This window comes from Micromys minutus, assembly GCF_963924665.1.
Source record: "Micromys minutus genome assembly, chromosome: 4".
NCBI lineage: Eukaryota > Metazoa > Chordata > Mammalia > Rodentia > Muridae > Micromys > Micromys minutus.
This window is the reverse complement of record NC_137973.1, coordinates 63,850,960-63,995,138: the sequence shown is the minus strand read 5'-3', so window position 1 is coordinate 63,995,138 and position 144,179 is coordinate 63,850,960. Positions and strand designations below refer to the sequence as shown.

The 144,179-nt window shown below is 42.5% G+C and overlaps 1 protein-coding gene across 1 annotated transcript; it reads right to left on the bottom strand.

The window, feature by feature from the left end:
• Positions 1–53,590: 53,590 nt before the first annotated feature.
• PAPSS1 (3'-phosphoadenosine 5'-phosphosulfate synthase 1) lies at positions 53,591–126,478 on the bottom strand. The gene is made up of 12 exons (XM_080916435.1): positions 126,394–126,478; positions 113,472–113,586; positions 110,677–110,912; positions 110,089–110,227; positions 108,010–108,128; positions 93,527–93,640; positions 91,453–91,564; positions 89,111–89,316; positions 87,668–87,803; positions 76,974–77,242; positions 67,777–68,006; positions 53,591–54,286 (listed from the first exon to the last, which is right to left on the bottom strand). Exons 1-12 carry the CDS (start codon positions 126,451–126,453, stop codon positions 54,148–54,150), a joined length of 1,875 nt encoding a protein of 624 aa, XP_080772561.1. The 5' UTR covers positions 126,454–126,478; the 3' UTR covers positions 53,591–54,147.
• Positions 126,479–144,179: the final 17,701 nt, after the last annotated feature.

The window sequence follows — 144,179 nt, the reverse complement described above, 5'->3', positions numbered from 1 at the left end:
TTTTGAACATTTAGTGTTTTGACTATTATGTGTTGGGAGGTGTATTTTTCTGGTCCAATCTATTTGGAGTTCTGTAGGCTTCTTGTATGTTCATGATCATCTCATTATAAGAATAGGGAAGTTTTCTTCTATGATTTTGTTGAGGATATGTACTGTGTCCTTTAGTTGGGAATCTTTGCCTTCGTCTACACTTATTATTCTTAAGTTTGGTCTTCCCATTGTGTCCTGAATCTCCTGGACATTTTGGGTTAGGAGATTTTTGGTTTTTGTATTTTCTCTGACTGCTGTGTTAATGTTTTCTGTTATCTTCTGCCCCTGAGATTCTCTCTTCCATCTTTTGTAGTCTGTTAGTGATGCTTGCATCTATGACTCCTGATTCATTTCTTAGGTTTTTATCTCCAGGGTTATGTTTTTTGTGATTTCTTCATTGTTACTATTTTGTTTTCAATTCCTTCACCTGTTTGGTTGTGCTTTCCTGTAGTTCTTTGGGTGGTTTTTGTGTTTCCTTTTTAAGGGATTCTGTTTGTTTACATGTATTCTACTGATTCTCCTGTAATTGTTTAAAGGAGTTTTTCATGCACTTCTTGAAGATCTTCATCATCATTATAAAGTATAATTTTAAGTCTAAATCTTGTTTTTCTAGTGTGTTTGGAAATCCATACTTGCTGTGGTGGGAGATTTAGGTTCTGCTGTTGCCAGATTGTTTCCATTGCTTAGGTTCTTGCACTTTCCTCTTGCCATTGTGTTATCTATGATTATAAGTGACTGTCTCTGACTGGACCTTGTCTCTCCTGTGATTCTGAGGGTCCATGGGCTCAGGGAGGTGATTGCTCCTGGGTTTTTGGCTCTTTGCGGGCAGGTAGTGAATTCTGATGGCAGTGACTTGGTTCTGTCTCTGTGGGCTCAGGTGGTAGAGCACTTGTGAGGCTGTTCTGGGAGCTCAGCTGTTTGTAGGCAGGTCCTGAGTCCTGATGACAGTCACCCGGCCCTCTCTCTGAGCCGGAAAAGTGTTTATTTTTCCATGGAGGTGAAAATTAATACAACCACTGTAGATTTACAAATTTCAACATCACTCTTAATAATATTTATTATGGCTTAAGGATTGGTTTTCCCCAAAGGGGCTAAGTAGGAGGCCTGGCCCCATGTGATAGTATTGATAACTAGAAACTTTTTTCTTAAAGGGGTCTTAAAGTCTTAGCTCAATAAAAAGGATGCCCTCAAAATTAAAGAAAAGGAGGTCATGAATCTCAGAAAGATCAAAGAAGATACATGAGACTGACTGGAAGAAGGAGAAGGGAATGAAATAGGGAAATTATATTTTAATTTTAGAAAATAAGGACTGAAGAGTGATCCAGCCATTTAAGAGCACCGGCTGCTTTCCCAGAGGGATCCAGTTCAATTCCCAGCATCCACATGCCACTCACACATTCCCATCTCAGGGAATCTGAAACTCACTTCTGGCCTCCCTGAACTGCATGTACATGGTGCACACAGTTATACATATAGGAAAAATACTCAAAGACTTAAAATCAATTTAAAAATAAACAAACTTTCAAAAATATATTGAAAAGGAGAGGACATAAAAGTAAATTTTGGCCAGTCAAAACCATCCCCTTGAAGGAACAGGGAGTAGCAACCAGAAAGTCCCAGATACCAGGAAAGCAAGAGTCTCCTAGGACCCCACAGGAAGGACATTAGCTGAAATGCCCCACAAAGGGAAGGAAGAACCTGTCAAGACCATATCCAGGGGTTATTAGGTATGACACCCTAGCTGGGGAATGGAGCCACCCACACATCTTCTAATTTTAACCCAGAATTGCTCCTGTAGATTGTCCTGAAGCTGTTTGTATTTTAATGTTAATTCCACTTCCCCAAGAAGGGATGCCTAGTCACCTACTCAAGAGATGACTTCATCTGGACCTTCCCATATTAATTAGTAAAATAAAGGAAAGCCAGTGGCTGGGAGGGGTAAGGGAGAGAGGAGAGGTCTGAGGAGGTCAAAGGGTGGTGGAGGTCGTGGCAAGATGAAGGTTCCCAAGGACCAGCTAGACCCAGGTGATTGCCATTACATAGCTATGAACATTAAAGATTTTATAGGTCTAGTATCTCATATAGAAGGGCAGTTTGTATCTTTGTCTACTTGATGCAATCTTGTTGTGTAGAGGGTTTGTGTATTGAGAGTTGAATGTATAAACCTGTATGAAAAGCTATTGGGCTGTAGAGTTGTGTTTGTGGGATTTTGGGGTGCAAAAACACCCAGGACAGAGGCAGAGAACAGGCAATAGAAAACTGCCAGGAAGGGAGTTGTGCAGACAAGCTGGGCCGTGGTGGCGGGTCAGACCGGGCACCAGAGGTGCTCATAAATCTGTATCAGGGTCGGGCCTGAGGAGTGAGACCCCAGGGCCGATAGATAAACCATTTTTAATTTTTTAATATTTACTGCAACAGCTCTTGCCTAAAGGAAATGTAAGGACAAAGAATGGAACAGAGACTGAAGAAAAGGCCTTCTGGAGACTGCCCCACCTGGGGATCCATCCCATATGCAGCCACCAAACTCAGGCACTATTGCTGATGCTAAGAAGTACATGCTGACAGGAACCTGATACAGCTGACTCCTGAGAGGCTCTGCCAGATCCTGACAAATACAGATGGGAATAAACCAAAGCCAATTATCAATTGATCACGGGGACCCCAACAGAAAAGTTAGGGGAAGGACTGAAGCTGCTGAAAGGGCCCTAATCTGGCATCATTGAGAAAGGAGAGACCCTTGGTCCGGTGAAGGCTTAATGCTCCAGTGTAGAGGAATGCTAGGTTGGGGAGTTTGGAGTGGGTAGGTGGATGGGGAAGCAGCCTCATAGAATCAGAGTAAGGGGAAATAGGATATGGGGTTTGCAGAGGAGAAACCGAGAAAGGGGATAACATTTGAAATGTTAATAAATAAAATATCCAATTAAAAAAGTTCCCTTGAGCCTCCGAAACTTTGAACTAATAAAGCACTTTTATTCATAAGTATCTTTCTTGCTTTGGTTTTCATTATAGTGATGAAAAGATGATTTAAATATTATAAAGCAATATGAATATTGTATGATATAGAATTATAATTTTCAGATAAAAACATTTGTCTGAATAGAAAGAATGGAGCTGTTCTAATGTGCACTCATTAGAAAGTATGTTAAGCACGTAAGTAATTATAAGTGACTTCATCAGAAGTCCTCAGTGTAGATCACAACTAGACATGACATCAACATTGTCAACAGGGAATCAGAGGCTTCCCATGGATCCAGGCAGGTGAGAATTGTTTCAGTAGAGTGAGGGTATAGCCAAGTCTAATGGGAGAGAATAAAGAACAGGAGGAATAGACCATGAACAGTATCAAAGGGGTTGAGTGCTCCAGGTATGTATTAGATAGCAAAAGGAAAAATCCTCACTAGATGTTGCAGTGCGAGTTTGTAATCTCAACACCTTCAAGGCTGCAGGCAGGGGATGGAGGACTGAAGTCCACTCTGGGTTTATAGTGAGGCCCTGTCTCAATAAATGTAAAGTAAAACAAACAAACAAAAAAACCTCAGGAAGTTCCTGTTCCAAACATCTGTCTGCTCCTGGCTTCCTTCTGTGGCTATCATTGCTTATGTGCTTCTTTAAAACATTTCCTGTGCAAGTACTTCCCAAGCCTGACCAAGCCAGGCACAGAGGACAGATGCCATGTAACTTCATTCATGTCTGGAATCTGGAAGTATTGACCTCAAGGAGGAAGTAGAACAGTGCACACATCCTAAATAGCAATTAAGATAAATAAATGGTGTCATGCCATACAGATACATCAGAGGGGCTAGAGATTTGAATGCATGACATAGCTCCAAAAGCTAGAAGAAAGGATTTTAAATGTTTGTGACACAAATATATACTGGAAATGATGGATATTTTAATTATTCCTATTTGACCATTACATAGATATGCATGTGTAAAGCAGCATATCCTATAAATATGTAAAATCACATGCCAACAAGAAAATAAAATATGAGGATTTATTTTAAATTATAGACAACATTTGCTTTGCTTTAGATACCCAAATTGTTCCCTCAGATCTAATTCATTTTTCTACAGGCTTGGTGCCCAGGTTCTTATGCTAAACCAGTCAAAGCATCCTGTTGCCATGAAAGTAGTATTGTAGGTAAGTGTTTTGGAAGTGGATGTAGGTCCTATGTTGGGTCAGACATGGAAAGAATCCAGATAACCTTTTCTAGGAATACTAGGATACAGACAGCAGTGTTTGTCCCTCCTTTAAGAGCCCTAATTCCTGTCACATCCCATGTCAATTGTGTTGGTGCTGTAACTCACAGTGGCCAGTGTTCTCCACTAGTGTGGAAAGCCAAACCAAAGGAGATGAACATCTGGAAACTGAGGCTGTGATACAATTACAAAGACCGGGGTGCAAGAGCAAAGCAATGGTAATGCTTTTTGCAATGAGTAAACCATAGCATGGGGGATGAACTAGTCCCAGCAAAACCCAAACCAGACATCAGCCCATTCCACCCCTGTGTCTTGTTTTTCAGTAACACAAACCCATCAAGGCATTTTGTTTACTAACCCTGTCAAAGTTGAGTTTTCTGTGTACGGCATCCTGCTGTAGACATTCTGTACAAAGGCTTGGGCTCCTTCAGTCTTCTTTTCTTTCTTTTTTTTTTCCAGACAAGCCATGAAAGCTGCTGACATTTTCCAGAAGATGAAAGATGAGACTTAATAGGACAGTTCAGGAATGTGCTGTAGCCTGGGCCAAGGACAACGTCGACAGCAATGAGGCAAAGTGTTGAGGTCCTGCTGCTGTGACATTGGGTGGGAGCTAACAGGTGCTGTCATTTTCTTTCCCCTTCATGCACAGAGGGCCCTGAGATATTTTCAGATGTGAAGCCACTGCAAGCCCTTCATTCCACACTTCAACCAGAGCAGGCACGTGTTCACATGTCATTCTGGGTATTCCTTAGCTGACTCGTAAACAGACTTCCCTTTTTTACTGTGGACATGCCCTGTTTCTGAGCAGTAACTTTACTCGTTCGAAATAATGGGAAATCTTGTAGGTTAATCTGAAAACAAGCTTCAAGCCCCGGCTTCTTTCCATTACAGAACCACCCACACATGAATCTCTTTTCCACTGAACAGAATTTACAGGGGGATGTTTCAGTTTGCAGAACTCAAAAAGAAAGGAAAATGCATGTTAAACCAAAAAGAATTTAACCGAAAAGGCAAGTCTCAAACAACAAATAAGACTCCCCCCATGCCACATTCTGGAGGGCATTAGCTTAAATCCCTCTGCTCAGCTCATGCCTTTAATCATACTTAGTCTAATGGGAGGCTCTCTCCTCATGTGAAAGTTGTTAAGTACATACAAGGTAAAACCAGCCCATAGGGTTTTTTTCTTGCTTTTTTTGGTTTTGATCCTAATACCTCCCAAGAGACCAATTTGCAGAGACACAAGACCATATCCAACATGAACTATAGTGATTTCTTCCCTCAAGAAAAAAAATATATATATATTTCAAAGAAAGCGTTCTCAGAGAAAAGAGAAAACATTAATTTTATTCCCAGTTTGTACATCTACATAATATCATATTACCCTCCTACCCCAGACACGTATGCACAAATACACATCCATACATACCCAACTGCAAACCAAATACACAGGAAATCTTTTCTAGACCCAAGAAAATAGTAATTAAATACACAAAGGATAAGTGAAGTAGGGAACATAATGTGCCAGACATGTGTTAAGTCAACTGGAAGTTCCACCTACTCAATCTGTTCTGTCATTGTGAGCTGGACAGGTAATTTTCTACCCGGAATAATTTCTTATTGTTGGAAAATGTAGAAATGACTAACTTGTATATTATCCTTCTATGGTGGAAAAAAAAATGGCCCCTATAGACTCATAGATCTGAATGCTTGGTTGACAAGAAGTGGTACAATTGGGAGGTGTGGCCTTGTTGGAGTAGGTGTAGCCTTTTTGGTGGAGATGTGTCACTGGGGGTTGGATTTGAGGTTTCAGGTGCTCGAGCCAAGCCTAATGTTTCTCCTCTCTTCCTGCTGCCTGCAGACCCAGATGTAGAACTATCAGCTCCTTTTCCAACACCATGTCTGCCTTCAAGCCACCAAACTTCCTGCCATAATGATAATGAGCTAAACCTCTGAACTATAAACCTACGCTAGTTAAATGCTTTCCTTTGTATGAATTGACATGGTGACTCATCATTAAAAAGAAATCTTGTGTAAGACACCTTCCTTTACTGTCACTTTCTAGCTTATAAATAACCTTTAGAGGGTTAGAATGCCTGCTTAGTGCTATATACACTATTTAGGTGCTTACTGGTATTCAGTTTTTGCAAAGGATGCTCTTCTATAGAACCTTGGACATTATAGGAAGAAGGTCTACATTTTGGTCTATGCACAATTTCAAATTTATGACTAGATTACTCTAAATTCTATAAAACAAATTTATTAATTGTTCACAATATTATGTAATAAACTGTACTTGCATATATCTAATTTCCAAATGTCTGGGTCAAGACCAACTACTTAAGAGATTGTTTAAAAATGTTATCAATTTCATATCTGTAACAATCCAGGCACTCGTTATTATATAAAACATTAATATGTCTTAAAGTCAAGAAGAATCACGAATCACTTTTACTCTGGAAAAATAAACCAGTGAATTTTTACCAAGACATCCAAAGAAATTGATCATTATCCACTACAAAATTTAACATTATCCATAACAGGACTGGGAGATGCTTCAATGTGGGGAGGAGACCTTGAGTCGGCAACCCCAAACCCACACAAAGCTGGGAATTATAGCATTCACCTATAATATATGTGTTTCTACAGCGAGATGAGAGATGGAAAACAGGAGCAAAGCCAGAGGCTCGTGCACCAGCTAACCTGGAAAAACATGGACCATACCAAAGAGACCTTGACCATGTAAGGTGGAAAGTAGAGGCAGATACCCCAAGCTGTCCTCTGAACTCCACAACCCTCCCATGGTATGCACATGCACGATCACACATGCACACAGGGTGATTTTAAAGACTGAACATTCAATGCTTAGAATGATTCCTATCAACTTTTAAGAACTTCATCGGAACATGATGAAGTTCAACACTCAAACATGAAGTCATGCTGGCTTGTACGAAAGATGCTTTTTAGCATGGGACTCCCAGGAAAACACATTTGAAAGTCTCTTTTAATAGATAGTGGTCTCCAAACTATGAAACTACTTGTATACAGGAAGAAACCAAGTTCCTTGCATCTGTATGATGTCAGGATGCTGCATATGTAATGCACAGACAATTTAGTCACCTCGAATTAACCTTGATACACCATCAGAGAACATTTATCTGGTCCCATTGCCATCTTAGGAAGATGGGCTTTTCCATATTATCCTTTTTATGTTCTTATTAATGAATGGTTCTAAAAAATCACAACTTTAAAAAAACTATTTAAACTAGAAGCGACAGGTCTGTGCTTTGCAGCATAATTCCTGGATGCCACATTTTCTGGAAGGGAGGACACTGTCTTCACGTGGTAGTAGATAGATGAGAGAAGGTAGCCAAATGTTGTAAGAAGTCTGTTTTCCTCACTAGTGAGAAGTCATCATGGCCTACTCTCCTCTAAAGGCCCTCTTGATGCTGCTGGATTGGCAACAGCTGAATTTTGTAAGGACCACAAGAAATCCAAAGTAGACTCTTTAAAAGGTCAAGTGGCTCACCCAAGGTCACTAATTTTGTACCTGTTTCAATCATTTTGTATACTTTCTAAATATTTAAATGGCTTTGAATATAAACAACTTAAATGAATTTTAAAAACCCATGATAAATATGCAAGTCATAACCAAAGCCTAACTTGAAACCTGTTACCCAGCAGCTCAGGTCCACAGGACTCCCCTCATTCATTTTCCCTTGGCATTAATTAACCCCCAAAGGAAGATCTGAGATACAGTACACTCATTTCCAACTTATGATGTAAAACATGGAAGGAACTGAAGATTCTCAGTGTTGCAGATGGCGAGATGAGGGTGACCAATGACTACTGAACTGTAGCCAAGTAAAGCCTGTTCTTTTTTGTTCTGTTGCACACAGTTGCTTCTGATCTTTGAACTTTGTTGATGGAGTTAAAGGTAAAGCAAATGTATATTATGTTTTAAATCTTAAAGCATATAAAGTCAAGAAACAGGCTATGACCTCAGGTATTCTAGATGGATAGCGTCTCCCAACATAAAAATATGATTTAATTTAAACAGCAGCATGTCAAGTGGGCATCACACTTTTTAACCCCTCCGTTTTAAATGTGTTTGCCAGGCATATGATATAAACATGCATAGCTATGTGCCTATAGAGGCAAGAAATAGTGTGCATCGCACAAGATAGTTTAGGAAAAATATGTGCATCCATGACAGTTTTGACAAAGCAGTTTTGGCACAGCTGTGCAAGGAAAGCAGCTGTGTCATACACAAGGCTTCAAGCAGAGTCCCCAAAACAAACCTTCAGAGTTTCAGCTGTTTCTGTTAACAAGTAATGTGTGAAACAGACATCATTTTCCTCTTCTCCAGCCTCCACACAGCCTTGAACCTCACCATGTGTAGCTCCCCACCTCCTGGTATAGCAAAGCTTGGACTAAGTGGAGATCCTAAATTAGGCTGTCAGAGATGAGCTGAGGACAAGGGATGGAGTTAGGGGGAGGGGCACCATCTTGCAGGCAAACCATACATGACTAGAAGTTATATGTTTACCACACTTACTCATCATCCTTCACAAATTGCCTGCTCATCCTCGGGAAACTCGCTCACACCCTAAGCAGTGTGTGCAGTGGGTGGTGGGCACACTCGTTTGCACTCATGAGTAAGCAGGAGTGAGTAGGGACAGCAGCTCATCTGTTTTACATTTGAACCTCTAGAGAGCTAGCCAGTGACGCTCTGAGCTCGGAGGTTTACCTAACGATGAAAACTTGATCTAGTTGGATGTCTGTGTCCTACCAAAATGGAGGAGGGCAATTGAATGGTATGACTTGCACATGGAAATGTTAGTTCTATTTTCTAACAGTTTTCTCAAATCTCGGCATTTTTTTTTCCTTCATTTACAAGAGTAATGCATGCTTAGAGAATTTCCAGGACTTGGTCAAATAAAACATGAAGAAGCAGCATCTGGGGACATCTGTGGTGGCCACTATTTTGCTACAAGGGATGCAATGATTACAAGGGACCATTACAGCATCCTGCTTTAGAAAAGCTACAGGGGAACATCATTAGGGGGGTGCCTGCAGCTCATTCCTCAGTGTCTCTTTATCAAAGAGAAGACATGGCTTTCTCTCTTACAATCCAGTCCCTTTTCCATGTTGTTCATGCTTTCTTGATATCTTTCAAGAAGGGAACCAATGAACTATGGCCTTCTACAGAACATTCTAGTGAATGATATTAGTACTAATTTAAATGTATATTTCTGATTTAGTTAATTACCTAGTAAAAACACTGGTGTGAGTTAGGGATGCCTAGCTCTCATAACAACAAAATGTATCTTTGAGCTCCTGTGGAAGTCAACATATGTGGTTGTTCTAAATAACATGCCATTTACTCTTAAGGGGCTCTGGTAAGCTGTGTGCAGTCAATCTTTTCAGGAGCTATGGACCCTAGCGAATATATCCAACTGTGCATGTGTTTTCATAAAATGCATTGCTACCCCCAAACACAGCATTATAGATTCATGTATGAGTGTGCACGCTTGCACATATAAATTATGTATGTGTGTACCCGTTATTTTAAAAGTAAACTTTTACATTAAGGGGCATGCATAGGATGAAATTGAAACATGAAGGGAAAATGTACAGTGTACCTTGGTGTGACTCTAACTAAGCAAGTGAAGGACCTGTATGACAAGAACTTCAAACCTCTAAAGAAGAAAATCGAGGAAGATCTCAGAAAATGGAAAGATCTCCCATGCTCATGGATTGGAAGGATCAACATTTTAAAAATGGCCATCCTACCAAAAGAAATCTACAGAGTCAATGCAATCCCCCATCAAAATTCCAACCCAGTTCTTCATTGAGTTGGAAAGAGCAATGCGCAATTTCATCTGGAATAACAAAAGACCTAGAATAGTGAAATCCATCCTCAACAACAAGAAAACATCTTCGGGAATCACTATCCCTGAACTCAAGCTATATTACAAGGCAATTGTGCTGAAAACTGCATGATACTGGTACAGAAATAGGCATGTGGATCAATGGAATAGAATAGAAGATCCAGTAATGAGCCCTCATATATGGTCACCTGATTTTTGACAAAGGAGCTGTAAACATTCAATGGAAAAAGGACAGCCTATTCAACAAATGCTGCTGGTCCAACTGGCACTCAACATGCAAAAGAATGAAAATAGACCCTTTCTTATCTCCTTGTACAAAGCCCAAGTGTAAGTGGATCAAAGATCTCCACATTAAGCCAGATACACTGAAACTATTAGATGAGAAAGTAAGGAAAACCTTAGAACACATAGGCACAGGAGAAATTTTTCTGAATAAAACACCAATGGTTCAAGCTCTAAGGTCAAAGATTAACAAATGGGACTTAATGAGACTGCAAAGTTTCTGTAAGGCTAAAAACATTGTCAAGAAAACAAAATGGCAGCCAACAGAATGGGAAAAGATCTTCACCAATTCTACATCAGAAAGACACCTAATATGCAAGGTATACAAAGAACTCAAAAAGCTAGACACCAGAGAATCAAACAACCCTATTAAAAATGGGGTACAGAGCTAAACAAAACGTTCTCAATTGAGGAATATCGAATGGCTGAGAAGCACCTAAGGAAGTGCTCGACATCCTTAGCCATCAGGGAAATGCAAATCAAAACAACCCTGAGATTCTACCTCACACCAGTCAGATTGGCCAAGATCCAAAACTCAGATGACTGCAGATGCTGGAGAGGTTGTGGAGAACGAGGAACACTTCTCCACTGTTGGTGGGGTTGTAAACTGATACAACCACTCTGGAAATCAGTCTGGCGATTCCTCAGAAAATTGGACATAGTATTACTTGAAGATCCAGCTATTCCACTTCTGGGCATATACCCCAGATACACTCCAATATACAACAAAGATACATGCACCACAATGTTCATAGCAGCTCTATTTATAATAGCCAGAAGCTGGAAAGAACCCAGATGTCCTTCAGTAGATGAATGGATACAAAAATTGTGGTACATTTACACAATGGAGTACTACTCAGCTATCAGAAACAATGATTTAACCAAATTCTTAAGAAAATGGTTGCATCTAGAGAATATCATCCTGAGTGAGATAACCCAGTCACAAAAGAACATAATATGCAGTCACTGATAGTGGGATGCTAACCCCAGAGGCTTGAACTGCCCCAGAAACAACTCACAGACTGTGTGAAGTTCAAGAAAAAAAGAAAAGAAAAGAAAACAAAACAAAACAAAAAAACCATTATGCTCAATCCTTACACACCAAGAAAATGTTGACTAATTTCGGGTTACATCCTGTTTTACATGTACTTTTTGCTCATTGTAATTAGTAAGACCTTAATGCAGAGTATCAAACCTTAAAAAAAAAGAAAAAAAGAATCCAAGCACTGACAAAAATGTAATTGTATACATTTATGCAAAAAAATTTAAAATTTTTTTCTTTTATCTTTGTTTTTTAAAATAAAGTTTAAAAAAAAGAAAATGTACAGTGTTAGAAAATTAGAGTTTTGCTTACAAATTCTGACTATTGAGCTATTGAGTAGTATGGTAGCTCTGTGTTAAAGTAAAGCAAAGCATTGTCGTAGTATATGAATCTGTTCAGATCATAATTATTTACCACTTAAGGAAATATCCTTGATCCCCAGATACTCTTCCAATAACTGTGCACAAGACAGCCTAGTCCACAGCCTTGAGAAGCTTATGGTTTGGCAAGTGTAGACAAAGCAGGTAAACAGACAATTACATTACTTTAGATCATTATCCTTTTTGAAGAAAATATAAGAGTAAGAAAGTTCAGGACGTCACTGGGTAGGAATAGAGCGACAGTTCTCAACCTTCCTAATGTTGTGACCCTTTAATACAGTTCCTCGTATAATGGCAATCCCTCCAACCATAAAATTATTTCACTACTACTTCGTAACTATAAATTTGCAACTGTTATGAATCTTAATGTAAATGTCTGATATGCAGGATATCTGAAATGCAACCCCAGCACAGGTAGTGACCCATGGGTTGAGAACCACTGGAATAGAGTAAAGCTATTTAAACAGACTGAAACCTGAAATGTAGCAAAGACCTGCAAATGTGTGGGAAAGGTGCCAGGTGAGAGGGTCTGCCCCTGAATTTAGTTAGTGGGACAGAATCCTTCCCAAGAGTCTTTTTTTAGGTACTCTGTATTTACATTTGAGATGTTACTCCTTTCCCCTCCCCCCACCCCACCAGCTTCCATCCCCTCCCCCTGTCTCCCTCCCTTCATTTGCCTTCACAAAGGTGCACTCCCTCCTGATCCCCTTCTCCACCCCATTGCCTTGGCATTCCCCTACATTGGGAAAACATGCCCTCCGAGGACCAAAAGCCTCTTCTCACATTCATGCCAAACACTGCTGTCTTCAGTTACATATGTAACTGGATCAATAGGTCTCCCAATGTGTGCACAAAGGTTGGTGCTTTCGTCTGTGGAAGTTTTGGAGGGTCTGGTTGGTTGATAATGTTGTTCTTCCCATGAGGTTGCAGCCCCTTTCAGCTCCTTAGGTTCTTTCTTTAGCACCCTCCAAGATTCTTTACTTTGGGTTTCGTCGCTATAGTGTTCCACCCCTCCCTCAATATTCTTTCTTTGCATAGACAGGGATGATAGGTGCCAAAAGACCCAGTCCCTGGAAACAGATTTCCTCCCATTCACTGGAACTAATAACTGTTGAGAAAAACTGTTTTCTCTCAGAAGATGGCAAATCATCCCTTCAAAAAGGAGATAGAACTGGGCAAGGAGCTCAACTGATACAGTGTTGGGCCCAGCATTCAGGAAGCCCTTGGCTCAATTCCCCAGCACCACATAAACCAGGTATGCCTGTAATCCCAGCACTTGGCATGTGGAGGCAGCATTGTGAGAAGTTCAAGGGCATCCTCAGCTACATGAAGATCAAGTCCAGCCTGTAATATGTGAAGCATCGCTTCCAAAACCAACCAATGGACAGATGGACAGAAAGGAGGGAGAAAAGGAAGTACATAATAAATTTACTGTCAAATTTCTGGGGAGTGGTTGAAATTCATCTTTTTTTCAAAGACCTAAATGGCTCTGAAGTAAATAGATAAACATAAATAAATAATTTTTTAAAGTAAGTAAACTCAAATGTCCCAGCATTATTAAAAGGCTATGCTGTAGTCAAGACTGGAGAGATGGACAGGGATTCACTTATTCCCTCAAGGCTGCTGTCTTTATAATGGAAGGTACATGAAATGGTACTTAAAGACAGGGCTCCTAAGCTAAATGTATACAGAGAATCATTACACTAGATAAGAGCTAGAAACCCTGAGAGTTTGCCACCATTTGAGTCCTTCTCATTATAACTCTACAAGTCCACAAGCTTGATTCAAATAATCATCAAAATCAGATTAAAAATTAAATTGCAAGCACAATACAAAGGCCAGGTTGGGAGTGCTGTTCAAATTTGGTGGCATGAAAGAGAGCTGTTAGTTACTTCGCATTCTTTACCCATAGAACACGGGGACACCACGGAAGCCCGCCTGGCTCCCAGTATTACATATGGTCCTATACGCTAACGGGTTTCTCCCCTGTTTAGATGTGCCCAGTGCAGGAGTGAGCTGGGAGACTAACTCTAAATTTCCTCTTTCCAAACATTCATCACTCATTTGACCCTAAGGGAAAATTCTCACACACTCTGTCAGGGTGAGGGCCACGGGATTGGCATCATCTTTAATAGAAATCACACTTCTGAACCCCTGAATAAAGCTTCCGCAGTTTAGTAGTCATGCTTCCATAGCGAAGTCTATTGCTTTCAATTTCCTTCAGGGGTTTTCATCCACCATTAGAATCTTGCAGTGTAGCCGTGGTGTGTGTCAATGCAGACGATTCTTGCTCCTTTAGAGTGTGCACAGAGCACGTACTTTAAGCATTCTGATATCACACGTTTGGCCAACAAAGTGTATACCATGCTGCAGTCAGTTTATTCGGACTAACACGGTTCTGCTGACTGTGGAGGATTGTGAAGCCATAGGACCCGCTTATGCCTAAATCTTCTCACATTGTGTCAAAATTTATCGTGCATTCTTTGTAGTGATGGTGCCCTGGAGTCTGAGCACTGAGAAACGCGCATAACTATTCTATTAACAAACTTACAGGTTCTGAGCTACAAGAAGAGCTTTCTCTATGTTAATCCTAAAACATGTGAAAATGTCACATATTTTGTGGGAAACATACCAAGGCAAAGGCTTAGTACACCCTGAACTCGTAGAATCTGTACTACGTTCTCTCCAGGAAAGCCTAGAGGTGGCAAACCATAATAGAACACAAACAACAGCAACAAAATACGATCTTCAGAATGCTGAAAATAAGTTAAGCTGCAAGTCAGGGACCTGGAGAGACAGCTCAGTGACTAAGAGTGGACTGAGTTCAGTTCCCAGCAGCCATTCCGAGGCTCCAAATCACACATAACTCCAGCGCCACATGTCTTGATACCCTCTTCTGGATCCCACGTCTACACTCACACGTGAGCTTAGCTGCACACAGACACATTCATATACGCATTAATAAAACTAAAATAAATCTTTAAACCACAGTTGGCCTCTTAGTACCTATGTGAACTTGGCTGACTTAAGTGATTAGTATCCAGCTAATCATTCTAATTTTAGGATAAATATCTTTTTATCATAATGTTTGATATGCAATGTAATGACGATAGATGTTTGCTGTGTTACACACTGGGCTAAATGCCACAGACTCTTCCTACATATCTGTACTTACAGGATAAACTTATTGTAGAGGATTTTTAACCCAGTGGTATGGCAGTTCTGGCTTGGAATCACATCCAAAGACCTTCTAGGTGTGTGTCATCAGGCTAGAATGGCACACTTTTAATCCCTCTGACTAGAATACAGACACACTGTTAGTGCACACCTTTAATCCCAAATGATGAAAATAAAGTTAGTCCGTAAAAGGAAGCAGCTATGTCTGAAAGTGACATCTAATTAAGAGTTGCCGGACTGAGTCTGAGGTAGGATAAGAACAGACAGAAAGGAGAGACTAAAGAAAGCCAGAAAGGATGTAAGAGTCCGAGGTGATGGATGATTACGAGAAGCATCATCTTCCAGACACAAAGCTGGTGCACATATAAACTCACAGAGACTATGAAAACATGGGGGAGGATCTGCATTAAGTCCAAATCAGACAAAAAACTCCAGTATAAAGAACAGGAAGTGGACACCAAGCCCCACCCCTACCCAAGAAGTTATTTGTAATTGACTCCTTGTGGGAAAGGGAAATCATTTTTCTGCAATGGAGTGCCACACTCCAGAGACGGCCCCATGCCCAGGAGAGTTGGTTAACACCAGGTGAACTCCATATTGTGCTTTGTTTTGTGGGATATTGTTTCATTTTGCCTAGTTTTGCTGTCTTTTGTCTTATTGGGGTTTTTTGTTTATTTTCATTTTTAAATGTTTTTTGTTTGTTTGTTGTTTGTTTGATGAGAAAGGATGTGAAGTTGGGTGGTGATAGGATCTGGGATAAATTAGGGGAGAGAAGAAACATGACAAAAATATATGTGTATAAAAAAATTAAAGAAATTTGAAACAGGAGTAAGAGTAATAATACATGACAAATTCTCAACACAGTACTTGGCACACAGTGAGAGTTTAAATATTATCCAGAGTTATTTTACAGCCAAGGTAACTAAATTTAATAAATTAGCTTCTTTGGGGTTGTATAGTTGCTAAAATCTGAACTATAGTCATAATTCATACTTCCCACTCAAACACACATTTCATGGGTGTTGGATTCTGTCCTCCTCCATTTCCCTTTATCCCCATCTAGTTGGATTCCTGGGTGATGGAAGGGACAAGCAGCTTCTCAGCAGGGGCCCTATCGTGGTCCATCATAAGTCAGTTTGTGGGTGTCCACCATCATCTCTAAACACCCCATCTCAAGCACACACTAACCTGAATTCCCTGGGACCATTCTAGGGACCAATGCAGAGACCTAAAACAAGTGAGGTAACTTCTTGCCAGCCCTGGATTTCTTGTATTGATTGCAACCCAGCAGTTAGTGGAAAGAAGTGGCCAGTGCAGTGCTCAGCAACACTTAAGCACACACTCAACAGAGGCCATGATACCCAGTGACAATCATAATTCCCCATCACTCCAAGCCCAAGCCATCCAATGCCCTTTTCTGCCCTCTGTGGGCAAGCCACACACATGGCATACATACATGGATACAGGCAAAACACTAATACACATAAAAAAGTAATAACAATTTTTAAATCATTGCAAAAAGACTAAAAGAGAGAATTTTTTAATGTCCCTGCCACAAAACCATGGTAAGTATTTGAATAAATATGTATGCTGACTCTAACCTGAATAGTATATTATATGAACACATGTCAAAAACATCACAGAAATATGAATAAAACAGCTTCATCACAATTTCTTTTGAAGTTTTATTTAAGGTATAGCTAATCTGTCAGCTTTAAATTTTTTTCCCCACCTCTTGTATTCTCTTGACTCACACAAGGATTGTCTCCGACACACTGTGGTAAAATGAAGAAAATGCTCTCAGTAGGTCAGCTCAAGGCTCAGCTTGGTTGAGGGCCCCACACCTTTCTTAGAATGCTGCAGCGATCGCCTATCTCGCCGGCAAGGAAGACGCGCCACAACAGGATCCTTCTACAGGCATTTATTGCGGGCTTGATTGCAGTAGCGAAAGACCCAGAGCCCAGAAACCAGCCCTCCTTATATATGCTTAGGAGGACTGTGCCGCCACCTGATTGGTGCATTCTGTGCGCCCTAATTAGCATACTCAGAGTCACCATGATTCAGCAAAAACAGGCAGGTGTGCATGCGCACTTAGGTTGTTTATCTCAAAACTGGCCACCCTCCCTTCGGGCTGGGCGCCATCTTGTAATGGCGAATACAGTGGCTTCCCACAAAATGCAAGTAGAAACAGGACACTAATTTGGGCAGACTAATTTGAATCTTAATGCTTCATCCAGTGAAAATCTTCAGCTCAGTATTTTTTATTGCTAACTCAACATGAAATTAAGTCTGACAGAGAAGTTCTCAGATTCTTTTTAGGGCCTTCTACCACATCCATTATTAATAGCTATTACTAGTTTTAACTATTACTTGTCTTAGCTACTAGTAGTAGCCACTAAATCCTGATACTATAGTTTAGTATGGTATCAAATCTGTACTATAGTATAGTATAGTATAGTATAGTATAGTATAGTATAGATTTATAGTATAAAATCTGTCTGTCTATCTGTCTATCTATCTATGAAGAGAGTACATGCATGGATGGGACCTACCTGACATGTCTGGAAGTCAGAGGACAGCTTGCTAGAATCGCTCTTCTTCTACCGTGAGGGCCAAAGAGCACTAACTCAGGTCAACAAGGTTTGTAGCAAGCAGTTATCCCTGCTGCTCCAGCTCATCAATCTTTATGCTATTATGTTAACACATTCCAGTAATGCTAACTAGTCTTGGGACATATCTCTCCTCCCATGGCATTAACTTGCACTGACACCATATAGGACTTTCTATTTAAACTTGAGCTCAGAAATACTTGAAAGAAAAATGCCAAGTGCAAACTATACATTGTTCAGCAGACTGGGGCTAAAGGAATCTTAGGAGCAGTAAATGTTTATAAATCTCTGAAATAAAAAAGCTAACTTGTACCAGATGACTCCCCCCTACACAAAAGGCCTTCCCAATCTACCACCTTTATACATCAAAGATAACTACATTTTTTTCTGAGAAATTTCTTCTCAAAATTAAAATTCAATAAATATAAAAATCCTCAGCAACCTTCGTTTTCTGAGCAAGACCTCCCTTTGCATTTAAAAGCCATGTTTTCTGATCAATAGTTATTCAGAGTCTCAACTAAGTGCAGGCAAAGTGGGCAGGCAGGTCCTCAGCAAATAGTAGATGAAGCCCAAGTGAAGCCAGGGCTTTGCTCTCATCAAGATTGGCACCACGACCTCTTAAATGGAAAGTTCCATTGGAAACTCAACATGGCCTTCACCAAATTGAAAGGGACAAAACAAGTTCAAAGAGAATTTCCAACTTCTGAAAAGGTTACTGTGAACAATGGGAGTTTTTCAAATTATTTTTAAAATATTGTTGGCACTGCCCCCTTGAAACAAGTTCAAAAGCAAAATAAGCCGACATGTGACCCCAGTGAGCAGGATGCTCAGGCAGAGATGGTGGCAGATACCGTCTTAAGCTGTAATTCTGTTGCCTTCCTCAAGCCTTTCAAGTCTGATGAATTTTCCTTTAACTCCCATTCAGTGTGGGGCTCCTCGGAGTGCTTAGAAATTAAGACAAGCAGGGTAGGCAGTTTCCTAGGGATCTTCAAGAAGAAACTGACAAATTAACCCAATTTCTGGCCGCTTTTCTTCTTCCGGAGCACACTCAAAGAAAAAGCATAATTTTCAAAAGATTTCAACTCTGGGCTTCTCTGTTCATGTATGCCATGACTGAATCCAACTCCTGACTCAAAACATGGTGGATAATTAAGCCAATCACTACAATCATTGGTAACATACTATTACTATTTGAACTGGTTGTACATTTATTTAATAAGCCAAAGGGACAGACAAGATAAAGTGACTTGATTCTCCCCGCCCCCTTTTAATTAAAAAGATATAAGTACTTCAGATCTGAGTACTGTATCTACATTGTTCCCACTAGGAATGATACCACATGGACTCAGTAGGTTGTATGGGCATGGGGCCAGTGATTACTAAAGGCATTTGCAAGGAAGTTCAGGGAAGACATTGTCCTTCTTGTGAAGGTTCCCAGGTGACACACCTTATAAACCAAGAGTAAAGCTATTCATACAGTGTGATAGCCTCATTGATATGAAGGTATATGGTGTGTGTGTGTGTGTGTGTGTGAGAGAGAGAGAGAGAGAGAGAGAGAGAGAGAGAGAGAGAGAGAGAGAGAGAGAGAGAGGTTTCTATGAGAAATCTTTTGCTCAATTCTCAGCATCCTGTAGATTAGGGTTCTTGTTTCTATTTTCCTTAGCAAAAAAGTATGATAGCCTCATACTTTCTTTCTTTTTTTTCCCTTTTATTTTAAAGATTTATTTATTTATTTTATTATGTGAGTACACTGTCACTGTCTTCAGACACACCAGAGGAGAGCATTGGATCCCATTACAGATGGTTGTGAGCCACCATGTAGTTTCTGGGAATTGAGCTCAGGACCTGTGGAAGAGCAGTCAGTGCTTTTAACCACTGAGCCATTTCTCCAGCCCTCCCTGACACTTTCTTAAAGGTCAGGGAAACACAGTAACAATTTAGGTCGAGAGCTACAGTAGGTATTGCCCTGCTAAGGAAAATAGAAACAAGAACCCTAATCTACAGGATGCTGAGAATTGAGCAAAAGATTTCTCATAGAAACCTCTCTCTCTCTCTCTCTCTCTCACACACACACACACACACACACACACACACACACACACACCATTCACCCCAATCCCACTCATTTCTGTCTTCGTATCTACCTCTGCCCTTGCAACCTTACCCCCCCAAAAAATAAATAAATAAAATTCTCATCTTGGAAGATGTGGTATGTCACATGATGTCACACAGTATACCCATTTGTCCACACATCCTTACTGGCAAGTGTTAGTTGCAATAAGTCATCTGGTTTGAGGCCTCTGGCTTCTGCTACTCTATCAATATTGGATTCTCACCAGGACTCCTCTTGGATATCCTGTTGTTGCCTGTGTCATAGAGGTCCTACTGCTTTAGATCCCTTCATGAGCTCCAGCAGTCCATAGGTAGGGGTAGATGATGTGGTGGGCCAATGCTGGATCTGGGCCTGGATAGTGCAAAGTCAATGAGCACGCCAGCTCTCCCACGTCCGGGCAAGCTCTCCATCAGTGCCCAGGCTAGCTCACCCAGTGCTGAATCTGGCTTACCCAGGCTCATGGCTTACCCTCTCATGGTTTACCCAGGCTCACACCCGGAAGAGAGTGAGGAGGAGAACTCTCGAACTCTCATGACCCAGAGGCCGGCTCACTGCCTGCCCCATAGAGAGGCCTTTTCTAAGCTTCTTTATTTGTAATGCATTGTTCAGCTCTATCCTCAATGCCTGCCCCTTCTCTCTCATACACATGAGTTTCTTTAAATTACCAGCTACCTTATTCCACCAAATAGCAAATAATTACCATTTACTGGGCACGAGACCAAAATGTTTCTGATATTTTATTTTTAATTCCTGTTATAGAAGAGTATTCTAGTGTTGTTCTGATGCTGTGTCAAAACATACTCATTCAAAGCAACTTAGTTAGGGAGTAAAGAGTATTATTTGGCTTAACACTTCCCAAGTTGCAAATCCATCCTTGAGGGATGTCAGAACAGGAATCATGGAGGAACACTGCTTGCTGACTTACTCACAGGCTCATGATTAGCTACCTTTCTTATACAGCTCAATATACCTGCCTAGGGATGTTGCCACCCACAGTGGGCTAGACCCTCCTGTGACAACTGAAAAATAAAATAAAATGAATGCCTCACACATGTTCACAAACAAAACCGATCAAAACAACTACTCAATAAAGACCCTTTTCCAGGTGATTCCAAGTTTCACCAAGTTGATAGTTCAAACTAAGCTGATGAGCAACACAGTAAACAACCTGCAGAGAAGTTAGCAGCTTGCCAATTTTACCTGGTTGGTAGGTTGCAAGCTGAAGCTTGGACCTGGGTTATTCTGATTCCAAAGCCTCCTCTAATTACAGTTAAGGTTAATGTGTGAAGGGATAAAATTCTAATATAACCTTAAAACACTGAACTTCACTTTAGTATGTACTTACAAAACCTTAGTAGTCTGTCATGAAAAAAATGTGTTAATCAGAAAATACATTTTAAAGTGTGTGTGTGTGTGTGTGTGTGTTCTAGTGTTCTAAACCTTCAGAGCAAAACAGATTAGCGTTAACAAGGCAGGAGTTATGAGTTCTAGTTTGACTGACAGATGCTCACAAATCCTGAGCTAGCTATCAAATGATCTCTAGGGATGTTTCTAATTATTAAGGAAAGAGGTTCTAGTCCGGTGGCAGTTTCAGAGCAGTGGGCAAACTATTTCATTTAAGGGAGAAAAGAAACTTCTCTGTGTATGGAGTGCAATGCAGTTATAAAAAATAATAGATATTTAGTGCATACTTGTTGGTATAAGTAAGTTTCTGTGTTGAACAAAACTTTGCTTAAAAAAATAAGGTTGGAAGAATGAAATGGAGCTATAGGGCAGAAGTTCATAAACTTTTCATCTGATAGATGACTGGGAAAGAGTGTGCCTCACTTTACCATGTTGTGGACTACTTCGGCAAGTGATGGAGAACTAGAACTTATGAACAGTTTCTAGATGCCTCTACTGTTACTAAGCCCAGTTCCAAACTTTTTTTTAAATGAGAAAAATAGAAGGGAAAGGGGATGCTTGATTTTTCTTGCCCATGGACATAGACTGAGCAGCAGTTTATCCACATTGTAGTCTTTCTTTGCTCCTGCTGAAATTGTACCATCAGCTCACTCAGGTCTCCAAATTGCTGATATTCCATAATAGACTTGCTAAGGATTGTCAGCCTTCATGATCATATGAGCCTATTGGTTCTGTTTCTCTCAGGTGTTCCACAGTGTAAGTCAACATGAAAAGATATTACAGAGCCATATGTAGAATGGAGACTTGAGGTTGAATTAATATGAGGAAGAGGCAAAGTTTACTCTCAAGTCTTGCCTTCTTGCATAACTCAGTAATCTTTATTTCACCCTTACTGCTTTTAAGGAGAATTTTTAAATCTCTTTGAAGTCCTAGCAGCCAGGTCCTATCTCCACTACCCAAACCATCCATTCTTTATCCCCAGCTCAGCCATCTCTTTATGAGTTGCGGAGTGGGGCACACACATTATCTGTGCTTTAGTTAACCAATCTCTATGAAAGCCATTGATAGTCTTTCACTGACTTCACAATGATTTCTCCAGAAGAGTTCTGACATGATATTACATCTCCAAGCAAAGCTTTTAATAGCTCCTTTTGCCCCGTGGTAATTTAGAAATGTGCCACACCTACAGGACACGGTGCAATATGTTCATTGTGAGTGACAGCTTCATAGTAAGCAAAACACATCAGAGCCTCTGTAAGCCAAGAACCACATCTTCATCTGAACAACTGTAAGAGGTCTCAGACACACAAGCATCTTCAAGCCATCGGGTACTTCTGGTACCTGTCTTCCAACATCTTCAAGATTAGTGGAATCTAAACTCAGGAAACTAGGGCTTTTCCTGAACTCCCTCAGTCTCTGGGACTTCGAGTCTCAACAGGAGCTGCTCAATAGTAGCTGAGTCAAATTTTAAATAATTCAAAAAGTACTAGATCCTCGTCTCAAAACACTTCACGCTTCGCTGGGAGTTAAAAGGAGATAGAAGATGGCTCGTTTAGCCAAGAATGGGAAAAAATGAGAACTCTAAAGCTTGGATTTCTCTGCCTTGAGTGTGGTTTGGGTTGTGCTGTGTTTACGCTTAGAAAGATGTGGCATCCCGTTTTTATTTCTCAAAGGGCTTTAAATGCTTATTAAAAAATGTTCTTTGAAATCAAATAGCTCTTTAAGGCTGTGTTTTGATGATTTGATTGTAAATGAATGAAAAGCATATGGATTAAGTCACACATGGTTTTAAAGAATTACAGGCAAAAAGTGTCTAACAAGACACATTGAGAGTTTACCAAATTCAACTGTTTGAAAGAAAAGTCATGGGCTACAGAAAAACAAACTGGATGTTTAATTGAAAAAACGTAAAGGCCAGTATGTGAAGAGTTTGGCCAACTACTCAAGCATCTCCAGTTACCATCTGGTCTAATATTTCCACCATACACGATTCTACATTAAGCTAACTCCCCAAATGTTTACTACAATTGCTCTTCTGAAATAGAGAGTTTCAAGTAAGAAAAGTAACAAGTTGCCTTCTAACCGGGACTGAGATACAAACCCTAAAATGGCTATTGTTTTGTCCTTAATTAAATTGTCTGTGTGTGGAAATATCTGTTTCAGAATAGGCTCAAATCACTAGTTTTGTTTCATTGATATTTACCTTCCTGGCCACACTGTAAAACAACACTTTTCTCTGTGGGGAGAAGGGATAGGGCACAGCTGTAGAACTTTGAAAGAAGGATCTACTCATGTTTGTGTTTAGAAGAACCAAGGAAACAGAAAAAAAATTGAAGCTGGGGGTTGAGAAGGAAGGCCACTTGATGAGAGAAGGAAGTCATGTGAGTAATGAGGGGGTATGACCAGTCTCAGACTGGGACCTAAAAGTTCACAGTAGCACTCAAGGGACTCCACTGAGAGCATGCTGAACACCACCTTCTGAAACAACTCCCAGCCCCTTCCCTTCGGCATGGGGGGATGATACTCTTTAGATTCCTGTATTAGCTTTTCCCTTATATTTCACAAGTTATTTTTTCCACATCTTGTGTGTGTTGCTATCTTTTCTTTCAAAAATGCAGCTCTTAGGCATGGTCCTAACTATTGGATTTGGGTATGTCCTTGCTTACCTTCCTTGCTCTTACGGAGATTAATATTAGCCATCAACTTGATGAGATCCTGAATCAATCACCCATAAAAACAAGTATTGCGCAGACCTATGAAGAATTATCTAGAGTAGATTAGGCTCTGAGTATGCCTGAGAATTTTATGAATTAGGTTAATTGAAATGGGAATACCCATCCTCGATGTGGGCAACACACACACACACACACACACACACACACACACACACACACACACTTCATATTTGTATTTATTTTTATTTCTGATCACCTCCAAGTTTATTCTTGTATGTGGTTTTATGAATAGTTACAACATTTTTTCTCAAAAAAAAAAAATTTACCCAGTTGTCCTAGTATCATTTCCTTCTATCTTTGCCCAGAAATTTCAGACGCAAGCTTTATTCAGTGGTAAACCTCTATATATTCTTGAGTCTCATTTGAGCATTTCATTCTATCCCATTGGCCTGGGTATTCATAAGTCATTATCACATAATTTTAATTAATAAAAACCTTAATAACCAAAACTCCTTTTCAGAGGAGGGAGAAAAGCCTGTGGTAAAGATGTAATGTTAATTAATTAATAAGAACCTCTTCAGTGCTCTCCGATCCACTATCTGTCATTATAGTCTACTTCAGTGTTTTCTTGGCTCTTCTTGTGTCTTATTCTGTACGAACCTCAGAGTCAACTTGACCTGCACATGAAAGCGTGTTGGTTTGCTGCGTTCACTGGTATCTACACTGTATTGATGTGTAGACAGTGATACACAGAAGCCTGGCTAGAAAGGTTTGCCATTGTGTTATTTAGGAGTACATACAATTCTTGTTGGTTTTGTATATATCCTACTTTACCTTGAGAGTATTATCAGTACTGTCTGCCATCACAAATCACTTTTCTCTTCCATTTAGCTCCTAAGTGAAAAAGCTTATTTAAAAGTCTCCATAGTGGCCGTTTGGTTTGTGAAATCGTAAGGTGTGTGAGTTAGTTTTACCGCTGACTCTGGAGACTCTAACTACCGTCTACTATTAGCTGGGTTTTTTTTTTTTTTTTTTTTTCCTTTCTGATTCTGTTATTTCTGTTTCTTTTCCCTAATCACATTACACTTTAATGCCAAATAATATAGAAGATGGTAGACTGACTCAGGTTTTAAGGCCCCATGAAAATTTTATTTAGGCATTTTAATAAAGATTTATTATGTAAACCTTTTATTCCTATTTTTCCACAATGTCTTTTTTAGAATCAAAATCTGTCAAAAGCTATTTTTCAAAATCAACCTTTTTGTATACTAAGATTAATTAACTTTCTAATATGAAGAATCTTGAATTTTGATATAAGTTGCACTTGAGCTAGTTTATTGGGTTTTGATGTGAGAAATTCTACTTATTAATATTTTATGATAATTTCATGTCACTATTTCTAAGTGTATGTACTCCCATTATTTGTCAACCTAGCAAAACTTGACTCGCTTCCTTAAAGAATTTGGACAATTTGGGCAATTAGACTCATTCTCCTGATTTTCTGTATTCTAATTTTAAGATGGTGTTACATGTTTCCTGGGAATGATTTTTAGGCCTTTTTTCTTTCTGTTGCATGCTCCTTCTATGGTGACTCTTTTTCCCCTGCAAGTATTGGGCTATTGAAATATCCAGATATTTTACTGGGACCAATTTTAGTAAATCTGTTTTCAAGGTTATTTTCAGAAATATGCAAATTTGTCTTTTATGATGTGAGTTTCACTGTAATCAATTATTTCTCCATATAATTTCTCATTTTGTGATCAATACATTTCTTTACTAACTTAGCCATTGGTTTCTGCATCTTAATGAATTTTCCAGGGAAATGCAATTACTATTTATTGATTTTGTACACAGTTCCTTTGTTCTTTACTCATGAAATTCTGCTTGGAATTTACCCTTTCCCTTACACTTTTTGTCTGGTTTGTTATCTGTTTCTAAATATTTTTATTTAGGGCTTACTTTGTTTTTATCTTTTATTTGCACTGTTCCTTCCTCCCTCTGGACTCTCAGATGTGGTAATGAAGGATTCATTATTATTTTCCAAATATTCTATAACTTCGGTCTGTATTTCCCTTCACTCAAGATTTAACCTCATAAAATATTTTTCACTCTCAGCATGTGAGTTTTTTGAGATTTAAATCATTTTAAGATTATAGTTGAAATACATTATGATCTGGGAATATTATTTATAACACTGTTATAAATATATGAAATGAATGAATATTTTCTTTATGGTCTACAATATAATTTATTTATGAATGTACCATGAAAGTGTGGAAAATAAATTCTCTATTGCTGGTGTGTAATATTCTATATTATTCTCTCTTGGTGACAGCCTTACCTTTTTCTTTCATTGCTGTATGTTCCAGAATATTCTTCATTTTGTGCCTCATAGTTTCTTGTTTATAGCACTGACAGTTGTTCTGTTTGACATGAAGATGCTCAGAACTACTATGTATTGGTTATAACCCGTAGCTCAGCTTTTCTTTTGCCTTGATTAATCCTTTTCCCCCTACTTTCTTTCTTTTATTTTTTTTTTCTTTTTCTTTTTGGTACAAAATCTGCTTAGTCTGACAGATTAGATTAGTCTTAGTCTACCAGGTCAGCCTGGCACAAATTAGAGCATCAGTTTTCAGTGTTTTCACTCCTATTGTCTCAGATGCACTTCTCACAGTCAGCAGAAAATTAAGGCTGCTCTATGACCCCCCTCTTGTTTTTCAAAGGGAAGATAAGCTTATACCCATTTATGGGCAATGTTGACCTATTCTGACTCTTTATTTATGCATTAATATCTCTCTCTCTCTCTCTCTCTCTCTCTCTCTCTCTCTCTCTCTCTCTCTCTCTCTCTCTCCCATTCTTTCCACTTAAATTTTATTCTTATACTATATGTGTGTGTGTGTGTGTGTGTGTGTGTGTGTGTGTGTGTGTGTATCCCCAGACTTGTTTGGTCTTGGACCTATAATCACATTTTTTTTCAGATGTTCTAAGTCAGTCCTCTTGCCAACAAGTCTGTTTTCATTTCTCAGTTAAGAGAGCCCCGTCTGGATAATGCTGCATTTCCTTTTTGGAAGACCTACTGATGTTTATGTGTATGTGTGTGTGCATATGTATGTGTATGTGCAAATGTATTTGTGAGTATATATGTGTGCTGGTATCTGCCAGGTGCAAAGGGTGTCAAATCTCTAGAAGAGAAGTGGCAGGCAGCTTCGAGCCACCTGACATGGGTGATGGAACCTCATCCGAGTTCCCATCAAGGTACAAGCTCTTGTAACTATTGAGTCATCTCCCCAGCCTGAAGCTGTATTCATAAATCCCATGCTTGCCTGGTGAAACTGAATTCAGCATGACATATCATTCTGCTGTCTGGACAGTTACTTGGAGGAAATGTTTACCAGTTAAATCTTTCTGTTTTATTCTCATAGAGCCTTCCTCAGGAAGGTCATCTGATATTCCTATTAGACTTTAGGATTTCCAGTTTAACATCAGCCTGTTCTGTCAAAAAAGTAATGTCTAGTTTCTTGAATGAATAACTTCTTTGATCGTGGGTTTTCTTTTTATTCCCGAATGATTACTAATTCAATATTTTACTGCCTCATTTTCTATCTCTGCTACAAAGGAACATCTTTTAGTTTGTATTGAAAATATTTATTTAATTATTTATTTTATGTATATGAATGATCTATCTTCATGTATACCTGCATGTATCAGAACTTCTTATAGATGGTCGTGAGCCACCATATGGTTGCTGAGAATTGAACTCAAGACCTCTGAAAGAGCAGTCGATGCTCTTAACCGCTGAGCCATCCATCTCTCCAGCCCTCTTTTTTGTTTTCTAGTTGTCTTCCTTCTTTCGGGAGTACTGTTCTCCAAGGCTATCATCCCCAGTTCTACTCACATTTGAGGCTTCCCAGACTTCAGGTCAATATTTAGCCCTCTGTATAAGGCTTCGGTTTTGCCTTGCTTTTTGCTTGTTTGTTTTGGTTGGTTGTTGGTCAGTTGGTGATATCTTTAATCCAATCTGCAACCACAGGCTAGCAGACAGTAATAAATTTACTGCTGATAGAGTACCAAAGCAGTATCAGATGGTGTGTGTCTGTGTCTGTCTCCTTTTTCTTATATGAGATTTAGAATTCAACCTCCGGAATTCTCCCTTTCTGATCTTATGAGATACTAAGCGGCTCCTCAAAGCTCCACTTCCATATTCCCTAGTCACATCACTTCCTCTCCTACACTTCACTGTAATGACCCAGCACTCAAGATAATGATTAAACAAAATACATTCAAATTAAACCGCTACTGTTGACTTTTATTTATCCTACAAACTCTTTCAGAACAGTATATACATTCTAGCATCCTTGGTATTGGATTGTTTTGTGGGGTTTTTTGTTTTGCTTTGTTTAATTTTTTAAATGAGAAACCATCATGAAGGCCCTCCCTTTTTGTCTTTTTGGTCTCGGTGGTAGAGGTAAGATGGCGGCAGGATTGTCAGCCTCTGGGAAGTATTGATATGACACCTGCTGTGCTGCAGCTTGAAGGCCGACCATCTTTAGTCATCAATTGTGGCAAATGTGCTCACCCAGTCAAGCACCAGAGAAAGTAAGACTGGAGTGTGAACAGTAAGCCTAAACACTAGGAGAATTCAGCAAAGGAGATGCAAATAAAAGTGTCTGTTGCAGACTGAGACTTGAATTCCATCGAGGAGCAACGTCTAATCCCAGGAGGTCGGCTGTTGCACACTTGAAGATCTCAACAATCAGTCATAAAACAAATGTCTGGTTTAAAAATGAAGACCAGAAAGAATTTTAAGAGACTGCTAAGCTGAAAAACATTTACAGTGCATAGTAAGAAAATATCTTATATATAGTATTGGGTCAGCTGAAACAAATGCTATAAACTAAGTGTATGCAACTATGGTGGGAACTGAATTTCCTTCAGTTCTGTAGGTGGTAAAATTGAGTTCAGGGCATTAGCAGTGTCTTATTGGGGGGGCGGGGAATGTTGTTTCTTGGTCCACACCGATGGTCTCTCACTGTATCCCTCCATGATGGATATACCAGTAAGACAGCTTCTTTTATAAAAATGAGCACTAATTCCACTTCTGAGATTATTCCTCCAGAACCAAAAGACCTACAATGTCCCACCTCCTAGCACCATTAGTGATGATCTTATAAAATAGACTGGGGAATACATAAACACTGAAACTATACAAGTACTTATCAAATGCTGGCTAGCATTATTATATATTCTGGAACACACAGCTGCAGCTTTCATCCCCATACCTACACCATTGCCTACACCATTTTCCTCGATAGATGTCACATTGCTGACTCTAGCCATTAAGACCTATCCCTATGTGCAACCCTGATATGAGGGTCCCGGCCCAGTCTTACTGTACTGTGTTAGGTCATGATCAGTATTTATCCCTGGGAGGTCTGCTCTTTTTGTGGGGAGAAGAGAACGGAGGAAGAGTTGATCTGGCGAGAAGAGGAGGTAGAGAAGAGGACTTGGAGGAGTGGAGGGAAAGGAGACTGTAATCAAGATGTCATGTATGAGAGAATAAATGTTTGTTTTGTTTTCTAAATATCAATCTCTACATAACACCATCATTTTAGAACCCACACAATCCTCAAAGTGTTTCTTTGCATGTGGGCATGACTTTATGTTCAAACATCCCTTGACAGCTTATGATAGTATCAATAAATCCTAAAGTATTTAAACCGCTCTTCCCAACCTCTCTTCAAAGCCATGACAGCTGTCCATTACTCCCACCTCTGAAAAGACATTTCCTGAAGAAGCACTCAGGGCTAAGCTTGAAAGCTATGGTGGAGTTTATACATGGCTGGTCCTGGGTGGCGTTCAGCCTCGTGTTTCCTGTTTTTCTGAATGGTCCCTATTCTAAGTAGTATAACCTGTAAAGAAGACAAAAATCTCAATAGCTGGCTACATGGGAAGAAGAGACAAACTATCCTATATCCTGTTTGCAGAAACATTTGATGTATTTGGATATTATTACATTATCCTATATTTCCCAAACTATAGAAAAAAACACCATGTTAGAGACTTCATGCTTTCACCAGGGTGAGGCAAGAAACTTCAAGTTGAGATCAGCCTGGGCTACAGAGTAAGTTCGAGTCAAGCCTATGATGGTTAGCAAACAAAATTCTGTCTCAGAAACAAACAAACAATGGGCTCACTCTGCAAATTCCTACTAAAGAATTTATTTTATTTTCTTAAAACATGGAAAAAAGTCATCAGCCTCAAAAAGAAAAGAAATAAAGATACAATACATACAAACATGCAAGAAAATACAAACTAGGGAGAGGAATGAAAGAGACAGAATAGGAAACTGAAAATAACACATCACCTCTAACATATTACAGTACAAGGGCAGAGAAACTGTTATCTACCGCCCATCAAAAGACTTGCTGCAAAATCTCTTTTATAAGCCTTATTGATCCAAGTCAGTCACGCTTCAGATGACAAGAGAAGCGTAAAGCTTTGCATGGAACTAGTGTCCATGTGTCCGGGCTTTGATGTCAGCACTACAAGGTCAGATAAAAGGTCAACAATAGAGAAGATTAAAAATAAAGGGCAAGTAGGTGTAGCCCTGGCAGAGCGTTCCCAATATGAAGCAGAAGTCAAGACTCTAAAGCAGATGTGAGTTATGGCCAGGTGCCTCAGTGTGGATGCAGAATAATGTGAAAAGTACCCAAAATGCTTGTACTTCACCTTATTTCTACTTGATTCTATACTGAATGAGCTAGTCAAAGTGCCGAGTCCTGCACAGATGCTCACAGAAAGCTAAAAAGACCCCATGCACCTGGAAACATCCTCTGCTTGGATCATGGGTTTGGTTTGGTTTTTAATGCGTCTCTATAAAGGCTATCGCAGAAACTGAGCCTCAACATTATCAAGATTTTAATGTATGTAGTGGTGGGAAGTATCCCTATTATACAAGGGAAGATGGAGAATGTAAAGAGACAACAGCATTACAGAGCACAGCACTATTGTGTTTTAAGTCTGTGATTGTAGGTCCTTCCAGTGGCTTCAGTGAGGAACACTGTCTGAAGCACTTCCAATAGTTGTAGAAGGTGGTGGTCCCATCTCATCTCTCACAAGCTCCATCCATAGGAATAGAAGTAATCCTTGCCAATCATCCCAGCATTGAATTGCCCTCAGCAGTGCAGGTGGTCAAACCTGTGTAAAATATGGACTCACACACCCCTGATGTCTCCATGTATTCTTGCCTACTGCTCTATCGTTCTCTTGACTATAAAGCGCTCTCTAGCAACTGCATACCAGGATTTCACTGGCTATTCTTGTTCATAAGTAGCAGCTGTGTAGTAGTGCCTGGAGGTATCAGAAGAAATATGTGTGGATGCTTTTACCATGTGGCTTATTAAAGCCAATTGAGCCTTTCATGTAAGCCAGGCTGGGCTAGGCATGAACTTACACAAAGCAATGCCCAGTTGTATGAAATAAGGAACAAGGCTACCTACAGAATGAAAACTCTGTCCTCTGTGCTGTCTTCAATACACAACTGCTTTTGTACATGAGTACTACCTAAAAATACCTTTGGGCACTGTCACAACTATGGACTACAAACTGCTCCAAAGATACATTTTATAGTTATTATGAAAAGTAAAGTCAAGGTGTGAATGAACATTTTTTTATAAAATCGAAATGTTAACAGATATTGATTGCATAATTTGAGATTCACATTAATGTCCAACAATTGGGGGGTGACACATTAAAAATACATATCTCTACGGTGTACAGGCCATGGTTAGGTCTGCCCAGGAGGCTGCCAAGGACCATGTCTAGGTCCATGATCCTACTGTAGCTGGGGTCTGTGCTGATGTCTATAGCATGAGTTATCACCAAAGACAACATGTATATCCATGGTCTGGACTGCCACCTAAGACCATGTGGATGTCTGACAGACATGCTGGCACTGGGGGACATGCTGATCTGAGTGTCTATGTGGTCACCTGAGACCATAATGACACCTGGGCCCAGGCTGCCAGGTCCTATCACACCAGGGTTCTGTGTGATGCTGAGGCCTGTGCTACCACCAAAGGCCAGGGAGACGTCCCTGTTCTGGGCTGCCATTTGAGGCCATGTTGATGCCTAAGCACTGTGCTTAGCTGGCTCCGCCCATCCCCTGAGCATCATGGGAGACTGACTCCATGTCAACAGTGCAGGAGAGCTATCTTGAAGGTCACGAGAGTGGGAGAGCTGGCCCTGCCCCTCACTGGCTGTAGCACTCAGAAGAGCATCCCTGTACCTGACCTGAGCAGCAGCACAGTAGAGCTGGCCCTGGGGGCAGGAGCAAAGGTGAGCTGGCCCTAAGGGCATAAAAGCAGGAGAGCTGGCCCCATCCCTTGGCTGGTATGAAACTTGCATGAGTTAGCCTGGGCAGTCTTGGAGAGCTGGCCTTAGTGGTGTGCTTGTGGGAGAGCTGGCAGACTGACCAACTCAACGACCACTCAGGCTCAGATCCAACATCTACCCCATCTATGAATTGCTGGAGCATAGGAGGGGGGTAAATTTGTGATACTCAGGATATCCAAGGAAGCAGTGATATTCAACTGAAACCTTAACAGGGACACATGTGTTAGCATTTGCTTTGAAGGGTTGAGAGGAAGAAAGGGGTAGATGTGCAGAAGCACCCTGAGGAGAGACGATGTCACTTGCCTGTGGATATTTAAGAGATGAATGAGTACATGTGGGTTAACAAGAGATACCTCTGAGGAACAAAGTTTCGATTTTCAATCACAGCAAGGACTTCCACTTCTGCGAATGGAAGTGAGAAGCAATGGGGAAGCGGAGCAGAACTTAACCAGGCATGGGGTCTCTGGTAGTAGATAAAAACTGTCTTGAAGGAGAGAAAGAGTTGTTGGTGAACTGATGCAGCTGGGAACAGGGAAATGTGGTGTGAGCTCCTGAGTGTGGGCTGTAAGGATCACATTTTAACTTCCAGAGAATGCTACCTCTACCCTGGAAACATCCTCAGTTCCAAAACATCTGTTATCCACTCACTCCTCTCTGTAGTTTCTTTTTTTAAGTTCTACCTGGTGCTAGAAGCACAGCTACTAGTCATTAAAGAGAGGGCTATAGCCTCAGCCACAGCCTCCAACACAAAACAGACCCAGGCAAAACCTATGGGGACATGCTATGTGGCTCCCTGTATGATCATAATGGAGGTGACAGCGGAGCAAAAGGAATCATCAGGATTCCAGTCACCCTCTAATTGGGGCCCCAAACCATAATAGGAGTATTCCTTTGATCAGTGAGCATCCATAAGCCATACAAAGTCAGACTTCCTTCTGCAAGGAAGGTCGGAAAGCCTTGTTGTATTACATTACCTAAGGAACACTCTCTACCACAAAGATCTAAGAAACAAAGAGCAGAAATACAAATCAAAGCGTCCCTAAACATCTTCTGGGAGGCCTCTGACAGAGCAGCTGGGATGGGGGTAGTTCCAGGAAGGAGCCAAAGTCCTTCCACCTGAGGCAAGTGCAAACCCACCCCATGATGAGGACACCTAGACTTGAGCCTTTCATAGTGTCCCATGAACAGCACTGATTAACACCAAATGGTAAAACAAAATTATTCCCAGCAGTCCTGGAAATGCAAGCTGCATTCAGGGACAGAAACCATGTTACCTGAACATGATTCTCCTGGAAGACAGGTGGACACTTACCGAGAGCAGGATACCATGCAGATGTTTCAAAGTTAGAGACAGCTGCTGCTAAACCAAAATGTCCTGAATATTAAATGAAACATATCAAACAGGCAAACTTCTCTGTTGAGCCATGTGAAAAATCCAGAGCTCTATCAGGCTTATGCAGTGCCCACAGAAACTGGGTTACTAATCATTGTTTTAAGAAAAAGCATGACACCAAAAAGCCTGACACTAAACACAGCAGGACCAAAAAGTCTCATTAAACTAATAGCCTTAAGAATGGCAGGTGAGATGGACCAGTGGCTGAGGGTGAGTTACCCCCAAGCCTGATGGGATCTGAGGGTGATTTCTGGAGCTCACACACCAAAGGAGAGAACTGAATCCTGCAAGTTATCCTCTGACCTCCACACAGATGCCAGTATGCACGCACACCAATAAATTAATAAGTATAATAAAATGCTTGCAAATAAGATGGAAAGAATCAGAGAGAGATATTTGACGGCTTTCATGACCTCTACATACATCATACATCATACACACACATGTGCAAAATACACACACGTGCACACACACACGCACACACATGTACTATACCAATACTCAGTACACGTATATGCACATGGGGAGAAAGAACAGAGCACTGATGCTATATTAGCTAAATAAATAATGATAAATATATGTTGTTATATTTGTAAATATGCACATACATTGGTATACACACACTATGGGAAGATGTTGTATTCAGAATTTCATTTCCCAATAATTTGAAAATGACTCTCATCTAATGTCATTTGCTTCTCTCATAGTGACCAGTGGTACTTTAAGGGGAAGAAAATCCATTTGCACTCACTGGAGCATCTCTGATTCCATTTATATACAACTGAAATCCCCATCAGCACCACCAAAGTCTTAGATCTTTCCACTTCTTAGCTACCTGATATACAAGTGAAATCACTCCACTGGTCACACAGAGAAGTCAACTGCTTTGTCCCTTAGATCTTCTTCTGGTTGGACTTAGGGGAACATACCACTAAAAAGAAACTGTGGAAACTATCCATAGACATGATTCTTTTGCCCCTTTTCTATACACAGATGAGGTTCAGGACATTTCTTCTTAATCCCAGGCGTTGCTCTGAACAAGCATTACAGACATGATACTAGGCCTGAGAAACAAGACATCATTAGCTTCCCAACTCTTCAAAACATAAACAACTGGGAAGCTAAACATTTTGGAAGACTCTTAACTTTCTGAGTTCGCCATGCTATGAGCAAAACAATAGTGGTCATGCAGAAGCTCCCTGGGAACAAGATGCCAGGGTAGCCCCAACATGGTCCAGACAAAGCAATCCAGGGACCTGACATAACCGAAAGTCATTATTGCCACATATCCAAGGAATACAGCAGATGGAGCCAACCCACCTGACATTTTATTGTTACACAGCAGGGGCCTAAGAAGAAACCTGAGCACAGCCAATCTACAAAATTCTAAGAAAAAGCAACAAAACACCATTTATAACCAATAGCTTTGGAGCTGTTTGACAGTAGTAGTAGACACTAAAAGTCATTGTGCCAAAAATCCCGGAACCATTTTTAAGATTTAAATTCTCTACTCTTGAGATGTAAAATAGAATGGTCCTTGGCCATGCACCTATTTAAATCAGAATTAGTTGCATTTAAATTATATTTAAAAGTCAGTTTCTCGGTCACACAAAACACATTTCCTCAACTAAGCCACAAAATGCAAGGGAGCAGGTTGCCAAATGTTCCCAATTATCCAAGAAAGTTCTACCAGAGTTCAGTTACAAACAACCCGGAGCTCTGTCCACATTCTAAAGATGAAAGGAAACATAGACAATGTATTCTACCTTCTCAAGCTTAAAGCTGATCAAATCATGCCCAACAGCCTGGGTCTAACTGAACCGAGGAAGGAAATGGTAAGCTAGGTTCCAACTAGAAAGAAAGCTGGCAAATTTCCCCAGGAATATTGTGAGTTAAATTCTTGTGAAGAAAAACTCTTAATATTGTTGTTGTTGTTAATTATGAACCCACCACCACCAAACAGATTCCAGTTTGTCACTGAATATGAGAGAGAGGGTCTAAGAGACAAAGTTACCCAGAACTGAGCCCCACAAAGCAGAGGTTGATATGGTACTTGGAAGAGACATCATGCTGAATTCACAGAGATTTATGCTTGACACAGACTTGTTAGGATACATCAACTGGAAAAAACAGGAATCCAGTACCTTGGCATAAAGCCACAGAAAATGGTGATTTTCATTATAAAATTCTCTTTCTTGAGGGAAATTGTGAACCTACATGGATATATATGTATATATGTCTACATGGGGGACCTACAGGAAGAGAATAAACAGACACAAACTCAGATATACACATGGCTATGCCTTCAGGAAGACAGAAGTAATAAGTCATCTTTTTAAAAGTCCCGGGGCAATTTGATAGTTGTCTTTTTTTTAAGTAAATATTAAGCTGCATAATTTCAAAAGTGATGAGTTTTTAATGGCACATGGTAAAAATAAAGTTTAAACCAAGCGTGAGGTAAAGATTCATGACACAAGAAAATGTTGGATGAAGCGATGTCATTTTTCTTATGAGGGTCCTGAAGGAGATGAATCTGTGGCTTCCTTCCTCTGGCTCTTTCTGTCCTCAATAACTTTCTCTCCTCACACAGCAACAAGCTTCAGCAAGCAAAGCCCTTCCTGTGGGATGCACACATAGCTACGCACGTAGATAGCTATCTAAGGCCGAAAACTAGAGCCTGCAGACCAGCTTGGGGACCTCCGTGTCCATATTGCTCTACAACTAACACCAGAGGTGTCTTTGTCAATAAAAAGTACCAAAAAGATTTATAATTGTTCACATCATATGGAAGTAAAATACTTCCTTTGTTTTTTTAAATGATTTTATTTGCTCCATAGAGTAAAGGAGAGAAGAGAAGGAGGCCTGGGCAAGGTGATTCATCATAATTACCAGCTGACTAGATGCAGAAGACTAGTTATGCAAGAACCAAGACTCCTCAGATCTCACATGGCCCTACTCCGGCTACTTTAGGAAATGAGTTCCATGCAGTGGCCATAGGTGTGGTCTCCGTAGGTGCTGTGATTGAAGGTACAGGCTGCAAGGATGCAGTGGTCACAGTAAGTAAGGACTATGTGTCACATCATCATCCACAAAGACTTCTCTCTGTTTCTTCTCTTGCCTTTACTGGAATTAGGAGAGGTTTCTGCAATAGGCCCAATAACTGCCCTGAGACTTTCAAAATGAATTTTTAAATAGCTTTGAGCTTAAATGAGGCATGGAAAATTTCAACCTAAAAAATTAAATTAAATTTGGAGAAAGTTCCTAGCAGATGAGGAATATATTGATAATAGAAACCATATTGCAGGCACCATTATATATGAGTCATTACTAAACACGCAGCTTTATGTACATATATATATATGGGGAACTTTATAGACTCTTCCACAAATGTATTGCAATGCAATATAAGTGCTATCTTGGAAGTGTCTATTCATGTTTTCAAAGCATTTTAATCTTCATAAGTAAAAGATTCTAACCTTCCTCATCAAAGACATTCAGTACAAATTTGTCCTATTAAATTGAGTTTAGATTTTATTACTTTAGATTTGGGCATAAGTCTTGCCAGTACTCTGATTAGGGTTATCTGTCCCAACCACAAGAAAATCCCTGACTTCCTTGAATAGCACCAGCAAGATGTTCAATGTGAAAGTCAGCACACTTACGTTGAGACAAATTCTTTTAATTTTATGTCCTCCTGACGTGTATAATGCATGCTTCGGATAACAAATAGCCATGCTGTCAAAGCAGAGTATTCACCTACATTCAGAAAACTGGGCCCTGTGATTTGTACATTTTTGAAGTTTAAACATCCCTCCCTCTTCCAAGAAAGACACCAAGAAGAATCGTGAAGAAGTGGTAAGGACGGGTTATCCTTTGCTTCTCACTTGGCCTGACATCACCCATGCCCAACAATGAGAACTGTTTGCACCTAATATGGAGTCCCTGTTAACCTTAGTCAGAAGCAGCAAGAACCCATAAAGCTTCACAGCGTGAGGACAGAGAGAGTGTCGGGAGCCTATTTCTTTATTTGCCATGATCCCAGCCTAACAGTGGGATTTTTAGGGTATTGATCGAACAACACCAACATTGTCATACTGTAAGGGTGGGGCTAATGAGAGATTTTACAATAGTACTGTGTTCACAGATGTGCTGTCTAGGCTAAGTGAATGATGGTGACCTTAAGGTCTATGAGATTTGTCTTCATCCTTAAGTAAAGAGTGGGAGAGCTTAACTAGTCAGAATCTTTACCCAGGAAATATCCAGTCATGGATACTAACTATTCATTCAAAGATTCCAGAACCACACATTATTGTGGTCATCATGAAGACTCTGGTCTTCCTCATCAAGGGGAAGTGGAAGGGTTGAGCTTGTGCCTCAGTGACAGAGTGCCTCTTGGGTTCAGCATAGGGTGGAGGATCAAGAAAGCCTAGGGGAAGGAGGGGGAGGAAGCAGAGGATCAAACACTGGGAGGGACCTTCTGGATTTAATCTTTATGTTAAATGGGTTAAATGGTGTATTGTTTTTAATACCAAACAAGAAACTCTCAATCCTTCATTTTACAAAGACTCGAGCCAGATGCTGGAGTGAGAGCCTGCTAGCTCAGAGAGGCAGAGAAAGCACCCAGCTGACCTTCCTCCTCAGGTGACATCCTAAAAGGAAGTTTTCCTTCTCCACACCATCTTAAAAACCCTTCAAACTCAATGTTTGGGTAGGCAATGGGTTGGGACTTCCTCCATCAATAATTAATTAAGAAAATATGTTGTGGTTATTACTATCCTGGGGTCTGCTATATCCCCTTGTCTTTATCTATTAGGGTCCACTTAGACCACACAGGTTCCAAATAAAAGACACAAACTCCTTTAGATTTATAATAAGCTTTAAAGTACAAGAGATGGGCATATACCAGTCCTCTGTACTATTTTGTCTGCTTCCCTGTGGTGAATTCTGAGATAGTTCTTGCTGTGAGAGGCCATTCCTACTCCATCAGGTCATGAACTCAGATCCTTATTACTCCATGGCAAAGGTAGCTCCTGCCAGAGAACCCAAGCCTGGGAACCTTCGTTCTCACCTCCCCTCTTCTGCCAAGCCACAGAAGTAGACACGTTTATTAATCAATCAGGTGGGGGAAAACAAATCAGGGATAACTTTTGGGGCAAGGTTGACATAGCATCATCTGGTGTACATGAGGATCTCATTAGGGGCAGATTGTGGGGCCAGTATTGAGCATTTAAATACATAGCAGACTAGACCAACCCCTTACATTTACCTTTGTGGAATGGGCAGAGCCAGAAGTTCCAACCTAGCCAAGCATGGAAAGACACATGGGCTTGAGTTGTCAGCATACAGGAGCCCCTCCCCCACCCCCAGACAGGAGTCTCAGACTGTTGGGAGCTGGGATAGCAGAAGGGCCTAGAGGCTTCCAGGAAACAAAGAAATCAGGTGAGACCCCTGCTGATAGATACAGCCCTTTACAAAGAACAATCTAAAATACTAATAAGTAGGAATGTCCTTACTAATTTAAATATATAAATATATCAATCTTAAATTTATATAAAGAGAAAGGAGAATGTAAGTATATTTATCCACATAAGGTATACTTATAATTTTAATTTGAAAGATAATGCTTTTTCCTGTTGCCAAAAGCAATTTACCCTAGGTAAGATATATCCAGCTTGAGCATGGGCAATCAGCCATGTGGCAGAATGAAGAATAGAATAAGTGGGTTAAGTTATGAGCTAGTCAGAGAAAAGGCTAGCTATATGGCCAAAGAAGTATTTATAAATAATACTTTGAGTCTTATTTCTGGGAGGATGAACCAGACTAACTTCTACAAAAATGTCTTACAGGCTGGCCCACAGCCTGATCTTAGGGAGGCATTTTCTTAATTGAGGTTCCTTCCTCTCAGATGTCTCTATCTTGTGTCACGTTGGCATAAAAATTATCCAGCACAAAGAAGATAAGGTTCATATGCTCAGACCATGACTCCAGAAAGTCTCTGTCTTGCTGCTCACAGCCACACAGAATTACCCTACAGGGTTGCTCTGTGGTCCCTGGATACCTCTAAGTCAGCTGCTGTGTACTTGAAGGCCAAGTTGAGACTCAGTCAGCTCCCATTAGATGACAAACACTTTGGTAGCAATGACACTGAAAAGACTGAAGAAAGCTATGATTTTTATCACACCCAAAAGCTGGTGAGATACTTTAAAGGCCTGGACCAAATTATCATTCCTCATGGCTGAATAGTCTATTCATGGATCGGTGAAATTTGTAGAGTAAAGGTCTTTTGTGAAAGTTGAGACCGACTGACAGTCATGATCTGATAACTAAAAATTTAAATGTAGCCTAGTGGTAGTAGGAGAGGCAGAATCTCAGTGAGCTTGAAGCCAGCCTGGTCTACAGAGTACAGAGGTCAAGACAGCCACAGCTATACACAAAATCCCTGCCTTCAAAAGCCAAATAAATAAATAAATAGAATGTAATTATTTTCTTGGGATATAAAGTTGAATATATATACTAAAAGCTATTGGTTTTTCTAATGCCAAAATTTTATGGAAATCAAAGGATGAAATTAAAAAACATTATTTAATATCAGAATAATAAATTAAAAATTGTCAAGCAAAAATTACCTAAGTTAAAAAAATATATCTAATTGAATATCTTTTTAAACTATGGCTTGTGTTTGAATCTTATTTCTGGGAGCACAGGGCTCCCATTGTGTGGGTGCAGTGAATGGCATGCACCAACGGTCCAAAGCTACTGAGGAGTCTGAGGTAGGAAAACCAACCCTCTGGAGCTCACAAGCCCGAGACCAGCTTAGACAAGATAAGGCGTCATCTAAAAATAAATGAATAAAGATTAAGTAAGTACAAGTATGTCATATACAATATATCCAACTATTTATAACTAACGTACAAGGCCCGTCTAGTTGCCATTATCAGAGGATTACTGTCTCCCTTCAGCCACGCTACTAGCCCTATGTGCACAAAGTGTGATAGGAACCATACTTGAAGTGCTGAGAACAGAAAGTCGCCCTCGGCAGCCACACACAGATTGTTGGAGGTGAGCTGCCATGTTCACAAGTAGCTCATGAGAAAATGGGCTCTCGGAACTAACAGAAAAGGATTCCTGACACAGGAGACTATTTCATTTTTACATCCCATGAAAGAAGGGGTTTGATGAGTTGATTAATTCGTTTGCTTTTACCTAAGTTCTCTGACCATTGGAATTCTTCTGGCATACTGACCTAGTTTTCACCTCTGCTGTTGGCAGCAGGACAGCCACATGGGCTACAGACAGAAGTGTTTTTGTTAGAGGACAGAGGAGAAGCCATGTGGGAAGCATTTCACTGAGACATGAACTGTGCTAGTCATGAAATCAGATATCTGCAGCCAGAATCCCACTGTAACCTCCAGAACAGGAGTGGAGGTAAGGGGGACACAAAGGTGCTTGTGTGCCCTTTAAGATGTTGACTTTGTATAAACTGGGTCTCCACAACACGGGTCTTCATGCAGCGTTCCCTGTTGTGCAGCTCTCGGGGACAGATCTTCCTCTTCTCTTTCAAAGTCACCGGGTTTAAATGGTGATACCCATGGATACCCAGCCAACAAAGCTTTGCAAAACACAGTATGAATAAGAGAAGTTTCCTCGATGAAAGGAAATGAAAAGATTTAGAAACCAGAAATGGAAGGCCATGGGGGGGGTGGGCATAGTTAGACCAAGATAGACCAAGTGTCACTAATCGTGTGTGGCTGTGTGGCACTAGGCACTTGCTAAGTGGCAGACACAATAGCATCTTCACTGATTTGCTGCTTTTGAGGGACAGCTGACCCTCGGGTAAAGTGACCTCACAGACTATCTTGAGTGTTTGGTATGGAGAATTCACAGGATATTCAGAAAAAGGAAAATATCCAAAGCATTTAGTATCAAAAGCAAGTATTAGCCCATCCTAGACTTGATGACCAGACAGGAATGCCACTTTTAGCCAACCAGTAATTAAGTAATTCGACAAACCAAACCCAGCTCGTGCCTTATCCTAACCTCCGGAGCTAAATGTACATGAGACAGAAGCAAAGCACAGTACAGTTCAGGACTCAGAATACTCGTGGGGGAAAAATTGTAATTCTACAATATCAATCAACTTCTACAACTCCACCTACCCATCCATTCTTCCCCAGTACACACCATTTACATTCTTACATGGGCTCATGTGTAGAAGTAACCCAGCCTGTGGTAAATAAAATGGATGAAGGGTTCCCCACCCCCCAGTACCATGTTCTGATAACTCCCTCTCCCTCCAGAGGTCTACAATCTCCTTTAATTAAATTTCAAAATATGTAGGACATAGGGCCAGATGCTGAAGTTGCAAAGGTGATTTATCCATCTCCCCTCAGAGATCACCAGAAGATACCTTGAAGTGCCTTTCTCTAAATATCAAAATTTTCCTTTCTTAAATGCCAGTGGCTAGGACAGATACAGTTAGATTACCCAGTAACACCATAACCATCTTAGTTTCTGTGATTTCGCTCTGTGGTGTTTACATCCGGTTAAAATTGCCTAACTCAGTGGTCTGTAGAAAGTGTCTCCATCGTGAAACGATACATCCCTTGCTTTCTGATGTAGGATGTGGGGAATAAACCCCCAGCTGCACTCATTGCACAGAGTCATAAATTTCAGAAATGAATGATGGATGTTGAGGTTCTGTGAATTTTAAGATGTCAAGGATCTGGGAACTGCCTAGTCTAAGGTGGGGAAAAAAGTTTCTAGAAATCAGCATGTTTTAATGTTTTATTTTTAAATCCTGGTACTTCATTTCATGAGAATCACAATAGTCAAGAAGCAAAAGCTCCAGCTTCTGATTTTCCTTCTGAGCCAGCTGACACCGTGTTGGTTCAATGGACAAGAAAGTGTTTGTCACATTACCCATAATCCCAAGGGTGCCAGCGGTTGCTATGACAAGGGCTGGCACAGCTGCAGGCTGGCAGGAATTGGGAATCCGGTCATGATTCTGGTCTTGTCCTGTTTGCCTTGTGCTGGCACTGCGGTCCTTGTTTAAATACTGTGATGAGCAGAGAGTCACACGTCCCCATCCTTTGCTGTCCAAAGTGGACAGACATTAACATATGCTAAGGTAGCACTAGAATAGAATAAAATATTCAAGAGAAAGGCCTATTTGCCAGGTCACCATAGAAGTGGCCAAAAACGTCACTGCCCTTGTTTGACAGAACTTCTAATTTAGACTTTGATATTGCTAAAGAAACAGCAAGAATAACCCTTCAGAGTCAAAGGACAACGAAAGAAAAGGTCCTGGGATGGGAAGAAAGGTGAGTCTATTTCTAAATAAAACAATTCATAAAGGTAGATCTATCTAAGCCGCTAGAAAAATAAAAAATGTGTTTGCTTCACATTCACAGTTAATGAAAGCTTTTTAATTATGTATATTCTAATGAACTGAGCAAGAATCTTACCTTTCATGGCAGCAGAAAAGTAGAGTGACTACATAGACCTTAAAAACAGCCGTCAGGATCCTCACCCGGGTACGTGTACCAGCCTGAGTCACACTAGAGTGAGTCAGAGGCAATCTACTCTAAGAAATGTGTCTTCGTTTTTCTCATAAGGAATGTTTTCATAGATATGTAAGCAAATAGACAAACGTGCACGCGTGCGCGCGCGTGCACACACACACACACACACACACACACACACACACACACACACACACAAACACGCACGCACGCACACACGAGCTTTGGTCTTCAAATAAAGAACATGCAAACCAGGTGTGGTAACACTTCCCCAGCACTTGGAAGGCAGAGGCAGCAGATCTCTGTAAATTTGAGGCCAGACTGGTCCATAGAGTAAATCCTAGGTCCGCCAGAGCTCCAAAGTGATACCCCGTTTCAAACAATAAAATAAAATAACAACAGTACCCACAGCACATATGCTTCCATGTGCTGTGCCTTAGTTACTTTCCCTATCACATACTCCACACATAAAAGCTGAGGCCTACATACAAAACATACTGGGCTTTTCCCTTACACATTCAGATTAATGGTGTCCGAATGAAAGCTGTGCTTTTTTTTTTATGAACTCCTAAATATAACAACCCCTTTAGGCATAACAGTGAGACGAGGGTGGACCCAGGGTGTAATGTCCCCCACATTTGGAGTCACCAAAACCTTGCCAGCTACATCAAACATCAATGAATCTCACAGACATAAAACTAAACATTAAAAGTCAGACCAAAGTACACATGCCACGCAACTGCACTTATATAAAATTTTACAAGCAGGGGAAACTGTGCTAGTATTTGGGGGTGTATACTTCAATGATAAAACTATAAATAAAAGCAATATTGTGGTTTCCTCAGCCAGGAAGGGGGTGGGCGACAGGGGACAACTGACCAGCGGGGGTATGAGGGCACAGATTCAGCAATGGCGATGTAAGTAATCTGGACTTTACTTTCTTATTAAAAAAAAAAATAAATGAAAAAAGAAACAAGCTATGCTTGTGGCTATGTGTAATTTTCTGCCTGTATTAAATCTGATCGCATGATGTGAAAGCTAGAAAAATAATTTACAAAATGTGTTTTTTTTTTTTAAGATGGACGAATGCTCTCTGTTAAACTAATTCTACTTTTAGGAATCTACCTCACAGGCATTTTATACTCTTTAAAAAGATTTATTCCCAGCTACCCATCATAGCTTCTGCTTGTAACTCTGATGCATGGAATGCTGAAGCCAGAGCATTGTCACAAGTTCAATGACAGGCAGGCTACATCGAAAGATGCCCTCTCAGAAACAAAAGACTTATCTCTACTGATCAGTGACAAGTGGCTGGTATTTTATATATTAATGCGTGTAACCTAAAACCAAACAATAAGGAAATAGCTAAAGTAAATATTCACACACTGTCGAAACTGAAGACACATAGAATATAATCCTGACTCTATTTTAAAAACCTGTCCATGAAGACAAGACTTGGACGCATGCATCAGATATGAAAAGAGCATTTGTTGTGAGATTGTAACTGATTTCTCCTTGCCTTAAATGACTTTCTACTTTTCCAAACTTCACAGTTTCTAACTGAAAATTTACAGTGCACAGCTGTGTGGTTTTAGTAGAATATGTACATAAAACTGTGACTTAACCAAAGTCTACTTATAGTCCAGCATAGAGTTTGTTACCCTGTGTGCTAATCAAAAAATTGAGATATTGAAAGATTCATTAAGATAGAAAATAAAGGCTGGTGGGTACTTCTTTCAAGCTTCCTGTGAACTACAGAAGGAAGTTCCTAAAGAAACTGAAGAAATGAAGATGCAGTACTTAGGTAATTTGTCCCAAGTCACATGATCACAAAGATGTCATCTTAACAATTCTGGATTCCAAAACTCATTTGAATTCTACCATTCACCTGTGAGGAGTTTTGCAAACAAGATCAGTTACAAAATAATAGAAATAATTACCCTCCTCTAGAAAATACAGTATGGACACCCATACTGTTTGAGATCCAATATAACCAGGCTAAGCCATGCAACCTAGTGATTTCCAATATGTTGAGAAATTAGGGTGGGGGCAATACAGACACATGTGAGAATCTATTAAAATCCATAGGAAAATGCCCACCCAAATATGAATACAAATATATGGATGGGTTGGGTTTTTATTTTTCAATAATTTGAGGGGGGTTTAAAATGTATACAGGTTTGGCATTCTGGTCTGCAGAAAACTAGTGTTTTCTAGAAAACTAGAGTTGAGTGTGAGAAGCTAGAAACCCACTGTTTAGGAATCCAGGGAGTAGCAAAAGCAAACACTTCCTCTCCTTACACTTCCCTATACCCCCTACAATGAAAAGAGTAGAAAAGGCCACGTTGGCTGACCTCCATGAACTTGACCAAGATGGCAGACCTTATTCTTTCCTTCTACATTCTACAAGAGTAGATGTCTTACCAAGAGCTCCTCGACATCACTGGGTAAATAGATGCTGATGGCCTTCCACACTGGCTACAGAGGAGGCTGACGATTCTCTTTGATACTACTTCTTCCTCATGTATAGTCTGGACCCAGATGGATAAAATCAGAAATAGAGGATAAAAAGCCAATGGGACAGCTCCAGGCTCAAGACCAACCTTTCTTTCTCAGATCTTCCTTGGCTAGTAGATTTGAGAGAACAAAGAAGAGCCCAAAGCCCTGATGTGCTCTTTGCAAAGGAGCTTCTAGTACCACCCTGGACCAGATCATCTGTCATGCTTTAGATTTACCTTTTCCTTCCAACCCCTTATCCCACAATAGACTCCACGGATTATGACAATAAGCTTCCCACCCACAGTCTTCATCTCTGTAAGACTCAAAGGCTGGCTTAAAGTTGGTGTTATTTATTGTTATAAATATACCTAGAACCCCTCATGCTCAGAATGAGCCAACTACTCCACGTCATAGCACAGAGATGAGAGACAAGGCTCCTGTCCTTCAACTGATGTTCCTTATGTAGTCATAGCCCAGCTCACCTTTTCCCACCACTGAGAAGGAGCCAGAGGCTCTGACTGGGAGACATGGGACAGCTACCAGGGAACTTGGTGAATATTTATGAATCCCGTCTGATGTGCCAAAAGCTATGAGTAAACTGCTTCCAGATCTCTTAACCTCACCAAACCCCAAATCCCTCATTAAATCAGCAGGACAATCAATTCTTTAGAAGACATTCAGCATTGCCTCTTCTCGAGGAGCTATGACATCTAATCCAGGGTCTTACAGATGTAAACTTGCTGCTCTGACCCACTCCATCTTAGTAGTCAAGAGCACTGTCGATGTATGAGCTAAAAAGCAAAGTCCCTTGGCTACACTTTGGTGGACGATCCCTGTCAGATCGCTCTCTGTGTGTCTTGAGGACCCAAGCACTGTGGCAATGGCTGGCTCAACAGTCAGAGTTGGGGATTCTGTGCTTGGGAAAGCCATCACAAAAGAGTGACAAAAGTAAAGGACTCAGATGAGACTGAACAGGAATTCCAGTTTCAATTCCTGGTTTGGCCCAAGCATAGAAAATCTGATTTGCACCATGAATTCTGAGCTGTCAGATTAACAAACAGTCTTCAGTCGGATGGTATTAATAAAAACTTGAAGCTCACAGGCGAAGCATAAGATATCTCTGGCCGCGATCTTCGTGTTGTCCTGATTTCTATATTTACATGTTTTATCATGTCTTCTATGAATTCTAAATCTTAAATATTTTCCAAAAGAAGTTAGGAAACTGTTTAAATGTTGTGACAAAGAATGGCTGAATGGTCCTTGGTCCTTGATCTTCTGGAGAACTGAGAAAACTGTTTCCTAGCCTTCCCTGGAGTTAGGTTGGTGTCGTGTGTCTGACAATGGATGAGGAAACATGTGGGAAGTGTCGTCAGTGGCTCTCCAGTCTCATAAGTCCCCAAATGAGCATTCCCTTTCTCATGTGTCCTCTACAGCCAGTAGAGGAGCCAAGACCTGGGGGGGGGGGGGTTTCTTGGTTTTGTTTCTTTTCTGTTCTCAGGAAGTCTTGGACCCAGGACCTTACACTGCACCACTGGACAAATTCCCAGAAAGACCCATGGAGTAAAAAGCAGAGCAGAAAGACGGGTTGCTAAATTCAGGAAATAAGCAGTTTCTCTGTCAATTCCCTAGGGTGGAGATGGGTACATTAGCAGTCTTTATCCTGATCACAGAAGAAGAAAATTCACTTTGCTGCGCTGTTCAAGGACTGCAAGCAAGACAGGAAGGTGAGCCATTTTTAAACTCTAGCAAAGAACAATCCATGACCTTTGAAGTATTGAGTCTCAAGGCATGTTAAGGACTCTCCCAGAATTCCCAACACAACCCATCATTATCCACTTGTGACTCTTCACATTTAGGCCTTTCTATGGAAAGATGCTAATCCTTTTAATATCCTATAGTTCATTGACTGGAGTCTCTTCCTCAGAACCTAAGAATGTGACCTGTTTGGGCAGAAAATATAGTTTCTATAGATATAATTATAGTCAATATCTTACAATAAGATCATCTTATGTTTCCAAAACAAGTCATTATCATCAGCAGCAGCAGCATTATTAAATCTTCCAAATGAGTCTTTAAATCCAACAGAGGGTGTCCTTAGGAGAGATAGAAAAAAGAAAGAAAGAGAGAAAGAGAGAGAGAGAGAGAGAGAGAGAGAGAGAGAGAGAGAGAGAGAGAGAGAGAGAGAGAAAGGCACAGCCTGCATAAAGGAGAAGACAGTCATTTAAGCTGAGTACTGATCAAGTAGTACCTGGAGCCACCCATAAGTGAGCTGGTGGTCCTGCAGGTTGGACAGCTCCACCTCCACCTTGGAGAGATTCAGTGAGTTCTGGTTTATGACCAGCAGCCACTTGTTCCCACAGAAGAGGACAGGAGCTTGAGAGTGTTCAAGGGGATTTTCCTTGACTTGAAAAGATGAAAATTGCATCTCTGAGGTGCTATTTGTCAGTTCTTTAGTTCGAGAAAGGGTGGAGGAAAACCATGGTACCAGAGGCTCGGTCTGCAGCATGTACCATTCTGTTTCTATAAAGCTGAAGACAGTGGGCCCCTGGACCATGGGAAGGTGAAGTGCTGGGGTAGAATTCCAGGAACTGAAGGAACAAGGGATCTTCCTCAGGCCTATTGGCTTGTGGGGTTCTAGCCTAAATGAGAACAGCACAAGTTCCCTCCCTCCTTGCCTCTGCAGTATGAACGACTTTTATGTGGCTGTTTGGCTCCTGCCATCAACAGAGAGACCATTTTCTCTTCCCTTGATTCTGGGGTGGCCTGTGCCTTGTTTCAGCCAATGAGTTGTGACATCAGCACCTTGGAAGACATTTCAAGTTGGGGCCCCATCAGACTCTGAATGCATCTGCTTGGCTCTTGTTTCAAAGTGTAACACAGTGCCCAAACTCTACTGTAAACAAACGTTCCTGGATTGACCATATTATCTCTGGATGTCCTTCAGATGTACCATAGTAGGAATGATTACTCTGAACTATTTTCCAAAAAAAAATTTTTTTAAGTATTTTAATGTAATCTTCATCATTCAAAATTGAGGTTTTGGGAGCTAGAAAGATAAGTTGTTATGAGCACTTTCTGCTCTTGAGAAGTCTAGGGTTTGGCTCTCAGGACCACAGGGACTCACGACTATCTCTGATTCCAATTCCAGGGAATTCACTTTCTTCCTCTGGCCTTTGAGGGCACTGAATGAACATAGTGCAAAGAATATAGGGAGACAAATATACACGGCAAATAAAAAGGAATTTAAATTGAGTTTCCACATCTGTCTTTATGTTCTTTACCAAAGTTCTTTGTTTTCTTTTGGTTATTTCTGTCAGTAGGAGAAGAAAATTATGTAAACGTTGAGCATAATACTTTTAATCCATAGATATATCAGTAAAGCAAACAATGTCCCTTCCAAAGTCAAAAATACTGTGATCCTCTCCCACCCACAATATACCTCGTAGACAGTATCTTGTAATTTTCCTGAGAGATTAGCATCTGGGTTCACACTGTCCTTGTGTTTTAAAAGGAACTAGATGTAAGGGAAATGTTAACATAGCACACCGGATTCAAATGCAAATGTGGAAGTCATGAAATCCAGAAGTGAATGTTCTCAGCTTGTTCCCAGGCATGGCAACCTGTCATCTCCCACAGTCGGTGCTACTGAAGGTCATTAACTCACAAGTCAATAGTTTTCTAAACAGGCATTATAAATGTAGAACAAAAAAAAAAAAAAAAAAAAAAAAAAAAAACTCCTACTAGGATCACTATCTACTAAAATTTATATTTTTTTAATTCCTCGTGCTATGTTTTAAAGCTACATCCTTACAAAGTTTCAGTTCTTGTCACAGAAATTGCATGGTGTACTGGCTGGTTTTGTGTCAACTTGACACAAGCTGGAGTTATCACAGAGAAAGGAGCTTCAGTTGAGGAAATGCCTCCATGAGATCCAGCTGTAAGGCATTTTCTCAACAGGGGGGAGGGGCCCAGCCCATTGTGGGTGGTGCCATCCCTGGGCTGGTAGACCTGGGTTCTATAAGAAAGTAGGCTGAGCAAGCCAGGGGAAGCAAACCAGTAAGTAACATTCCTCCTTGGCCTCTGCATCAGCTCCTGCTTCCTGACCTGTTTGAGTTCCAGTCCTGAACTTCTTTGGTGATGAACAGCACATGGAAGTGTACAATGAATAAACCCTCTCCTCTCCAACTTGCTTCTTGGTCATGATGTTTGTGTAGGAATAGAAACCCTGACTAAGACATGTGGTGCGGGGGAGAAACCTGTAGAAAGGTTTTGATCTCTTCTCCTTTGCCATCTCCCTCCACTCTGCACGCAGCTCCTCTGTAAGTTGGAGAAAGGAACGGAAAGGTGATGTCTGCAAAGTAAAAACTGTGGATTGCTCTGTTCTTCAGGTCTGCCCTTTCTTTTATGGGGGTAAGAGACTTTGACTTGGAGGTCCCGTGCTATAGATGTAATTCTTGGGCCCAAAGAGAAGTCAACAGACTTCCTGTCAAGGGCCAGAACTACTGCATTACAATTCATAAAAGTAGCAGAATTGCAGTTATAAAGTAGCATTGAAATGATTTTATGGATGGGGGTCACAATAGCATGAGGAACAATATTAAGGGGGCACAGCATTAGGATGGTTGAGAACCACCATCTAGAGAACTATTTTTGCTGGCCCATTTTGGTTTTTCCTTCCTGTACTGAAGTTGTGTTCTATTTTATAGTTTCCTAACTGCTCCATTTCAGTGTATCTATCAGTCAATCTAATGGCCAAGGCTCTCTCCAGCTCCTACTTCAAGTTGTTTACTTTCAAAAGGAGTGCAGTTGTATTGGGCCACATTAGACTAAGTCAGTGTTTTCAGTGTGGAGAACAAGAATATGCCACCCCAACACACAGCGCTGTCATAGAGACCATTTTGAATCTCTCATGACAACCAATAAACGCAGAGGGAAGCCTTCCTAGGACTTCTTTTATATGAACAAAACAAACATTCTTGAGAAACAAGTGCTCTGTCGCCCTTCCCTTGACAGGCATGAAAAGGATGGGGATCCAGCTCAGAAAGGCATATGCCTAGTCTGGTCTCCAGGACTCCATGTATGACTTAGAAGGCCACATTCAAACTCCAGTTGCTTATCAGGGCTGGGTCCTAAACCCTGCTGCCGTTTTCCTTGGGAATCTGGAGAGGCAGAACTGGAAGAGAACTACAGTCCACAAATATGTAGGTTTAGAGAAGTTAGATTTCACTTCAGTTCATGGAAACACTAAGAGCTGGATGGGCAGGGCAGTTTTTGCAAGACAAAGATTATTTACATTTGGAACAGGACCACGTGGAATCAGAAATGGCATCTAGCAGCAATAAGAGCAAACAGACCTGGAGGCTTAGAAGGACACTGGACATGTAAGAGGCCCAGGGGACAAACACCTCCTTACCGTGTGGATTCTTAGGTGCTCGTAAAGACAGGCCATCTGCCAAAGCACAACCTCCAGATTTTTCCTGATTAAGTATCTGAAGGCTGACTTCCACGAGATAGGTAAGATTTGCCCGCTCTTGGATGGAAACGAAACTGAAATATGTGGTCTTGATTATCACCATGGAAGGAGAACGGACAGATTTAAGATGCTCTTGCTTCTGCCAAGACCATCACACTTTCTTTTCCTTCTTCCTTTAAATACATTTTTTTTTTTATTTTTCCATTCCCGTCTCCAGTTGATGAATAGATTAAAAGGCACTTAGATTTCTGAAACCACTTGGCAGGAGACATTCCCCAGAAGAGCTGGATGTTTTAAAGACCTGGTTGGTCGCTTTTTTTATAAACTAGGAAGGGGAAGAATAAAATTTCCACATTTATCAGCTTTGAAAACACGTGCCAACCGATGAGCTGGTGGAAGTTACTGGTTGCTTTTATTTCTTCTGTGCTTTTCTCAAGCACACAAGTAGGTGGCAAAGCCCTAGGGAAGGGGGTCTGGAGTCATGGTTCCACCACATTATCTTTGTAGTGGGCAGGGGCCCAGGACAGCTACCTAATAAATTACACGGTGACTTTTTAGATGATGACTCATCTGTTAGCCTTGTTTCTGCCGCATCTTAATTCTGTAAGAATTTTTGGTCACAAATGGAAAGGGAAGTGTGAGGACTATTGGAATCAAAATGGACTGATTTACTAAGCCCTAAGAAAACAGACTTGATAAACTATGAAGTGGGATTGTGAGGGTGGTCCTCACACGTATTTGCCTGATATCAAACATGCTCATGAAGAGAGTCTGCCAAACCACAACCTGGCACAGAACTGCTCCTACAAAGATGTTTGTCTAGTAACTGCCCTTTGACTTTGGACTGTATCCATCACCAAAAACAGTTATTTTGAAACAATTTACATCATCTTACCCATTTACATAGAAAACTCCAGAATTTACACATAACCCACCACGAGATCCTATACCAGACTGTAACCCTGCCATCCCTAAGTAAGATCAATGATTTGCTGAGACTTTTCTTCCTCTTCCCCTTTCTTCTTCTGCTCTGCCTCTTCCTCCTCCTCCTCTTCCTCACTTTTGTTTCTGTTGGTTTTTGTTTGGTTTGGTTTTTCCTGAAGGAATGGTCTCCGGGCAACCCCAAACTGGAACTTGTCCAAGTTGGCCTCAAATTCAATCCTCCTGCTTCTAAGACCTAAGGTCTAACTCCAATGCTGTTTTATAGATGGCATTTTAAAATCTTTTTTTCCTAAATTTTAACCTTTAAAAGGGTTTTGGCAGCATTATTTTGAAGTCTGGAAGCTCCACCAACCTTCCTGGGGTGGAAGAAGTCTTTTCTGACCCTTCATTACATGTAAGTGGGCTGTAGGACCAGCTTTGCCCCACTGACCCATCAGGTAACACAGAAGCTTCTCCGTACTCTCTGAATACTTCAGAGTCAGTGTGTGACATTCTCGGAGGCAAGGTCTTGCTTTGATTTTAAGTTCTTCTGTTGCTCTTACAAACCTGCCTCAGCCTCCTGAATATCTGGAACACGCATACAGGTGCGTGGCATCATGCCTGGATGTGAACATTATTCTTAATGCTGTTTCCCTCTGTAACCTCTCACAGTCATAGACACACAAAATGGCAGAGATGGATGCATGAGTATGAACTTCTCTAAGGGAGGTCAGGATGTACCAAAGTGTAAGCATGGGCTCCACAAGGAACAGCCACTGTTAATTAGCTCACCACAAGCCAGATAGGTCATTTTGGTAGCTGTCAAAATACACCTCAAAAGGCTACTGAATCCCCCCTCATTTTCTTTTTCCTTTGAGAAGTAAGATTAAAGGGTGGTTCTGAGGGTGTCTTTGACAGTGTTATAATCTTATAAGGTAAGGCCAAAAGCCAGTAGGTTTGTGCATAGGTTCTGGTACAAGTCCTTTCCCTATAAACCAGTTTCCTGGTAAAACTCCTAGAAAACTGTAGGTCTGAGGCAAGAAGGGGAGGGGCTTCAGCAGTTCCCCGTGCGCTGGGATCCTTGCTTCTCTTGCTGGCAAGAGGCTTCAGTCAGATCTCTGGTGAAGTGTTCCTCTTCTCATGTCCCAGCAGTTTCCCTGTCCTAGTCTGCCTCACAACCACAACCTGAATGATCAAAGCACACATCTGCCCATGGGGATGGAACAGCATAAAGCAGGAGCAAGCCTTCTTGACTTCAAGCAGCTATGACTTACGTGGTGGCTTCAGCTTTCAAAGCAGTGGCGTTCCATTACCATCTTAATCTTGGTGTTAAGAATACTGAAGAGGTATGTTGCAAACCATGAGATTCCAGATAGACGGAGAATTCTCTTTTAATTTTCCTACTTGTAATTCCAGAGCACCGGTTCCTGCTATACAGAACTTGAGCAAACAGCAAGGCATTTGGAGCTGGGTACCAGACCCAGATTAAAGATGCTTTCATATTCCACCTCTGCCAGGAATTTTTCACACTGAAAAGTTTTCACAATGAAGGGGAATAGGCACACAAAACATAAATAACCCAAAAATTAATTTTATTGAATCAAAGCATTCATCAGTACTTAACACAGATTGCAAGAATACCTCAGCGTGTGGGGTTGCAAGGGAGAGAGGGAGCAGTTTACATTTTTTAATGTAAAATAAAAGACCTAATTGCAACAGATAGTTTGTAAAATTTGTAAAATCCCCCAAACAAGGTCTAGCCAACTTTATGGTTTAGTGATTTCCCCCCCTTTATTAAAAAAAATGTAAAGCTAGATGGTGTGTGTCTTACTGATTACAACTAATAAATCAGCCTGGAAAACCATAAGACAGAGGCATAAATACAATAGAAAAGGCGAGATTTTTAAAACCGTATTATAAGAATATTAACAGTAAGTGGAAAAGATACATTAGAACCAGGGTGGGGGCTACAGTAGGTCAAGACAGAACTCAAAGGCAGACCAAAACTGATAGACATGGAGGGAAAGAGCCTGGTTTCAGGAAGTGTGCCCAGACAGACAACCACGGAGAAGTGCTGTCCCTGACTGCATGGTCCCTCTGTGACTGAGCCATGCGTCCCTGGCAGAGTGCCCAGCTCAGCAGATTAGGCTTTCTCTAAGGACTTGTAGTACTCCACCAGCACAGTCCAGGCCTTGGGGGCCATGAAGCCCTCTGGAGGTTTCTGGCCTTCACGGGCCAGTTTGCGCATCCTTGTTCCTGAAATAAATTCAAAGTCTTGGTGGCTGAAAGAGAAAAAGGCCAGTCAGTAACTTCATTGGTTTACAAAGTTATGGTGAAATTTAAGGGGAATTTGTTTCTTCAGTTTATGTTAGGTCACTAGACCAATGAGAAAAGACATTGCTCTTCTGTCTGATTTAAACCACTGAGCTAAACCACTGCACAGTTCTTCAAAACAAACAAAACTGAAATTGTTATTGAGATCAATTAATGTTTTAGAAAAATTATAAAAATAGAACACAGCAAGATTCCATGTGCTCTGTACCTCATCCTCCCCAACAGGGACATCCTGCCTAGGGCGGCATACTATTTAATACAGAGAGGTAATGGACAGAAAGGTGCGGCCCGCACTCTCAGGTCTCCTGGTCCTCTCTCTCTTCTTATCTCTGAGTGACGATTCAGCTCCAGATGACCACCTGCTCTGGTTCCAGGAATTGCCACAGCAAGATCACAGTGCAGCTCCCAAACCCTCCGGGAACCTCTGTCCTTTCCTGGTCACACCTATCTGTCTCACTCATCTCTCCCCTAGTCCCAGAGAAATGCTAAGTGAGAATTAGCATCTCTTTTAAGATTTGTGTGTGTAAGTGTGCGAGTGAGTACCTGAGTACATCTACACGCACCACATACATGCTGGGCCTGCAGAGGCCAGAAGACAACACCGCATCCCCTAGAATCGAAGCCACATCGGCTGATGTGGCTGCTGGGAATTGAACTCAGGCCCTCTGCAAGAGCAGCCAGCGCCCTCAACCAGTGAGCCTAGTCCTGGATTCCTTACTAGTTATCCTTAAAAGACACAGGGTCGAATCTGCCTAGTGTAGATGTAACATTTTAGAAAGCTTTAATCTGAAACTCTAAATGCCTCTGGGGCACGATGCAACACACACAGTAACAACCAACACTGTCCCTTTAGATGGGGTACCAAAGGGACAACAGCATCCTGATCTTTCAACAAATAAAACCACATGAAAGCCTTTTGGCCGTAAGCACAGAGCATCTACAGTTCCAGCACATGCAGCTTGCCTATAATTCACCTGCTTCCTTCAAACACCAAACCCACTTAGAAAGCTGAGTAGACACAGAAAAAGGTCCAGGTCCCTTCCATTTCCACCTCCTAAATAATCTAGTACCTGCCCCGATTAGAATATTACCGTAGGCATTGAATAAAATATTTAAGATGTAACTAAAATGTAAGTAAAATCATCAGGATATTACACATTGTGAACAGTATTTCTAGAGACTGAAGGTTTGTGGTCCCCAAGTTCACACTGAAGGCCTGATTCCCAACGAGAGAGACGTAGGGTTGGGTCTTTTAGGTGATGACAGGAGTTAGATGAGGTCATGAAAGCAAGATCCTATGACCAGAGTAACCCATTTCTCAACAAAGAGACGCAGGATCTCCCATGGCCTTCTGAAAACTTGGCTTTGGACCTTAGCTGTGTCTGCCTGCAGACAGCTCAAGTCCCGCAGACCCCAGTCTTCTGCGCTGTGATCCTGGACTTCCTTCCCAGCCCTGACATCCATGAGGAATAACTGCCATTTAAGCCACTCAGACCAGGGCAATTTGTTACAGTGGCCCAAATTCAGACAGATACTAGAATTCTGTCAAAATGCAGAGATAGAAAGGAGGCAATTCTCGTGAAATGATAATGCAGGCTCTAAGTCGGTCCTTTACAGGAAACAGTCTCCACACAAGAAAGATGAACCTTCTTGGTGATCACACTGTACATGCAGTTTCTGCTGTCCTGGTGTGTGTGTTCAATGTCCAGACTGCTCACGGGAACAGGGGTCTTGGCCAGAGTTCTCACTATCAGCCTCTAAGCACCGATGCCATCTGGAAGGACTACACATCTCCTTACCCCAACTGTCTTTTCCTAAGACCACATGACCCCTCAGTCCTACATCTACTTCTGCCTACTGTTAGATCACGGAGACAACCCAGCTCCATGCAGTGACCCTGAGTGGCCCACTCCCCTCTGGAGCATGTCTGGGTTTGGGTCTGGATAGAAGTACTCTGACCCACTTAAGCAATGCAGAAAGACTGGTGTTGATGCTTCACAGTTCCATCTCTAACCATTACCAGAGGGCTCTGCCTCCCCCTGAACTTGCCATGCCTGGGTGCTCTTCCACCTCTCCTGCACTACTACACAGATAGAGACGTGCACATGCACACATTGAACCCAATATTTTAAGATCTCTCCCCTTCTTAGGTAGAGGACTTTTTAAATGATTATAGAAAATGAGTAAGAATGTCTTGTGAAGCAGAAGCATTAGCCAAATGCCTCAAAAGTAAACATTTTAGTCACTTAAATGTGGGGTTCACCTCCCAGTTCTTTGTGTTCAATGACTTATAAGAAAAATAAACTAGGGGGCTAGTGAGATGGCTCAGTGGTTAAGAGTACTGACTGCCCTTTCAGAGAACACAGATTCAATTCCCAGCACCCACATTCAGGCTCACGACTGTGAATCACCAGCTCCAGGGAGTTTGGCACCCTCCTCTGGCCTCTGTGGGCAACAGACATGTGGTATACAGATGTACATGTAGGTAAAACACTCATACACATAGCAACTTGACCTTAAAATATTGGCCTCTATCGATACTGTGGCTAATATACAGAAAGTTTATCTCCCCCTTTCTCATGTAAATGGAAAAATATTGTCAACATACTAATACTAAAATGAAAAGTGAATTTGAGAAAATAAGGCTTCAAAAAAAGGAATACTCGGTGCTAAGGACAAGCACTTGCCAGAGAATGGGGAAAAACCAAAATGACAAGCATAGACAGGGACTTAAAATTCGAAAGCCATGAGGAACCCAGGGCAAAGCAACGGCCACAACCCACATTCGCAAATCAGAACTTACAAATTTCTTCAGTAAAAGAAATGATATGTGATGACAAAGGAAAGAGACAAATCACAGAAATGGCCCACACAGGGCAAAGGTGTGATCTGTTCCAACAGAAGGCAGGATTCTGAACAAGTATCCAGGCAGAAGGAGAGAAATGTCAGGAAAACAGAAAGGAGGAGAACCCTTTGGTGGATTTAATGAAGAAACTGAATATCTCTACCTCCAGGTGAGGTATACTTTGTGGCTAGGCAGCCACTGGGCAGAATCGGCCCATTTCATCTTCAGACTAATACTGTCCAGAATGGGGCACATTATGCAGAATAGTCAACTGATAATCTTTGCAAAGCCAAAATTATTAGCCCTTCAAGATTTCTGCATTTCAAAGTCTGTCAGTGATCCTGGGCCAGAAAGAAGGCCAAAGACTTACTCTCACATGTTGCTAACAGGGTACTGCTAGTGGAGATTTATCTCTACAACCTCTCTCTGCTCTGGAAACCATGTTTACGCTTCCTATGTTTTTAGAAATTTGGCCACTCAGATTTCTGATGGAGGTGAAGACTAATTTAGTTTTATAGCCTATTCAAGCTAATTAACTTTGAGAAAACATAGTCATTTAGAATATTTTCAAGTGGTAAGAGTTGTACACAGCTTACATTTAAAGGTAATTTTTTTATTTTTTAAAGTAAAGAGAAAAGGTGATATGTGAATTGATGTTAAGGTGATACATGATTGGACAGTGAAGAGGTGGGGGATAAAAATTTAGGAAAATGAAAGAGGAAGAGAGAAAGGGAGATTCCAGGAGGAATCAAGATGGAGCTGGAGAAGGAGGATCTAGATCCAGGTGGTCTTAATTGGTGATAGGTAGATATGAATATTTTTAAGCGTTTCTATAGGTCTTTTATCTCATATAAAACGGAAGTTTGTATCCTTGTCCATTGGATGTAAGCTTATTGTGTAGAGGGTTTGTGGATTTAAATTTTAATATATGAACCTGCTGGATAAGCTAAAAAGAAAGAAAGCAAAAGAAAAAAGAAAGGAAGGAAGAAGGAAGGAAGGAAGAAGAAAGGAAGGAATAAGGAAGGAAGGAAGGAAGGAAGGAGGAAGGAGGAAGGAGGGAGGGAGGAAGGGGGGAGGGAGGGAGGGGGGAGGGAAGGAAGGAAGGAGGAAGGAGGAAGGAGGGAGGGAGGGAGGGGGAGGGAGGGAAGGAAGGAAGGAAGGAAGGAAGGAAGGAAGGAAGGAAGGAAGGAAGGAAGAAAGGAAGGAAGGGAACACAGCCAGGAACATAAGAGACAGAGGAGAGAATGCAGCAGAAGCTTTAGGACAAAGCTCTTCCAAGGAGGATGTGGTGAAGCTCAAGACAGGGCAGCATTGGGAGTTAAAAAACGATGGTCTCCACCCCCTCAAAGAGGGGTCAAGCTGCTTTCTGAGGGCCATGATACCCATGCGGAATGCATCTGTCAGCACAATCAACTGTGTCACCTTCAGGCCAGAGAATATGGATGAAATCGAAGCCAGCTCACCATGACCTGAAGGGAAACTGGTGGGTATCTGAGTGTCCATTCCCTCAGAGCATTAAGTACAGCTCCCTAAAGAAGCTCCCCTGAGGAAACAGAGCCTCTGCCCATGTGAGACTGTAGTTTTACTTCTAGGAATGACAGCCTAAGTTAAGCACAAGAGCTGCTGGTTCTTGGTGGTTATAAATAAGTGGACAAGCTGCTCCTGGAAGACCGCCTGACTTTGTGACTGAAGGGAAAAGCCAGACCAATTAAAGTCCTTGCCTCCTTCCAGAATACCAAACTGTCCGAAGTCCAGACTTGCCTGCATTCCTTCTAAAATTGCATTTCTAAGTCAAGGTGCCTGGGCACCTCTTCCTGAACCCACTTCACAGCGTCTGCCCTGCAGGCCACAGACATCTCTTCAACTTGTGAGCTGGGAGTTTCTGCTTCTACAGTGGCGGCTCTCCAGCCTGGCTACAGACAGTGCACACTGCCCTGGCCTCATCCCAGCGTGTCTATCTTTGTTACATAAGGATTTTGTTTTTTATCAGAGACCAGGTTCAGGAGCTTGACCCAAGAGTCACTGTCTATAATTAAACCAGAGTTTCACAATACTATGGTTTTATAGAAATAATTCCATAAAGTAGGATCTGGGAAATTCCTAGGATGATCTAATGTTAGCTCTGAACTTTACCTATGAGTAATCGGGAATCTTCTAGAAACAGAAAAGGCTCTTCCCTCTCACTACAGAGCAGTTTGATTTGGGTGATTTTAGAACACCAGTAAGCGAACCCTCCATGGCAACCTGGAAAAAAAAAGAAGCTCCAGTATGTTTGCCTTTTTTCCCCTTTCAAAGCCACAGGATTACAGATTCTTTATAATCGAGAGCAGACAAAATGCTAGCTCTTAAAAACAAAGGGAAAGGGTTGGGACATCAGGGAGGGAAGAGTGAGCTAGCTGCCTACATGGGACCATCAACACACTAACCACATGTGGCCAGCAGCTTGAAGGGCCCCAAGGCACGATGACTTCTGGCCACTTGCTGACGGCCATAAATCTTCACAACCATCTGCTGTTCCTTAGTCCACATGTGCAGCCTTCAGAGCTACAAGGACGAGCTATTCGCTCAGATAAGAGGAGGGTCAGCACACGGCCTGGCCTTCACATACAGCCTTTTGAAGGCTCACGTTTGAATCACTAGCATTTTCAGGATACAAATTTGTTGATCAGCAATTCAGAAGAGCAAAAGAGAACGTCTCCCTTGACAGAAATAATACTAAGTGTTATTTGTAAGTGAATCTAATTATTTTTATTCTAATTAATGTTTCATCCAACTTGAAAGCAGGTCATTTATAAACACATCAAACCACTAAGAATTCTTAAGACTATGATTTAAAATGATCTTTCCAAAACCAGATACACATTTATGGCTTTCTTTCAGAGACTAAAACTCACTGGACAGCATCATATATGACAATTTTATTTATTATTTTTTTCTTATTATTTTCTAACCCAAGTCTAAGTGAAATACATAAAAAGTTTAATCAGGGGGCTGAGAATGTGGCTCGGAGAGTAAAGGGCTTTCCACACGTGTGTGAGGACCTCATCTTCAACTCCTAGATACCACATAATGCCAGGCATGGTAGACTACATCTGTAATTCCAGTGCTAGGACGGGAAGCAGACAAGGAACTACCTCGAAGCTCCTGCGCCTGGCTATGCAGTGCAAGCAGAACAACAGACTCTTGTCTCAGACAAGGCTGAAAGGTGAGGACTGTGTGATGCCAGGGGTTGTCCTGTGACTTCTCCATGTGCACTAGTAAATGTGTGCACCTGCATGTGCACTAGTAAATGTGTGTACCTGCATGTGCACTAGTAAATGTGTGCACTTGCATGTGCACTAGTAAATGTGTGCACCTGCAAGTGCACTAGTAAATGTGTGCACCTGCATGTGCACTAGTAAATGTGTGCACCTGCAGGCATACCACATGGAGTTCTTCTAAGTTTAGTTATTTAGAATTTAATTTTGGGGGGGTTAAAACAAGGTCTGACAACATAGCCCTGGTTGTCCTAGAACTATATACACCAGACTGGTCCCAAACTCAAAGCTATCCACAAGCCTCTGCCTCTTGAGTACTAGAATCAAAGGCTGCACCACTAGGCCCCACTTGAACCTAAATTTATTAACATACATTTCCCACTGAGAGTCTCGCTCTTTTAAACTGGCATTATTTGTTTATTATTTAGTTTTCCAGTACTGTGAACTATAGTCAGGGTGCTAGTTTGCCAGCCAAGTGCTATGTCCAGCTAGAGGCCAGGCCGGCACCTGATCAGGTTCACACAATCTGTAATAGAATTCTTCCCAGACATTCAAATCCCAAACTGCTGAGAAATGCAGGACTTCCCAAGTACTCAGGGCCTAACTCCAAGTCACACCTTTTCTCCACCCTAGGTCCTTAGCTTCCATGAACTGCTAGGAGGTAGGCCTTGGCTATATTTACAAATTAGTTTTTTGGGGTGTTTTTTTTTTTCCTTTTTAATTTCTAATCTGCTCTGTCACACAATTTTTAGAGAGTAGAATAGGATCTTAGCTACGTCTGACTCTGTGAAGAGGCATAATGTTTTTGAAGTATGATGGAGATTATAACATTACTGTCTAGCAGAAAACTTTCTACTAAAAAAAAAAAAAAAAAAAGACACATAAGATATCCTCTCCCTTTAGAGTTAATCCAAATGGGCCTTGTCAAATAGCTAAACAGGAAAAGGCTCCCAAGAAAGTCATCTGTTCAAGAAACCCTAGCAAACTTCAGGAAACCTCCCTAAGCATGTAGGTCAGCACAATCACCTCTGGGCACTGCCTTGTCACCACGGAGAGTGCTATATGCCACCAGCTCCACCTGTCCTCCATTCTACATCCTGTGTGTCTGTCTCATCTGAATCCTTTCACGGAGACCACAAACACTAAGGAGCCATGGGGATTGGGAGGGGGTGGAGGGGAAGAAGCAAGATCCTGGTAACATATAAACTAACAAAGCTACAATTCAACTTAACAGGAATAGTACCACCAACAAACACAAGGTATTTCGAGCATGACTGACAAAGTCAGTTTCCAGTATCCTAAGAGAAGGGCTTGTGTATGTCGAAGACCGCGTAGCAAGACAGGAAAAGGTAAGCATCCCAGCTATACTTAGAGAAGGTAAATGGCAGGGTAAAACAAGGAGACCTCAATGTTCTACACAATGGCGCGTTGGTTTCTTTTCCTGTTACTGTCATACAAGACCCTGACCAATGTAACCTAACAGGGGACCAAGCCTGCAGAACATTTTTTAAATTAGTGATTGCTGGGGGCAGGGGCAGCACAGCCTACTGTGAGTAATCCCATTCCCGGGCTGGCGGCTCTTGGTGCCATATAAGGCTAAGCAAGCCATGGTGAGCAAGTCAGTAAGCAGCACTCCTTCATGGCCTCTGCACCAGGATCCTGCCCGTCGGGTTCCTGACCTGAGTTCCTGTCCTGACTTCCTTCATAGAAGAACGATGGCATGAGAATGGAAGGCAAACACGCCCTCTCCTCCCCAACATGCTTTTTGGTCACAGTTTTTGTCATAGCAATCGAAGCCCTAACTAAGACAGTTAGGAAATAGGGATAAATGCCTGCTGCTTCTCAGCTCACTTTGTCTACTTACACAGTTCTGGATCCCAGCCAGGGAATGGTGCCACCCACAATGCATGTAGGTCTGGCCACCTCAGTTCATGAAAACCAGACATTCCCATAGGCATACTCCCAGGTGATTCTGTCAACAGACATCACAACTGGGGAAAATGAGTAACTTACAAAATTTCAAATTCAGATACGTTATGGGAGTAATGTTTATTCTGTGCATCATAATTTATATCAAGAATGGAAGCAGAACTTCACGCTAGTGTGGCAGGCAGAATTTAGAGATGGTCCTGCTGACCTCTGCCCTGTGATGTCACTATCACAGTATGCTGCAGCATACTGTAAGAATACAGCCAAGGCGATGTTGGTAATGCAATGCAAACTGCTGATTTGCTGACCATAAGATTACTTAGCTAAATTTAATGATAAAAAAAAAATTTCCAGCTACAAGCAAAAGAAAAAAAAATGGGGGGGAGGGTATTTCTGAGGCATTAGAGAGATTTGTATTGAATGGAGCAGGCCACATGCTGAGATGGAGATGTTGCAGGAAAATGCTTACAGTAGCTTCTAGGAACAGGTGCACTGGTCAGCCATGCTAGCAGACAGGGATTCTAAACCCACATCTTCAAGGAAATGAATCACCATGGGAGCAGACTCCAGACACAGAAGGTACAGAAGAATATGGCCTGGCTAGAGGACAAACAACCTGGTTTTCTGATCTAACCAGCTACACATGTTGTTCTGAACAAAAATTATTAATTTGGCGATCTAAAACTGATTATTAGCAACAGAGAAACGCTGACATACAGGTTTAAGAGCCATAGCTCAGAAACCAGTGTACTATGTGGGTTTGCCACTGAAAGTATACAAAGGAAAGAAATCTAGAGACACCTTGAAGAATGGCTACAGCCATCATTTCCAAAACCGAACTGTTTTTCATCTAGGTGGTAAGTGGGTGTCTTCTAGAGAGCAAGAGAATCTTCTAGATGGTAAGGGGAGTCTCCTGGAGAGCAGGGAGATATTCTAGGTGGTAAGGAGCATTTCTAGGTAGTAAGAAATTCAAATGTAATGGCCGAGTGCTCTCTCTAGCAGTCCATCAGGTAAAGTACAGTTTATCATTACAAACAGGAACAAAACTGGTTAAGATGCAATGATGTCAGCCCAGGAACACTTGCCCTTCAGTCCTTCACGTACTCAGCTCCATGGCACTTTTTACTCACGCACGCTCCTTTTACAGAGAGTACTATTTCTATAATCTAAGTAATTTTGCACTTGTCCACCAGAAAACAAACATTTATCCTTTAAAGGAGGAAAAGAAAGAAGAAGAAGAAGCAAAGAAGACCAAAAAAACCGATACCCTAATAGCTGGTAATATTTGTAACAGGACTGAAATCCTACAACTCGAAGGCCCTGAGTCACTTCTAAAGCTAACACAGTTTTCTTGACTTCCTAAACATAAACAGATGACTTTTATCATAATTCCTATCAATAATTATCTTGCATGAAATCTCCAGAATATTTCCCTCCCTAAGCCTTGTCTTACACTACTACTCAATCAAACCAAGAGCTACAAAATCATTAATTACATAAAAGCTGGCATTGAGTAACATTCATTAATCAAACACGGACAAGTTCATATGTGCATAATGAATAACTGTTTTCCCACCACATCAAAGACGAACGCCTTCTCACAAAATTTTAATCACTTTCCAACATATTCCCATCAGATTAATTATATTTGAACACAAATAGAGAAAAAATTTAAAACTAAGGCATTTTTAAAGCTTTCCAAGTTGACTTATTAAGATTTGGTAACTCAAAAAAAAAAAAAAAAAAAAAATTCCAAGGAAATGAGCCACTCATGCAGCTAACATAGAATTCATCTCTGGAAAATCTTATGAGAACTGATGTAATTATTTAGCTTTTAAATGATTAAAAGAGAAACTTAAAGTGGTACTACACAGATTCGGTCAAACATCAAAGTTATCAGGAGCCTTAGCAGGACATTAATCAACTGCACACAGATGGGATGGAGGGTCCTGTGTGTGATTAAAGCAGTGGTCATGCAGAGAGAACGCAGGGGTGAAAGACATCAGCCCATGAGCTGGAAAAGAACTGATGGGCATTTGGTCCCTTGGTTTTCTCCATGTATGGAGTGTGTGTGTGTGTGTGTGTGTGTGTGTGTGTGTGTGTAGGGAAGGTGCTCATACGTACACAGTTGTACGTGTAGATGTGTATGGTGTGTGTACATGTGTGGCTGCAGAGGTCAAACTCAGACACCATTCCTTAGGAACATCTTACCGAGATGAGGACTCTTGCTGGCCTGGGACTGACTGATTGGCGAAGGTTGAGCTGTCAGGGAACACAAGGACCTGTCTGTGCACATGTCACCATGCCAGGCTTTTTTGATTTATTTTTAATGATGTACATGAACCTGGTAGTGTATATGTGCTTGGTGTGCAGATGTCCACAGACATCTGAGGTGTCAGATCTCACTTGAAGCTGGAGTAATAGATGGTTAGAAGCCACCTGCTGTGGTGCTAAGAACCAAAGAGAGTCCTCTGCAAGAGCAGTGCCTGCTGTGAAAACGTCAGCCCCACCACACCGGCTTTCCACCTGGGCACCGGAAATTAAATGCTGCTCTTCCTGTTTGCACAGCAAGCGCCTCCACCCATGAACTGTCTCCTCAGGCCCTTGCTCAGTTTTCTGAATGCTACAACATGGAAACTACTCTAAGTTAAAGCGTATAGATTGGTAACAAGGCTTTGTTTCTGTCTCCTTGCTGGCCCTTGTCACTACATAACCCACTAAGCAAAGTTCACCACAGTTCTCAGAAAATGAAGTTCTGGAATACTGTACACAAACTAGACAAACTGAGCTTGGGGGTCAAAAGCAAAAAGTTCCATACCCCACCCTGTCTCTGGCACCACATGGCTTACATATAGGTCTGCAGGAAGGCCCTTCTCCTTCAGGAGATTGAGGGAGACTTCAAAAGGGCTACTGAGACAGGTCTCCCTACAGACCAAGCCGGGCTCTCTGATGGTGCTTTACATAAATGTCACCACAAAAGGGAAGGGCTAAGCCCAAACTGCTTTCACTTTCCTTTGTCATTTCTACTTAAATTTCCATTGCCTTTTGAGGTAATGCAGTTTTTATTGTAATTGATAATATCCTCTTTAATACTCTCTCCTTGGAATTTCATACATACATATATGTCCATATACAAATACATATATATACACAGACACACATACATCTTTAAGGTTAAAAAACAAGCCCGCGTGGTTAGGAACACAATTCTTTTGCGAACAGTAAAACCATGATGTCAACTGGAAATTCTTCAGAGTATGGCGGACTCTGCACCCAATTGAGGTCTTCAGCAAACACAGGCAAGCCCAGACCCCTCTCTGACTTCCACACACAGGCCACTGGTAGCCATGACAAATCCATCTATCCTTCCTTGTGTTTCTAGTTGAACATCTTTAGTCTGCATGGTCTTGGGCATTCTTGAATTTCAGCAACAGTGCATCTATCTCGGAAGGGGCACTGTCTCTACACACACCATCTTCCCATCTCCAGTGGCAATGACAGCGTCAACCCAAGTCACTGGTGAACCCAAAGAAAGTAAGCTCTACATTCCTTCACCTTAGCTTTTTAAATTATATTGTGTGTGTGTGTGTGTGTCTGTGTGTGTGAACTCATGTCATCACATGCATGTAGAAGTCACAGAAAAACTTGAATGAGTCCATTCTCTCGTTCCATTACATGCATTCCAGGGATTGAACTCAGATCTGCAGACTTGGCAGCAAGCAACTTTACCTGTTGAGCCACTTCACTGGCCCACTTTCTACTTATTTTTAAATGCTAATTCATTTACTTTATTTACTACTTAAGTATGTTTAATTTTTGAGACAGGGTTCCACGTAGCCCAGGCTGGTCTCCAATTCTCTATATGGTAAGGATGACCCTGAACCACTAGGCCTCCTGCCTCTCCCTTCCAAGTGCTGGGATTAGAAGTGTGTGCTTATATGCCTTTTAGAAACAAGAGAGTGTTGTTCTAATTATGTGAAAAATTTCTTTTTCCTTTCCTGTTCCCTCTGTGTTAAAGTGGGTCACATTAAATAAGGATATTGGTTCAGGGTCCACGTTATTCCTAAACATGAAGTCCATGTAAAAACCCATGGGAAGGGATGCTAATGCTCAGAATAGATGTGACTAAGCCAGTGTCAACTTTCAGTGTGTGCTGTCAGTGCAGCTAAAATTGGTAAGACACAAATTCAAGCTGATAATATCCTATGTGATCTACTAGTTTTGCTTGTTGACTCTGAATTGTCACTTTTACTAAAAAGGTAAACTGAGAGGTGGTCAACAAGATCTCATGTGTCCATTACATACAAACATCAGCTGATGGTACACCTTTACACCCAGCACTCAGGAGGCACAGGCAGACGGATCCTGCATCCAGGCCTGCCTGATCTACACAGTGAGTTTCAGGCCAGCTGGGGCTATGGAGTGAGACCCTGTCTAGAGTAAATAGCTTTGTGTCAAGATCATGTGGAAGAACTATAAAAAGGTGTAGGAAGAAGTACCTTGTCCCCTGCTCCCATTCCATCTGACCAAGTATCCCAGGAAATACAGGGGGGAAAAGACTTAGAATTCAGGTCATGTAGCTAAGACAGGACTAGACCCTGTAACTTAGCTTTACAAGGCTACTTTAAGCTTACACAGATACCATCCAAAAAAATAGACACATATTTAATATTACCATGATGCACGTATGTATATACATACATACATAGGTATGAATATACATATTTGCCATACTAAAGACTAAACCAAGACCCTATGTGTGCTAAGAAACTACACTGAACTATACCCCAGTCCTTCTACTTTTTAGTCTAAGTCAGGATCTCCCGGCCTTTCCTAGTGATCCTACTGCCTCATCCTCTGATAAGCTGGGACTACCAGCCTCTGCTCCAAGGCCTGGCACTCCACTTACGTAATCAAGTTGCTAGAAATGACACAAACATATAAATATGAACATGCCCCTAAGGACCACACACACACAAAAAAAAAAAAAAAAAAAAAAAAAACCCAAAGTACCAACTATGAAATTAGATTTACTGAAACTAGATCCAATGTGCAGATATGTATGTGAAGGGGTGGGAGTGGGGAGGGGGCTGCTGGTTTGCTTGCTTGCTTGACCTGGAACTCCCTATGTATAACAGGCTGGCCTCAAATTCAAATTTCCTAGAGCTGCCTCTGCCTCCCAAATGCTTAGATGAGAAAGTGTGCACTATCACACCCATCTTCAACCAATGTTTACTTTCATCTCTAACTCTAGGCCAACAAGAGTGAGTTTCCATAATCTAACTTTCCCTGAGATGGCTCCAACAAAGCCCCCCATCAGAAGTTATAGAAGACCAGACAATGTGCTGAACCCTAGCAACAGCTCGGGCAGCAAAGCTTCTACCGGTCAGGGAAGGGTCAAACTTACTGCTCGGAGTCATAGTAGTCCATCCGCTTCTTTTTCTTGTTGTACGCTGCAACTCGGAAGGGAACGATTTCCAAGGTGATCAGGCCAGGGGCCATCGTCAGCACTTTGGCACCATGGGTTGGCTCATAGAGGTCCTTCCCTGTCTCCGGATGAGGCATGCCGGCAGGGTCTCGTCCAACAATATAGAAATTGGCTCCTGCCACCATCCGTGCCCTGCAGTGCCACTGGACCTGGAATAGACGCCTGCATATTAGATAATTGCTTGATGACTGTGTTGAGAAACCGTAGATAATAAAGACATGTGTGGCTGTATCAGCTGTTCCACTGAGCGGCACCACATACGTCTAATGTCATCCGAACAGTAGCAAATCCCAATGAGTTTACTGTATCTTCTTCAGGAGAAAGAATTAAAATCAGGCCCCCAAGCATAACTGGGCATGAATATGTATGTGCATATATTTATGGATTATTTGCCTATGAGATATGTGGATGTGCTTATATCCATGTGTAAGATTCTACATACACATAAAAATCTATTCACAGAGCTCAAACTCCAATCTGCAAGGCTACAAATCAGGGTGGAGGTTAAGCTTTAGACAGAAGTAAGGATGTGGGGGCCTTTTGAAGGAGTCATAGGGCAGGTTCAGGTCTAGCTGACAGATACTGGTGTAAAATATTATCTAATTAGGGAAATATGTAAGAATCCACACAGCAGTGTGTTCCAACTGCCCTTGTTTACATGTTTCTGCTCACTTACATGGAATTTGTTTCTAACACAGAGTCATTTAACAAGTAAAGAATAACTTTCCTGAAAGATGTCCCCGCCTCCAACATGTATTCCACTCCCGCCCCAAGGCAAAACCCTAAATGGTAATATGGCTGCTAGTTACATATTCTCAAGTCCATCTCTCTCTCTCTCTCTCTCTCTCTCTCTCTCTCTCTCTCTCTCTCTCTCTCTCTGGACACTGTCACATAACAGATCTTAGAAAGCAAAATTATTCTTTAGGAGAGAAATGTAGTATTTAATGACAAGAAAAAAAAACTGACTTTCAATTTGCCAACCAGATACTCATATAGATGAGATTATACATTCGTGGCTCCCACTCCATTTGTAGGATGGGATTTCAGAACCACAGCATTCATTTTTATACCCAGAATGAGGAACATCCTGTGGATAACCACGCAGCCTCAGCAGCTGCTCGTTGTTCTGAAGTGCATCTGTGCTAAGGGAACAAATCTGTACCAACAATTCCCTCTACATAACCCAGAAGACCATTAAAGAAGAGTCACTGCTTGTATTTTATTGTAACAATTTGGCAAATATGTCTTACTGGCAGCCTTGTTTCTGATGTCACTGGAAAAACTAGAAAAATGAGTTTTTTTATTATTATTATAAGAAAAGTCTTCATTTAGGGCTGAAATGAACCACCGAGCATAGGAGTGAAGCACCACCAGGAACCAGGCATGGCAGCTCTTTTAATCCCAGCACCTGGAGGCAGGGGAAAGGCCTGTACAGCCTGGGCTACACAGTGAGTTAGAGTAGCCTGGGCTACACAGCTAAACCCTACTTCAAAAAGATGGGGAGAGAAGACAGCAAGAAGAATGGGCGGTTCATAAGCCTCCTAAATCATGCCAGGTCCTAAGCACTAAAACACTGAACTACTTAAAATATTAAAACAATTGCTGTAACTTCTAGTTTATTCCAAGGCTGAGAAGTTAAAAACTGCCCCTTGCTCAGGAATGGAACCTGGAGCATCCTGACTCAGTCACACATCTCTAATCACTGTTCACACTCAGGAAGAGACCTGGGGGCAGATTCAAGGGCAAGGTGCCCAGAATAACAAGAGCTGAATATGCACCACAGAGCCCAACTTCTGTATCCTCCCAACCCTGTCAGGAGGAGGGCTGCTTTGAGACCTCTGGTAGCAGCATGCTCTTGTACAAAGAGCATGAGGCCCAAGGGGCAGGCCATTGAGTCAGGTGGGCATCAGCCATATGCCTTTCTGGATTGAAAGTTGGCCTTACTCTGGCCAGCTGCCCTTGAACATGCTAACCTTGGTCTTCAGTGTCCAGCTGAATAGGAAAAACACTGTTCATTACACACGCCATGCCTGCTCACTTTCTTGGTCCTCCATCCATACAAAGTGGCATCTGTGTGTCCTGACCTGCGCAGGTCTGCTAACCTCACTTGCTCCTCATTCACTCCCATGTTTCTTCTCAGTAATTTGTCTGCTGGCCTGCACCGTGCTCCGCATCCATAAATCCCCAATGGGAGAGCTGTATTCGACTGGGGTTTGGTTCTACACTGAGGCTTTTGTGCTTCTGCAATAGTTTCTGGATACAATTTGACTTCACTGCCTCAGCTCTGGGTTTCTCTGACACACTTCAGCTGAGTTACACACCCTCTGAGCTTTGGAAGTCTCAATGGCAAAATGGGAATAAAACCCGTAGGCTATATAACGCACGCAGAGCAACAGTTCAGTGTGTGACTCATACGACACTGAAAGATGCTATTTCTACTTCCTTTATTTTACTAACATTCTAAAGTTAGATACCAAGGACATTCCAAATCAGGCCAAGGTCTATGTTCTGACACAACGCCTATGAATGGAAAGTCATCCCAGGCTCTCTGCCATATTCCAAGGTCTAAGATTTTTACACAAATTTTTGAAGTACCCTTAAGAGATACAGACATAGCTTTTAAATAGAGTCAAGATAGGGATGGTGAAAGCCCACAAAAAAAAAATAATAATTACTCTTAATAATACAGAGCTGCAGGCCAATAATACATACTTTTATATATTGGTATCAGCCAGACAGTGAGATATATGATTCACAGTTACCCTATTTACTCCTAATAAAACCAGTAACACAAACACAGAAGGGCCAGGTATGGTGGCACACACCTTTGATCCCAGCACTGTGGAAGCAAAGACAGGCAGATCTCTGGGTTCAAGACCAGCCTGGATGTCATAGCAACACAGGGGTCCCAACCTAAGGCTGCATAGTGAGATGCTGTCTAAAAACGAACCAAAACTTACAGGAATATCTCTTTGATAATATGAGGATGCTATCCCAATAATGAAAAGCATAAGAATACATACTATACAGAGAAAGCACAAACAATCTCTCTGGACTGTGAGGAGCAGATACAAAAGCTATTCCATAGGAAACCCCACCTCTAAGAAACATCAGCCAGACCCATGTCAACTCATTACTTTAGAACTTCTATGAGTGTACTTCCAGTCTGCTTCCAAAACATACCCAGTTGCGGTTTTCAACTACAGTAATGTTAAACAATACCAGAGACTGGAACCGAGATGCATGGCTTTGAGAACAGACGGCTAGGGTGAAAAAATTCCATCTTCATCACTTACTACCTGACTTAGAGCAACCGTTTAACCTCTACTACCAACTCCTCTGTAAACAGAGAGTAAGAGCAGCACCTGCTCTCCTAGTGTTAGGAGACTAAGTTAACATATGCAAACCATCTGGCAAATATAGTGAGAGCTCAATAGAAACCAGCTACTAGAGGCTGGAGAGATGGCTCCATGTTTAAGATCATGGGTTGCTCTTCTATAGGACCCAGGCTAACTCACAATCACAGGTTACTCCAGTTCCAAAGGCTCTGACACCCTTTTCTGGCCTCCATAAACCTCAAGCATACATGTGATACACATGTATGTGATACACACATGCAGGTAAGACACCTGTACATATAACAAAATTTTCAGTGGGCTATGATATAACATTTTACTTTTTTAATCACTACCTAGAACTACAGTCGTTTATAATCAATCTCTATTCCTTCTTTAGTGAAATTGATCCAACATGAAGATCCTTAAGGTAAGTTAAGAAACAGCAGTATTAAGGAGAATATGACTAAAGCCACAGTGGTTAACCTGCAAGGCAATCTAGAGCTGGTGAGGATACGCAATGCTGTGCGTTCTGAATTGACACATCTCCATTAGAAAGGACTGGAGACCTCTCCTAAGACCAGATAAACACACATCCCCATCCAGCCATTCTACTCAACAGTAACCGATAGAGATTCACATAAGGCAGGTACAGAAATCCTCACCAGCACTGTTCACAGCAAAGAAAAAAAAAAATCAGATGGAACACAGCCCAAATAACATTCAACCGTGTTATGGGAAGTCACACACCACATACTGAGAGTGAGCAGTCTACCACTGACTGTAGTGAACCAGGGTAAGCAAAGTGAGAAAAGCCACGTATCAGAGGCCATGACGTCAGAATCTAGCTGGACAGGTGTAACAACAAGGCTGGCCTCATCGCTAGGGCAGCCCGGGTCACTTCAGGAAGGTGAGATAAGCATTTGGTCCTGAGAGGGCAGCCAACAAGTACCCCACAGCTGCCAGCTCTCTTCAGAAACAACCCTGCTGTAGAGAGCAGCAGGGCCAAAGGAGGCACCTTCCTTGGCAGTCAATGTCTAGTCAATATGGCTATGATGCCTGTTTTTTTTGCAACTCGGGGTGTCTCTGAAGCATCTCCCAGAACCGTCCAGGGTACAGAGATTCCAACACTCCATCACTCACCACTGTGTGATTCTGAGCAAGCTATGCAAACTACCTCCATGGTTACCCTCACCTAGAGCAGTGGCTCAAGAGTCGAGTTAGTTAATGTACTTAACACCAGAGACTGAATGAACTACAGCACAACTTCTCCCTGTGCCCTGTGCCCCACCACCTCCTTTTTTCTCTTTCCTCAAGTGTGACGGCAAGGGCTCTCAAGGATCTCCTGGACTCTTCTCACTCAACACTTGGTATCCAGTGCACACAACCTTAGACATGAGGGACCAGGACCCTCACTTGAAGAGGGGGACAGTGACTGCTGTGAGAGGGACACGTAAGACTCAGCAGGAGGAGGAACGAGAGCTTCTGGGTGCTGGGGGTATGGCTATGCTTGCTCTACAAAATTTAGCATAAATGAACACCTACAATATGTGTCCCTTTTTCCTATGTATAGTTCAAGATGAAGTTAAAATAAGACAAGTTAGAAAATACACAGAACAGGATACTTAATCCCACTGTACATCCTTCAAACAAGCACTCACGTGCACATACATACAGCTCAGATGGCTAACAGATTACAAAGGAAGCTGGTGTCAAACTGGTTCAAACTCAGGCTGCAGCCCTCAGAAGACCCCTGCATCATCATATGTTCACAAGACTTGTTCTTGTGGGCAGTGACCACAGCCCGTAAGAGGCCAGGGCAGGTCCTGCCAGAGCCAGTTCAAGACAGGCTATCGAAAAACCTCAGCACCTGAAAGCATGAGAAACAAGAAGGCTATACTTCTGTCCTTCCTTCTTCTCCAAAGACAGCTGTAAGTCCATATGACCTGCCCTCAAGTTGGCCATAAGGCTCTCTGGACATAGAGAAAAGAAATGCTTCTTTCTCTAAGGAGAAGGGGACAGGGAACATAAACAGCAGGCCGTTCTGAGTCCCCAGGCCTAGCAGTAGCCAGTCATATCTCCTTCTTCCACTCGACCTGCACAGCTGCCCACCCTTCATCAGGTTCAGGCAGACGATACCCAGCCTTCCTCGGATCTTTATTTATAAAGGCTCTTATATCATGGAAGACTTGAATTTGGTAAATGTGTGTGCTCTCCTTATGCTAATCTCTTTGTAAAGAATGCCTCAGCCAGGAACCCAGGATGAATTCACCACCAACTACTCAACACTGCCTTGCAAACAGGAAAACCTTAGGTATCGTCATTGTTCTGTGTGTGTGTGTGTTTGAGACTATCCTAACGAGCCCATATAAAAGACACACAATCCAGGTATTTTATGTAAAGCCATTAGCCTAGACTGGTCAGATCTAGGACTTATTCCCCAGCTACAGGTTCCTTGTTACTTGTCGTGAAGCTCTGGTCCATGGTGGCCTCTTCCTCCTTTATCCTCTTCTCTCCCTCTCCTCCTGCAACCCGCTCACTTGAACCTCCAGTCCCACCTTACCCACTCCATGGTGCAGTCACAGGCTCTAGCCTTTTACTGACCAGTTAAACTGGGGAGACGGTTCACACGGCATCACTTTGAGTACGTGAGGATCTACTCACTGGGGGCATGCACATCTTGAGGAACCAGTATTTTACGTTAGAATACAAGCAGCATCAGGCCAACCCACTACATCTCTGTGTCGACATGTCTGTGTGCCTGTGGGAGGGGCTGTGTATTTGCCTGTTGTACGGGAAGGGTGAAAACCATGGGCACTCTCTACCCTATTCCCTTATGACAACATACTGAATCTAGAGCTAGGCTGGCATCTAGCAAGCTACAGCAATCCTCCTGTCTCCACCCTCCATGGTGCCTAGGTTATTAGCACATGAACAGTCATCCCGTGCCCATTCTTTTGAATAGGTGCTGGGATCCAAACACACCTTCAAGACATCTCTCCAGTCAGCCCCCACTCTCACTTCTGAAGCTTCCTGCAGAAGCACAACTGACAGAATATACGGCATAAGGATCTTCCCAGCCGAAAGCTGGGCATGGGGTAGCAGGCTTGCAATCCCACAGCACTGAAGATATTGGCAGGAAACCAGGAGCTCAAAGTCGGCTTTATATACATTGTGTTTAAGGCCAGCCTGGGATACACGGGACCAAGCTCCCAAAACCCTAACTCAAGAAAGGATCTTCTGTTTGCTATCACAGCCCACTTCATTATAAACCCTCCCATCCTTGGGTTCTTTTAAGCATTTTGAATTAACTTACTGAATAAAGTCTCACCAACGCCACCATCACACAGAGCGTAAGAATCACAAAGAGAACAAGACAAGTCCCCAAAGAGAAGGCTCATTTTCTTAGCTGGAATTTAGTGCAGTCATTGCTCACACACCTACCGCTGCCTATCATCGTCATGGTTTCTACTGCTGTGATAACACCAGGCTCCTTGGGAAGGTGTGGGTTCACAGTTCACACAGCCAGCAGTCCATCATTCAGGGAAGTTAGGCCAAGAACTCATGGCAGTAACCTGGAAACAGGAACTGATGCAGAGGCCTTACTGGGACTTGCTCCTGCTTTCTTATTACACACAGGACCAACACAGAGTGAAGTAGGCCCTTCCATATCAATCTAGAAAACGCCCCACAAGATTGTCCACATGCTAACCTGGTAGAGGTAATTTTATTAATCAAGGTTCCCTCTTCCCAAATGACAACTTGTGTCAGGTTGACTAGCCAGCCCACTCCCCTAACCTCATTTGGGTCACCCATGCACTACACAACACCGTACCATTCTAGACAACCTCAGACCAAATGCCTAACTTAAAATGATGAGGCTCATGTCATCAGTACTGTTGGACCATGGTCCAGAATGGAATCCAGTAAAGAGAATTCTGTGAGACTCCACAGATGTCTGTTGACCTCAGTTTCTTCCAAACACAAGATTGCTCTTAGAATGTGTTTCCTGCACCTCCCAGGTATAGTGGATAGGAGTGAGTTTACTTCAGGTTATTCAGTATTTCTTCTTGTTATCCAATTAAATGTTTAAAATGTCCTTCATATGCCTCTCTGGAAAAGCCTGTTCTTGCCATGCACAGCTCGCCCTTGTGATTGTACGCAGCTTGACCTTCATGACCTTTCATAACCCTCAGAGTACAAATATTCTGGGGTCTGAGAAAAGCTGGTCATTGCATGAAACTTTAGTCAATTCTCCCAGGTCCCACCTCTAGAGGAGGCCCAGCTAGAGGAACTACTATTCAATGTGGGAAATGCAAGAACTAAACAGACGTCATGGGAATATATGGCAAACGCCCAGGGCCACTGAGGGCCAACTCTACCCAACACCTTACTCCAGCAGAAGGAGGAGCAACGTGGGATGATTACCACACACAGCCTTTCAAAGCATCAGGGAACATGAACCCCAAAGAAGAGCCAACTGTTTTCATCTAGCCCGCTGTCTTGTTTGTCCGCTTTTTGTGTGTGAAGTGGTAACCGAGAATTCAACCCCATAAACTAAACTCCAATAAAGATTCTTAGGCTCCATCCCAAATAGTCAAATGTCTTGGACTATCTTTTTAAATGTTTGAGGGAGTTTGTATCACTAAAGTACTTAGATCTTTTTAAAAATGAGTTTGCCTCTCAGATAAATCTAAGTGCAGTGATAATGTGCAGTCCATTTTTATCTTGAAAACACAAAAGGCTGACTGGGAGGTTTGCACCCACCACTTCTGAGGTCAGGCAGATGATTTGTTAACTCATTCAGTAAACATATTTTGAAAGTCTACTTCTCTACTCTACCTGGAAACTGAGACATAATTTTCAACTTCCTTATGTAAGGATACAGAAAGATCTCATTCTATTTGAGCACAGGCAGAATTCTAAAACCCTGCCCCTATATCAGGAAGCAAATTCACTTCCTGATTTAGTCACGCTCCAAATGAAGACTGTCTCCTGGGAGCTAGAGAGAAGGCTCAGGAGTTTGGATCTGGTACTGCTCTTCCAGAAGAGTTAAAGTTCCAAGTTCAGTTCCCAGCACCCAGGTTGGGTGGCTGACTCCTGCCCGTCCTTCAGATCCAATGCCTCTGTCCTCTCCCACAGGTGCCTGTGCTCATATGCACCACACAACCTCACAAGACACAAAGGTAAAAGTAAACCTTTCAAGAATTTAGTGTCCTGATGGATATATCTCTAAAACATTGAATGCATTTCACATTCAGATGAATACATGGACAGGGTACAAGCCAGATGTTTTCACTGTAATAAATACCTGAACTAATTAACTCATAAACAGAAGAGGCTTATTTTGCTCATGGTTTGAGTGCTTCAGTACATAACTGGTTGGTCTTATTGCTTCTGGGCCTGTGGTAAAATAGCATATCATGGTGGGGTTGAATGGCAGAACAGTGTTTGCACTGTGTCCTGACAGAGGAAGAGGAAGGGACCAGGGTCCTGGTATTTCCCTCAAGAACAGGACCCTTATGTCTTCCCTTTCCCTTAAAGGTCTCACATGGGCTGGTGGACACAAAACAACCTTATGCTGCTACACTGTTCTAGCTTCTGTATCTTCCTCATAGCCGCAGCTAGAGGACCTTCCCAACAGCAGGAGAATGAATGCTCAGCAATGCCGAATGTTTGGAACACATCTAGGCATCGAGGAACAGTCAGTAGGTCAGCTGGTGATAATACAGTGTTCACAAGAATGGCTTTAGTACTACACTGATGGGAAAAGCAGCCTACCTCAGTTGGCCCAGCATACATCATAGGAGATGGGAAAATGGCCACCACTGTTGTTTCAGGATTTAGGATGCCCTCCTCCAGCACTGCAGCATGCTGCTTCATACGCCACATCAAAGGGACATCATCATCCTTCGTCCAGCCACCAAGAGGATGGAGGAGGAGGACAGGGCGCCGATAGCCCCTCTCTAGGAGCTGCTTGTGGGTGTCCTGCATTAAGAGAGCATGTCCATTGTGCACTGGGTTGCGCAACTGAAACGCAAAGACAGCATCTGAAAAGAGAATTTCCAGAGTTAGGACTTCCAGCATCCCACGGGACAAGCCAGTCTTTCCTGGTCGATGTTCACAGGTAGCAAACACACAAGCTCGGAATCACGATTGGTAAAGCCATGGACTGGTGACAGCTTATTCCAAGACACACCCTGCTACTATAAGTACTATCAGTACTAAAAGCCCTTGCTCACCAGAGGACGTGTGATACCCGAGCCACAGACTCAGGACAGTTACTTCTGCATTCAGGGGAAATGACAACTTTCAGTCCTGATATTTACCTGCTTTCAACAAATGTAAATTCAAGGCCAGTGTGTCAAATGACCCATCAAATCCTCCAAAAACCTGAGTCAGGCTACTCAAATTCAAGAGCTTTATAAAAAGACACAGAATCTGAAGAGAGCGACCCAAAGTTATGCAGATTACTCTGAGAACAGAGCCACTCTGTTGTCATCTGACTCTGGACTCAGGGTTGCAACACAGCAGCAATCTCTTGTGAGGACCACTGCTATTATTCTACAAGATTAACAGAAGTGACCAGCCACTGTCTGCTCACGATCCTGGGTTCACCCCTCCATGCTTGACTACCGAGACCTCTATTCAGAAGCCAGGGTTCTTTGGGATATAGAGTAATTTCACAGGAAAAGCATCCTGGCATACAAGCTCTGTGCTTTCCGTTCTCCAAATACCTGCCACATCGCCCCGTCATGATGACTCAGACACCCAGTATTTTTTAACTTTTATTTACTTTTGCTTTTATTAAAAACAATAAAAATTTTCCTAATTATTAAAATAATTACTTATTATTATTTTAATTATGTGTAGTCATGTATGTCTGTGGAGGGTATATACACATGAGGTTTTTTTCTACTCTTGGAGACCAGAGGTGTAGGATCCCCCTGGAGCTAGAGTTACAGACAGTTGTAAGCTGCAAGAGCTGGGTGCTGGGAACCAAATGCAGGTCATTTTCGTCCCACCTCTCACAGTGGATCTTCAATCTACTTCCAGTTCTGATCCCTCTATAGCCATGAAGACGCACAGAAAACTGTCACAAATGGCAAAGATCTGGGAGGGTCTCCTCTTCACATATCCTTTAATATTTAATGTTTGGAATATTATCATTATCCTTAGGCAATCTCAAATTACCTTTCAAACATCAGCAGGCTTTTTTTCCCTATCCCCAAAAGAGATGCAGTGCATCATTGGGTACAAGGTACAGAAAAGTCTTGATAGAAGCATCTGAGCACTTAATATTGCTCAGCTTCCACGTGGAGTAGGGCCCAGAACTGATCACTGCTTTCATCTTTTGGAGTTTGTTTGAAATCCTATTTTTACATGGAGACATGCAAGATCCAAACATCTCAGAACTTCAGAACTCACCTTAGATCAAGAACCATTTTTTACTTCCTAACTTGGTTATACTTAGGCCTTTAGAGTACTGCACAAGCATCCCCTCTTCAGTTAGGGATTTACTGCTTGGACATGGCTCTAGCCTGACTCTCACCATTGAGTGTTCTTTTCTGGCTGCTCTTCCTTGGCCTTCCTCTGCTCCATTTGCATAAGAGGCTCTGAAGCACAAGAGACCTGTACTCTTAGACTGGCCTGAGTTACTACACTGGGGACTGGCCAGAAGTCTTCAGCATTTAGGTAACGTAGCCTAGCTGATGCTTAGAGGCAACCATGGCTGAGAAGGCAGCCTGTTTGCCTGGACAATTTAACATACAAGGACACAGTGTAGATTAGCCACTATACAGTGAGGGACTGACAAAGGTTTTCACCATAGAAGGAAGACCTAAATACTAAACAAAAAAGGACTAAATAGATTACATGATATGGACTAGAATGAAAAGGAGCAGAGTATCTCTATGGCTTATCACTATAGCAACACAGATACAGAAATAGATATATAAGAGTGTAGGACTGAGAGATCGAGAGTGAGAAAGCAAGATATACAGAGAGAGAGAGAGAGAGAGAGGGAGAGAGAGAGAGAGAGAGAGAGAGAGAGGGAGAGGGAGAGAGAGAGAGGGAGAGGGAGAGGGAGAGGGAGGGAGGGAGGGAGGGAGAGAGAGAGAGAGAGAGAGAGAGAGAGAGAGAGAGAGAGAGAGAGAGAGAGAGTCATCAGCCCCTGAGATAAAGGGAGAACTGATTCCAAGATGCCACATGAGTACCAAACCGCAGGAAAGCTATAGTTCTTTATGTACCATGGCATCATATTTGTAAGTAACATAAGCATATGCATCTGCATCCTTTACACTGTCTTCAGGTCACTCCCAATGGACAGCAAAACAGCAGTGCTGTGCACCAGTGCTGCAGGCATGCAGTATGCCATACGGTTTAGGGAACAGTGATAATAGAGTCCGCATGTTCTCAGTAAAGACTCCATTTTATTCCTGAGTATTCTTTAACCAGCGTGAGCTGGATCTATAGAGGCAGGACCAGAGGATCAAGAATCAGAGTGCCACCATTTGGCAGCATTTGAGGCAGGCTAAAACTAGCAGGTAGCCCTGAGGGGTGGGTGCGGCTCAGTGCCTGCCTAGCATAGCAAGGCCCTGGTCTCAACTGCCAACACATAAAGAATTTTCAAAGGCAGGCAGAAGTATGACAGCGGGGTGCTTACAGGTCCTGACATATGAACAACAAAACACTCATACCCAGACTAAGTTTTAAGGACCCCACTAGGAAGGAAAACTGCATGCTTCGGGTGAAACTCAGAGCCAGGAGTACTGGGTCACTGGCACCCTTCTGAGCTGATGAGCCCAGCGCAGGTAGGCTAAGTAAAGACCACCCTCACTTGTTGGACACTGAGGGCTTTGTGTCTGAAAACCACTTTTAAAGACAAAGATGATGTAAAAACAAAAAAACAAAACAGGAGGATGTTAATAATGTGAAATCTGAACTAAAATACATGGATATTTTAGCCTTGGACTATTTCTGTAGCTTTTAAATTATTTTAAAATTTAAAAGTTCAGAATACCCATGATACAACTCACAGACCATATGAAGCTTAACAAGAAGGAAGGCCCAAGTAAGGATGCTTCAATTCCACTTAGAAGGGGGAACAAAATAATCATGGGAGGCAAAGGGAAGGAGGAACCTGTGTAAGAGAGGAGACGGGGAGGGAAAAGTAGGGTAGGGTCAGGAATGGGGGGAGGAAGACAGGAGAGAAGCCTAGAAAGCAGGGAGAATGAATAGAAATATGTGATGTGGGGTTTGGGAAGGGGGAACCTCTAGAAAGTCCCAGACACCAGGGATGTGAGAGGCTCCCAGAACCCAATGGGGATGACCTTAGCAGAAATGCCCAATAGTGGGAGATGAAACCTGAAGAGACCACCTCTAGTAATAGACATGGCCCCCAGTTGAGAGATGGGGCCACCCATCCATCTCAATTTTTTTGACCCAGAATTGCTCCTGTCTAAAGGAAATGCATGGACAAAAATGGAACATAGACTGAAGGAAAGGCCATCCAGAGACTGCCCCAACTTGGGATCCATCCCATGGGCAGGCACCAAACCCTGACACCATTACTGATGCCAAGATGTGCTTGTAGATAGGAGCCTGGTATGGCTGTCCTCTAAGAGGCTCTACCAGCAGCTGACGGAGGCAGATGCAGATATAGCTGACCACTGGACTGAGGTCAGTGAACCCTATGGAAGGATTAGGGGAAGGACTGGAGGAGCTGAAGGAGCTTGCAACCCCATAGGAAGAACAACAATACTAACCAACCAGACCCTCCCCCTGAGCTCCCAGGAACTAAACCATCAATCAAAGAGCATACATGGGTCAGTCAGTGGCTCCCGCTACATATGTAGCAAAGGACTGTCTTGCTTGGCTGCAGTGGGAGAGGAGGCACTTGGTCCTGTGGATGCTTGATACCCCAGGGGAGAAGATAGAGGGGTGAGGTGGGAGTGGGTAGATGGAAAATCACCCTCTTAGAAGTGAAGGGGATGGGAACAGCGTGGGGAGCTTATGGAGGGAGTACTGGGAAAGGGTTCAACACTTGAAATGTAAATGAATAAAATAATTAATAAAAATATACATACTTAAAAATAATAAAAATGGTTTTAAAAAGCAAAGCAGAAGAAAACTAAGGAGAGAAATCAACAAATCACAATTTTTAGAGTTTACTGTGTTTCAAATGAACTGAAGAGTCACCTGTTTTAAAAAGACTACTAGGATTTGAACACTAATCATTTGACAGTTTTAAGCTGAACTTACTTCGTTGTCAGAGAGACTCACACTGAGCCCTATGATGAGATGACATGAGAACTGAGGTTTGACTCAGAATACGGTGAGAGCGTTCGGAGAGGGCTGGTGGTGGCACAGATGAAAGGACGGTGACCCCAGCCGGCAGTGCTGAAGCTGGGTCAGAAGCACGGCGACTTGTTACGCTGTTATCTCTGCATATGTTTTAAATTCCCAGTAACAACATGCTTTAAAAGAGAAGGCGCATGTGGAAGATCCGAAGCAGAACTGCTTTTAAATTCAGTTACATAACCCTCGCTTATGCAGCTCACTGCTGCCCACACATGAAAGCAAACCTGACCCCTAGAAAGCCTTGATGGCATCTGGGGCTTTGCAAGCCAAGGGGCTCTGCTGCAACCACTCAACCCAACGCTACAGTGCAAAATCACCCAGGGACCACACCTGAACCCGTCAGCCTGGCTGTGTACCACAGCATTGTAGCTGCCAGATTCAGCTACAGTTTGTGGAATAAGATAGGATGGTTAGAAATAAATAAAATTTCAGCTACGATGAAAAGTTGTAGTAGCATCCCTACTTTCCAGAGGGGGTGAGTTGTCCCGGGAACATAAAATCATCCCTTTTATCAAAGATGGAGGACACAGGGCACATGACAATCACATCATAGTCTGAACGCCCCTTGGAAAGATATCTGCACCAAGTAAGGGCTGTGAATACAGCATGAAGTGACCTGTGACACTTTGTAGAACCACACTATAGCAACCTCACTATACCAGGCTGACACGGCAGAGTACAGAAAGCAGTGAACCTAAACATGAGAGATAAAAGTGCTGTACAATTTCCACATAAGCCAAACTCTGCCAACTCATCCATTCTCTCTACTCTCTTAACCGAGTTTCTCCCAGAGCCAATTCACCTGGCAGGACATACACTGAACACTGCGGTGAGGTCCCAAGTGCCACAGGGACTAGGCAGGGCTCTGTATTAGCTACTTGTACATTTCTGTTAACAGAGCAGAACCTGACCCTAGGCTCAGACTGCCTCTTTGTCTGCCTACTGGTGTCTCAATATCATCTGAGATTCAATCCCTGCTTCCTTGTTCCCATGTTCAGTCCTTTTCCATAGCCGTGGCACATAGCCCCTAATCTCACCTCCAGAACAGTCCAGAACAGTCCAGAACAGTCCAGAATAGTCCAGCCCTCCTTTTTGCCCCATCATCTCCCTGCCAGAGTTGGGATTGACTGTTCTCCCTCCCCAGTCTGACAAAGGAGTGGACAGGGACAGGGAAGGTCTGAACAGATGAAAACTCAAGTTCAGACAAGCTCTCCCCAAGTTAACAGTGGGCCATCTGTGTCCTCAGGAGACCGAAATGTAGTCACAGTCAGAGAAGGAAAAAGCAAACTCTTGGGGAAAGTAATCAGGTTTCTACTCTGGCAGCTCAGTTGGCAGAGAAGGGTGCTGACAGTGTGGACAGTCCATGCTGGAAGGAAAGAACATGGCTCCCTTTCTTCACCTCGGCACAGAATTGTTAGACCACACTCACGCAGCCAGCCCATTGCTTCCTACTCTGCCACACAGCAAGCATGAACTTCCTGCCGAATCCCGAAGGCACCGTGCTTTCTGTCTGCATGCAAGCACCCACCACCATCTTCCTAGCCTTAATGTTTTCTCAACAGGGCACTGACCTAACCTCTGCCCCCTTTACCTAGCCCCTCTTTAAAATAAAAAGCATGAAGGGGAAACTGTAAATAGACTATTTCAGGGTTTTAATGCTTGATTTTGCCTAGTCTCCTAGTCATTCTTGTGCACATACTTTACATCATCAAATATGTGTGAAACCTCAGACTGTACAGGGCCATAAGGGTCTAACCGCAGGTTTCTCACTTTACACCTGGAGCAGCAGGGCTCACTGCTGGGCTGTGCAAAGCCCTACGACAGAGCATTCAGGAACTAGCGACTCAACCCCACCACCAGCTGTACTGTGCGGTATCTCAGCCATAGCTCTAAGGCCTGACTTCCCATCTCACTGGGTACAGGCACCATGCAATCACCTCAATATTCACTACATTCTGTTTCCCCACTTTAGAATTACTGTCTCACCACAAACCCATTCAGTCTACTCCTCAGCGCTTTCTCAACCTGCTACTCCACGGCTATGTAAAAGGACCATTCTTCATGACAAGTTCTCCCTCCCTGCACCCTGGACTCTTCTCCACCACGTCAGGAGGCAACTCGGTGGAGCCCTTTCTTTCCAGCAAGTGAGAGGGGAAGAAGAGTGTGGAGAAAGCCCTTCCCAAAATCTCTTTCACTACTTAGAAAGTAAGGGACAAAGGTCAGCATTTCCTGATAGTGAAAAACAAGTCGAGCGCCAACCCCCTGGATGTGTGTAGGACAAGTCATGTGATAACCCATCCAGTGGCATGCCAGAATCTAGTGCATGGACCAGGCTTTGTACCAACTGTGTGACCAAAGACAATGGCAGTAAGCCAGTGGCAAGTGAGTGACTGAATGAATGAATGAATGAATGAATGGATGGATGGATGGATGGATGGATGGATGGATGAATGAATGAGAATATGAACAGGAAAGTGTTTCCAAATGACAGCTATTCTTCCTACCCAAAAGTTACTAACTGCCCCTTTAACCATCCCAGAACTCAAAGAACAGGAATTGCCTGTGTACTGGCTGGTTTTGTTTCTGCTTGACACAAGCTGGAGTTATCACAGAGAAAGGAGCCTCAGTTGAGGAAATGCCTCCATGAGATCCAGCTGTAAGGCATTTTCTCAACTAGTGTCCAAGGGGAGAAGGCCCAGCCCATTGTGGGTGGTGCCATCCCTGGGCTGGTAGACCTGGATTCTAAAAGGAAGTACGCTGAGCAAGCCAGGGAAGCAAGCCAGTAAGTGACATCCCTCCATGGCCTCTGCATCAGCTCCTGCTTCCTGACCTGCTTGAGTTCCAGTCCTGACTTCCTTTGGTGATGAACAGCAATGTGGGCAGTGTAAGTTGAATAAACCCTTTCCTCCCCAACTTGCTTCTTGGTCATGATGCTTTGTGCAGGAATAGAAACCCTAAGTCAGCCTGTTTTCGTTCCCTAAACCAGTACAACAGCCCAACACTATAGTATGAGCAAGAAATCTACAGCTGCTGGAATCCCAAAGCTTGTCAACAAGCTGTTATTCTCATGAGAGCTAGAAAGCTTTCACTGTCTCTGTGGCTCACTCTCCACACAGCATCTCTGTCTCTGGTGTCTCGCCAGGATAGATAGGGTCCCCCAGGCTTACTGAGGAAAGGTATTGAGCTCTTGGGTCAAGGATAGAAAGCTCGAAGTGCCTTGCCAACCTGGAATGCCTCCACACCGTGCCCACAGCACCCCTCACTGGGCTTCCTCACAGAGTCCTCTCATAGCCAAGCCCATAGCACCACACCCATAGCTTCTCACAGAACTATGATCTGTACACCTCCTCACAGGGCACCCCACACACTCAGCCGCATCTCACAGTGTCACCCCACAGCATTGTCTTAGCAACTAGAATCAGAACACAAATCCCTGCTCAGCACAGGGCTCATACCTAGAGTCTCAGTACCCAGGAGACTGAGGCAGGAGAACACCATAGGCAACCTAGCTACACAGTGATACCATCTTAAAAAATAAGAAAGGGGGCTGGAGAGGTGGCTCAGTGGTTAGGAGCACTGACTGTTCTTCCAGAGGTCCTGAGTTCAAATCCCAGCAATGACATGGTGGCTCACAACCATCTATAATGAGATCCGATGTGATATTCTGGTGTGTCCGAAGACAGTGACAGTGTACTTATATATAATAAATAAATAAATCTTTTTTAAAAAAAAGAAGAAGAAAGGAAAGAAGGACAGACAAGGCTCCTACCTGATATTGCCAGCCCAATTCCCAGAACTATATGTGGGTTTTCATAACCACGCCCATCTCTTCTTACATGCTCACATAAATTTAGACCCTATCCAAAGGTCTATCTTGTGGCTAGAACCTGCCGGACAGATTCTTCTTATTTGGTTTCTGATTGAAACACCTCTAGCTAAAGGCTCTGCCGTAAGAAAGCACACTGACTTCACAGCCGCTCTGCTCCTGCCTCGCCAAACTTCTATATTGCCCCCGACTTTGTTGAAAGTATCCTGCCGACATCCCTGCTCATTCTTTTAAAACTGTGTGTAATTCAGCAGTTCAACATAGCTCTCACAGACTGACTCAGGACTGTGCAACACCATGCTAGCCTGAAAGAAATCGGGTGACGTTTTCACTTTGTAGCTAGCAGGACACAACGCTCTGTGCAGAATGAGGACTAGTAGGCTTAGTTGGGTCAGTGAAATCCTTTCTCTGGACTATCATCTGGAGTTCAGGAACCTGCCATTAGGAAACAGTTCACCTTCCAATTAGCAGTGCAGGAAATAGAGAAGTCTCAATTCAATCAGGGACGAATGGCCTCCAACAGTCAAACTGTTGCTGCCATGGACACGGAACAACAATCTATAGATAACGAAAATACTTAAGATGGCAGGGTGACAAAATTAGGTATGAGCAGACACTAAAGACAAAATGAGTGACTATTCCTGCTTTCTCTCTCTTGAACACATCAGTAGACTGGTTGTTACTGGCTTCCTGAGAAGTAAACAAGAACTACAAAGTAAACTCCCTTGGTCTGTTGCTTATTTGCCTTGGTCTAAAATGGAAAAGTAAACAAAATAACACCACAAATCTTTGCTGTTTGAAGTATGGCTAATAACTGGCTCTCAGCTACTTTAAACAAACTTGCAATCACTCCTTATGCAACAAGATCCCTAAATGACTTAAAATGTTTGGCTCACAAAGAGCACAGAACAGATGGAAGAGCAAAGTCTCTAATTATGAACAATAACTCCCTGATAAGATGTCTCAGCAGTGCCAATACTGACTAATATTGATTCAAGATATGAATTCAGATTTTGGCAAAAAAACAAAACAAAACAAAGGAGGAGGTCTCAACAGGTCCTCAATGTATCTCTGTTCACCACCAGAAAAAGAAAAAAAGAAGGAGGGGGAGGGGAGGGAAGAAGAATTTGTGAAATTAACTGTTACTGCTGATTATAAATAGAAAACCTAACTAGAAATGTCTTAAATAATACAGACATGTAATATCTCTTTAAGCATGAAGTCTGGAGACAGATGACAGAAACTCCGCACTGAACGCATGTTTGGGATTCTCATGAACACAGAAGGACTGAAAGAACTCCAAATACTGTATCCTCACTGACATCACCCAGATGGGGGGAAAAGGACAGCAAAACTGCTTCTTTGTTTATTTGTTTATTGATCATAATCCAGTTTCCTGTCAAGAAGGACTTTATTTTTTCTAGAAGCTGTCTCTTCCCTTTAGAGTTCAATGGCCAGAAGCAACTTTCATGGGGGTCCCTAAATCTCACAGGGATATAAGGTATTGTGGGTCATTACTGCCTAATACCAGTCACTACTTACCTGTGAAATGAGCCACAGTGTGTTTGAAAGCAGGAGATGACGCTATACTGAGCCTACCACTATATGTAGCACTCAGAAATCATTGGATGTTAAACCACAAGTGATGGATATTGCTGTTTGCCAACCTGCCTAGATCTAGAATTAACTAAAACCCCTGTAGAGGCAACTGCTGAGTTCTTGGACCTTCCACTGGCAGACAGCATTGTTGGCCGGCTGGACCACGGCCTATATGCCTACAAATTCTCTTTAGATAGGTAGATGGATGGATGAATGGATGGATGGATAGATAGGTAGATAGATGGATGGATAGATAGATAGATAGATAGATAGATAGAGAGAGAGAGAGAGAGAGAGAGATACTGACTGATTCATTCTATAAGTTTTATTCCTCTAGAGAACCCTGACTAATACACCAAACATATGTTGTGTGGGCACAGCTCTGATAAAGTATTTTCTACAGTCCTATTTAGCTTTAATGTGAGTTTTATAATAAACATCCAATTCACTATTAACATCCATCTTCCACATCATATGTAAAATGTCAGGCCAAATTCTAAGAATGTAGGAAAATAAAGCAAACTGCAGAGGCCAGGCTTGACTGCACTTTTATTTATATATTGCATTACCTCATATTCCTGTGGTTCTTATCCTGTTCTATACATCTGAGATAGTATTAGGAAAAAACTTCTGGCACTTTCTCTCCAAATAATCTCTCTCATACTAGATGAGTAGGTCAACGTCTTACCAGCATTCATATCTTTAAACTTCTGCTTGAGCTCCGTAGGGGTAAGACGATATTGATCAAGACCATCATTCCAGTAAATCCGGTCCAGGACTTGAAGGTCTCCTCCAATCAGCCAATCCCCTTGTTCCAGAACCATCTATCAGGAAGCAAAAGGAAATCTTTTGCTACAATAGAAATAAGAGCATCACTCTCATGCATGCTAAGCACAGCTTCTGAAAGCTGGTCTCCATCTTAAAGGCCGAGCTAGGCTTATGAACACCACAGGAATTAATGATGCTGAAGAAATAGAATGTTGTAATTTCTTAAAATACTTGTGACACAATATTTGGATGACTTTATGAAAAACAACCAAAAAAGGGAATGACTGTTACTTCCTCAGTTTTAAATAAAGCATTTTTTTTTCTCACTGTTACTAGACGCTGGTTGACAGTGATGTGCAACCTATGGGCATTCATCTTGTGTGTCTTCCAATTTCAAACATTTCACACTAATGCTCGCTGACAATCAAGGGTGTGAAAATCTGTCAAGCTCACTGACGAATTCACGCACAGTTCCTCACGTTCTATCTACCCTCACTCACCTTGCCCTGCATCTGGACGTCTGAGCCCACAGGGTCCACACTTGCAGGATGCGGCTGACGCCGCCTTCCCCACACTGTGTTAGTGCTTGACTGACTTCATTTCGTCTAAAGCTCAGAGTCTACTTAAAAACACCAAACAACTGACAGATATTTGCCTTCCGTGCTGACATGTCCACACTCAGTGGACAAGGGAAGCGCTCTGGGGAGATGAGGCATGTGTCTGACTTTCCACAAGAATACAGTGTTAGAGTAAAACCATCGAGCAGTCCTGGTGTGGTTCCCACTGCAGCCAGCCTTGAGTCTTCCCCGTGAGAACACAGCTACTATCCTCCCTACCAGCTGGACAGTGGAAGCAAATGCCTTTAACCTCAGTGCTCAGAAGGCAGAGGCAGGAGGATTTCTGTGAGTTCAAGGTCAGCCTGGTCTACAGGGTGAGTTCCAAAACAGCCAGGGCTACACAGAAAAACTCTGTCCAGAAAAGAAAAAACAATCAAACAAACAAAAAGCAACAATAAAAATCTTTCCTGACCACTAGACCACAAGAGAACACAGTAAGCATTTTAACTGTCTGTATTTTAACTGTGTGTCAACATTCTAACATACTGTATATACACACAGAGCTAAGCGCAGGTTTAGCATGCTAAGGGCTCTGGAGTTAATCCCCAGCATCAATGGTTGTAAAAGACTACAAAGAGTCACTGAATAAATATTTACATGAACCAGAATGACAAGACCATCTGCTCATTACACTCATCTAAGATCCAGTCTCAATTCTGCAAAAATTCACACAACCCAGAGACGCAATTAACACACAGGCAATGGCCACATTTCAACACAAACATGACTGTCAGATGAGTCAAGACCTTGATATAGGGGTGGTTCTTGCATGTTGTTCCCCACTGTCTGGCACAACGCTCCTCTTTCCGGTGCTCGAAAAATTCAGGATTCCGGAGGATAGCCACGCGGCGGCCCTCGTACACCAGAGCGAACGCTGTGCAGCCGTCCAGCCTCTCCTTGTCCTCCTGCGTCGCTGTCAGGACTATAGGCACTGATAAGTTGATGACGCCTCCTGCAGGACACACACGGGCACAGTTCATTCACTGGGCCTCAGCATAGTCACCCTGTCTTCCCAGACACAAGTCAAAGAACAAGTTTCCTAAAAGAACCAGAGTCGGTGACGGGGCTCAACAGTTAAGGACACTTGCCACCAAACCAGGCAGAGTTGGTTCCCTGGAACCCAGATGGTAGAAGGGATGAACTGACAGTCACGATTGTCTTCTGTCCTCACATGTGTCTGGGGCATGAAAGACGACAGATGCCCGCAAGGGAACATATACACACAGCTAATTATTAATTGTGCAATGTAAAAAATGTTAAAGAACCACTGTACTGTCACCGAGTGCCCAACACAGAATAATCAGAAGAGCAACTAATTTATTCGGGAAGTTAAAAAAGAGAGAAGAAAATGAGAAAAAAAGGTGAAAAGGAAGAAGTGAGGGAGAAAGGAGGAGGGAGAAGGAGATGGGAGGAAGGAAGGGGAAGAGAGAGGAGGAAATGGGAGAGAAAGGAAGTAGGGATGGGGAAGAAGGAAGAACAAAAGAAAACAACACAGCGGGGTAATATATAATGGTACAGGCCTTTAATCCCAGCACTGGGAAGGCAGAGACAGGTGGATCTTTGTGAGTTCAAGGGCATCCTAGTCCACAGAGTGGAGGCCAGCCAGGGCTAGCTGCATTAAGAAATGCTGTCAAAAAAACACCAACAAAAAGAACCAACATTATCTCATATATAATTCTTATAAGTCATCCAACTGTGCCTGAGAAAAAAAATTATACAGAATTATAAAAGTAAAAGAAACAGTTTACAGAGGAAGCATCAGGTGGCTGTCACTATCAAAAATAATCTGTACATTCCATTAAATGAATCAGACCAGGAACTCTATTTTTGACCTTTCTAGGAAAATTTTAATCTTTATTGAAAAGATTTTAATAACTATTTGTATCCCTGACAAAGATATCTACTTACTTAGTGTGTGCGTTGTGTGCATGTGAGTAGGTGTATGCTCAGGCCAGGGGGGATGCTGTGTGTTGTCCTCTATTGCTCTCCACCGTGTTCCCTTGAGACAAAGGCTCTCATTAAACTGGCATTTCAGGAAGGCTGACTGGCCACCAGGCTCCCAGGATCTGCCTCTTTCTACTCCTCAGTACTGGGGTCACGGGTACACATGGCCACGCCCAACTTTTACAAAGGTGCTAGCAACCTGGACTCTTACCCATGAAGCCACTTCCCACCCCATTTTTAATTGCATTCTTAATTCAATCAGAATCAAACCAATGTCAGCTGTCACTGGCCAAGAAACAAAAGCAGTCATCAGTGGCTCCAATTAATCTAAAGTGTGTTACCAGTGAGCCCAAGGCACGAGCTCTGTTCTCAGCCTATGATCTCTGATGCTGCCTCTGTTTTGCTTTGCTTCCTGGAAGTCCTGGAACTGGCTATATAGGTAAGGTTGGCTTTGAACTCATAGAGATCTACTTTTCTTGGCCTGTGCTAGGATTAAAGGTATCTGGTATGCCACCATGTTCAACTGTTAAATTCCTATTTGAATTTATACATTTAAGTAATTGTGCTGTGTAAAAGAAAGTCATGGACAAAAAAAATATTTGGACAAAATTTGTCAGCTGTGAATGGATCTGTACGCACTCTTGAAATTAGTAGAAATTATGAATTAAGATGAGCACGTAATAAGCCAATGTGCACTAAATTCCAAGCTGGGTCAAACAGCTAACTCCAAGGAGGACAATCAAAATATAATGCTTAATTTTTACAGAAAACAAACACACAAACAAAACAGCCCAAGAGTCCGTGGGTTTCGGAGAGGAATAGCTCAGGATGTGCGCCCTGAAGGCGGCAGCTCGCCACCGTGGGTAGGCTGGCATGGTTCAAGGAAACAATGTGCTTTTATGATTCACTTTCTAAACTGATCGACAACTGTCCTCCCCCATCCCCAATGAGTAACAATCACAGGAAGGGAAAGTGGAAACGAGATCCCATGGTTCACTTAAAATATTCAGAGCCAAAACAGCTTAGTCTTCATGACTACTCTCTTGAGAGACACCATGACTACCTTCATGAAACATGACAAATCCCAGGAAGAATGCCATGCTGTCTCCCCACACAACTCAACTTTAGATGTGGACTACCTTACCATCCAGAAGACAGTCAAAGTGAAGGCACTGCAAGTATTCCCTCTCTCTCATGAAGCCGTTCAGAGGAGTTGCCCAACCTTCTGCCAAAACTTGCACCCATTGCATATCCACCTAGTAAATTAGACAGTAAATAAAAAAATAAAATAAAAACTTATTTCCAGTATTTATGAACCCAAGCAGTAAAAAAATGACACTTTTAATTCTGAAAGAAATAGAAACAGACATTTCAGTAATGGTCGTGGGTCCTGCAAATCAAAGAAAAAATCAGAACAAGCTTATCTTCTAGTGTATCTATAACACATCACCTGAGACACGCTTTTACCAGTGACAGCCTCGCCTAAGCCAGTGGATCTCAAACGTCAACGTGTATCAGACAACTTCCAAAAGGAATGTTAAACTATAGATTGCTAGATGGGTTTGGGGGTGCAAACTTGGGAGAGGCAGGAGGCCAACCTCAGTGACTTCAAGAGCAGCCTGCTGAGTACAACCAGTCTCCAGTCAGTCAGGCTATATGGTAAGAGCCTATCTCAAAGCAAACAAACAAATACAGATTGCATCACATTTAATTTCCACGGCAATGGAAATTTTACAATTCTGCCAAGTTCCCAGAACTGCAGGTAGTGAAGATCTAGATAGTTGATGATAGTCATTATCCTAAATCAAAAGCTACTTTAAACAAAATGCTTACCAAAAAGTCTCTTCCCCCATACCTTAATCTTGCAAAGATCATTATTGCTTTAGCCTAAGGACCTGTGGTACATCCCCTGAGAACACTAAAGAACCTGTGAACTGAGTACATCATTCAGCAATGGATCCCAAATGAGAGGAGGGCGAGTGCATGGCCAATGGTGTGCAATGAAATGGAGTCTCACATTTAATCCCAAATCATGATGACCAGTGTGTGCAAGGAGACACAAGGGGTTACACAGCCTTGATTCATAGGAGAAACTCTGTGTGGAGACTATTTTTCCACTTTCAAGATTTTCTTTCTTAGTTTTCCTAAGCCCCTGACAGTGGTTATTGCTTGTCTCAACTACAGCAGACATCTGTCAGGAGCTACACGCCTGTATCCCTGCAAATGCCGGATGTTGAAGCCTTAGCCTTCAATGACCAAACAGGACTTGTGAGGAAGCACAGACAGGCCGCATGTCTTGTGGGTACTGTAAATGGAACAGATTTGCAAACTCCTGCACTGATATGTCTCTCTTTCCCTCTCTGTACAAACTCTAGAACAGCTCTGTTTCACACTGTCTCTTCCTGACACTCATCATCTGAGACCCAACCACACAAAACCCATCAAGACCATCCTATCAAAGATCTGAACACCATGTAGGAGTCTCTGTCCAGGCTAAGTTCAGTTCTTCATCCTCAATACGGAGGGGTAACACTTTCTCAAATGTTCTAGAATCTTGTTACTATGAAAGAAAGGCTGAAGAAAAAGCCAGCTGCTACTCCAGACTCTTATTCCTTACCTTTTTGGGGTTTCCCTTGTTTTTCTTTTATATTTGTTTTTAAAACATGTAGACATTATACAACTTAGAGTTTCCTAAGACTTGAGACTAAGTCGCAGTTTCTGCTCTCATGCTGCCTGGTTTAACCCAGCAGTTGTGAATTGGAAAAGGCACCTAATGATACCATTCGGCAGAGCTGTACAACAGAACCATTCCTAACGTGTCCATTTTTCTTAATATAAGGGAGAGTCAAGTGTTGAACAGGAAATTGAGAAACATGTTTAAAAGAGTAAAAGTTCATTTTAATTACTATGAATTAGCATTTCTTAATGCTTTAGAAACAGTCCTTTCTCATATGCCCCAAAATCTCACATAATCTTTGTCCTTTGATATTTCAAAATAAACAACTGTGACTAAAAGCAAATCAAAGTCATGGCAATGTGGGTCTATTGTACCCCATTAAACACATTGCCCATCCTTAGGAACTGTGATATGTACCACAACACCCTGACCCTGCTACTGCTACGCTGGTTTCAAACACACCATTACGCCCCACATTCATCATGCTCACAGCTCTGCAGAAGGCTGCATCGCTTGCTTTGAAAAGCAGCAGAGAACTTACTTTATTGATTTTCAGTGCTGGTAAGGCTTCTGCATCAGTTTTGGCCAAGTGAAGTTTATTCTCTGGCACATACAGCTCTTTCACTTCGTAGGAGGCATCCACAGGGACTATGTCCTTCACAACAAGAGGGCAATTAGACATGTCATCCAACAATGCAGGTATCCTTAAGAGACCAAGAAAAATCAGCATTTCTAATGGAAAAGGGGGCTCTAGGGCCATGCGCCCTCTTCCACTTCCCGAACAGTAACTGGTCTACTCCCAAGTACCCACACTCAAGAAGTCAGCACCATGCTCCATTATCTAGTGGGAAAGAATAAAGTCCTACTGTCAGAACATACAACTGTAAATATAGCTACCCTCAGATACAATACAACAAAGAATTCAAACACAAAACAACCATATAACACATTATCTTATCCCATGTTCCATGTGTACCTTTATCCTTAGTGTCACTAAAACACCATTTTATTCATAAAGTTGATATCCCAGAATGTGTCAAATTCCTCTCACAATCACTGAAAACTAGTACTTTCTAACCCAACATAAAATAGTCTGGACTTAAGTTTTAAATACCCACATATGACACTGAGACAGACTTTCTTCCTGTTTATCCTCCATGAACTGTGCATGTAAGCACAGAGCAGAGCAAAGTGTTTGCAGGTACATAGAATTGTGTGCACAATATAACATAACCTCTTAGACTGCTACTAGATCTTTACATGGCTTGCTCCCAACACATTACTATAAAGAATTCTACAGAGGTAGAATTATTTTTAACTTCTTTAACTCTTTTTAATATCAAGTCTGTCAGCTAATGGTGGACTGGTCTATGACAGCAATGCCACAAGGAACTGTAGCCTAGTGACTCTAAAGCCACAGAACTGCCTCACAACACATTTCTCAAAAGATGACTCATCTAAGGGATGAGCTCAAAGTGGTACCTGACATCATAATAATAATAATAATAATAATAATAATAATAATAATAATAATAATAATAATAATAATAATGGTGAACCTCTGAAAGGGAATGTTCTGGTTTCTTAACAACTCAGTTGTATCACATGTTTTTCTGGAAGCTGCCTTGTGAGAGGGCATGTGGTGTGCTAAAAACAGACACTTGAGAGGGCACAGAACGGTTAGAAAGAACATAAAGGGAACCCCACAGTGAGAGAATGTTCTTCCATTGCTACATCTTACAACACTTTGCTTATCTTTGTTGGTCTTCAATAGTCTTCATTGGTTTTCCCTTCATAGAGAGAACACACCAAAGAACTGGTATTCTGGCTGATTCTGGCCACTTCTACTGACTCTTGTCAATTTGGTGGAGCCTTGCTGTTTCTGCTGGATCATGCAACTGCTACTGATTCCTACTGATTCGTGGCTGGTGTTTGCTATTGAACTGAACTGCTGGGATCATGACAACAAAGAGTGGAATTGCCCAGAGGAACTATTTCCACACAGGTTCACAACACCCATTTCATATCAACTTTCTTTTTCTCCTACATACAACCCTCCCTGTACCCAGGGATGGGAAATGGGGGCTGGAAGCCCTGAGTTTGTATGGTAAATAATGACCCCATGACCAGCAGAACTACTTTACTTGGGATGATTCAAGGCTTACATAATTTTGGGGATAGGTGTCAGAATATCTAGGATGGACAAAGGCTGAAGGCTTACAGTACTGAAAAGCCTTATTAGCACAAGGAAGCAGTCCAGGAATCTCAGGTGCTAGTGGAATGAATTCTTATCAGGAGAAAGTTGAACCTGTAGTCTGAACAAAAGCTATGTGGCATTCTGCAGGTAGAGATTGAGAGGGGTAGCTGAACAAGGTCAGAAAGGAGGACTTTCTGCAAATGAAGAAAGTCCTCCATACTCCACTGAGCTCAGAAGGCTATCTGGGCACCACTGCCCTTAATCAGCAGGGCAAGTAAAAATAATGAGGAGGAAGAGGAGGAAGAGAAGGAGGAGGAGGAGGAAAGGGAAGAAAGGAAGATAAAAAGAGAAAGAAAAGGAAGAAAGAAAGAAAGAAGGAAAGAAAGAAAGAATGAAAGAAAAAGAAAGAAAGAAAAAGAAAGAAAAGAAAAGAAATTGTTATTCACCTATCTATGCCAAAAGAGCACATGAAGACAGGGTGTACCTATTAAAGTCATTCCTATGATGAGTGAGAATCTAGACAGTAATTGTGGCTTACAGCACTATTTTCTCAGACATTCTGCTCCCACAATAGCACAACAGAGAGAAACACAGTTCAGTTCAATCAGGTGACAAAACCTGACCTCTCCTACGGTTATATTCAAGGAGGCCCCTGACCTTCTCACAATAAACCCAAGAGTAGGAAAGACTACACATACAGGAAAAAAAATAACAAAATCAAAAACCACAGCCAGCTAAAACAGCCAGCTCAGCCCACAGCACCAGTACTAGAAAACAACAGCACTTCTCGGAGCCTCCTGTCCCTGGAGCACCCCACTAATCAAGGAGGAAAGCGGGGAGCACCATGTGAGGCACAAACTGCCAGCTACTCCGCTTAGACCTCCCAGACCATCCATATTGTCTGTAGACAATTATCATTAGTATTTGCTGAGGAGAAATACTATAGCAAGTCATTAAAAGAAAAATGTGAACCAAGGAAGCCCAGCTCCTTCAGCTGCCTCTAGTCTGACTTGGTGGATTTCACACGCAACCATATGCTCATAAGGTGAGCTACTTCCCCACATAAATAAACCCAAAACAAACTGCGTGTGTGTCAGCATTCAGGGGCGAGGAGAAGCTTCAGGTCAGCAGTTTATATGGGGACTGCTCTTCATGGACTTCAGTGAGAAAAGAGTGGTTGGCAGAAGTAGGAATGAGCACCCCAAATCCTCTGTCATTCGCCTATGGCTCTGTCTAACTGTTCTCTGCCATGGGCACACTGCAGGGTGCGTGGCCCTGTCAGCATTCTCTACCAAGCCTGTGAAAGTCCAGAAACCCCTGTCCCTGAGGGACAGGACCCACCTCAATCAGATGAGTACACTCCACACGTTCAGTTAGATACACGAGTCCCCGAAGTCACATTAAGCCATACATATTCTTGGCAGCTGCAGCATAAAGAACCAAAAATCCTCTACTCAGGGAAATAAATGCTGAAAGTATCAATTACATAAAAGGTGGGGTACTCATTAGGCTTCTGTAAGGACAACTACAGTAAGGTTCACAGAAAGGACACATAAGTCAGTGAACTATTCACAAAGTTTAAGGGACACATCTTCAAGCCAAAAGGAGACGGGGTTGGGGGTGTAGCAGGAAACTATAGGTCAGTTACTCCTGATGCTCTCACTGCTACTGTAGTGAGAGAAGAAAAGAAAGCTAAGAACATTTTCTTACCTAGGAATCTGCAATCTGTGCTCCAATTCTAAATACACAGCTTTGAGCGGGCCTCCTCCCCTCCAGGCCTGGTCCCTCTGCTGAGGCGCGCACTCCCCAGGGCTGACAGAAGAATGAAGAGGCATGGTGTCTGAACTGAGAGGCTAACCTCTACAGGGATACACACATTTCCTAAAGGCTTCACATGGACTTGCTCGCTTGTCCTGACACACCCATCAAGGCAGGAGATACTACCACTGTCTGCCCCTCTGCAAATTCCCGCTATACGCCTTCCAGTGCACTCGGCACACCAGTAACAAATGAAGATGGTAATACTCCCTGAGCTTGCCACATGCTAGGGTCTAACCTTAGCTCCTCATGTCAGTCCATTAGCTCACAAAACTCACACTAACCTAAGGCAGGTACTAATGACCATTACTAATCAAGAAATGAGAACAGAAACAGTCATTTCTCCAAGTCCATAAAAAAAATCAAATGGAACTCCAACTCCAGAAATATACCTTAGTTTTCCCCATTAAAAACTAAGCTATGAAACCTTACCAAATACCGTGTTATAATTTACCTTCTAAAATAAATTCTGTTAAACATTTATAATTCTAAGGGTTTGATTCTAAGGGTTTCTAGTTAGTGTAAGATCTTTCAGTGCACTGATAATGTTCTTGACAAAAAAGACAGTCAGCACTTCTGCTTGCCTGGGAAAGAAAGTTCTATTGATGAGATGCGGACATCAGTAAAGCCACTTCTTCAAGTCCTCTTGCAGCATACGGAGAGCTGCCCTCACTTCCGTCCCTCACAGCCCTTAGCACTGTAAAGAACAGAGTACCATGTGGGGATAAACGCCATGGGGTGTCCACAAAGCCAGTCTCAGCCCTACCTTGGGAACAGCCAAGCTTCCAAGTTGCTTGCTTTGCCCTTTCTTTGCTGTGTTAACAGTGGAAGGGGTAGGAAGGGTACTTTGTGGTGGGGGGAATGGAATTCTCCCCTTCTCCCACATTTATTGGTAGGTAACTGTAGACAATCTAGAGAGGTCAAAAGAAAGGCACTCGGTAGATCAGCCTTCTCAACTCCATCTAATACAACAATGTCTTTTCATTTCTAGCTCTCGTTTCTTCTGCCAGCATCCCAAGATGCACCTCCCAAAAACCAATGATTCACGGGAGCATGACCAGCCCACTGCAATGTTCCAAGCACATGGCTGAAGGTGTTGGAGCAGTACTCTTTCCTCAAACAGGAGCAAGCCATCCTCAGGAACACAACACAGGGGATGTCCACCGCTATCTGACTCTGCTTGTCCTGAACAGAGCAAGTTCTTGCAAAGAAGCCAGTGTTTCTACAAACAAAAGGCTCCCCCTGACCAGGCCACATCAGCCCACAAATACACGTGATCTGTGGGAAAAGCTGAGTGTCTTCAAGGTGACTATTATGAGGCAGAGGTGACACAAGTGAGCCCAAACGCTGTCGGGAAGGAATTTGTTCACAAACAGTATGCTTCAGTAAATATGCAAATTTAGTCACATGCTGGTTTCAAGTATCAACATGGAGGATGCAACCACGTTCTCAAGATCAAGGAGGAAAGTATTTTATTTTTTCAGTCAGAGTAATTTTTCATCACATGCATTCAACAAAATTCTTCCCTTTGCAGATTCGTATCTAACAACCTTTTAAATGAATTTTGGCCTTCCAATGTGATACGTGTTTCTTCCAGTGGATAAGCAATGCTAAATAAAAGATCAGGAGTTTGCTTCCGTTTCCCTCTGAAGAGGCAAAGCTAATGTTTGTGGAACTAGCACAAACAGCATGAATCCAGGGGGATGACTCAAGGGGAACAGTAAGCACCTGCTCGGCGGAGGTGAGCTCCATGAAGATTCTGTGTAGAGATGAGGCAACTACTTCACAGAAATACAAAGGGAGCCTTAAAAACGCAGACACGGGGCCGCAGAGGTGTCTCGGTGGCTAAGAGCACTGGCTGCTCTTCCAGAGGATCTGGATTCAATTCCCAGCATCCACATGGCAGCGCACAGCCATCTGTTAACTCCAGTTTCAGGGGATCCAATGCCGCCTTCTGGTCTCTGCAGGCACGAGGCACACACATGGTGCACAGACATAGTTGCAGACAAAACACCCATACACATTTTTTTTTTTATTTTAAATGCAGACACAGCCAGTTTCTACCACGTTCTAATCCAAACCTCAGTCTCCAATACCAGCACTAAATGCCCAAGAGGGCTGATGCCAGCACAAAGTGAGAGTGGCTACCTAAGGAGCAGAATGCAGAGTCCCTGACACGTGGATTGTTTTATCTGGGATTCCTCAGGATTTTCACTGACTCACCTAGCTATCAGAAACACTGTGGCATTGTTATCATTCATATAATCCACTTTATTTAAGCAAATTCCCTTTCAAACAAAAAAACAGATCACTAGCCAGGCCAGAGAAAGTCCATACCTAGACACCTTATCCATCTAAGAGGCTCCCATGTGCCAGTGTGCGATAACAGGAACTCAGCCGCCCAAGTGCCCCAAGCAGAGCTCAGTGAACAGTTCTCACGTTACCCGTGGAGGGCTGTGCTTCATACCTCCAAGCACAGAAATATTAGATGCTATAAATTGCAAATACTTAATTTAAAAGGTGGATACCCTGCTTTTTTTTTTTTTTTTTTTTTTTTTTTTTTTTTTAATTGACTAAACACTAAGACTGACAGATGCTATGCCTACATCCTTCCTTGTTTGGGCAACTGTTTTCTGCTTGGAAACTGGTGAGCAGGACGCTCACTCATCACCTAAAACTGGCAATCCTGGTGCTGTCATTTGAATCTTCCTGTAGAAGCCTGGGTGTGTGAACAGACAGTGGTTCCACACTGTAAGGCTTTTTCTCTGTGTATCTGCGGCACTTTCTGCTGGTGCCGGATCTGCTCAACAGACTGAATGCTGGGGCTCGTTCACATTTCCATGCAACTATTAAGTTTCTATTATCTCAGCTACATGCATCCAAAGCATGAGCAAACGACATTCTGGCAACACTTTAAAACTGAGCTACAAAGTCTGGGTTTTATGTGCAGTATAAAATCCATTTAGAGCACTAACCCACCATTTTGTAAGAAGACAAACCTTTAAATAATTTATAGCACTAGTAAATCCAGAGTTCCTGGTAGATTTAAAAACAGCATTTAAAATATCACTTTAGATTAAAACCAGCGGCAAGAAGCCTACTTACTCCCTTGTGTTCTAACAGGCCACGTTAAAATGCAATACTAGCAGGCCATCTAGTGACCACTCAGGGGGTAGTAGAAAGAAAAGACAAAGCCCCGTGCTTGCTTGTCTTCTATATTCTTGAATGAATGAATCAAGTTAAGAAAACAAAGGACCTCCGATTAAAGGCTGAGGGGTATATTTTTATGTGACTTAATCGCACAACCAGACTGGAAGAGAAATTAGAATTGAAAGTGTTCACATAACAAAAGACCTCATAGCTATAATACTTTTCTTGAACATGCAAAATAAATATTTATCTTTCTTTGTGACTGTAAATTAAGAATACCAGTTAAAGCTGAGCGGTGGAGGCACACTCGGGAGGCACAGGCTGGAGGATCTCTGAGAGGTGGAGGCCGGCCTGGTCTTCAGAATGAGTTCCAGGACAGCCAGGGCCACACAGAAAAACCTTGTCTCAAAAAACTGAAAATAAACCTCTTCATTTCAGAAGAGTCTCCCCAATATAACAGATGAAAAGAATATATACCATCTGCCACTATTATTCCCATGGGCACAGCCTTCTCAAGCTCTTCCATTCTCTCAGAAGTCTCAGGTGGTGCTAGCTTCTTCTCTCTGCCTAACGCCACGGCAAATGGAAACCCATTGTATATTTGGTCTGTGTCCCCAGTTCCTAGCACAGAACTACAAGCTTTGAATCTCCTAAGTGAGAATGTCTTTCATATAGAGAAATTCATGGTTGATATCTCCTGGACAGTTTCAGGATTGGGTTTTGTCACCACAAGGATCACCTTGATTGCTGGTTAGAAACTTGCAGCCTCACGTGCCGGAAGCCTCTGTGAGTACCCCCTAAACAATGGGGTTCAAAGGCATCTGGACTGCTCTACATGCAGAGGTGCTAAAAGAGAGAGCCGAAAGAAGGCATGGACATTTGCTTCACTATGCCCCACACTACCCTATACATCCCACCCATGAAGCTCTTCCTGAATTGATAATAAACCAGCAACAATCAATACTTTCCTGTGTCATTCTGACCAATCACAGAGCCAAAAAAGAGACACCCTGAGTGACAGAAACAGCTGGGCAGAAGAGTGGGTGACCTAGACAACTGCACTCATGACTCATAACTGGGTCCTTAACCTGTGAACTAAACTCCAGAAAGAATCAAAACTGACTTGAACCCTTGGGAGACTCCAATGACCACAGGTAGGAGCACTGGCTGTGAGGAAAAACAAACAAAACCCTTAGAACTGAGCCTGAGGCAGAGGTAAATTTTCCTTAGTTTATTTCAGAAATGAAGTTGCCATTATAATCAGCATTTTATCAGGACCCCAACACAGAAGGAGTTCGCGCACAAGCCCATCTGCCCGCCTTGGACTAGATGCCATCCATGTTAAGTATCCTTGCAGCCTAAGAAAACTGTGTGGAACCAGTTTTTAAAGTCTCCTCGCTTGGCCTTTCCAACTCCCTGCCTCACCGCAGGCTGTGGTGGTCAACATCTTTAATCCCAGTACTCAGAAGGCAGAGGCAAGCAGGTCTCTTCAACGTCGAGGCCAACCTAGTGTGCACAGCAAACTCAGGGACAGCTACGAAGACCTTATCTTAAAAAAAGTAATAAAAAAATAAATAAATAACAAAACTCACAGGGACATCTGTCAGTGGTTAATAATGCTTGCTGCTCTTTTAGAGGACCCAAGTTCAATTCCCAACATCTATGCTGGGCAGTGCACACACACATGTGCACACACTCATGCACACGCACACAAACTTTTAAACAAAAATAGCCTACAAAAGCCTTATGTTCCATTATGTAGAACATTTCACATCATCTAGATTCAAACTTGAGAAGTTTCTTTCTCTGCATGAGTTTATTTCTTTCCCAAGCCAGGAAGTATTATACTTGATTTTTCTCTAAAAGTACTCAGTCTGTAAGATCAATAAACTCCCACCTGCACTCAGAAATCAACTATGAAGGAACGTGAAAGGGAATCGGATGAATGATTCGTACCTCAGCAGCAAACTAAAACGGGAGTAATATGGAATGTAGAAATGATGGTCCACTAGAAAGACCTAAGTGTGGGCTGCAGAATCCACCCTGGGACAATGTGGAGCCCACCTGACCCAACTCTTCTGAGATTACATCACAGACCTGACTCTGCTCTCCTCAGTAAAATGGTGTTTTAGTGGGTCCTCGGGGTGCTGAGCCTGTGTGAACTGGCTCTGCTCGGGGGTCACCGCTGCAGTCCGCCAGCTCGGCCCTTGCACCCTCTGTCTATTTGAGCTCCCGCCATGTGCTCCCCTAAGCACCTGTAGAAAATCTCACAAACCTCTCTGCAGCGACACTGAAGGTGAATTGCATGTGTTATACCTGGCTGGGTAGACAGACAGGGTGTGCACTATACCAAAGCCACGGAAAAGCAGTGTGCATCCCAGCATGAATTGTGACCCGCCAGCCTCTCCATGTGCCCTGAGGCTGATTTGAGATTCAACTTGACTAGGAAGCAAAGAGAATTCATGTTGGAACAGATGTCCTTTTGTCCGTGTGTATCTTCCTCCGACTGTAATTTTAAATTCTGCATCGTGACACAAAGGAAGAAACATAAACTAATTTACACATGGTCATCCTGTCTACACACTATAAACTAAGGAAGAGTGGCGAAGAGCAAACACTGGCTGAGTGGTCCATAAAGCAACTGGCTGGCTGCCGCATCTCAGCGTGTGCTGCAGTGTGTGCCCATGTGGTGCTGAGCAGTGCTCCAGTTAAGGAGACTCCCCGCGCTCAGCAGAGCGGTGCTCCGAGCTGTCAGGGAAATCATCCGCTTAGGAAAGGGCACAACTGAGATGATTTTTCCCCAAACAAGGCTCATGCCAAGAAAGCGTGATTATAGTAAAAGGGCACTTGGATATCTTCTCTGGGATCACACTATGTTATGATTAAAAAAAAAATCTTCATGAGAAAACTTCTGTTCTAAACCCATACAAGCAGGTCACTTTCCAGACACAGACTAATGAAAAGTTTGGAGGGCAATGAGAAGACTCCTCAAAATAAAGACAGAGATACATAAAAAGTCACTCTGAGGTCTCCAGATGCATAGCTCAGCACAGCCATTAGCAATCTCGCAATTTCTGTGAAGTACTTCCAAGATATTGTGTGGGTGAAATGAGACAGCATATGGAAAGAACTGAGCACAAAGATCTCTTATGAGGATGCCACAGAAACTGGGAGGTGGGGAGGGAAGCTCAGTGGTTAAGAGCACCAGCTGCTCTTCCAAAGCACCTGGCTTTGACTCCTAGCACCCAGTCTTAGCTGTTAATGGCAGCTAACAACTGTCTGTAACTCTTGTTCTGGGGGATTCTAGCATCCAAGAGCATTGCACATATATGGTGTAGGTCTGTGTGTAAGCAAAACATAAAATGTAACCATACACATAAAATAAAAATAAGCAACTCTTTAGTTTAAAAATATACAAAAAAGAAAGTATCAAAAGATAAGCTAAGAGAGAAAATGAGCCACTGACCCTGGAGGTCAGAAAAAAAGAAAAGAAAAAAAACACTTTCACAGACATAAATTACTACATGTGTGTCCTTTATAACACACAGCAGATGTCGGAGTCTGCTCTATGCTTCTGTGAGACATCAGGTGAAAGTGTCCAATCAGCACCATGTCTGGCAAGTATAATACACAATAAAAGGATAATTAGTAAACCTCCAATTAGGATGACAGAAATAGGAAGAAGGCTTGAACCAAGACTGCAGAGACTAAGGCAGGAAGAGAGGGAGGAGGAGCCGGGGGAAGTGCCTGCTCTGGTAGAATACAAGATGGCAGTTCATACAAAGGTGTGCCTCTCAGAACCAAACTATGAAGAATTCTCAACACAAACCACCTTAACTCTATGAACAAAAGACATACCCACACAATAATAATAATAATAATAATAATAATAATAGAATATATTTAATTAATTAAGAAAAACTATCAATAAAGAAAAAGGAAATACTTAGACTAAACTTCAGAGAGATGAGTCTATGAGTGACCTATCATAAAATAAAAGGCACAGAATAAAAGGTATGGTCACAAAATCACAGTGGCACTGACCCTGTCCTCTGAGCAGTGAGTGCATTAGTGGAAAACTTCACACGATTTACTTGGTATTTGGCTGAATGGTGTGGGGACTCTGTGCCATTCCTAGGCTGTGAAGACACTTAACTGCAGTATCTTCACAGAACAGACATTTAGGGAACAACATAAATCATCTTCCTCCTTGCATTAAAAGGGGCCTGGGGGTCAGCAGCAGAGGCATGAGGCTGATTTATGCAGGCAAAGCATGAACTCGGAAGAATGCTACTCTAGGTGAGGAAGAAGTCACAGAAAGGAAGACTCCGGAGCCCCAGCAGTGAGCAATCCACGCTGAGCCTAACAATCCCCGTAAGTGGGTGGCACTCACGGTGTCTGTGGACCACACAGGAGTACCTGTGCAGTTGCCTAGAATTCTGTAAAACATTCAAGACCTGCTGGTTAGACATAAAAGATAAAAATGACAAAGTTACACTATATACAACTTTTTAACTTCCAGCTGACGAGATTCAAGTAAAACAACATAAGCTCAATGTAGACAAACATGAACACACCCCATACTGAGCAGGAGGAATAGAGCTGGCCCCGGAGAAGGCTGGTAATTACTAACTTCATTCAAGCCTCTCCACCAACCGCATGACAGATACATCGAGACATGTCCACAGCACAAGCACATCCAGCCTTTTAACATTCCCACCAAGTCCACCTATGAGAGCCATACAACCAAATGAGGCAGATAAAAGCAATAGTAATAAAAATCCCAGAAGAGTCTATGGTTTACTGAGGGTACTTTCATGTCGGGCCACACTCACAGCTACCCTGGACCACAGAGTAAACAAACCTGGCCTTCTCTTTTAAAATTAAAAGGGGGCTGGGGTAGCTTGGTGGTGCAGCTCCTTTAGGCAGAGTGATTGACTACCGTGCACAAAGCCCTGGGTTCAGTCCCAGGACCACATGACCCAGGCATGGTGGTGGTGCACACCTGTAAGTGAGGTGCTCAAGAGGCAGGGGAAAAAGGTTCAGGTCATCCTCAGTTCTGTAGACAGTAAAATGACAGCATCAACAACAGGTGAATCTTTCCTCCAGAGACAAACAAAGAGAAACAAGGAACTATTGTCTCAGCAGATTAAGGTGCGTGCCACCAAGCCTGGCCCAAGTTCAGTCCCCAGAACCCACACAAGTCAGAGAGCACCAAATACAGAAAACTGTCTTCCGACTCCGACAAGTGCTCCATGGCACACACCTACCCATACACACACACACAAAATAACAGTGAGTGAGTAAAGGTAATTAATTAAGAAAATACCTCAGCCTTTACTTGATGCAGGTATGAGGTAACTAAAGGGAGAGAACCACCCGCAGTCAACTGCCTAGGCCACCAAGGCTAGATCCAGAAATGACCTACCAGGAGTTCAGCCATCCATCGGGACTTTAAGTGGTGACTCAAACTGTCAAAGAACTGATTCACAGGACGGAGTGGGACTTGGGCAGCATGCCCGAATACACAGAGAACTTCAACAGACATGTACATGATAGAAAAAAAGGTCAGATGATGCCAAAATTGTTTTTTTTCTGGGGGGGGGGGTTAAGTGTTCCAGTTTTGGGGTTTGAGGATTGATAATTTGTTTTGTTGTTGTTCTGTGTTTTGTTTGCTTGTTTGTCTTTGTAACGAGTATGAGTGCTTTGCCCAGCACACATCCACCCTTAGAGACCAGAAGAGGGCACCAGATTCTCTGGCACTGGAGTGCCAGCCATGGACCTCTGTGTGGGTGCTGGAGATTAAACTCAGGATCTCTGGAAGTGTAGCCAGTGCTCTTAACCACTGGGTCAACTCTCCAGCCCCAATAATTATCACAGTTTAAAAACTCCTGGGCAAGGCATAGAAAAGCATGCCTTTAGTCCCAGGACTCAAGAGGCAGGCAGATGTCTGAGAGTCTAAGACAAGCTCGGCCTACATAGGGAACTTCCAGGACAGCCAGGACTGTAGAGAGACCCTGTCTCAAAATTTAAAGAAAAAAGAAAAAAGAAATCCTTCTATAAGCATGTCAACATAGTAGGTACAATAATGTAGAAGCTTAAAAATAGAAAAACTGAAATACTCAGAGCTAAACTATTAGCTGGAAGAGTAGGGTATCTGTGGAGCAGGGTCTCGCTGTTTGGCATCGAGTTGCAGTCCCTGCTGGAGAGGAGGTACCAATGCCACACATTAGAGAATCTGGCTAGAGTGCTGACTGCTCACTGGACACACACGCCGACCTCCCTGCAGCTGCATACACGGAAGCTACTGCATGTCAATTAAAGAAAGACATTGAAAACCATGTAACAGCCGCCAGTTTTCAACAGTCAATGTTGTGTGAGGCAGGATGGTGCATCTATCTACCTGTGACCACAACCCTGGGAAAGCAGAGGCAAGTTGGAGACCAGCCTGATCGACACAGTGAGTTCTAGGCCAGCCAGGGCTACATAGCAAAAGCCTGTCTTAGATAAATGAAGTAAGTGACTATGGAGGAACATCTGTACAAGACTGCAAGAAAGAAATTCCACCTGGCAAGACTACCTTTCAAAGACCAAGGGGAGGAAGAATGTTCAAAAGGAGCCTTTGGAACACTCTTCTCTGCCAACCAGGCGCACCATGAACCACTGAATCGCAGTTTCTAACACATTTCTTTGACCTGCAATGAGAACTCCCAAGGACGGAATCCTGGCTGATGAACCTCTACCTGGCTACTGGCTGGGTTTGTGCAAAGCTACAGTACTAGGGGTGTGATGACTATGTGGTTGGTAGACGACAAGGAATGACTGGTGGGACCACTCCAGCTTGGTGAGGGGGAGCTGAGGGCAGAGGAATACAGTAAAGCCCAGTAGCTTGTTTACAGAAAACCTAGAACCAGAAGATGACTGATCCCAGCCTGATCTGCAGAGCGAGTTCTAGGACAGCCAAGGCTACACAGAGAAACCCTGCCTCAAGGGGAAAAAAAAAATCTTATGCTAACTACCTGGACTATATAATATACTTTATAATACAGAAAACTTCAAAGGTGAAACATATATGTGTGCAGAGGACTGTGGGAGACACTGTAGATGAGAAGGAAATCTGGTCAGAACTTTGTACATAAGAAGGAATCCCAAACCCTGTCGCTCGGTTAGGACAGGACCGGATGACACATCCCCCCACCCCACCGGCTTCCCGAACAATTGAAGTGGCCAGCAAAGGTAGGAACACATGACAAGCAGATGGCACACTGTCATACCAAGTTCCATAACCCCCACAGTAGCTGGTCCTCTCCAGCTAAAGTGAACTACGGGACAATGGACTCAAAAAAGACGTAATGGGTAGTTTAGAGGAAAGAAAAACTACTTCTGAGTGTGAATAAAATCCAAGGGAACATATACCTCCTATTCGTCCCCAGTGCCTCCCATGCTTCCATATGCCCAGGAGCCAAGGAGAGATACTTAAAACCAGGAACCCTCTCTGCAGCACCTTAATCCAAAGTCTAGCGGGAAGTGTATCACCAAGTTGAGGCAGGTAGGTATCTGTCAAATACCTAAGGAAATTTAACAACCCTGTGTGCCTCAACATAGCCTAACATCAAGTCATACAGCAGAAAAATGTGATAAAATTAATGATAAAATACAAGATCCTATGACTCGTAACATTCCCGACATTTATACTAACCGGGGTATTTCATGTATTGTGTATGCCCCAAAAGACTAAAATAGTAGCATCCAGGAAGTTGCTGGCTTTTATAAAGAACTTGAAGTACATACTACTCAGTCAGGTCATTCTCAGAAGCCAAGTTATGCGGCAGTTTCCGTCTCTGCTCTCTTCCTCTTACCCGTTCCTGCAGAAGCTCCACAACTTGCTGGACACAGTCGTTGACGTCACAGGAATCCGTTTTCAGCACCAGCTCTGGAGCCTCTGGTTTCTCATACTCAGAATCGATCCCGGTGAAGCCTTTAGAGTCAGCAGACAACAGACAGAGGCAGAAATGTAAAATTCATTTTGTTTGTTCCAATCTGCACTGAACTTAAGGCTTACTTAGCGCTGCCCTCTCACGGCATTAAGGTACCCATGCCTTTCTTGGGAGAGTCCTGATTAAACTGTTTCTTCTTACACATATAATCAATTCTCATTACTCACAAATGTTCAATAAAGTCGTCATTGAACTGAACACTGGCTCACGTCTCCTTGGTGAAACGCAATGTCAGGTTCCCGACAGCCCGGGTATCATGTGCATTCCCATCTGAAGGCACCTTATTGAACACACTGGTTCACTCACCCTGACCTCACAGGCACAGCCCAGCTCAGCAGAAAGAACATATCTTGCTCTCAGATACTGCAGGGCAGAAAGACAGACGGCTCAGTGAGTAACGGGGCCTAACAACCTGAGTTCACTCCCAGGACCCGCACTGTGGAAGGCGAGAGTCAACTCCTACAGTTGTCCTCTGGCCTACACACTCATGCCTGATGAGAAATAACTGTTCTGTGGGATGGAAATGCTACACAGCATCCTCAACGTGGGGTCAATTTAAACATCACTGAGGAACTACATGAAAATGTACAATGGCCTAGCTGCATTCTTGCCCACCATCTTCAGTAACTCCAAGCAGGCGGCCTGTTCTGAGTCAAGGTGGCAGCTTAAGGGGTGAGAGTGATGGCCTCTTCGACGAGCTGAGCCCAGAGGCAGCAAGGTTGGGCATCAGCTTTGCCTGCAACACTAGACATCACCAGGGCAAACAGAATCTCCCTCGGCTGCTTACTCCCAGCCCCAAATGCAGAGGAGAGATGGACAGCAAATGTCCTCCTCCTCAATTTCCTTTTATCTTTCCTGAGCCAAAAACTGAATAGGCAAATCTAGAATTCAGAACCTCTGCAATGGTCCCAGGCTATTGGACCTTGTTGGGAACGCAAGCAGGTTAGCTGCATGAATCACCCCTTCAAACCGTTTACTGTATAGTCTACCGCCAGTGCTTTCTTAAGGCCAGGATGCCCCGTGTTTACAAATGCTAACAGAATTAACACAGTACCAAACAAACGGCAAAGATGGGCTCTACATTTCCTCTTTGAAGCCTAATGTGTCAGACACTGAAACTGAACAGTCCATGGAAGCTAAACATAGAATCAGAAGTCGGTAAATTTAAGAATCGTGGGCTGGAGAGATGGCTCGGCGGTTGAGAGCACTGACTGCTCTTCCAGAGGTCCTGAGTTCAATTCCCAGCAACCACATGGTGGCCCACAACCATCTGTAATGGGATCTGATGCCCTCTTCTGGTGTGTCTGAAGACAGACACAGTGTACTTATATATAATAAATAAATAATTCTTTAAAAAGAAAGAATCTTAGAGAGGTAATAAAGAGCCTTATCAAACACTATGACATAAAAACTGGACATTCTCCTTACATCAAGATCCTTACACTCCAGGCATTTTCCCAACAGATACGAGACATCATGCACTTCCATGGTGTAACAAAGCCAGGAGAGGTAGTGATGGCTGGTAACCTAATTCTAGACACCTAATTATATAAAGTGGGTTCTCAGCACAACCTCTCAAGGCCCCAGCTCTGTCGGCCAGCTTCGCTTTCTCACTCCCAATTTCTTAGGCAAGAGTTATCAGTTCTGGGGGCTGGAGAGACAGATCAGTGAAGAGCACAGAATGTTCTTGCTCTGCTCCCAGCACCCGTGTCAGTCAGTTCCAGTGGATCAAATGCCTCCATAGGCACCTGCACTGACATGCACTCGAGCACACTCGCACACACACACACACACACACACACACACACACACACACACGCACACACGCACACACGCACACACACACAAATAAAAATTAATTTAAAAGAAAGGCACATCAGTGGTATACACAAAAGCATGAAATATTTGGACAAAGGGATCTGTGAAGAAAATGTTTCTTGCCTTTTATTTCTCCCGCTCGTGCTTTCTTATAGAGCCCTTTGGCATCCCTCTGTTCGCAAACATGCAGAGGAGCATCGACAAAAACTTCAAAGAAGGGTAAGCTTGCACCCTCGTGAATCTGCCGAGCATTGTTGCGATCCTTCAGAGAGAGAGAAAGGAGACATTTGCAGAAACAGTAAGTGATCAGTAAAAAGTTAGCTGTCCTGATATCAAGAATGGATGAAAAGGACTCTGCACCTCAGTTTGTTTATATGTGTATATGTATTTACAAATATATGTGTTTGTGTGTGCGCATGCAAGTGTGTGTGTGTGTGTGTGTGTGTATGTGTAAGCTTGAAATAATACAGCCAATGGCTTCATCTCAAGAACTTTGCTATACCTCAGGGTGTTTTAATGGCAAGTTTTACCCAAACTAGATTTACTCAGAAAGATCAAAACACATAATTTTTCTAAGTTATTTGTATTTCAAGGAAATTTTTAAAAAGTTGAATTTAGCTTCAAAACACAGGCCAGTGTTTAAACGTCTTTTTAATGCTATAATCACTGTCAATAATAGAATGAGCACCTGATGGCGCAGAGGCTCCGTACCTGTGTGTAAGGCGATATAAAGCTTGTGATGCACACTAAGCCGGCATCTGCAAACAGCTTTGCCACCTCTGCTATGCGCCGAACATTCTCTTCCCTGTCCTCAGGACTGAAGCCAAGGTTCTTATTGAGACCCTGACGGATGTTGTCACCATCCAAAGTGTAGCATGGAATGCCATGGCAAACCAGGTACTCCTCCAGAGCCATGCTCACGGTTGTCTTCCCGGCTCCAGACAATCCTAGAGGGAACAGTCCAAATGAACTCCACGTGCAGTTAGGACCAAGAGTCGAAAGGACAAGTAATTACATTCCTTATTCTCAGCACCAGTGTGTCAGAAACATCTTACCCATTATTTCTTTCAGATTTACCTTTTATCTACTCAAAACATCTACAAGCATCTAGGGTTTCTTTATGGTTTGGGGGGTGGGGTCTAGATGTATTGTTCTTAAGCATCTCTTTGATAACCTAGAAATCACCAAAAAGCTTCAAAAATTATTAACCAACTTTAGTGTCAGGGTTGGGTAGGTATATTCACTTGGCCACATGCCACATTTTTATAGTCAAATGCCAAATTATATTTAACAATGAAAGGGAAAGGAAGGTGAAAGTGAACGTAAAGTTACCTCCATGTTCCAAGATTATGCCTCTATAGACCAAGATAAATCACGGGGGAGTCAATTCATAATATAATTATGCTGACCAGGAAACTCTAATTTCCATTCACTCCACTCTTATGACTAAGAAAAAGCAAATATTTATATGCAAACACTTCACTACCCTGGAGACTCTAATTACATTAAGAGTTAAGAGAACAAGAAGACACGAGATTAATGTAAAAGTCTAACATGCCAAGGACCTAGAACAAAATCATGGCAGTGCAGAGGGCCACCTGAAGAGACTGGAAAGTTATGTGGATCACAGAGGGCCAGCTGCTTTTACTCATTAGCAGACTGTTTCCCCAGAGACAGCTACAAACAGGTTAGCCTACCCTGCAAGCTCCTCTACACTGTGCCCTGCCACTGTCCCCTCAACACAAACTATCTAATGGCAGCCCCTTGCATCTGGGCTGGGTGAGGGGCTCTCTGTAGCCAAAAAAATATAGTGAGTGACATTGTACAGCCTTCTAGAGCTAAGCTAGATCTGTGACTTGGCCCTATTTGATGAACTTGGAGATGCCAGCTACAGAACACAGTGAAACCACTCTGTTCCAGTCCATCAGCTGAGCAGATACCTAGCAAAGACACCTAGCAAGGTCACTGCAGCCAAAGGACCTTGACTTCAACCAAGGGAGATTTGGGCAAAATCTGCCCAAGTTTCTCGAATTCTGCCTTTGCAGTGCTGAGTAACCAGAGGCGCTATTTTACTCCACTAGACCAAAGTTACAAAGATAACTGTGATCCAACCACAGCACAGGAGTGAAGACAGGAGGGTTCAACTACTTCTCCAGCTGCTTTTGTTTGCTTGTTTGTTTGTTTGTTTATTGTTGTTTGGTTGGTTTGGTTTGGTTTGGTTGTGTCTGAGTTTTGCCACGTATCCCAGGATGGCCTTGAACTTACTTTATAGCTCACACCAGCACCGAATGCTGAGAGAGCTTCCTGCGTCAGCCTGCTGGGTATGGAGACTAAAAGTGGAGATTACACTCAGCTTTAAATACTGTTTGAGAACCAAGTGCAGGCAAGAAAACAAAAAAAAAAAAAAAAAAGACATCTGAAATTCTAAGTTTTGTGTTCAAGATGGATAACCACAATTGTAGCAGAAGAGTCAGCTTACACAGTCTGACTACATACTAACTTAAAAAATAAACACTGCTGAAAAATGAGAGGCTGAAAGAAAAGGGCAGGGGAAAAAATCAATATGTAAAGCATGTAAGTTTCTACAAAGCTAAAGAAGGCAAAATGGCTGTGCCATCCTCCCCATCTAGTACTAATGACCACCAGGACCTCAGACTGTGACAGTAACTGCACACAGTTTCTGCACGCCAAACTCAGTACTTGTTGTCAGGAAGGACAGTGACTTCTAGACAACCCAGATGCCAAGAAAGGAGGGGACAGATGCTACCTGTTTCTCAGAATTCTGACTGGCTTACAGATCAAGAGTTTTGGATGACCTGTTACAATGGCTCTCAGAACTAATACCCACTCAACAGAAAAGCGTTTCCCAAGAAACATTATCTAAGTACAATCTTGTCAATTGAATGTCTCCAGAAAAAAAAAAAAAATGATCTAGCATCAGGACAGATCGTAGAGAAGCAACTAAATCCAAGAAAGAAATCTCTTTTAAATTTCGATTTGGTTTATGATGGCTGTGTAGGACTTGTGCCCATGTAAAGAACAGTATGACATCCTGGTATGGGGATGAACGCCCTCCCACTCTTATGCAGTGGTTTATGGAATTGGGGAGGAGGATCCCCTCCCCCTGCCACAATGATGAGGAAGACACCAGAAGAAAGCTTAAATGGAATGTGGACCTCAGTTTCCTAGAAAAATCCAAGCAATGCACTGTGCACCTCATGGGAATACTGAGAGCCACTTCTTACATAGAAGGGCACAGCTTATGCCTAGTTCCCCTACCTCACAGTTCCTGTCACTTCCTGTCCCTTTGGTGATCCTTTTGTGCCCACTGGCACCTAAGTACCCATGGCCCTGTTCCATTAGTCACCCACGGATGTCATCTTCTAGTCTTGTCATTGCTGTTGCTTTGATACGGTCTTGCTACAATGGTCCGGGCTGACCCTGAACTCACTTCTGCGATTCCAAGCCCACACCACCACACCCACTCACTGCTCTCTTGACCATACCTGTCAGCCAAACTGTGCAGCCACGGAAGCCACCTCTGGTCCCCACCACCTGACCTCTCTTATTCCTGCTGACATGGTGGGCTTGATAGGTGACATTAGTTGCTCTCTGCATCCCCTAGAAAAAAAGGAAAACGAGAAGCCTGGGTCATACAAGTCCTTTAAAAGGTCAACACATGCTCCTTGTAAACATATAATCAGTACTCCATATAAGATGCTAAATGCAGGAAAAGCTAAAAATCACTTTCTCTTTCTTCAATGCACTTCCATAATGTTAGTATCTTATATTTACAGCCAACTTAATCCTCACAGTAACCCAGTGACAACAGGTTCTCTTGTTATTGTAGTTTTATGGAAGGCGTTAAACTTGAGAGAAGAATCTGGAATTTCCAAGCACGTGTTTCTCAGACACGTATTTAGTCAGCCAGTCATTCAACCAGCAATTACTAAGGTCTGTCAAGGATGTCAAGTAAAGAAAGCTTCCCCCCTGCATGACCTTGTGTGTGTGTGTGTGTGTGTGTGTGTGTGTGTGTGTGTGTGTGTGTGTGTGTACTGGGAAGTCAACCACACCACATTAATAAGAAGACAGTAGTGGGGAAAGGGAGAGTGTAGAAGTTTCTACCTTCAGCAGAATGATAAAGACAGCAGCTCCTAAAGGCAGGGCTTCGAGGCTCACTCGCCTGCATGGGAATATGCAGTTTTCCCAACAGCACTGATAACTGAAAGAAACAGTCTTCCCTGTGTTGTGTATTCTCAGCACCTCTGTCAAAAATCAACTAACTGTGTGTGGCTTAATTCTAGACTCTCCTCTGCCCCTGTGGTTTAATGTGTGTCTGGATCAACAGAGCCTTATCACATTCCTAAAGTCAAGCAGAATGATATTTCCTGCTCCTCTCTCTTCTGCTAAGATAGCTTTGGTTATCTGAAACTATCTGAAGTCCTTTACCAGTTATCTGATTGCTTTTTCTAGTTCTGTGAGTAGAGGGTTACTGGATATTTTTTAATTGAGATAATGTTTTTATTTTTATTTTTTAGTAATTTCGTGCATGTGTATAGTGTATTTAGAGCATATCCACCTGTGGTGGTTTGAATAGGCTTGGCCTGTGGGGAGTGGCACTATTAGGAGGTGTGGCTGTGTTGGAGTAGGTGTGGCCTTCTTGGAGGAAGTCATGAGGGTGGGCTTTAAGGGCTCCTCCTACTCAGGTTCTGCCCAGTGTAGAAGAGAGCCTCCTCATGGCTGCCTTCAGGAAAAAAAAAAAGTCTTCTCCTGGCTGCCTTCAGATCACTATAAAATTCAGCTCATCCAGTACCAAGTTTGCCTGCCTGCTGCCATACTTCCCACCATGATGATAATGGACTGAACCTCTAAGACACCACCTTCAACTCCTCCCAACTACCACCACCCCATCTTCATGGCATCTTCATACCTATGTGTAAATGATACTTGGCTCTCGATCCCTCCCCACCTACCCTCCCACACACCCCTTCATCTGGTCCCTCTCTTCCCTCAGCTAACATCACCTCTGCTTTCCTTCTGCCTGGAATCCTCACTATTCCCTACCTCCCTTCAGATCTCCTCTCTCTTATGATCTGCTTTCTGGTTTTGTAAACTATGAATAAAGGTGCATACACAAGTATAAACACACACATACAAACAAATATGCTTATAATTTTAAATTTATGTGCGAGAGAAAATATACAGTATTTGTGTGAAGCTGGCTTGTTTTACTTAAGATAATGATTATCAATTTCATGCATTTTCTGCAAATGTAAGAATTAATATTTTTCTTATGGCTGTATAAGGCCCTATTATACATATGGACCACAGTCCTTCATTCATTTATCTGCTGATGAACATCTGGGATGGTTCCACTGTACACATCTGATTCACAGAGATTCATTCACCTGCCTCTGCCCCCAAGTTCTGGGATTAAAGGTGTGCTCATACAGACTATCAGATGCATAGCTGGCAAAGACTGTATTGTTCACTCCAATGATGTTTTCTTTGCTATTCAAAACCTTCTTTATTTTTTACATGTATTTACTTGTGTGTATGGGGGTGTGCACACATGACACAGTGCACACGTGGAAGACAAAAGACATGGTTCTCTTCTTCCACTGTGTGGGTTCCAGGATCAATAGAACTCAGGTCATCAGGCTTGGCACCAAATTCCTTTACCCAACCATTGAGCCATCTTGGCAGCCCACAGAATCTATAACCCAGTTTGTCAATTCTTGTGATCATTTTCTATGCCACCACAGTTAAGAAAACGCCTGTTTGTACCATATCTTGAAATGTCTTGTCTAAGTTTCCTCTAGCAGTATCAAAGTGCTAGGTCTTATATTAAGTTCTCTCTGATACCTTTTTAATTCACTTTTGTACAGGGTCAAAGAAAAATCCAGTTTTCCCAGAAATATTTGTCCAGGATATCTTTTTCTCCAATGTGTATTTTTGGGTTTTGTGAAAAGTTGGGTGCTGTGTCTGGGTTTATATCTGGGTCTCCTGATTCTATTCCACTCCTGTATGGATCTGTTCTTGTGTGGAGGGATATACTGTTACTATGGCTGCAGATCTGTTCTTGTGTCAGTGGATACATTGTTTCTATAGCTATGGATCAGTTCTTATGTCAGTGGATATATTGTTACTATGGCTACGAATCTATTCCTGGGTCAGTGGATATAGAGTTACTATGGCTGCAGATCTGTTATTGTGTCAGTGTGGCTCTGTAATATAATATGAGATCAGGTTTTGTGATACCTCCAACATTACTCTTTTCTCTAAGTATGACTTCAGCTAGTTCTGGACCCACTGAGCATCCCTGTGAATTTTATGGTTGTTTTCTCTAGTTCTGAGATTCTGATAAGGACAGTCCTAATTACTTATATTGCTTTCACTAATATAGCCATCTTCATGGTACTAATTCTGTCTATCCATGAGCAAGGGAGGTAGTCCACCTTCTAGTCTTCTTCAATGTCTTTCTTGAGTTTCATTGTTGAGGATTTACCACCTTCACTGGATTAACCCTACAGTTGTTTTGTTCTGTCTTAGGAAGCTTCAGTGAATGAGGATCTCCTCCTCCACCCCAACCACCCAACCACCCCACCCCTGATTCTTCAGTGAGGGCTTCCTTTGGAAGGTTTCTCTGTGTAGCCCAGACTGTCCTGGAACTCACTTTGTAGACCTGTCTGGCTTCAAAGTCTGAGATCCCCTTGCCACTGTCTCCAAAGTGCTAGAATTAAAGGTGTGCTTCATCATATCTAGCTACAAGTTCATTATTGATATATATATATATATATAAAGCGACTTTTGAATATTGATTTTGTATGCTGTGACTTTGACTTTGTTGAAAATACTTACCTGCTCTGTGTTCTCTGGTGAAGTTTTTAGGGTCTTTTAAGGATTGTGTGGTCTGCAAATAAAAGTAATTTGACTTCGTTCCTATTTATATCCTTTTTATTTTTCTTGGCTAAGTGCTCTAATTAATAAGATTTCAAGCAAAGTACTGGGTAAGACTACAGAGAGTGGGTACCTCTGTTCCATTCCAGATTTTACAGGAAATGTTCTTAGTTTTTCTCCACTCAGTAGAATGCTGTCCATAGGTTTATTGTGTGCTGTCTTTGTAATCCCTCTCTTCCTGATTTGAGGTTGTCTGTAATGAAGGCCTGCTGAGCGTAGTGAAAGGGCCTTTTCTGTACTGATTCAGAGGATCATGTGATTTAGGTTCTCAAGTCTATGTGCTGATTGCCCTTTCTGATTTGTATAAGAAGCTTCATTCCAAAGTGAAACCAATCTGGTCACTGTGTATGAATGTCTTCATATACTCTTCCACTTGATTTGGTAAGAATTTCACTTCTTTCATCTGCTCATCAGATAAATTAGTCCACAATTTTCTTCCTTGGTTATGTATAGGCATAATGATTTTGTTCACCAATATGAAGATTATCCTCATAGTACTCAAATGTTGATTTTTCTTTCCTACAGACATGGCATTGTAATGCATATGCTAAGAATCTCCTATCTCAAACCTGTGTAAACAATGTTCACCATTTATTCTGTCTTATCAATAAAAACTAGAAAAGCCAAAAAAAAAAGAAAGAAAGAAAAGAAAAACTAGGCAATGGAGAAAACACAGTGGGGCATTTGGGAGGAGAAAGGATTCTGGGAAAGAGTAGGGGAGGAGATTCTGCCATGAGAGTTCAGCTGGAGCTTAGAAGGCCCTAAGTACAAGTTTTATGGGAATTTTATATGGGAGGTAGCAAAATTAGGTTAGAGGATTAGAACACAATTATAATGCCTAGTTATTATACTTTAAGCTATAAATAAATCTTAAGTCTCTCTGTCATTATTTGAGAACTAGCTAGGTTTAAAACTGTTGCTGCCATATTAAGTTCCCGCTTACATTTATAATAATATTATTTGTTACAGGTAAGTTTTTTCTGAGCTTAGATTCCAGGTAACACAGGAGTCATAGAGTGACTGTGGCAGTGTCCCAGCCCCTTCTGTTTCAGAAACGGTTTGTGGAGTACTGGTTAGCTTAAAGATTCATCAGTAACTCTATCTAGACCTAGTCTTCGCTGGGAGGTTTTTTATTACTGCTTTAACTCACTGACTGTTAAGGAGCTGCTTAAGTTGTTTATATCTTCTTGATTAGCCATCAAAAATACCTATCAAGACCAATCTGACTATACCCATCAGTGTTTATAAAATTGTGAGCCCTAATGTGTAGTGCATACACACACACACACACACACACACACACACACACACACACATATATATATATATATATATATATATATATATATATATATATATAAACAAAAGCTGATACAGTAAACATAACAATAAGGCAAGCTTGGAATTTAGGCTGCAAAATCCTATAGTGGGGCTAGCTTAGGCGTGCAGACCACCTACAGGTACCAACCTGGAGACTGGGGGTGCAGGAACTTAATGGGTGCTAGGTTTTACTTGCAAGAGTTCAGTGTTAGGTTAGACTAAGTCCTAGTTCACTCCTTCTCCTTGTCCCAAGCAAATGGTATCTCTCTCCAAGCTGTGCTGCCTGAATTAAGAGAGTGTGTACAGCATATAAAATCATCCCTCTGCCTTACTACATTTATCTTTCCTTCATGCTATGATACCTCACGTGGCTTCTGTGGCTCTTGAAGGTTATTCTTTGTATGATGTTGTTAATCTTTTACCAGAGAACAAGCACTTGAAATTCTGCCTTCTTGCTAATGTCCACCAATAGCTACATTTCTTATCTTTATGAGACACTGTCTCATGGACACCAGACTATCTCTGAACTCACTAGGTAGCCAAGGATGGCCTTGAACTCCTGATACTCCACCTCCACCTCCCCAAAGCTGATATAATAGGCAAAAGCTAATTTCTTTTGAATTCACTCCTGGATTTTCTTTCAATTTTTATTTAGGTATATATGAGTGTATTTGAGTGTGCAAGGACCTGCAGGGACAAGAAGATGATGTTAGATCCAATGGGGCTGGAGTTACAGGCAGTTGTAACCCAGCCAACATGGGTGCTGGGAACCAAACCTGAGTCCCCTGGGAGAATTGAGCTCTTAAATAGCTAAGCCATCTCTCCAGGCTGAGGCTATATTTAAAGAATCAATTTCCATCCAGATCATCTATGTACTTTATTCCAGCTGCTCTGTTTATAAAAGTTCCTGAAGGTGAGGCTGTCTCCCCACTTTCCCTCTCATAATCACACACAGGAAAAGCATCTCCTGCCCAACTGACTTCACTACTCTTTGCCCTGAGGTATGAAACCTCCAGAGATCAAAGAACAATGTGACACTTCTTTTCATGAGCCTTCCACAAGAGCTACACCCTTCTTCCAATAACTTCACTAGTGGCTATACTTCCAATAAAATTATACTACATATACTAGTATATTACATTTTACTACATAATAACTACTTATGAAAATCTCTATGGGAAACTGGATGCATTTCTGAAGGAAACAAAGCTTGGCAGCTGTGCGTTTCAAGTCTGAAAGGTTCCAGACACAGATACCGGCCCTTCAGCCCCTCATGAAAAGCAGAGAACCTCTCTATCATGAGCTCCCATCAATGCTGCCCAGAAGGGAGCTAGGTGTCTTCTGGAAAGGAATGAAGAGGGTACTCCAAGGTAAATGTCCGAAATTCGCCAAACCTGTTTGACTTGCCCATTGTGTTTTGGGATGTTTCCAAGTCACTTTGCTTCTGGACAAGAAGAAACCTGTATCTAATGTGTTTTAGTGTCTTTTGTTCCTATAAAATATTTCCTGCTTTTTCCTATTAAACTAGAGGTCAACCACATAAAAATTACCCAACAAGCTATAAACTGCCGAAGTTGTGCATGAGAGAAAATATAAGCTACAAAGAGACTATCTCACACGATCACTAAAAAGAACGTGCCTGGTGGTTTCTTGCGAACTACACTGAAGACTATTCTGGCAGAAAACCAAGGCAATCTGGGTATAAGAAATTTTTCGTTTACAGATATTTGATACTTTTCACATTTTAAAATAATTCTGAAGCCAGGAGTGGCAGTTCACACACCTGTAATCCAAACCCGGGGAGGGGGAGGCAAGTAGTTAGAAGTTTAAGGCAAGCCTCAGCTACACAGCAAGTTTGAGGCCAGCCTGGGCTATATCTGACCTCATTAAAACAAGGAAACAGATAAGTAAGGAGCTATTAAAATCAACAAGTCTGAATTTGGAGAAGTCCAAGGTAGCCAAGTAAAGATGTCCATTGCTCACTTTATCCACATAAAAAACCAAAACCATAAACAACTGAATTGCTCCAATTTCAACCTAAGTGACTAAGGAGGGATCCAAGAGCTCATCAAGGCAGAGGTGGGAAGCCAGTAAGATACAGACCTGGTGTGCAGGACAGAGAACAAAGCCTAAGGTAAGCCTGGCCCTGGAACTAGAGAGAAGGATAACAGAGCATCCAACAAACCCCATCATTAAGATGCCAAAAATTCCAGTCACAGGACAGTACCAGTCATCACAAGTCTGAACCTATCGTGAAGGGCTGCCTGAGTTCACAGTAACTCTCTGCCTTAAAAAGACCTTAACAGTGTCTGCCCATCCCACTGCCAGAACCACTACTGCCTGCTGCCAATATGAAGGGGAGCCACTGCTGAAATCCATCCTGCCTTGGGTACAGAAGTTTCTACATCTCACCGTCCCTGGTATTATTGGAGTCTCTGAGATGAAAGTGTAAGTCTGGGAACCCTATCGAGCTGGGCTTCATCACTTCCCATCAATATACCAACTAGACAGAAAGAAGGATATTTACTCAGCCCATCCCTAACCGATTGGCTCCAGTCTCTCCCATGATGCATTCTGGTATGATGTCAGAACTGTGGGAAATCTGTTCCTGAAAGGAGTTCTTCCTCTTGCAGCAAAGAAAAACTCCTTGTTTTTCTGATTCCGCAGCATGGGATTCCTTGCTCACCTCCAATCGGTTGAGGCACGCTGACTTAGGAGCCTGACTGTCAAGGGGGAGGTGCACAGGTGTCTCTAGAGCACCTTTGCTTCTGCTAGGGACAAATGAATGTTCCACCAACATGCTACCGCACTCATACAGAAGGCTGCAACCTCATTAACCCACCTGTGCGCTTGTGACCTCAGAACACAAGTCCATGTAGTTCCCCTGTACTAGAGGGGGACAGGTGGCGCACAGCATCATGTGCCACTGCTAAGACCTGAAGAAACAAAGATCTTGTACCTGGGGGTGTGGGACCTATGCAACTAGCCCAATGCTGTTATCACCTATGTTCCTCCCCAAAGCCATAATTCCCATTGCTGGAGATCCCCAACGCTAGCAGCATCTAACCCTGTAGGGCCCATAGACATGGCCCCAGCTCTGTGCTTGACTACCAGAGACACAGCTGCAACCAGTAGTAGGCACTCAACATACATGGCAACCTCCAGCCGCTGCAAAACCCACTGCTCTCCCACAGTAACTCCACAGCCGCCTGAGGACTCTCGACTTCAGCATCAATGACGCTTGCTTGAGTGCTAGTAATTCTTGATTTTTGAAAGTTGCCTTGTGATGATGGTAAATATTTAGTAGCAGCTTTGGCCTCTATCCAACAGATGTCAGAAGCATCATCCCTTAGATGCCAAAGAAAGAAAGAATAAAAGAGACAGAGAGGGAGGAAGGGAGGCAGAGAGGGAGGCAGGGAGGGAGGGAGGGAGGGAGGGAGGGAGGGAGAGAGGGAGGAAGGGAGGGAAGGTGAAGAGGAGAGGGAGAGGGAGACCTCCAAAATTACTAACCACCCTAAAGGTGGCAAAAACCTCACCTAGTTGTCAATCACTGAGAAGAGAATCTGCCTCCATTTCAATGTGGTAGGAACATGCGGGACACTTCAAAGGTTAAAAAAGCTACCATTCCAAAAGGAAAGCCAACAGAGCTAGACACCCTGTGCCACACTGCCCAAAAACAAAACTGCAGAGTAGCCACTGTCTCTGGAAAATGCTCTCCTCTGGGAAGAAAGTAAAAAGACACAAGTACATAGACAAGTAGAATAAAAGAAAAGAACAGGAGCAGTGATTCCAGGGCTTGCCTTAGATCTCACACAGAAGGAAAGTTCTAGGCTGAGGTGACCATCCACTACACTACCCTTACAGCACTAGAACCATGGTCAGTACAACTAAGGAACTGGGTGTTTTATGTAATGAAGTTGCCGCGTGTAGTTAGTGGCTACCATACTAGACAAGGACCCTTCCAGACATTGCTGTCATCTTTTTAAATATTGGTCAGTTTCCCATTACTCTAACAAAAATCAATAGAGTCTTGTGGATTCAGGAGCTTCGGGCCATGGTCCCTGGGACCCACTGCTCTGGGCACTGATGGTTAGGACATGAGAAACAGGATGCCCACCACATGGCAGCTGGGAAGTGACAGGAAGTGGGCAGGATTCCAACCGCCCCCTTCAAGAATGCCCCCAAAGACCAGATTTCCTCCCACCAGAACCTTTAAAGGTTCTACCACCTACCAATAAATAGCACATGGGCTGGCAACCAGCCTTTGACACATGGGTCTTTGAAGGGCATTTCTGCAAACCACATTAGTCAGCATTAAAAGTACTGCTTGGTGGAATTTGAGTGTTCCCTTTCCTCTAGGCACCTCCTGTAGCATCAGCTCCCAAACTGTAGGCTTCCAATGACCTCTACCTGCCCCAACCTAGATGGAGGGTAATGTTTTCTGTGTCCCATCTAAGCCTGAGTTGCTCTGTACCATCTCAATCCTCCTCCGCCTCCAGAATGGAATGCTGGCCTTCTAAGAGAGGACCAGAGCAGCACAGGAAAACAGATTTACAAAGGCAAAAATTAGTGAAAGGGATCTGAATCATGTATTTGGTTGTCTCTCAAGTTGAAGGGGAGACCCACCAGAGCAGAATTCCTTTTTGCCTTTCTTCCTCTGCACACTCAGGATGAGGAACAGAGGCAAGAACAAAGTGGGTATTAAATATTTGATTATTAAATAGTGGCAAGAGCAGTACTCAACAGTGCTGAGGACCACAGAGTCTTTAACTTTTAACCTATGGAACCTCTGTACCCTTGACATCTGCATAGTTTAGCCTGGCTATGGTGGCTGTTTTGTCCTCATTATGGATGAGAAACCCAATGAGTTCAGGGAATGTGCCCATGACTGTACCGATGGCTAAGGGACAGAACTTCAAATAAACCCTTCCATATATGCCCTTCATTCCCTCACTTAAACAGACCAAGGACGTATGTTCTCAAGACCACCCAGGCCTTCCTGCCACATGGGAGCTCAGTAGATACAAAACATCTCTAATGAAATATATATACACAACCACATACAGAGCTATACATGCTAATCAACCCAGAAGCAAGGGAGTATGAAAAAGGTCCACATGGCGACATACTTAAGGTCAAAGCTCTGAAGATCCCTCACTAAGGGCTGTCCAGGCAGCCCAGACAGCAGGAAAATATAAAACCCTAAGGATATAAAATGCACAGCATGCTGAGCGTCAGGGTTATGGGAGATGGTAGGAGAGGGCAAGAGGACACCCAGAATGAGACTATCTATGTATGCTTCAGAATCTCATGCTCCAACTCAGACTTCTCAGAGGGAAGAATAGTAACAAATACTGACAAGATAACCACCTTGTACAACCCTGTCCACTATAAAGCTACCATGAGCAGGGGGTTCCGCTGAATATCATTCTACAGAAGGGTGATACCTGAGTCTCAAACAAGCAGCTCCAAATCTCCCAGAGCCAAGTGACAGGTTACAAAGGGCTGATGGAAGCTGACCCCACGCAAGAAAGATTGAATCAGCTAAAGAATGACATGTTACTGCTCAAAATAGGTATTAAGTCTTTACTCCCTAGCCTGGCCTAAGTTAATGCCTGTAACAATGCGCACAGGTCCCAGAGAGCAGGTGGGAAATACCTACCCTGAACTAAGATGTGTGATAAATATAAACCACCCTCCAGACCTATATGAACAAAAAAAGGCAAAGCATCAGGAATTTTACATGGATGACAACAGCACTGAGCTTGTATGTATATTAAAAATATAAATTAAACGAAAATAGTTGGACTATATTGAGCTAAACAAATCATATTACTGACATTAGATTTATATTTCTTCACTTATTTTAATGTCTTTTTCTTTTAAGTTATATAGTTCATTCAATTTCTCTTAACACCAAATTACAATTTCAGCTAAGGCTGTCCTTCAAATACAGGCTTAAAATTCCAGTTGCCACCGTAACAACTCTGTCCCTCAATTTCCTCATTTATAACATAGAGATGCTACATGTGGACAACCCCTGGGATAGCAGATGTGCGCACATCAGATACAACATTTCAGCCTATTTCCCAACCTCTCAGATCAAAACCTCAGGAGCATCTTTTAATGTCTCTCTCCTGGTCATCACCTCAATCTAGTCTGATCTTCCCTGTCCTTTCTTTGCTGCTTTTAGCTAGCCATTCAGCTGGCCACACTGGAGCAGCCAACTACAAGAACGTGTTAAATGGTGTGGCTCAGTTCTGCTTTTAGTCTGCCAACTTAATCCTCGCTACCGAAGTCGGTGCCTGCATCTCTTCTGCAAACCAGTCTTCCTGGATTGCCCGTTTTAAGAAATTGTAACATTAACGTTAATGGTGTGTCTATCTTAACACTCATACCCATCTGTTGAGTTAAGTGTGTTAGGGAGGTCATTTTTTTAGAGAGAAAAAAAAAGTTCAGAAAATTAAAAATTCTAGCTCCATTCCAAATGTCCAAGAAAAATCATCCTCTTTAGTGAAACATTTATGTTACACAACTCTGCACCACCCCATCTTTATCTCTGCTCCCCAACAAAAACTCCCTTCAGTAGTCAAACAAGTCCCCACTCAGGGATGTAATGGCTCCACCCACTTCAGAAGCATGAGGTCCTCCATAAACTCATAAAAGCACCTGGGGCCAAACTAACCTTGCCTCTAAACTGCAATAAAACTCATATCTTAAGCCACTCACTGTGGCCATAAGCCTTTGCAATCAGTTGCCGTAGGCAAGCACTGAACCCCACGTTTTCTTATATCTATCTAGTGTATATCTCTACATAACAAATAATGTAAATATATAAACAAGTTAGGGCAGAAGTGTTGGTTCAACAGCACTTGCTGTTACAGAGGATCCCCAGCATTCGGGGGGAGGGGCACACACCTCTCTGGAACACCGCGCGCACACATGGTGAATATACATACAAGCAGGCAAAGCACTGAGACTCATAAAATAATAAAATAATTTTTAAATAAATGACTTAAGACACAGAGAATTACTGAAATTACTTTTAAATACTCCAATTTAGTCAACTTACCTCCCTACCTATAAATTACCTGTTGGCAACAATAGAGTTACTGAATCTGAGTTTCAGGGCAATGGTTTCACTGGTCTTTCGAGATCATTATCTTCTCTACTGATAAAGACAGTCTTGTGAAGGACACTCTGTTACACCCTCAGTCACCTGAGATTCAAAGTGGAGTGACTTTCCTCAAGATCACCCAACTTACAAATGGCACGACGGGGGCCGAAACCCATGCCAGGAGTCTGTCTCCTTCCAACATCCTAATCTCCCTTTTCATCTCACGTACCTCTCACCTTCTAAGAAGTCAGGGTAAAGGATGAAAGAAGACAGTGAGAATTTTGAACCTGACAGCAGGCATGGTAAATTAATGACTTCAAAAGAACATTAGCCTGAAACAGCATTTTCTTTTCTTCCTTTTGACTCACCAAGGACAAGTTATGATTTACAAGACTGTAATTAAACTTCATGATCCTGTTAGCTTCAGAATAAAAGAAAAAAATCTATCTAAACCTAAAACCTCCAAAGTTGGACGGTCTCCACCTTCGCGCTCACCATCTTAGCTGCTGCCACCAAAGAAAAACTGCAGAAGGAAACAACCCTCTGAAGGCACAGTAGTTGGTCAATGAGGCCAACTGGCACTCGCAGCTCAATGTTAGAAACTATTAATCTTCCCACACCTAACTGTCACCAGGAATCGAGTCTTCAAAAGTAAGTCTGTGTCAGACATTCCAATTTAAAACAGACACAAAGAACCTCAGTTCAGCAGTCCGGATCCATGAATGGCCACATTGTTATTCTCTCAGCACACTGCATACTCAGAAATGTAAAGACTCAGAGACCGACCGAAACCTGGGCCAAGCACACCGGCAAAGCCAAGAAAACCAGAAACGTGCAGAGGCGCCACCGTCCGCCAACGCCGCAGCCTTCCGCCTCTCCAGCCTAGGGGACAGCTCCGGGCCTGGGCTAGACTTCACTGGCCGCCGCGGCCGCCTGGGTCCCCGCCCCCGGCTCCCGCAGGATGCACCCGCAGCCCGCCGCCCGCACAGCCGCTCAAGCTCCTCGCGCTCCGGCCTGCGGCCACCACTCACCCAGTTCTGGGCGTTATTGCTCAGCTTGACTTTCTTGCACAGACTCCCAGGATGCTCCATGGCCGCGGAGCGCGGATGCCCAGCTGGGGGCCGAGCGGTAGGAGAGAGGCCGGGGGTGGGGCGGAGAAAAGAGAAGGGGCGGGGCCCGCACCCCGGGGCTCAGGCGCGCGCTGACGTGCACTCCGGATAGGGCTCGCCTCTGCCAGAGCTTTGGCGTCTGGGCGGCGTGGAGGGCGGGGCGAAGCGGGAGGCGCGGGGTCGAGACCCCAACAGCCAATCACCAGGAAGGGCGCTTAAGGCCCCGCCTTGACCCAGAAGGAGGGGCGTGGTCTGAGGTTTAGTTGGAGACCTCCTCCAGATGCTGAGCATGCGCAGTGAGCGAGCCGGAGCGCCGCCTGCAGAGCTGGGCGTGGGAGACGCTCCCCAGAGCTGAGGCTGTTTGGGGAAGAAGCTGACGTGGGCTCCTGTTGATCTCTAAGCTTTTCTTCCGCTAGCCCAGCCTATGGCTTCCACAGGCTCGATTTGTGCACTTGTCAACCAGGCCGACTTCGAAAAATGTTTCCCAGCCCTGCAAAAGGAAGAATTACTTTAGTGAGTAGTTCATTTACATGTCACTCGTCGCTTTACAATCCTACTCAGTGCACAATGTTTTTGACATCAACAGTATCTCATCAAGGATTAGAAAATATTTGTAAGATGACTCCTTTCCCACTCGGATACCCACAGGAAATTTCTGTGCAGTCTTTGTCGCCACTGACTAACCACCAAGGGGTTTCTCTAGTACTTTCTACTTATAGAGAACTAAAATCAAAGTCCCCCGGTAAGTAAGACGGAATGCTCACCTATAAAAATGCTCAACCACATATATTCCAAGGCCAGTTTTTTAAAAGAATAGAGCAGGGAGTGGGCAGCCTCCTCCAGGAGTTATAACTGTCCTCGAATCCCCATAACCTTAAGTTCATCATAACCATAACCATTCACAGTCTCACAAAACGTAGCTGCTTACTCCGCTACTGATAACTGCCAGCACCAGCCTGGCTTATTGCTAGCAAGTCAGTCCCTATTTACTCCACTGTCAAGGTCTCAATTTAGTCTCCCCCACATCTAACTGGAGTCGTCATTGCACAGAGAGGTGGGGGAGGGGAGGGGACGCGTACCTCCCTTCACTCCCCTGTTACCCTCTCCATTCCCAATAGTGACAGACAGGAACTTCTGAAACGCAAATCTGATCTTATTCCTCCACCGTTTCCTGGTTGCTTGCTTATTATTTTCTTTCTTCCTTCCTTCATTTCTTTTTTTTTCTCCTTTGTTCGATGTGTGTGTGTGTGTGTGTGTGTGTGTGTGTGTGTGTGTGTGTGTGTTCTTGAGTCAGAGTGTCTCTGTATAGCCCTGGCTGTCTTGAAATTCACTCTGTAGACCAGGCTGGCCTCAAGCTCAGCAATCCACCTGCCTCTGCCTCCTGAGTGCTGAGATTAAAGGCCTGTTCCATCTAAATAGCTCTATCTAAAGGATTCTTGATGTAAGAGAATGTAGAACTGAATTTCAGAACCATTCTAAATTCTGCTAAGAACAGTCACAAGAATGAGACCAGAAGAGTAAAAACAAGGACAGCAATAAGCAAGAAAATATGGGCAACGCCCTGTGCCATATATTTATGAAAATAACATAAAGAAACCTATTCTTATGCCCCTAAACAAATAATTGTTTTCTTTTTAAAAGAGTCCAAGCTTCAGACTGTCAGTGGCGGGGAGTGCCACCTGGAGCCAGCCAGCCCTCAGAGAGCCTCCAGTCCTGTTCCAGGGAAATGGTGCTTAGGTACAACCTGAGCCATGGGAGTACTCATTGATTGTCCTAACTGCAAATTCTGTTGAAGCCTTTGCACATCAAAATGCCACAATTAGAAGACTAAAGGAACAACCACAAAATAAAAGGGACCACTGAGTGTGTTTGCGTACCAACGTTTATAAACATAGTTCAAGAACAAATTGTCCTTGAGAGATGCTGTGAACCAACTGTTCGCTTTTATGTGAGTGAGTGCCCTTCAACGGTATGGTTGCGCACCGGCTGAGGGTCCATAAAGCAAGAAAGAGTCAGATGAATTCTTGATGCCTAAGTTGAGCCACTGAGCATAATAAAACTGTCAAATCATTGTGGTTATTTCAGATATCTGTATAGAGGGAGGTGACTCAAACTCATGTCCTAGGCAATAGTTTGAAAACTGTTGAGTCCTGCTTCCTAATGGCATTTTAAATCCATTTTATGGGAACCTCTTAACCAAAGAGACACCTGAGAGGAAGTTTTTCTTTGTGCTTATAAATTACCCTGACCTTAATTCTTCCCAATTATTTGGAACCCCCTGTAAATATTTTGATGATGCCAAGGGTTTTTTGTTTTTTTGTTGTTGTTTTTTTTTGTTTTTTTGTTTTTTGTTTGTTTTTGTTTTTTTTCCAACTTGGACTTGTGAGAGTACCAATTCTGGGTCATTTCTCCTCAGACACTTTTAAGTGACATTTCCCTAGCTCCTTCCCCTTGCTTTGGTTCAGGTGGACTTTGCAATCTCTGGAGCTCAATTTGAGCATCTCGCCCACCCCGCCCCCATCTCCGTGGTTCTGCCCTACCTCTCATCCCGTTCATCTCTTTCGTTCAGGTAAAGTTGATCTCTGCCCTGGCTCCTCCTCTCTGGACAAAGGTCTGGGTCATAGGCTGGGGTGATTATAGAGCTTCCTTTATTTTCTCTTTGTTACTGCAGTTTTAAGGAAAGTCCCTGGCTCCTATAGCCCCAGCAGGGAATCACCTGCCACAAGACACCAATTTAAGGGATGCTGAAAAGCAATGGAGATTCGGTCAGTGTGGCATGTTGGCGAGGGGAGCCTATAAAAGGTTACAGTTAACCCAAGTTTTATCTTTAGGGCAGTGAGACGAGAATCAGTTCTCATTGCCTGAAGGTAACAGTCTGGTACCCAGAAGAAGATTCCTGGTCTACCCATCATAGATACTTTCTTGCATGTGGAAGGTGATCTATCCTTTGATGCACTACTGTTCCACCCTAGATGACTTCAGAATTAGGACAGTGGCCCCTAACCTTTGTTGAGTCAGTCCTTGAGGGAAAATGAGATAGATTAGATCTCAAGGGGTCTTAGATGGACATTCCTGGAATGATAAACAGAGCTAGAGGCAGAAATTAAACAGTAAAGGGGACAGACACAAAGTAGATGTAGATATGATAAGCTTTCACCTTTTGTTTAGTTACCCCGTAACCCTGGGGGAAGCCTATCTCTTTTAGCAAGAGCGGCTTCTAATGAATGGGTGTTCACTATCTGATATTACTGCTCCATCCTGCCTGCTACCCACACTCAAAATACCGTTTCCTACTTTTGTGGGTTTTCCTAGCTGCGTCACGTGAAAGTGCGTCCGGTCTCTGCTACCTTATCTACATAGAAAGAGAAGTTGCTCTTAAAAACTACTATAGGTGTTTCTTTTTTGTGTCCCCCTTTATAGTAATAACAGTCATTTTACATCACAATTCCTATTTCAATGTACTTCCCTAAGCATATATAACTTAGTCTTTTTTTCCTTGTCCTTTTTTAGAGCAGGAAGGAGAGGGAGATGGGGGAGGGGGAAACAAGTCTCACCAGGAGCTCAGACTGCTTTAGATTTTGCCATGAAGTCCAGGCTGATCTTGAAACTACAATCTGCTACCCAAGTCTCCCACATGGTAGGAGCTTGCCAGTTGGAATATACTAGATCTTTGAGCCTCTGTTGATGTGTAAACCTCTAATCATGCCACAGCCTCACTAAAAAAACGTAGAGGGGGTGAAGTGGGTTCCTGCCTCAGTTATTGTGGAAATGAATGGAATCTATAAGATCTAAGACAGGTGGAATCTCAGTATGGTGGCTCATGGCTTTAATCTCAGCACCCGGGAGACAGAGGCAAGTGAGTCTTCATGAGTTAAAGGCCAGCCTAGAAGATACAAATAGATACAAAAGTTGCTTTTATAAATTATTATGGGTGTTTCTTCTTCTGTGTTCCCCTTTATGGTAATAACAGTCATTTTAAATCTTAAATTCTACCATTTCAATGTACTTCCCCTAACAATGAAACTTAGTCTCCATTAAGTTTCAGGCTAACCCTGGTTACATAGTAAAACCTTATCTTAAGAAACAAAACTAGGGGCTAGAGAGATGGCTCAGGAGTTAAGAGCACTGACTGCTCCTCCACAGGTCCTGAGTTCAATACCCAGCAACCACATGGTGGCTCATGTCACGTTACCCACCACAGGAGTACAAGATGACAGTTCTCATGCTGTGAGGAACATACTATTATTATTATTGTTATCATTATCATCATCATCATCATCATCATCATCACAGATGTTAGTGATGGAACTGAATAGTAAATAGGTGGATGGCACTGGATGGGAACTAAAACCTAGTGAGAGAAAACTGAAATATTTTATGAAGCACAATATGTATCTCTTCTTCTGTCAGCTGAGAGGGGCTCAAGAGAAGTAGCATCCGCCAGAGCAACTACCAAACAGGAAGATAATGGATTTAATGGTTACAAACAAGAAAATGCTTTCTAATCTTGTTTCCAATAAGAAGATCCAGGGCTCCATGGGAAAATGGCTAGTGAGTGTTGAAGAAAGCATATAAAATGAGCTAGAGCACATATTACTTAGAAAATAAGAAAATGCAGAACTGGGGACAGAGTATCCAACTAGCACTCATAAAGTCTTAAATTTAATCCCAGCACTTTGTAAACTGGCTGCTATATAAATAAATAAGTAAACAAACAAAAACAAACAAATCAACCACCGTAATCCCAGCACACAGGAGGGGGAGGCAGGAGGAGAATCAGAAATTCAAAGTCACTCTTAGCTAAATGATGAGTTTTAAGTCAGCCTAGGGTACATGAAACGTCAGGAAGAAAGAAAGAGAAGGCCTGGGAGAGGGGTAGAGTGGAAGAGAAGGGTGTCAGAGTAAATAAATGTACCATCCCACAAGGATCTGTCAAAGTAACAGAGGCACCTACTGAGAGAGCTCCCAGTGGCCATTTGAGTGACAAATACTAAGATGTTGGAGTACCAGGAATGTAAAACAAACACCTGTGGATCGGCAGGTGCGCAGAAAAGACTGAATGAGTTACTCAAGAAGGAAGAAACCTCCCATGCAGGTTGCTAAATAGTTGATGCTGTAGAGCTTCTGAAGGCGAAGGAATACAGCCCTCTGGCCCCTAATGTGGGCTGTGCCTGCTTCCATCGATAGAGAGCATTATAGAAGCAAAGCAGGAAAGGCCAACTTGATTGCGACGATACAGGCAGGCAGAACGCACTGTAGCCAAATCAAGTGAACAATGAGGCTGCTAGTATATGGCCTTCATATAGCAGAGGCAAATTAGCCTCTGTGATTTCTTCTTCTGTGATCAAATCACACTTTCAGAATTATTATACCATATATATATATATATATATATATATATATATATGGTATATATATTATATATATGGATATATATATATATATGGATATATATATCATCCAAATAGTAGGCTATGCTATGAAACCCTTATAGATAATCCTCAGAATTCTCAAGGCCATCAAAAATGCTGGAAAACTCAGAAGTTAGAGCACTCCAGAGAAGGGGACAAGACCATAACAATAAAATAAAGAAAAAGAAAAACAAAAGAAGGTAATGATCTAGATAGGATCCTAGAACACAATAAGAAATCATCGATGACTCTGCAGTTACTAGCCCTCCATGCCCTTCCAGAGGCTCCAAGTTCATAGCATCAACCTCAGGCAGCTAACAACCATCGGTAGCTAACTCCTCCAGAGAACCCAGTGCCTTCTTTTGCACATAACTCCACCCACAGGCACACACATATATACGTAATTTGAAATAAGAAAAATACATATGTTTGGGGGTTTTGATCATTTGGTTTTAATCATTTCTTTATTTGTTGAGATTATAATATACCATGTCCTCCTTTTCTCTTTCCTCTCTGTCTTAGTTAGGATTACACTGCAATAAAGAGACACCGTGACCAAAGCAATTCTTATAAGCAACGTTTAGTTGGGGCTGGCTGACAGGTTCAGAAGTTCAGTCCATTATCATCATGTCAGGAGGCATGGCAGTATTCAGTCAGGCATGGTGGAACTGAGAGTTCTTGTTCCAAAAGCAAGCAGGAGGAGACTGCCTTTCAGACAGTTAGGAGAAGTCAAAAACTACCCTGATAGCGACACACTTCTTCCAACAAGGCTATACCCCCTTAATAGTGGCTGTCCCTGGGACAAGCATATTGAAACCACTACATTCCACCCCCTGGTCCCCATAGGCTTGTTCAAAAACATGAGTCTATGAGAGCCCTACCTATCCACAGAGTAATGCAAAGTATATTAGTCCAACTTCAAAAATCCCCATAGTCTCTCACAGTTTCATCAATGTTTAAAAGTCCAAAGTTCAGAGTTTTTTCTGAGGTTTATGCAATCTTTTAATGTAATCCTCTATAAAATAAAAATTAAAAAAGCAGATAAAATACTTCTAACATATCATAGCACAGGACATATGTTACCTTTCCAAAACATCATAGTGAGGAAATGCTGGATTGAAGCAAAACCAAAGACTAACTGGTCAAACTCCGAACTCCAAATCTCCATGACCAATGTCAAAGAGTTCTTCAAATCTCTAACTCCTTTTGTGCTTGTTGACTGCTTGTAGCAGATTTGGCATTCTGCAGGAACACACTTCTTTCTCTTTGGCTGGTTCCACTTCCTGTTAGCAGCTTTCCTCAGTAGGTATCCCAGGGTTCTAGCATCTCTAAGATCTTGGGGTCTCCAAGGCAACTTCAACTTTACAGCTTCTTGATCTGGACTCCTACACATAATCTGGAGTACTCCTAAGGGAGCTTGGGTCACTTATCCAGCTCTGCCCTCTGTAGCACTCTAACTTATGATTGACTCTACTCTACGGCTGCTGCTGTTCTTGGTAATCATCCCAAAGTACTAGCATCTCCAATCTGATGGAGTCTTCTGCTGCAGCTAGGCTTCATCAATAGCCTCTCATAGGCTCTCTTTATGGTGTTAAGCCTCAACTTCTTTGCATGACCCCTTTAGCCCTAGGCCTTCAATTGCAACTGAGGCTGTACTTTTACCAGTGGCCTTCCCTGACCTCTCACAGTGCCAAGCTTCTCTGCATGATGCCTTCATGCCTTCAAAACCAGTACTACTTGGGTGATTCTTACACATTACCAAGTCAAGCTGCAGCATGGGGTACAACCTTAGCTATCTCTGGAACAGAGTTCCTTAAGGCTCTCAGAAAATACTTTCCAGAAATTTTCACCTCAGTAATGCTGGTCTCTTTTTAATCTCTAATGATTTCTTAGATCTGACTAACCAGCAACAATTGTCCCAGTAGTCCCTTCTATTCTTGACTCTAAATCCAGAGCCACATGGCCAAAGCTACCAAGTTCTGCTGCTTGCTGGAGCTGGACCATGGTCACGTTGTTCTATTACAATATCACCAGCTTTCTGCTTTCCAACTCCTTCACTGCATAAGCTTGGCTGTCCTGGAACTTGCTCTGTAGATTGACCTTGTACTCAAGAGATCTGCATGGCTCTGTCTCCTGAATTCTGGGATTCAAGGCATGTACCACCATGCCTGGACCAAGACCCTTCCCCAGGAAAGCAGGAGGTATGCTACAAAGAAGGAGGGGGAGGAGAAGGGGAGGACAAAATATGGAGGGAGAAGAGAAAAGAGGTAGGGGGGAGGAGGAAGAGGAGGGAGAGAGTAAAGGAGGAAGTGCTAAGGGAGAAGAGAAATTCTTGATCTCTGGTTCTGAATTCAATTTTCATTTTTATAAATTGGTTATTTTATTTATATACATTTCAAATGTTATCCCTCTTCTCGTTTCTCCTCTGCAAACCCCCATCCCATCCCCCATGCCCCCTGCCTCTATGAGAGTGCTCCCCTACCCACCCACTCCTGCCTCACCACCCTGGCATTCCCCTGCAGTAGGGCATCAAGCCTTCACAGGACCAAGGGCCTCTCCTCCCATTGCACTCTGCTGCATATGCAGCTGGAGCCATGGGTCCCTCCATGTGTACTCTTTTGTTGGTGGTTTAGTCCCTGGGAGCTCTGAGTGGTCTGGTTAGTCGATATTGTTATTCTTCCTGTGGGGTTGCAAATCGTTTCAGCTCCTTCAATCCTTCACCTAATTCCTCCATTGGGGACCCCGTGCTCAGTCTGATGGTTAGCTGTGAGCATCCACCTGCTTCCTTCCCTCTTTTCCCCTCCCCACCCCTCTTCCTCCCAATTTCAGTCAACATTTTGAGATAATCAGTTTATGTTTCAAGAATTTTACAGAGTAATTCTAATATTGGGCACTAGATGGCAGTGTCTGTAAACTACACTCTGGGTCTTCACATCTGATAGTGGCAAATGCTGACCATTTAGGTTTCCTATGGGAATGACTTCTTCGTGCTTTGTTTTTGGTTCCAGTGGTGTGATTATTTAAGCTGTTAAGCCTTTTCAAGCTGTTCCTAAAAGAAAAAAAAAATCTAATAATTTTTTGAGACAACGTTTTCTCTCTGTGGGTAACACAAGCTGGTCTAGAGCTCCCTGGTATATGGCACAGGCTAGTCTGGAGCTCATGGTCTAAACAAGATTGTCCTTGAACTCACAACAATCCTCCTCCTCGGACTTCCAAGTGCAAGGATTACAAGTGTAGTTGGGTATCCATCCCACATGCAGCCACCAAACACATGCACTATTGCTGATGCCAAGAAGTGCTTACTGGCAGGAGCCTGATATGGATGCCTCCTTAGAGGCTCTGACAGTCACACTGATACAGTTGAGGATGCTTGCAGCTAACCATCGGACTGAACACTGGGACCCCAATGATGGAGCTAGAGAAAGGACTGAAGGAACTGAAAGAGTCTGCAAACCTGTGGGAAGAACAACAGTATCAGCCAACCAAACCCTCCACAGATCCCAGGGACTAAAACACCAATGGAGAGACCCATGGCTCCAGTTGCATGTGTAGCAGAGGATAGCATTGTCTATGGGAGGAGAGGCCTTTGGTCCAGTGAAGGCTTGTTTTCCCAGTGTATGGGGAATGTCAAGGAGCTGAGGTGGAAGATAATGTTTGGGAGAGGGAGCACCTTCATGGAGGCAAGAGGAGGGGAAGGGGGTGATGGGAGTTGAGGGAAAGGGGATAACATTTGAAATGTAAATATAGAGAATATCCAATTTAAAAAAAAAACAAGAGTAGACCACCAAACCTAAAAATCAAATCAATTTTTTGATTAGCCTACAAAGGAACCCTACAGTGCTTCGTTCTTAAAAGTAAATTCTTTTTATATTTTGCATAATCATTAATTTTCACACAAGTATTTTCTGACTTTTTCTTAAAATAAATATTAAAAAATGACGACCCTGTTGCAGTAAGTATTAAAAATGATGACTTATCTCTTTATCTGCCCCCACGGTCTCACTCCGTGGGCACTGCTTTTAGTATGGATCTGTGAGCACGGACTCTGTCACTCTGTCCGCATGGCGCCCCCTCCGCATGATTCCCTTCCCATGCGGTTCACTCTGCCTGCCCTGCTGCCTCCGTCCCGAGTGGAATTACCGCCCTGATGTCTTCTTTCCTCCACCGCCCGTCACAAACATCACTTCAAAGCCCGGTAACTTTTCAAAAGGGTTTATATAATAAATTTTCAATTCACAAACTCTCAGAACAATAAGATTTTATCCAATAGACAAAGATACAAACTGACCTTGGTTATGAGATGAAGACCTATAGAATCCCTTTAAATATTTATATCTACCTATGTCTGATTACAGCCACCAGAATCTAAGTCTGCTTTTCCCGGCTCCATCTTGATTCCTTATTTTTCTTTCAATCTCCTTTTCTCTTCCATTTTCCTACCTTTTCTCTGCCTACCTCTCCATATCCAATCACATGTTGACTTAACATAAATCTACAAACTTCTTAATTTAAAATCACAGGGATGCAGAAGTGAAATTATATGGCATGAGAATAGAAAATGCTTCTAATTTAATATATATTACAAGAGTTTGAAAAGGGAGGATACTTTTTTGAAACACAATTATTCTAAGCATACACACCTTTAATTGCAGGCCTCCAAAAGCTAAGACAGAAGGACATCAGAGCAAGGCCAACCTAGGCTAAGTAGTAAGACCCTGTATCAGCAAATAAATGAAGTAATAAAGTCACTGTTCTATGAGTCTTCTGTATACTTTTCACAGGAAATTAAACTGTCGCCTGGTATTTAATCCATAGTAAACCTGTAATCAGTTAAAGAAAATGTACTTTAGAATAGTTAAGGCAAAAAGTTTCCAATGTGAACTGAAACGAGCCCCCAATTAAATGTTTGTCGTTATAAGAGTTGCCTTGGTCATGGTGTCTCTTCACTTTAACCTCAGGCAGAAAAGGGCCAAAAGCATCAAAATATGATAAAACCAGTCTCTAGGCTACATACTAGAATTCTCCCCTGAAACCTCTAGAGCCAGGCTTCCATAGTTCAAAGCACCCTCAGCACCAATGTCTTCCATATGCCTACTAGGATGGTCCACTAAGCCCCACTTAAACATTCCACTGTTTTCCAAATCTGAAGTACCAAAATCTACATTCTTCTAACCAAAAACATGATCAGGCCTATCACAGCAATACCTCAGTCCCTGGTACCAACTTCTGTCTTAGAGTTTACATCACTATGAAAAGAGACCTTGACCAAGGCAAAAATTTAGTTGGGGCTGGCTTACAGGTTCACAGGGCAGTTCAGTATCATCATGGCAGGAAGCATGGCAGTATTCAGACAGGCATGGCAGTTAGGGAACTGAGAGTTTTCCATCTTCATCCAAAGGAAGTCAGGAGCAGACTCTTTTCCAGGTAGCGAGAAGGGTCTCAAAGCCCACCCCCACACTTCCTCCAACAAGGCCACACCTCCTATTAATGCCACTCTGTGGACCAAGCAAGTTCAAACCACCACACTATCAAAAGCAATCTATAGTTTCAATAAAATTCCCATCAAAATTTTAACAAAATTCTTTACAGACCTTGAAAGAACAATACTCAACTTCACATGGAAAAAAAAAAAAAAAAAAAAAAAACAAAGACAAGAGAGCTGAAAACAATCTGTACAATAAAAGAACTTCTGGAGGTATCATCATTCCTGATTTCAAGTTGTATTACAGAGCAAAATCGATAAAACCACATGGTACTGGCATAAAAGCAGATAGGTTGATCAAGGAAATAGAATTGAAGAACAAGACATAAATACAAACACCTATGGACACTTAATTGTTAACAAAGAAGCCAAAACTATTCAATGAAAAAAAAGAAAGAAAGCATCTCCAACAAATGGTGCTGGCCTAACTAGATGTCTTCATGTATAAGAGTACAAATAGGACCACATTATCACCCTGTACAAAACTCAAGCCCAAATGGATCAAAGACCTCAACATAAAACCAGATACACTAAATCAAATAGGAGGGAAAGTAGGAAATAGCCTTGAATGCATTGGCACAGGAGACAGCTTCCTCCACAGAACACCAAGAGCTCAGGATCTAAGATCAATGAATAATAAACAGGACCTCATGAAACCGAAAGCTTCTATAAGGCAAAGGACAAAACACCAGCCTATGGAATTGGAAAAGATCTTCACCAACCCTACATCTGACAGAGGACTGATATCTAAAGGATATTCAAAGAACTAAACATCAATAAAACAAATAGCCCATGTCTAGTCTTATTGTAGTTTGTTATGCCATGTAGTTTGTTATTCCGTTGATGTCCCTAGGAGGTCTGCTCTTTTTTTTAGAAAAAAAAGGGGGGCAGAGGAAGAGTGGATCTGGAGGATGGAGTGGGGTGGAGGAGATGGGAAGGAGGAGTGTGGAGGGATAAGAAAGTATAATTAGGATGTAATATACAAGAGAAATTTTTTTAATTTTTTTTGTTTTTGTTTTTAAAGACAAGAAAAAAGTAGACCAAACACAAAAATTTGGAAAGAAAAGAAACTTTTTTGTTGCTTTTGGAGACAGGGTCTCTCAGTGTAGACCAGGTCTGCCTCCCAAGTGCTGGGATTAAAGGATTGTACCACCATGCCCTGAAAGAATGCCATTATTCCACATGGAGATGGTAGCTTATATAAATATCTGAACCTTAAGGAATAGACACATATTTCCCAAAAAGTTGAAATGCAAAATTAAGTTGTATTCCTAAAAAAATGTAATAAGCACTCTAAAATTTCTCTTATATAATGACATATAAGGCATAATTTAAATAGTGATCCCATTTAATTATCTAAAAATACATCTAACAAAAAATTAATAGGGCTGGATAGATGGCTCAGTGGTTAAGAGCACTGACTGCTCTTCCAGAGGTCCTGAGTTTAATCCCCAGTAACCACATGGTGACTCACAACCATCCGTAATGGGATCCAACGCCCTCTTCTGGTGTGTCTGAAGATAGCAACAGTGTGCTCATATACATAAAATAAATAACTCTTTTTTTTAAAAAATGATAAAAGCAGTGAAACTTTATTGTAAGATACTTATGTAAGAAATGTTTTGTTCATGGCAATGGGATCCTAATTAAAAAGGAAAAAAAGTACAAAAAATGTCAATCAATTTTCTCAAAATGATTAGACTATAATTCCAATCAAATTATAAGCATAACTTCACTTTCTCTAACAGATTCTTAAGTTTCTCTGAAGTAAGAATGTCTGAGATAGTTGTGTTGTTTTGTGTGGTAGTTTGACTATGCTTGGCCCAGGGAGTGGCACTATTAGGAGGTGTGGCCTTGCTGGAGGAAGTGTGTCACTGTAGGGGTGGGCTTTGAGACACTTATCCTAGCTGCCTGGGAGACACTGTCCCCCAGTTTGCCTTTGGGACAAGACGTGGAACTCTCAGTTCCTCCAGTGTCATGTCTGCCTGGACGCTGCCATGCTTTCTGACTTGATGATAATGGACTGAACCTCTGACCTGTCAGCCAGCCCCAGTTAAATGTTGTCCTTTATAAGAATTGCCTTAGTCATGGTGTCTCTTCTCAGCAATAGAATCCCTAACTGAGACAGTTTGCTTTTTAATGCCTGGACAAAACACCTTCGGAGTTATTTATTGTGACTCCGGTTTTAGAGGATTCAGTCCATGTCTCTTAGCCCCAGTCCCTGCAGCCTGAAGTGAATCTGGGCATCATGGTGCAAAAGGACATAAAGGAGCAAAGACTTGTGGCCACCAGGAGCAGAGTAAGAACAATGGGCTGTGAAGAAAGTACCCCAAGTACCCAACCCTTCAGCTAGATCCCCCACACCCTAAGTTTTCCATCCCTGCTCAGAAATACCCCAGCTGAGAACCAAGTCTTCCACTCATCCAAACTATAGTAATAATCTCCAGCTCCCCCCCCCCCAAAAGGTAATCTTTAGCCAGACATACTATCTCACACCTATAATTCCAGCACTCAAAAAGCTGAAACGAGAGATTTGCCACCAAGGGATAGCTAACCAGATTCTACCCTTCCCTCCCCCCAATTTTGTGTGTGTGTGTGTGTGTGTGTGTGTGTGTGTGTGTGTGTGTAAGAGAGGCAGCAGAGTGGGTGTGAAACTCTACCTCAGGAACTGTGCACCCCTGGGGCATCTGGCCTTGAAAATGTTTGTCTCCGTGTGCTTGAGGTTTCTCAGCTAGAAAATGGGGAATAAAATGGTCTACCATGTAGTTCTGTTGGAACACACTTGGCAACGAGAGCTCGTTAAATGGTAGCTGCTGTTATTACTGTATTTTCTCTTGCAAGCCAGTTTTCTGAAGAAGACATAAAGAATCGTCTGTACCTATTCATCATACACAAGGCAAGACAGACCAAAGGAAAGAAGATCAAAAGTCCAATTTGGTGAGCCAAGGTGTTTGTTGTGGTGACTCACAGGAGCTCGGGTGACTCAAGGCAGTTAGTTATACTATGGAAGAGTTCTATGTGCAACTGACATGACTCACCAAAAGTACTCTGAGGAACTGAGGTGGCCACATTAGGAAAGAGATCCCGGCAGCATAGGTGACTAGTAAAAGTACTGTAAGCACCAAGGGCAACTGTCAGACACCTACACTAATGGAAAGCCCCACTCCATTGTTTACCTCCCCTGGGATGAGGAATGACCTTCAGAAAGTTCTAGAGCCCACTGGGCTTCAGCTCTAGGGAGTCCTGTGAGCATCTGCTCTCCCCCACAAGAGACCATTAATAGGTCTGATCTGGTGCAGGTCTTCTGTGGATAATCATTGTTCAAGATGGCAACGGTTACATCCAGCCCCCAGAAAACAACTCTGTTGCACAGTCAAGAAGATAGGGCTTGATGAAAGTGACAGGGATTATTAAAATAATCCTTTGTAGTCAAGCGGTAGGAAAATTATCTAGAACTAATGTCCAAGGCCAGATTTGACATCTCAGGGTAAACTGAGGCAGGCAGCAAATGAAGGTATGGCATTGGTGATTGGGGCTGTGCTGATAGCCTCTAGAGGCCTACTGACAGTAACATGTGATTTACGGGTCACTAAATTAATTATCTGGGGCAGGCAAGAATGCTCAGTGTGTATTCATTGCAGCCATGGAAATGGTGGGCCAACTCCAGGAAGCTTGTCATCTTTTTCTAGATGGCTTCTGTCAAAATAAAAATGAGTGTAATGCTTGAAATCATTAGGTAGTTATAGCTCCAAGAAGCTCCACCTGTCACCTCCTGACCTGCCACATAGTCTGGAAGTAAGAGACTTTAAAAAGTTAGACAGTTCTATAGAAAGGTAGAGGCTTGTCCCACAGAGAGAGCATCCTGCAGAAAGTACTGCATCAGAAGGGACAGATGTGACCAACCATAGTCTCCGGATTGTGAGATTCTCTGTAAATAATTTGGGAAGGACCCATTTCTCGGGAGAAATAGAAAGCATAAAGGTTTGCCAACTTCCTAGATTAACTAGAGGAGTGTCTCAAAGCATGTCTGATGGGACCATTTTTTCCCTGCAATGAGTGAATCTATTTCCAATTTGTTGTGAAAGAAAAAAAAATAACCTGCATAGCATACACACATACACACACACACACACACACACACACACACACACAGTGTTTATATATATGTTTATTTATATAGAGAGAGGGGGTGGAGGGAGGGAGAGAGGGAGGGAGGGAGCAACCACTTCGTTGAAGAATAGCTTACTGTCAGGGATGTAAAACTGAATGAACATTTAGCTTTTCAGAATCAAATTGCCTTATGAAAATGGAGGCGCACAAACAGCTGCTTACTCTGGCTAAACCTAAGACCGAAGGTACAGAAGGACAAACATGACCATAAAGATGTAAGCAGTAACCGTTGTTTGGCACTGCAGACCCTACCTAATTTCCCTGTACATGGAGGGGAGACAGCCTGTCTAAACACCAGAAACGGTAACCACTGAATCTCTAGACTCAGCACACACTGTGGGAAATATTGGTGGTCACTTGTTTCCGTTTCTAATTTCAGCTACATAGAGGTGATTCCAGAGATGACAGCAGACATTGAGTCTGACAGTGCTCCGTGTAAATCGGGGTGAAAAGAACAATCAAAATCTACTCTTTCAGCCTTGCCCTCTCAGCTCCTGAAGAATTTCACAGATGGGCGGAAGTTTCTATGAATCCTAATATTTAGACCCATCTTACTTAGATTTTATTGTTTTCTTTGTAACACTCTCCTACATTGTAGGAACTAGAATGCCAACAAAGACACAATCAAATGTCTCTTTTGTTTGTTTTTCAAGACAGGCTTTCCGTGTGTATCTCCGGTTGTCCTTGCACTAGCTCTGTAGACCAGGCTGGCCTTGAACTCACAGAGATCGACCTGGGCTGAGATTAAAGGTGTGCAAAACCACCACCTGGAACAATCAAATTTCTAACTGAAATTTTAATTTAAATTTTTAGAAAAATATGAAATAAGTTAAGCGGAAGTATATAGTAAGAATTCCCTGAAATGACCGAGAAACACTTGAAGAAATGCTCAACGTCCTTAGTCACCTGGGAAATGCAAATCAAAATAACTTAGGAATTCCATCTTACACCTGTCAGAAAGACTGAAATCAAGAACACAAGTGACAGCTCATGCTGGTAAGAATGTGGAGCAAGGGGAACACTCCTCAGTTGCTGATGGGAGTGCAAAGTTGTACAGCCACTTTGGAAATCAATGGGATGGTTATTCAGAAAACTGGGAATCCATCTACCACAAGACCCAGCTATGCCATACCTGGGCATATACCCAAAGAATGCTCTATCATAGACCACAAGAACATTTGCTCCACTATATTCACTGGATTTTTTATAATGGCCAGAAATTGCAGGGAAATGGGTGGGACTAAGGGGAAAAATATCATCCCAAGTCAGGTGTCCCAGACCTAGGAAGACAAACATGGTATAAACTCACTTAAAAATAGATATTAGCCATAAAGGATAAACATGCTACAATCCAGATGCAGAGAGGCTATGTAACAAGGCAGGACCCATAGATCTCCCTGGGAAGGGGACTAGGACAGATTCTGAAGGTGTACTGGTGGGAAGGTGGGGATGGGAGCAGGATTGGACAGGTTGTAGGGGATGGTAAAAGATGTAGTGGGAGGGATTACTGGATTGTGGAGCGAGGAAAAAACCTAGGGCAATGGAAACTCCAAGGAATCTATGAGGGTAACTCGGGGGAAATTCCTAGTAATGGAGGATACTAAGCCTGAACCATCCATCTTCTATGACCAGGCTCCCAGAGGAGGGAGTAGGACACCAGCCTAGCCACCAAACCTTCAACCTACAATTTACCCTGCCTACAAGGTGTGTTGTAGCCAAAGTGGGAGTGGCCAACTAGTCCAGCTCAAGAGAGAGCCCACACCTGACAGTCCCTGGAGGGCCAAGAACCAGAGGCTGGAGAGTCCAGAGACCTAGGATAGAACCAGACATGACTGGAAAAAAGAATCAATGAAATAATTCCTGATGGTATCCTGCTATACTTATAGACCGGAGCCTAGTATAATCATCATCAGAGAGGTTTCACCCAGCAGCTGATGGGAGCAGATGCAGAGACACACAGCCAAACATTAGGTGGATCTCAGCAAATCCTGTGAAACAGGAGGAAGATTCTAGTGGTCAGAGAGATGAAGGACACCATAAGAAAATGGCCCACAGAATCAACTAACCAGGGCTCACAGGGGCTCACAGAGACTGAAACTATAATGAGGGAGCACATACAGACCTAGTTCCTGTGCATATATGTTATGGTTGTGTAGCTTGGTCTTTCATCAGACTCCTAACTTGGGGATGATGAGCTGTCTCTGACTATTTTGCCTGCTTTTGGGACCATTTTCCTCCAACTGGGTTGCTTTGTCTGGGTATAATATGAGGAGTGAGTCTGATTGCCATTTCATATACCACGTTTAGTTGATATCCCTGGGATATTGCCTGCCCTTTTCTGAAGGAAAATGGAGGAGAGTCAAGAAGAGGAAAGATACGGGGGAGGTACTGGGAGGAAGGAGAGAGAAAACACTACAGTCATGATGCAACCTATGAGAGAATAACTATAAACAAACAAAAAAACACATACATTTCCCATTATTGAACTCTTGTTATTGAGAGTTGAATAACAGTATACTGTGAGGTATGCCTCTAAATTCTATATCCCAGTTGCCAGAAGCAGCTCTCTATCCCATGATGAAAACCAAAGATATCTTCTGACTAATGTCCCTTGAAGGACAAAGGGGGGCCCTGCTGGGAGCAGA

Bases quoted from the DNA above. Each gene is read 5' to 3' on its own strand.
- PAPSS1 (XM_080916435.1), bottom strand. From the start codon at position 126,453: ATGGAGCATCCTGGGAGTCTGTGCAAGAAAGTCAAGCTGAGCAATAAC. The intron at 110,228-110,676 runs GTACGGAGCCTC...CTCTCTCTGAAG, and splicing joins TTATATCGCCTTACACACAG to GATCGCAACAATGCTCGGCA. The intron at 77,243-87,667 runs GTAAGACGTTGA...TTCTCTTTTCAG, and splicing joins GTTTAAAGATATGAATGCTG to ATGCTGTCTTTGCGTTTCAG.